Genomic DNA, 135,825 nt, shown 5'->3' with positions numbered 1-135,825 from the left:
TAACTTCTGCTGTTTTCCATTATTTAAATAATATAAACTCGTTGTGTTTCACGGGGTGAAGCGTAAGGAACTCCAGGGACGACATAATCCTTCCATCTTTGTGCCCAGGTGACAGTGATTGCTGGCCGGTGTGGCTGAGCGGTTCTAGGCGCTTCAGTCCGGAACCACGCGACTGCTACGGTCCCAGGTTCGAATCCTGCCTCGGGCATGGATGTGTGTGATGTCCTTAGGTTAGTTACGTTTAAATAGTTCTAAGTTCTAGGGGACTGATGACCTCAGATGTTAAGTCCCATAGTGCTGAGAGCCATTTTTGACAGTGATTGCCGAACTCAGCGGGAAAGTTCCCCCCACTGCAGACTATCCGGGATGGTGGAATGAGAACTGCCTACTGAGGTGCACAACTGCCGACCAATGTCTGCGATAGTTACATTACATTAATACTTGTTCCATAGGTCATGAGTACGACATTTCGTAATGGTGAGGAGCCTGTCAGCTTAACATAATTTTCTTTACACAATATATTTTTTCCTCGTTCATACACAATTTTTTTTGCAATGACTACCTCATGTCTAGAAACTCGTCTATTGACTAGAAGAAGTTGTTATTCATAAATTCTTTTTCTTTTAAATGCTGGTTGGTTATCTGTCAGACTTAACATGCTATTTGACAGATGACAAAATATTTTTATGGCAGAATACTTCACCCTTTTCTGTGCCAAAATCATATTTAACCCAGGATAGTGAAGATCATCATTTCTTCTGGTATTGTAGCTGTGCACCTCACAATTGCTTTTGTATTGGGATGCGTTATTAATAACAAATTTCATAGGTGAATATATGTACTGCGAAGGGACTGTTCCTTAAATACATGTCTGCAAGGTGATCTTGGGTGGGCTCCTGCTATTATTCGGATCACACACTTTTGTGCAATAAATACCTTTTCTCTTAATGATGAATTACCCCAACATACCACGCCATATGAGAGCAGTAAGAGAAAATAGGCACAGTAGGCTTATTTACTGATTTGTTTATCACGAAAATTTGCAATAACTCTAACAGCATAAGTAGCAGGACCTAAACGCTTCGGCATATCATCAATGTATTTCTATCAATTCAATTTCTCATCAAAGCACAAACACAGAAATTTTGAACATTCTGCCTTAGCAATAGACTTCTTTTCGAAGTCTATATTTATCGTTGGTGTTACGCCGTTTACAGTACAGAACTGCATATGCTGTGTTTTCTCAAAATTTAGTGAGATCATTTGTAGAGAACCACTAAATAATTTTCTGAAATACATTATTTACCATTTCCTCAGCTATTTCTTGTTTGTTGGGTGTGGTTACTATACTTTTATCATGATCAAAAAGAACTAGCTTTGCATCTTCATGAATACAGAGTGGCAAGTCACTAATATATTAAGACCAATACGGGAAACATGACTGAACCCTGCGGGACATCATTCTTGATACCTCCCCAGTTAGAGGACTCTGCTTATTTTTGTAGACTACCTCTATTGTTAATTTCAACCATCTGCATTATTTCACTTAAATATGAATTAAACCATTTATGTACTGTCTAGAGGAGTTTCATGTTTCACGCAGTCAAAAGCCTTTGAGAGATCACAAACCACCCCAATGGTTGATATTCGGCTATTCAGGGTATTTAATATTTGATCAGTGAAAGCACATACAGCATTTTCAGTTGAAAAGCCTTTCTGAAAACCAAACTGATATTTTGTTAGTATTTAATTTTTACAAACAGCAGCACCCATGTCTGTGTGGCCCTGGTCAAATCGTTGGCACCGTTTCACTACGGCTGAATGCGACATTGCGTTTGGTCCATATACTGGCAGAATTTCACGATGCGTCTGTGTCCTGTGGTGAAGTTTTGCCCACAATAATCATACTACCTGGCGTACTTCAATAGTGGAATACAACTACAGTTGCCGCACACACTGTGATGTACTTGTCATCCGTAAGGCAACAGAACTGTCTCTGCAGAAGCCGGAAACATGTAAGCTCTTTGAGAATGTGCCGTTCTTCTTGTGCTGAGGTCTGAACGTGGAACGACAGGTGTAGTTAGTTCTGGAGTTCCTAACTATCATATATTCGAAAATGGCCGCATAGTCGAAACAATGCAGAAGTGGTTAATCCACATATTTCGCAAACAGTATCCATATATCCCGCTGAATGTATCTACACAGATACAATATACACTATGTGATCAAAAGTAAAAAGTATCCGCACACCTGGCTGAAAATGAGTTAGAAGTTCGTGGTGCCCTCCATCGGTAATGCTGGAATTCAATATGGTGTTCGCCCACCCTTAGCCTCGATGACAGCTTCCACTCTCACAGGCATACGTTCAATCAGGTGCTGGAAGGTTTCTTGGGGAATGGCACCCCATTCTTCACGGAGTGCTGCACTGAGGAGAGGTATCGATGTCGGTCGGTGAGGCCTGGCACGAAGTCGGCGTTCCAAAACATCCCAAAGGTGTTCTATAGGATTCAGGTCAGGACTCTGTGCAGGCCAGTCCATTACAGGGATGTTATTGTCGTGTGACCACTCCGCCACAGGCCGTACATTATGAACAGGTGCTCAATGGTATTGAAAGATGCAGTCGTCATCCCCGAATTGCTCTTCAACAATGGGAGCCAAGAAAGTGCATAAAACATCAATGTAGACCTGTGATGTGATAGTCCCACGCAAAACAACAAGGGGTGCAAATCTCCTCCATGAAAAACACAACACCGTAACACCAGCGCCTCCGAGTTTTACTGTTGCCAGTACACACGCTGGCAGATGAAGTCCACCGGGCATTCGCCATACCCACACCCTGCCATAGGATCGCCACATCGTGCACCGTGATTCGTCACCCAACACAACATTTTTCCACGGTTCAATCGTCCAATGTTTACGTTCATTGCACCAAGCGAAGCGTCGTTTGTCGTTTACCGGCGTGGCGTGCGACTTTCGAGCAGCCGCTCGACCATGAAATATAAGTTTTCTCACCTCCCGCCAAGCTGTCATAGTACTTGCAACGGATCCTGACGCAGTTTGGAATTCCTGTGTGATGGTCTGGATAGATGTCTGCCTATCGCACGTTACGACCCTCTTCAACTGTCGGCGGTCTCTGTCTCTTTTATGCTGTAAGTGTCCCTTCACGTTTCCACTTCACTATCATATCGGAAACAGTGGTCCTAGTGTTGTTTAGGAGTATGGAAATCTCACGTACAGACGTATGACACAAGTGACACCCAGTTACCTGACCACGTTCGAAGTCCGTGAGATCCGCGGAGTGCCCCATTCTGCTCTCTCACGGTGTCCAATGACTACTGAGTCACTGATATGGAGTATCTGGTAGTAAGTGGCAACACAATGCACCTAATATGAAAAACGTATGTTTTTGGAGGTGTACGGATGCTTTGATTCACATAGTGTATGATTGCACTAAAAATAGTTCCAGATACGATGTCACAAACATTGTGATGTATGAAAATATGCCGCATAAAACATGAAATTTTAATGCGTTCGTTATTTACCGCGGAGACACTCCTACAGTCCAGTCAACTTACGGAAATCCATAACAGGCGGCAGTACTTTTGACAGCTTTTAATTGCAAAGCGCAAACTGCTATAAGCGATAAAGATAGCCCTCTATAGGACTATGAAGCGGTGTTACCATAGAGACGTTTACAAAATTGCGTTGTAGATACGCGAAGAAGCTGAATCCCAAGTGCAGTAATACGATGTTTCTTAATTTGGATACTATATTTATACATTTGTACATTACACATATTTCTTGATACGACTAATTTAAAAGTTTCATCTTGAATACGTGGAAATAAATTTGTTTGGTATTACGCATATACACAGTTTTTAATAGAAAATTGGCAGAATGAGTAATGGATTTTGGTCGAGAACGAGATTTTCACTCTGCAGCGGAGTGTGCGCTGATATGAAACTTCCTGGCAGATTAAAACCGTGTGCCGGACCGAGACTCGAACTCGAGAACTTTGCCTTTCGCGGGCAAGTGCTCTGCCAACTGAACTACCCAAGCACGACTCACACCCCTCCTCACAGCTTTACTTCTGCCAGTACCTCGTCTCCTACCTTCCAAGCTTAACAGAAGCTCTCCTGCGAACCTTGCAGAAATAGCACTCCTGAAAGAAAGGATATTGTGGAGACATGGCTTAACCACAGCTTGGGGGATGTTTCCAGAGTGAGATTTTCACTCTGCAGCGGAGTGTGCGCTGATATGAAACTTCCTGGCAGATTTAAACTGAAGTAAAGCTGTGAGGTCGTGCCGTGAGTCGTGCTTGGGTAGCTCTGTTGGCAGAGCAATTGTCCGCGAAAGGCGAAGGTCCCGAGTTCGAGTCTCGGTCCGACACACAGTTTTAATCTGCCAGGAAGTTTCATAAGACACCTCGGTGAGGTTTGGAACTGAATCTAGGATATGTCGTGTAAAGGCAGGTGATTAAAGACTGGACTCCACCACCACCTTTTCCGTCCCCTCTACCGCAAAGGGAAAATGTCAACAGCACGCCGCATACCCATACGGACACCCATCGAAGTACTCGCCGCGCCAGACAGGGCAAACAGTACAGTCGGGTCGCCACGGCCAATGACAGAATTACTCAGAAATTTTTAACGATGCGCCTTTGACAGTGATGGCGATGCAATGGAGTTCACTATGTCCCGCTCACTCATTCCCCCTTTCATTCTGTTCCATTTTTCTCATCAAGAAGAAGTGTCTACGGGGACGTGGAATGAGTCACTCCAGTTGGCGTAAGTATAGAACACTGGCGCAACCGTACATCTTCGTCTCTAAGATTTAGAGTGACAGCGACAGTGAGATCGATTAAGTCATTCATATCCCATCTAGAGAGATTTCCGATAGAGATAAGAGTTACCTTCAGAAAGACGTTCAAAGTCTGTTCGCTGAGAGGCTTTTGTTACGGTGCATCTCAGTTTCACCAAGTACTGATTGGGGATTTGTTTTATCTTTTCCTATCGTGTACATCTCATCGGTCTGATTTGTCACTATAGGCCAGAGTTCGGTCAGCCACGGCCAGCGCCCTTCTTCTTGCGACGCACATTTGCTTTATAAACAAAGCTGTTATCATTCAGAATTATTTTAATTTCGTACTAAAACTGGAATCCGAGTAACAATGACGACCGCTACGAGTGCCGGCCGATGTAGCTGAACGCATTATTGTGTAACCACGGCGCAAGACGAAAATAACAATTGTTCTGTGCTGAATTTCGATAAGCCTGAGAGATTTTTTTTTATTTCACGCCCTTGACTTCACAAAACGATATAGCGTGTAAGCAACACTATAATATTTCTGTTGTTACAGAGATTACTCCGTGTTGCGAGTTTAATAGCTTTCATTGATGGCGTCAAAGAAAGGAAGGCACAGAAAGAAAATAGTGTAACGATGCATCAACAGATTTATACATTTTTACCGATTATAAAGAAAAGCCTCTGCGCTTAGCATGGCAAAAAGCTATTGCTTTCAAAAATAATGTAATCTCAAACGCCATTACGGTAGCGAGCGTAAGGCAAAACTGGAATCTCTTGTGGGGCATTTACGGGAAAATAAAAGTAACGCACTGGAATCGTTAGTAAAGAACCAATAAAACCTTTTTAAAAATCCGGATCAAAATAACGATTCGAGTTTACATGCGATTTTAAGGGTAGCTTGCGGATTCTGCCTGACCGTTTACTGTCAGCGAACTACGAAAACAAAATGCTTTAGTTACGACTGAGGAGGTGCGACAAAGAAAACTGAAGATATTTTCCTATCTAAAAGAACTCGCGCTCGACATACCGCAGATTTGGGCAACACTTCATACGAGATGCTTCAGGAAAAGGAATAATTATCTAGATGGTACTCTTTAGCTGTCATTGAAAGTGGTGACGCTTCAGATACTGCACAACTACTGATATTTGTTCGCAGAATTCTTTATTGTTTATGAGGAGCTTCTACAGTTATGCCGAAGAAAAGGCATGACTACAAGATGGGATTTGTTTCGTCGCTTAGAACAAGAGTTAGTACCAGTGCAACTACCGAGGCTAAAATTGTTAAGCGTTGCAACTAATAGAGTTAGAAACATGAGTGGACGAAACAAAGATCTGATGGGTAGAATTAAAACTAAAGTAACAGCGGTAGACTGCAAAATCTCATTATTTCCTGGTTATCCACCAAGAAGCGTTATGCTGAAAAATTCTTGGATGAAAAGAAATAATAGACATCGTGATATTCACTTTCAGCTTCACCGGGAGAAATAGATTGATACATCGCCAGTTTCAACAGTTTCTGTTAGATAAGGAAACACATCATTGAAGTTTCCTGTATTATTCTAAAGTGAGGTACAATACTGAAAATAGTTGTAAGGTGGTCATGTCATTTTCGAATTTTGTATGTCATCTATGTGCAATTCGGAGAGAGAGAGAGGCAGAGAGCAAGTTATGTTACTGTTAAACAATCTTTAGTCTTGTCGTGGAACACTCTTTGTCTCTAAGCAGTCTGATAAAGTCTTAGTCAAAGCGTGGCAGGTGGTGGACGTGTTTAGTAGTGCTGTGTGGATTTGTGATTGTACCTGTTAGATGAAGAAAGGACAGTAAGAATGAATATCAAATACACAGTGAAAGATGAAAGAAATACAAAGTTTGAATAATGTTATCTTTTTTTTTTTTAAGAGAAGAAGTTTGAGGTAAGACTGCAGCACTACCGGCCGGTGTGGCCAAGCGGTTCTAGGCGCTTCAGTCTGGAACCGCGCGACCACTACAGTCGCAGGTTCGAATCCTGCCTCGGACATGGATGTGTGTGATGTCCTTAGGTTAGTTAGGTTTAAGTAGTTCTAAGTTAGGGTAACCAAATTATTTCCGCTGAAAACCGCGACACATTCACCCGGGTGCCAATGGACATCTCATTCCACATGTACCCAGGTTTCTTAATTTTAAATATTAATGTTTTGTTGATACATTTTGTTATCCAGATTATTATAACTAATAAGAAGATACAAAAGATTGATATAATCTAGATTATCTGTATAATTAATGACATTTGATGAACGTATACAGTAACAAAGAAATGTATTACGATTTTACAAAATTTTACAGCTATTCAACTTTTAATCAATTAACATTAACATCACTGACCACTTGTAGATGGAATTGACTGTCCTTGGAGAAAAGGGTATTTTTCACTGCCTCCAGCCTTCTTGATCATGTCTTTGTTCTTTGAGACACCGTGATAAAACTCGGCACAATCCATTTTGTAGTTGTACAGGATCTGCAGGATTGCTTCAAGAGAGTCCACCTCCATTCTGTTTCTTTCATCGGTCCACTGGATATTCATGAGCAAAAATATTCTTTCCAGATTGGCATTACGGGCTGGGATTACAAATAAATACCTTGCAATTATTACCAACTCAGAGTAATGCTGAAGACAGTCACAGCTTTTAAAAAAACTCACCCACTTCTCATGACATTCCAATGGTGTTCTTTTTTTCATCATTCCACTTGTTAAGACTTTCTTCAACAAAATTTGTCAGTATGCCGAACTGATCAAAGAGAATGGAACCATCGATTTCAATCTCTTTACTCTTCAAATAAGAAACTGTCTCTTCAACACTTTCCCATTTTGGAACTCTCTTCAGTAACATCCAATCAAACACCGGCGATGAGGGTAAATATGAGGCGCTTCACTTGCTGAGATATTCTACACAAGTGTCATTAAACTTGCTAACTTCGGCTCTAAAACTCCTTTCCGCTGCTTCTGATACTTCTGCTCTTTTAAGGACAGATTTAACATTAAAAGAAATGAACTGCTGTTCTCTCCTCTTAGTAACAGTTTCAGGAGTATTTTTCAAAACATCATTTACCTCTATTACACTTTTCGTGCTTCCCTCAATTTCCTTTATCACACGCTGTAATGTGCTAAGCTGACTGCGAATGAATCATAAGTAGGCTTCACTTAAAGGGTTACTGAAAAACTGGACCAATATTTTGGGGGCTTTGTATTCATTTAGGAAAAAATCTTTTAACGGTTCAAACAGGCGGATTACTGCTGGAAACAGTGATAACCAGCGAGTTTTCGAGTGACACAATACATTCATATATTCAGTTTCCACATAATCACAGAACTCCTCGCTATTCTAACAGTATATATGTAAAAGTGTGAGTATACCTTCATGACGATAGTTTCAACATCACAGCTTAAACTGTCAGCAGATGTCTGCACGCTATTGTGCAAAACACGTGCAGGGCGCCCTATGCCTTCAATGTTTTCATGCAATGTTGCCTTTAATTTGGTAAATACGCTGCATTTGCCTTGTCTTTTTAAACCACCAAAGTTTGTGTTGGTGTTGTCTCCACAAAATGACACACATTTATTTTTCTCAAGATCAAACATTTCGATAGTATTCATACAAAATCTTGAAATTTCGTCAGATGTTTCATTAGGTAGGGAACTCACCTTCAAAAGTTTGGTCTAAATTCCCTGATTAATACCGAAAAACTGAACAACAAACGGAAATATTTTAGTGGCCTTATGATTGCTGGCATCAGTGGATATCCCGTAGAAAGAAGACTTTTGATGTATTCAAGGCTTTCCTTTACACTCTGGGGAGCAATAACTCCTTTCACTAAGGCTGACACTTTAGTTCCTGCTGAACTAAACTTTTTTTCAATGGAAGAATCATCAAACATAATGCTGTTAAGCTTATTAGTACAATCACTAGATCTATAAGTTTGGTCATGTTTTACCGTGTGGTAGGCTAGTGTAAGCTCGGCTGCTCGAACTTTCGTCTCTTCACTTGACTGATGTTTCACAAAATAATTTTGTAGAGTTTTACTCCAGCTCGGTACACTGTATCTGTTAATGTGTTTCTTTGACCTGATGTGATCAACTATGTCGGAACGTCCACCTTGACTTATACTAATAAAACAGTTACACACGGAACACTCTGCTTCGTAATCAAAACGACCTTTCTTAATGAAATTCCATTCCTTGGAATAACAGTCACTGAACTTGCAGGCTCGTTTCGGCATTGCGTTTCACAGTACTGCAACAATAATACCACTAATATGAGAAAAAACTATTGCAGTTTGTCTGACTAAACATCAACTACTACACTGTTCTGACAATGAGTGTGTGAGTAAGTCGCGCGACAATCGGATGGTTTCATAGCTCTGTTACAATAATACAACTTACTACTTGTTGGCCAAAGTACGCTCAAAGTAAATTATTGCCTGAGTGTATCAATACTGATACTGTGATTACTAGTATGGGACAGTGGAGGTTTTAGACAAATAAGCTAAAATATATGGATTTCTTGTGTTGTATTTCCTTTAATATAGCGAAATCCCAAAAATTTGAGAAAGTTTCACGATAAAAACCGGGACAATCCCGGTATTCCGGGACGTTTGGTCACCCTATTCTAAGTTCTATAGGACTGATGACCTCAGATGTTAAGTCCCATAGTGCTGTAGCGGGGCTTTGAATTTCGCCGCGCTACACTCGTTCCCTCAGATAAAAAATGTCTCGTCGCAGCGGTATGAGCGCTCGACGGCAGAGAAACTACTAAACTTGTTAACTTTTTTTGTTTTTTTCCGTTTCAATTGTCTCTTGTTAGCGGTAGCTTAAGGCAGGCGTGATCGGATGCTGACGTAAAAACTTAATGGCTAATCTTGATCTGATTGTAATTTGTAGACATTGTGGAAATTATTAAGAAATTCGGTGGATGGAAGTAGCAAAGTGAATTAAATTGCATACAGTATCAAGATGATTTTAATTGGTATAAATTAGTGATCCCTGGACTATTACAAGATTTCGGAGCAGATTTTTTCACGCTGATATGAAGGAGATTTTTGAAGACGTGGACGCCGCCCGAAAGAAGATAAGTTAATCTGGTAAAGGATGATCTCTCGTCTACGCCACTTCCCCCTGTCAGTTACATTCTGTTATTCTCTGTTTCTTTTCAATAACTTTTGTAGTGAAAATTTGTTTAACTTTTGCTCAAAAACGCCACAAGGACCACCCCAACAATAGCTTTTCCGAATAACGAAGTCCGATAGCTTTTCTGTAATACAAAGTCCGATCTGCATTTCTTTCTTTCTTTCCCTTTTTCACGGTCTCTCTTCTTCCATTTTTTTATTATTAACCAATACAGTGCTCAGAGCCATTTGAACCATTTGAACTGCAGCACTGCGCAGCTAGGAATGGTTATTGTCAGAACTGAGAGAAAGACCACCCCACTTCCGTGAATCATCAGTTAACATATTAATTGATTAAGCTGCTTGATTTTTATAGAAATTTTCTGTTAACGTTGTACCCTTTTTAAATTATTGTTCACTTTGTTAAGCATAACATTGTTCAGACCGATGTAATGTGTGTGAAGATCGTGCGAAGTTTCACACTGCCTTTTTGAGTACGTATTTCATTCTAAAATCGTCGTCTTGGAATATCATTTCATAGGAGAGTAACTACTCTCCCCACCCCATTGTTTACCATCACGTATTACCACATGCAACAGTCTGAATATGTATTTAGAAACAAAAATCTAGCTTAGCCGCTATCTGCTTGCTGTTTACTGCAGTGCTTTCGAGAAATCTGCTACAATGTTGTCAAGACGAGAGGCAAGAGGAAATTTTTATTAGGGCCAGATACTTGTTCTACTTCAGTTGCATTCAGATCAGTTACAGTTCAGTTCAAATTAGGTGCTGCTTAGTCGAAGGTTAGAATACGAGTGTAAGTTGGATAAAACTTTGTGAATACATAGTAAGGCACTACGTAGACTATTATAGAGTGGAAGGTAAAGTTGGGCTATGCTTCAGACAGAAACAAAATATAGTGGAGAGGTTACAGAGTCTTTGACCTCAGAAGAGAAATCAACATATTTATCATGGAAAAAGGGAAAAAAGTGTTCCAAAACTTACAGATCCTCAAAGATCTGGGCGTTCACAGAGGGTGTGATAACTGGCTAACTTCAACGTTAGACGTGTAATGTGGCCCCTCATTGATACGGCTGCCAAGGAGGGGAAGGAATCATGAGTGCACTCTGTGTGCATACAAGAAGGAGTCGTTCCGGAATGTAGTAATGGCACTTCCAGATGCCATGAAGAGCACAACGTACAGCGACTGCTGGTGGTGGCTTATGTCGGTACGAACGATGTGTGTCACTTTGGATCGGCGGATATTCTCTCTGGTTTCGGGCGGCTGTATGAAGTACACTACTGGCCATTAAAATTACTGCACCAAGAAGAAATGCAGATGATAAACGCGTATTCATTGGACAAATACATTATACTAGAAATGACATGTGATAACATTTGCACGCAATTGAGGTGCATAGATAGTGAGAAATCAGTACCCAGAACAACCACCTCTGGCCGTAATAACGACCTTGATACGCCTGGGCATTGAGACAAACAGAGCTTGGATGGCGTGTACAGGTACAGCTGCACGTGCAGCTTCAGCACGATACCACAGTTCATCAACAGTAGTGACTGGCGTATTGTTACGAGCCAGTTACTCGGCCACCATTGACCAGACGTTTTCAATTGGTGAGAGATCTGGAGAATGTGCTGGCCAGGGCAGGAGTCGAACACTTTCTGTATCCAGGAAGGCCCGTACAGGACCTGCAACATGCGGTCATGCATTATCCTGCTGACATGTAGGGTTTCGCAGTGATCGAACAAGGGTAGAGCCACGGGTCGTAACACATCTGAAATGTAACGTCCACTGTTCAAAGTGTCGTCAATGCGAACAAGAGGTGACCGAAACGTGTAACCAACGACACCCCATACCATCACGTCGGGTGATACGCCAGTATGGCGATGACGAATACACGTTTCCAATGTGCGTTCACCGCGATGACGCCAAAACACCGGTGAAACTATCATGATGCTGTGAACGTTTTGCCATTCGTGCACCCAGCTTCGTATTTGAGTACACCATCGCAGGCGCTCCTGTCTGTCATGCAGCGTCAAGGGTAACCGAGCTGATAGTCCATGCTGCTGCAAACGTCGTCGAACTGTTCTTGCAGATGGTTGTTGTCTTGCAAACGTCCCCATCTGTTGACTTAGGGATCGAGATGTGGCTGCACCATCCGTTACAGCCATGCGGATAAGATGCCTTTCATCTCGACTGTTAGTGATACGAGGCCGTTGGGATTCAGCACGGCGTTTCGTATTACCCTGCTGAACCCACAGATTCCATATTCTGCTAACAGCCATTGGAACTCGACCAATGCGAGCAGCAATGTCGTGATACAATAAACCGCAATCACGATACACTACAATCCGACCTTTATCAAAGTCTGAAACGTGGTGGTACACATTTCTCCTCCTTACACGATGCATCACAACAACGTTTCACCAGGCAACGCCGGTCAACTGCTGTCTGTGTATGAGAAATCGGTTGGAAACTTTCCTCATGTCAGCACGTTGTAGATGTCGCCACTGGCGCCAGCCTTGTGTGAATGCTCTGAAAAGCTAATCATTTGCATATCACAGCACCTTCTTCCTGTCGGTTAAATTTCGCGTCTGTAGCACGTCGTCTTCGTGGTATAGCAATTTTGTGGGCCAGTAGTGTAGTATGTTACGTGAGATAATAAAATTGAAACGACTGGGGTTGAACAAAATAGTTCAGAGAAAAATGTATGAAATATATATCTATATTTTCTGTAAATAGTGGAAATGATTCGCTATCCCAAATGGGTATCCGATGTAGTTCACTCAATATAAGTTTTCTCAAACACATCAACAAAATTACATCTTCTCAATACTCACTTCCAGCAAGACAATCATTTATAATGCAAGAGAGAACCATTAGTATGAGTATACAACACTATAAAAACTAAACTCCGCCCAAACAGTCCAAGGATGGCCAACGGTACCGACCGGCCGCCGTGTCATCCTCAGCCCAGAGGCGGAGCCGCTACTTCTCAATCAAGCAGCTGAGTTTGCCTCACAAGGGCTGGCAATACAGAGGAGTGAAAAAGGTGTTAGTTAAACATATAATCAGCTTCCATTTCAGGAAAAGTGAGCAAATTATGAATCTCTGTTTCGCCACGTGGACGTATACAGTTGCAAGTTCTGTGTGGGAATGATCGAATGAAATAATCCGTGCATCGCTTATTAGACACTAAGGCAAATAACTATAAACATCTCCTCCATAATCTTCATCATTGTAGAAACTCTGAACCAGATAGCATCGACATCATACAAAGCAAGAAACAAGATAGGCCAGACGGCCTCCCAGACTGAAAACCAGCAACAGGAAACAAGACATAGCATGGCGAAAACTCCCTAGAGACTATATAACCTCGTGTTTTCACAAACGCGAACGTTTCTCATTGGCTGGTGGCACAATAGGCCTCCAACGGTACGAAATGCATCACTGAAGTCACACAGAGATCACTCAAGAGATTGTTTCGACTAATCGAAGCTGATCATAGGAAAAACGCGCAAAGCATTGCAAAATTGAACTCGCGATTTAAGAAAAGAAAAAACATTTTTGTCAAAAAATTTTACGTTCTACACAGGAAAGGCATAGTAATGAATTTTTGAGAAAACAAAGGCACTTATACAGAATGACACAAATTTCCCTGCTGAATGACACTAGTATGTTATCAAGACGTTAGAGAAACGTTGCCACGTAAATTGCTCGAGTATCAACCCAAAGGTAGGCATGTCATTGGTTAAATGAACCGTTTGTGCAGACGCAGAGCGGGTTTGTAGGCAATAGTATATTCGTTGGTGATGATTACGATGAGTGCTTCACGCAAGTTTGGGAAACAGTCCGATATCTCAAACGAGAGCAACCTTTCATGCTTTACTCAGACTTTTTCTCTCTGTTGTTGCCTGAAATTTCCTACAAAAGAGAAACAAGTGTACATTAGGCCCCAGCTGACAGACCAAGTAAGCAAATCAGATTAGAATGTGGCTTATCCCGAATACAGTACCAATCATTCGTCTCGTTGTCTTCGAATGTAATCTGTATTTACAGCTTTCCATTTAGTTTTCCGTTGTAATGCGTCCTTGTTCACCATATGAAAGAAGAAAATTAATACAAGCATCGATATGATATCTTTTCAAGTGTTCTGTCACTTCATTGTCAATCAGTTGAAACGCAGTTGGTAATGCTTCAAAAAGGTTTCTCACATTGATATGAGGTAGGAAGCGTTCGATATGCCTAAAAGATCAAGGATTTTCCAGAAAAGATATAGAGCCATATCTGACAACATTTCGATGTATCGGGATATGTATATATTATTATATCTTCATTAAAACGTTTGCTGTCCAAGTAAAAATCTGCGTTCATGCAGATATTTTATACACAGCGATTAATATTAAGTATCCAGTGCAGATATTTGCTTGAATATATCAAATCGTTAGGGAGTAATTCTTCGCTGCAATGTTGAAGGCAAAAGCTGATACAAGGTCTCACACAGCCAGAAACTCATAAAGTCCAATGGATCAATACTGCAGAGAAAATGGAAGTGTAATCACTATTGATCGTTTCTTTTGGTACCAGAGTTTTTCACTATAAGCAATTCGTAGCACCAAATGCAGTGCATAAAACTTTATACAATCTGAATACAACGCTACTATTTTCTAAGCTGTAATACACTCCTGGAAATGGAAAAAAGAACACATTGACACCGGTGTGTCAGACCCACCATACTTGCTCCGGACACTGCGAGAGGGCTGTACAAGCAATGATCACACGCACGGCACAGCGGACACACCAGGAACCGCGGTGTTGGCCGTCGAATGGCGCTAGCTGCGCAGCATTTGTGCACCGCCGCCGTCAGTGTCAGCCAGTTTGCCGTGGCATACGGAGCTCCATCGCAGTCTTTAACACTGGTAGCATGCCGCGACAGCGTGGACGTGAACCGTATGTGCAGTTGACGGACTTTGAGCGAGGGCGTATAGTGGGCATGCGGGAGGCCGGGTGGACGTACCGCCGAATTGCTCAACACGTGGGGCGTGAGGTCTCCACAGTACATCGATGTTGTCGCCAGTGGTCGGCGGAAGGTGCACGTGCCCGTCGACCTGGGACCCGACCGCAGCGACGCACGGATGCACGCCAAGACCGTAGGATCCTACGCAGTGCCGTAGGGGACCATACCGCCACTTCCCAGCAAATTAGGGACACTGTTGCTCCTGAGGTATCGACGAGGACCATTCGCAACCGTCTCCATGAAGCTGGGCTACGGTCCCGCACACCGTTAGGCCGTCTTCCGCTCACGCCCCAACATCGTGCAGCCCGCCTCCAGTGGTGTCGTGACAGGCGTGAATGGAGGGACGAATGGAGACGTGTCGTCTTCAGCGATGAGAGTCGCTTCTGCCTTGGTGCCAATGATGGTCGTATGCGTGTTTGGCGCCGTGCAGGTGAGCGCCACAATCAGGACTGTATACGACCGAGGCACACAGGGCCAACACCCGGGATCATGGTGTGGGGAGCGATCTCCTACACTGGCCGTACACCACTGGTGATCGTCGAGGGGACACTGAATAGTGCACGGTATATCCAAACCGTCATCGAACACATCGTTCTACCATTCCTAGACCGGCAAGGGAACTTGCTGTTCCAACAGGACAATGCACGTCCGCATGTATCCCGTGCCACCCAACGTGCTCTAGAAGGTGTAAGTCAACTACCCTGGCCAGCAAGATCTCCGGATCTGTCCCCCATTGAGCATGTTTGGGACTGGATGAAGCGTCGTCTCACGCGGTCTGCACGTCCAGCACGAACGCTGGTCCAACTGAGGCGCCAGGTGGAAATGGCATGGCAAGCCGTTCCACAGGACTACATCCAGCATCTCTACGATCGTCTCCATGGGAGAATAGCAGCCTGCATTGCTGCGAAAGGTGGATATACACTGTACTAGTGCCGACATTGTGCATGCTCTGTTGCCTGTGTCTATGTGCCTGTGGTTCTGTCAGTGTGATCATGTGATGTATCTGACCCCAGGAATGTGTCAATAAAGTTTCCCCTTCCTGGGACAATGAATTCACGGTGTTCTTATTTCAATTTCCAGGAGTGTATTAGCTACTATTCTTTATGATGACTGTTATTTATAACATTAGGTGAAACAATAAGTTGTATGATCGTCAGTTTTGTGTGGCGGTTGCATGATGCGAACTCAAGGAGTGCCGATAAATGGTTGCTGGTTGTTGCTTGTTGTGGTCTTCAGTCCAGAGACTGGTTTGATACAGCTCTCCATGCTACTCTATCCCGTGCAAGCCTCTTCATCTCTCAGTAGCTACTGCAACCCACATTTTTCTGAATCTGCTTAATGTATTGATTCCTAGTCTCCCTCTACGTTTTTTATCCTCCACGCTTCCCTCCAATACTAAATTGGTGATTCCTTGATGCCTCAGAACGTGACCTACCAACCGATCCCTTCTTCTAGTCAAGTAGTGCCACAAATTTCTCGTTAATATTTTGTAGACGTGACTTGATAAACTAATAGTTCGGTAATTTTCACACCTGTCAACACCTGCTTTCTTTGGAATTGGAATTATTATATTCTTCTTGAAGTCTGAGGGTATTTCGCCTGTCTCAGACATTTTTCCCACCAGATGGTAGCGTTTTGTCATGGCTGGCTCTCCCAAGGCTATCAGTAGTTCTAATGGAATGTTGTCTACTCCCGGGGCCTTGCTTCGACGTAGGTCTTTCAGTGCTCTGTCAAATTCTTCACGCAGTATCATATCTCCCATTTCATCTTCATCTAAGTCCTCTTCCATTTGCATAATATTGCCCTCAACTACTTGTATAGACCCTCTATATAATACTTCGACCTTTCTGTTTCCCTTTTTTGTTTAGAACTGGATTTCCTTCTGAGCTCTTGATAACCATAAAGGTCGTTCTCTTTTCTCCAAAAGTCTTTTTAATTTTCCTGTAGACAATATCTATCGAACCCCTAGTGATATATGCCTCTACATCCTTACATTTGTCCTCTAACCATCCCTGCTTAGCTATTTTGCACTTCCTACCGATCTCATTTTTGAGACGTTTATATTCCTTCACGCCTGGTTCATTTACTACGTTTTTATGTTTTCTCCTTTCATCAATTAAATTCAATATCTCTTCTGTTACCCAAGAATTTCTACTAGCCCTCGTCTTCTTACCTACTCGATCCTCTGCTGCCTACCCTATTTCATCTCTCAAAGATAGCCATTCTTTTTCTACTGTATTTCTTTCCGCCGTTCTTGTCAGTCGTTCCCTAATGCTCTCTCTGAAACTCCCTACAATCTCTGGTTCTTTCAGTTTATCCAGTTCCATCTCTTAAATTCGCACCTTTTTGCAGTTTATTCAGTTTTAAACTACAGTTCATATCCAATAAATCGTGGTCAGAGTCCACATCTGCCCCTAGAATTGTCTTACAATTTAAAACCTGGTTCCTAAATCTATGTCTTACCATTATATAATCTATCTGAAACCTTCCAGTGTCTCCAGGCCTCTTCCACGCATACAGCCTTCTTTCATGTTACTTAACCCTAACTATGGTTCAGTTATGCTCTGTGCAAAATTCTACCAGGCGTCTTCCTCTTTCATTCCTTACCCCCATTCCATATTCAACTACTACTTTTCAAACTATTCCTTTTCCTACTATCTAATTCCAGTCCCCCATGACTATCAAATTTTCTTCTCGGCTTACTATCTGAATAATTTAGTTTATTGAATCGTACATTTCTTCTATCTCTCATCATCTGCGGAGCTAGTTGGCATATAAGCTTGTACTACTGTGATAGGCGTGGGCTTCGTGTCTATCTTGGCTACGATAATGCGTTCACTATGCAGTTCGTAGTAGTTTACCCGAGCTCCAATTATTTATTCGTTATTGTTGTTGGCATACATCTACATCTACATCTACATTTATACTCCGCAAGCCACCCAACGGTGTGTGGCGGAGGGCACTTTACGTGCCACTGTCATTACCTCCCTTTCCTGTTCCAGTCGCGTATGGTTCGCGGGAAGAACGACTGTCTGAAAGCCTCCGTGCGCGCTCTAATCTCTCTAATTTTACATTCGTGATCTCCTCGGGAGGTATAAGTAGGGGGAAGCAATATATTCGATACCTCATCCAGAAACGCACCCTCTCGAAACCTGGCGAGCAAGCTACACCGCGATGCAGAGCGCCTCTCTTGCAGAGTCTGCCACTTGAGTTTATTAAACATCTCCGCAACGCTATCACGGTTACCAAATAACCCTGTGACGAAACGCGCCGCTCTTCTTTGGATCTTCTCTATCTCCTCCGTCAGACCGATCTGGTACGGATCCCACACTGATGAGCAATACTCAAGTAAAGGTCGAACGAGTGTTTTGTAAGCCACCTCCTTTGTTGATGGACTACATTTTCTAAGCACTCTCCCAATGAATCTCAACCTGGTACCCGCCTTACCAACAATTAATTTTATATGATCATTCCACTTCAAATCGTTCCGCACGCATACTCCCAGATATTTTACAGAAGTAACTGCTACCAGTGTTTGTTCCGCTATCATATAATCATACAATAAAGGATCCTTCTTTCTATGTATTCGCAATACATTACATTTGTCTATGTTAAGGGTCAGTTGCCACTCCCTGCACCAAGTGCCTATCCGCTGCAGATCTTCCTGCATTTCGCTACAATTTTCTAATGCTGCAACTTCTCTGTATACTACAGCATCATCCGCGAAAAGCCGCATGGAACTTCCGACACTATCTACTAGGTCATTTATATATATTGTGAAAAGCAATGGTCCCATAACACTCCCCTGTGGCACGCCAGAGGTTACTTTAACGTCTGTAGACGTCTCTCCATTGATAACAACATGCTGTGTTCTGTTTGCTAAAAACTCTTCAATCCAGCCACACAGCTGGTTTGATATTGCGTAGGCTCTTACTTTGTTTATGAGGCGATAGAGCGGAACTGTATCGAACGACTTCCGGAAGTCAAGGAAAATGGCATCTACCTGGGAGCCTGTATCTAATATTTTCTGGGTCTCATGAACAAATAAAGCGAGTTGGGTCTCACACGATCGCTGTTTCCGGAATCCATGTTGATTCCTACTTAGTAGATTCTGGGTTTCCAAAAACGACATGATGCTTGAGCAAAAAACATGTTCTAAAATTCTACAACAGATCGACGTCAGAGATATAGGTCTATAGTTTTGCGCATCTGCTCGACGACCCTTCTTGAAGACTGGGACTATCTGTGCTCTTTTCCAATCATTTGGAACCCTCCGTTCCTCTAGAGACTTGCGGTACACGGCTGTTAGAAGGGGGGCAAGTTCTTTCGCGTACTCTGTGTAGAATCGAATTGGTATCCCGTCAGGTCCAGTGGACTTTCCTCTATTGAGTGATTCCAGTTGCTTTTCTATTCCTTGGACACTTATTTCGATGTCAGCCATTTTTTCGTTTGTGCGAGGATTTAGAGAAGGAACTGCAGTACGGTCTTCCTCTGTGAAACAGCTTTGGAAAAAGGTGTTTAGTATTTCAGCTTTACGCGTGTCATCCTCTGTTTCAATGCCATCATCATCCCGTAGTGTCTGGATATGCTGTTTCGAGCCACTTACTGATTTAACGTAAGACCAGAACTTCCTAGGATTTTCTGTCAAGTCGGTACATAGAATTTTACTTTCGAATTCACGGAACGCTTCACGCATAGCTCTCCCTACGCTAACTTTGACATCGTTTAGCTTCTGTTAGTCTGAGAGGTTTTGGCTGCGTTTAAACTTGGAGTGGAGCTCTCTTTGCTTTCGCAGTAGTTTCCTAACTTTGTTGTTGTACCACGGTGGGTTTTTCCCGTCCCTCACAGTTTTACTCGGCACGTACCTGTCTAAAACGCATTTTACGATTGCCTTGAACTTTTTCCATAAACACTCAACATTGTCAGTGTCGGAACAGAAATTTTCGTTTTGATCTGTTAGGTAGTCTGAAATCTGCCTTCTATTACTCTTGCTAAACAGATAAACCTTCCTCCCTTTTTTATATTCCTATTAACTTCCATATTCAGGGATGCTGCAACGGCCTTATGATCACTGATTCCCTGTTCTATACATACAGAGTCGAAAAGTTGTTATCAGTAGGTCCAAGATGTTATCTCCACGAGTCGGTTCTCTGTTTAATTGCCCGAGGTAATTTTCGGATAGTGCACTCAGTATAATGTCACTCGATGCTCTGTCCCTACCACCCGTCCTAAACATCTGAGTGTCCCAGTCTATATCTGGTAAATTGAAATCTGCACCTAAGACTATAACTGTGTAAAGTGTATGTTATACACAATGCTCAACAACTACTGACCTGACATATCACTTTCAGCTTTCGCGACGTGAACGTGGGTATCATCTTGGCCCGCATCCTATTCCATTTGGCGCCATTCATGAAGGACAGATTGTGGTTCAGTGCTTCTTGTTCGTTGTGCGGGACTCCTCCGTCATGAACTAATCAAAATTGTTGACCAACATCAGCCTGATCAAGTCCGGATCTCTCAAGACGAACATCGTTGCAAAAAAAACTGGTACATTCCCACGTATCTCTCACATTAGGAACGGAAAAAAAAACAGATTGATTAATATACCAGACCCAGAAACAGGCAGTTAGCACCTACAGTATATACGGAATGTACGACTGTGATGAAAAGGTGCCACATCTTTATTGATGGGAAAATTTGGAGTTGTTCTGTATTGGTTCTGTCAACCCCCGAAATTTTAACGGTGCAGCTCAGATTCCACCTCCATGTACTATTGCGACTGTGACATTCCTGTTGAGATGAACTGGGCAACCATCGTCACTTTCAGCTGAAGGGGCAAAGCCTGTATCGCTCCTCACAGTTTACGTTGATCAGCCACCTTGGTACTTCGACAGCTTAGCCGATGTATCTCTTACTGATAAGTTGTTGCCTGTCAAAAACAGGTTCAAAAATGGTTCAAATGGCTCTGAGCACTATGGGACTTAACATCTTAGTTCATCAGTCCCCTATAACTTAGAACTTCTTAAACCTAACTAACCTAAGGACATCACACTCATCCATGCCCGAGGCAGGATTCGAACCTGCGACCGTAGCAGTCCCGGGTTTCTGGACTGCAGCGCCTAGAACCGCATGGCCACAGCGGCCGGCCAAAAACAGGTGCTTGTTTAAATTATATAAACACATCACACATGTCATAACGTTCAGTCCCCAGGAATACACACGCTCCACTCGCATTAATGCGGCCACCTCTCAGTAAGCCCTCAGATGGCGGGTGACAACACTAGCAGTGGAGGGTACGTAGGGCGTCTCTGGGCGACGCGGAAAAGAATAGTCGTTCTTGTAATGTGGAAACCGTGCGACTCCTCCGACGCCCGAAAGGGCATGATCGTTGGGTTTAGGCACAAGGATGGGAGTTTTTCCAAAACGGCTAATTTTGTAAACTGTTCATGTACCGCTCTGGTTAAAGTGTACCGTGCACAACAAAATGGAGCTATCCAAAACAGGCACCGAGGCAAATGTAGTGCATCACAGGCAATAGACTACAGGGGTGAACCGCGGCTGCGGAGATGTGTACGTGCAACTGTTGAGCAAATGGCAGCCCAGGTGGACCAAGGGGCTACTAACAATGTCTCCTCGAAGGCCGTTCAGCAAACGTTGCTGCATATGGGCCTACGCAGCAGGTGCCTGATTCGTGCACCCGAACCGACAGCTATTCGTCGACTTTAAAGGCTGGAATTTGCACGCCAGTACCGCAACTGAATGCTCTTAATTTGGCGACAGGTGGCCTTTTCAGATGAATCACGTTTTATACTCCACCGGACAGATGGCCATTGCTATGTATGGCGCGAAACGTCTGAAACCAAACGTCCTGCAATAATCGTTGGAAGAGTCCAGGTCAGAGAAGGTAACGTTATGGCGTGGGAAACGTCTTCCTAGCACTCCTTGAGTTATATCGTCGTTCTGGAAGGCACAATGGATCAACACAAATGTGCCTCTATCCTTGGGGACCATGTTTATACATACAAGTAGTTTGTTTCTCCACAGCAGGATGGGATCTACCAGCAGGACAATGCACTGTGTCACACAGTTCACAGTGTACGTGTGTGGTTGGAAGAGCACCAAGATGAGTTTACCATACTCACCAGGGCTCCAAACTCCACGAATTTAAACCCAATCGTGAATCTGAGGTATCATCTCGATAGGACTACTCACGTCATGGACCCTCAATTAAGAAATCTAGGACAGCTACTCGCGGCACTGGAGTCAGCCTGGATCCAGATCACTGTTGGTAGCTTCCAGAACCTTATTGACTCTCTTCCTGTACATCAAAGCAACTGAAATCACACAACAGAGGAAAGTTCACTGGACCTGACGGGATACCAATTCGATTCTACACAGAGTACGCGAAAGAACGTGTCCCCCTTCTAACAGCTGTGTTGCGCAAGTCTCTAGAGGAACGGAAGGTTCCAAATGATTGGAAGAGAGCATAGGTAGTTCCAGGTTTCAAGAAGGGTCGTCGAGCAGATGCGCAAAACTATAGGCCTATATCTCTGACATCGATCTGTTGTAGAATTTTAGAACAGGTTTTTTGCTCGCGTATCATCTCATTTCTGGAAACCCAGAATCTACTTTGTAGGAATCAACATGGATTCCGGAAACAGCGATCGTGTGAGACCCAACTCGCTTTATTTGTTCATGAGACCCAGAAAATATTAGATACAGGCTCCCAGGTAGATGCTATTTTTCGTGACTTCCGGAAGGCGTTCGATACAGTTCCGCACTGTCGCCTGATGAAAGTAAGAGCCTACGGAATATCAAACCAGCTGTGTGGCTGGATTGAAGAGTTTTTAGCAAACAGAACACAGCATCTGTTCTCAATGGAGAGACGTCTACAGACGTTAAAGTAACCTCTGGCGTGCCACAGGGGAGTGTTATGGGACCGTTGCTTTTCACAATATATATAAATGACCTAGCAGATAGTGTCGGAAGTTCCATGCGGCTTTTCGCGGATGATGCTGTAGTATACAGAGAAGTTGCAGCATTAGAAAATTGCAGCGAAATGCAGGAAGATCTGCAGCGGATAGGCACTTGGTGCAGGGAGTGGCAAGTGACCCTTAACATAGACAAATGTAATGTATTGCGAATACATAGAAAGAAGGATCCTTTATTGTATGATTATATGGTAGCGGAACAAACACTGGTAGCAGTTACTTCTGTAAAATATCTGGGAGTATGCGTACGGAACGATTTGAAGTGGAATGATCATATAAAATTAACTGTTGGTAAGGCGGGTACCAGGTTGAGATTCATTGGGAGAGTCCTTAGAAAATGTAGTCCATCAACAAAGGAGGTGCCTTACAAAACACTCGTTCGACCTATACTTGAGTATTGCTCATCAGTGTGGGATCCGTACCAGGTCGGGTTGACAGAGGAGATAGAGAAGATCCAAAGAAGAGCGGCGCGTTTCGTCACAGGGTTATTTGGTAAGCGTGATAGCGTTACGGAGATGTTTAGCAAATTCAAGTGGCAGCCTCTGCAAGAGAGGCGCTCTGCATCGCAGTGTAGCTTTCTGTCCAGGTTTCGAGAGGGTGCGTTTCTGGATGAGGTATCGAATATATTGCTTCCCCCTACTTATACCTCCCGAGGAAATCATGAATGTAAAATTAGAGAGATTCGAGCCCACACGGAGGCTTTCCGGCAGTCGTTCTTCCCGCGGACCATACGCGACTGGAACAGGAAAGGGAGGTAATGTCAGTGGCACGTAAAGTGCCCTCCGCCACACATCGTTGGGTGGCTTCCGGAGTATAAATGTAGGTCTAGTTGTAGATCTCGCAATGCTTCACCCTGCAAAAGGTGAGTACAAAGGCTTCTGACTGGTGGTCACATTAATGTGAGTGGACAGTGTAGTATGTTAACCTAGCCGTATATCCCACTCGTCCTTTGCTATACGAGTGTGTATTAGTTCTCCTGTCTCGAAAATATACACCAGTCTACAATCCTAAGTAAACTTGTATAATTGTGTTATTTGAAGCTTATTGCGGCGTTTTTAGAGGGACTCCTCTATTATGCGTGTAGTGAGCGTAGAGCTGGCCTCATCCTAAGCCACTGTAGTTATTCTGTACTACGAACTCGAGCGGGTCCATCCCAGGAACCTATGCCTGAGGTTCCCGAGGGGGATCTGCGGCTCCGCTTGCGGCTCTCCCCGCGGTGCAGAATCAGGCGTAAACGGCAGCAGCTGCAACCAGCTACACAGGCAGCAGGTCGTTCAGTGAACAGCCTAGCAGCAAGTCCATGGTGAGGGCGCCGCACTGTGTTGAGCCCACTTGCTAGCTTCCACTGAAAGCGGCCAGCGTGCTGCAACAGGTACACAATGAAGACAACTGGAAAAAGAATGATTAAAAACAGTGAGGCGCACTTTATTCGTCTTTGCACAATTAAAACTCCCGAAGAAATATGATGCGAAATAAATTTAACCAGTTCATTTTATGGATCCCACCTGAATATGCTCAGGAAGTGTGCTTGCGTTTCTCAAACGTTAAGAAAGACTCTGACAGTATTATCAGAAATTATCCAATCATGACACAGAAACATTTGGAAACCCCCCCAAAAAAATTTAATACAGATTGAAAAATCATGCACAGAAACTACTGCTTTTAGAGTTATGGCACAAAAATGTGTCTGAGACATGTTTCTTGTTATTTCTGGAGACAGAAAGGTTGATGCTATGCCACCCTCGCTTTTCAGCCTTACAGAGCACGTATTCAGATAAGTAAATTCCTTCCTTCCTTCCTCACTTCCAGAAAGGAACAAAAATCCACCATGTGTGTTCAGAACACCCTCCAGCGTGAAGACCTATCGAAAGACCTAGACCAGTGGTTCCCAACTTTTTGCCGGCCGGACTGGCCGTGCCGTTCTATGCGCTACAGCCTGAAACCGCGAGACCGCTACTGTCGCAGGTCCGAATCCTGCCCCGGGCTTGGATGTTTGTGATGTCCTTAGGTTAGTTAGGTTTAAGTAGTTCTAAGTTCTAGGTGACTGATGACCTCAGAAGTTGAGTCCCAAGGTGCTCAGAGCCATTTTGAACACAACTTTTTCTACCTGCTGCGTGCCTTTGCCACCATAGAATATAATGTTTATTTATTTATTTAATAATATTTGCTTGTTTCGAAATACTTTATTTCACAATAATCTGCAATCCACACTTTAGTAAAAGAGGGTTATCAATTGTAGTGTGATAAATAACTGCAGTGTTTCATAGGGCTTGGTAGCTAACTGTAATAAGATCATAATATTTTTGACGTGTTTGACCATATGTTTCGGTTTTATTCTGATCTGTGTGCGCCCCCTTAAAAATCCTATAACTCTCGCAGCCAACTCCCCCCCTCCCCCCTCCTACCAGGAGGGCACTCCATCAGGTTGGGAACCACTGACCTAGTCTATGTTTCTTTGCTATCAGAGGCAATATGAAAATTTTATTTTTGAGAAAGAGATAAATTAAATAGCAATGTAGAACTACCCGCCAGTGTATTGTGAAATCAACAGCTAACAGCTTTCGTAGTTTGTGAAGATTGTTCCTTAAAACAATAATGTCAATACTTCACTCAGGCCTCAGGTCTTTACATCAGGTTTTAATACCAGTCACGTCTCTTCTAACAAGACCACACATAATATTTCACAAACACTTCAAGATAGGATTACAAAACTTTTCACAAGTGAGGTAGTCAGAAAGGATGGGCATTACATTACGTCCTACAATTATGTATTAAACGTACATCATCTCTGGATCCACTGACATAATAAAATTTTTCTACAAAAGTTACACTGGTTTAGAAACATCACGAAAATATGAGTACAGTAATGTAACTGCGGATAGTGCTGCAGATAGTCCTTCGATAAAACTTTTTCAAAACTTCATCAGTAGTTATGCTGGGTTTATGCTATCTTTGACGTCTTCCTACCTCTTGCATAAAATACATCAAAAAAGTATTCTAACTGTGATGGCTAATACACTACTTCGAGCTACACTATCCGATATTTAGATGGCAAAAGATATGAAAGTATAGTAAGTGACTAGTTTGACATATCATTTTAACAAAGTATATCTTTTATATGAGAAGAAATAAAACATATACTGGTATCAACCATAAATTAAATCTGCGCGAATCAATCGACTACCGCCGATTAAAGACGATGTGACATCTAAGGCAGTTTATAACCCTGGAAGTGTACGATCTGTGTCATGTTTTTATTTTAATGACAAGACATGTTTCTTCCCTTGTGATTAACTTATATATAGTTGTACATTCCTTAGAAGACCAGACTTACTTATACTGGCCACGCAAACTGCAGCCGCTACTTGGCCTCATTCAGTCCAGCCTTTCACACTTTCCTGTCATCTGCATCTTCGTCTGCCAGACCCAGTATCTGGTTGTCTCCCATGGTATTATCCTTCCATCTCATTCTCGGCTGTCCCAGTGGTCTCTTTCCTTCAGATTCTCCATTCATTACTGCCTGTATTATCATGTTCTCCCCTCTGCTCCTCACATGTCCATACTATCTTAGTCTCTTAATTTTCACACTCGCTACGACGTCAGGAAGTGTGTATAATTGCCTTAGTTCTCCGTTTCTCCTTATTCTCCACTGTTCATTTTCCTTCACTGTTTCATATATTTTTCTCAGTACTTTATTTTCAAAAGTGAGGAGTTTTTTCTCTGTTTTCTTTGTCAGGGTCCATGTCTCACTTGCACAGGATACTGTTGGCTTGACAATGATCTGGTATATTCTTATTTTTGCCGGCCTAAATAGTATCTTCGATCTTATGATGTTGTGCATAGCTCCTAGACATCTTCCCCAGGCTTGAATTCTTGTTACTACCTCTTGTTCTATAAGGTTTTATTGGTTGATGTTGACACCGAGGTATGTGAATGTGTCTGTCTTCAGTATTATTAGTTTTCCTACGTTTAACTGAGTTGGTCCTAAATGAGCACTTCTTCCTACTGCCATGGACTTTGTTTTACTTTCATTTATACTTAGACCTACTTTCTTAGTTTCTTCCATTAGCATTTTCTCCAGGTTTTCCATGTTCTTACCTGTCAGCACAATATCATCCGCAAAATCCACGATATTTATCTTTTTCCCTATGGTGACACATGCACTTTCACATGTTACTCTCCTCAGGGTGTTGTTGAAGGCCAAATTGAACAAGGTTGGCGATATAATATTTCCCTGTCGTACTCCTGTTTTTACTTCAAATGCTTCTGAGAACTCCCCATGTACTTTCACTCTAAACGTTGAGTCCATCACACACATTTTAGTTAGCTTTATTAGCTTTTCAGGTATCCCATACTCTGCCATTATCCTTCACATCTCCTCCCTTAATATGCTGTCATATGCTTATTTCAAATCTATAAACTGACAAAAGGCATCATGATTGTGCTCCCAGTTCTTATCTAACATTTGTCTCAGTGTGAATATTTGGTCGATTGTTGATTTACCTTTTCTGAACCCTGCTTGTGCTATGTGTAATGTTTCCTCAATGTATGGGTTGAGCCTGTTCAGTATAATTCTTGATATTACTTTATAGCATGTACGTAGGAGACATATTCCTCTGTAGTTTTGTGTCAGCATTTTGTCTCCTTTCTTGTATATGGGACATACAGCAGCATTACTTCCTTTCTCCATACCTCTTTTATCAGTTTGGCTAACCATTCATGTACCTTCTCTTCCCCTTTTTTGACGAGATCTGCTGATATCATGTCTATGCCAGGGGCCTTAACATTTTTTAGTCTTTTTATTGCCTCCCTCACCTCCATCGGAGTTGGTCCATCGACTAATGGCTGTCCTTTGTTTTCTGCCTTGTTTTCATTGTTGTAGGTATCTACCGGATGCTTTAGCAATTCTTTGAAGTATTTCCTACAGTTCTCTAAATTTCCTTCATTCTTAGTGATCAGTTTTCCATTCTCGTCCTTCCTTATCACAGCTTTAGCTCTGTACTCTTTTCTATAGCTATTCATTGCCCTGTAAAACTGTTTACTAATGTTCTGGTTATAGTCAGTCTTCTCTATCTGTATGTATATGAATGCTCTTTTCCTCTCGCCTTACAATACTCTTAATTTCTCTCGTGATTGTTATTGTTCAACATTGCCTGTCTGGCTAGCTACCTGTCCTGCACTGCTTTTCTACGTGTCTCACTAACCATGATTTGCGCTTTATATTGCTATCATTATTATCTCCTAGTAGTTCATGCGCCGTCTCCCTCTTAACTGTTGTCATCTTCTTCCATTTTGTGTTGATATCTTCATCCTCTTTTCTATTGTTGTCATTCTCTAATTCAGCGAACCTATTTTTAAGCTTAATCTTAAACCGTTTATTCACCACCTCCTCTTTTAGCCTACTCACATCTACTCTTTGGGTTCTCTTACCACTGTTGTTCTTACTTGGTGGTTTTGGTAATGATTGTTTCGTCTGTATTAGCACAAGAGAATGGTCTGATTCTATATCAGCCCCTCTCATTGTCCTAACGTTTGTTATTGTCTTTTATGTTTTTTCTCTACGAAAACATAGTCTATTTGGTTCCTAGTTATGCGGTGAGGTCCATGTTGCTTTGTGTATGTCTTTATGGGGGAACGCTGTACTTGCTATTTTCATGTTTCTAGCTGTGGGGAAGTTGATAAGCCTTAATACATTATCATTTGATTCAATGTGAAGGCTGAACATGCCTATATATGGTTGCCATTGCTGTTATTGTCCTATTTTAGCATTCAAGTCTCCCAGCACAATTTTGATGTCACACAGTGGTAATCTGGAGTACACCTGGTCTAAGGTGACATATAATTCGTCTTTTATGTCATCCTCCTTGTCCTCAGTTGGGGCATGGACACTTATTAATGAGATATTTCTATACTTGCCTTTGATTCTGATGTTGCATACTGTTTCATTGACATTTTGTAGTGTATCACGTTGGTCATTATTTTGTTATGAAACACAAATTCTCTCCCAAATATATAATGACCATGCTTGTTTCCGCTGTATATGATCTTGTTGTTTTTCTCTCTGTGCATACGTTGTCTCGGGCATCTTATCTCCAGCAGGCCTGTAATATTCATCTTGTACTCTGTTAGTTCTTCATCAAGTATCTTTGTCTGTCATGCAGCGCACAGTGTTTTTACGTTCCATGTACCTATTCGTAGTCCTTTATTCATAAGATTCGGCCGTTTTCCGTAAGATCCATTTCAATCCGAGGCTGGGTGTGAGTGTATAGGAATCCGTGAGTTATTTTACAATGTTGGATGGTTAGCCCAACGGTTAACCCTCTCACTTTATCCGGGTTTGGGACTGGCTGGAAGGCTAGTTTTCTTTCAGGCGTGTTTCGAACACCGTCTGTCTTCAAATTAATAAAATTTGGGGCAAATATATTTGTGCTAGGGCATGAAAATACTTACCCACATTCTGTTCTCTTGAAAACGAGATTCACTTTTAATCATGACGTGGTAAGATCGTGAATATAAATACAAAAACAACTCAAATATGGTCGAAAGGTAAGAAGTAGGTGGAGACTGCAACAGTATCGTTACGAGTCTCCCGTCTATTTATCTTGAACACTGTATTGCTATTTTTATTGTACTTTATGGTTTCATATGCAAGATTAATATGTATTCTTGGTTTTCAAATGGTGTATTGAAATGTCCATTGAAACTAAACTCGCCTAGAGTGTGTTTTATCGTGTAGTAATAAGTTGCTAAGGAGCTGAGGCAGATTTCTTGTTGCGTGTTCTTGAGTCCGTTGAAAGTCACCGTCTTTATTCGCAGGTTAGTTCGCCACATCTCCCCAGCCTCTCTCCAGCTCCACGTCGACATTTTGTAGCTGAAACTTCCTGTAGTAATTAGAATGCCTAGAAATAATAACATTTACGTTCGAGTCTCACCTAACTATTTATCAGAGATGAGCATACGGTTATTTCTCCCTTGAATACAACTTTCACTCCTACTATTAAGTTCTAGTAAATAATATTCACAATTATGAGTTCCCTTCGTCTTTATTAAAGTAATAACAAAATCGAAGTCGTTAACATTACATTCGGTAACACAGATAATAACAATCAGAGATAATGCAATGATAAAGTTCGCTTTTCTTACGCAAGGAGTAACGTCTTTGGTTCCTACAAACAGCACAGTGTCTGACAGTTATTTCCGAAAATAAAATGTGATATTACAACACGATGAGCTTTCTCCCTGAAGTTGTCCTAAATTCCAGTCAATTGGGCGGACGTGCTTGCTGTCCGTCTGTGTTTACAGTCGTCGTACTGGAGTACGACAACTGGCAGCACGGACGGCTGTTTTATAGCGGATGAAAGTGACACAGGGCTGGTACCTCCGAGAGTCGGTGTTTTGCGCGGACACCCAGTCCCATACCAGCGACGGACTTCAACCGCTGCGTTACCACAGCCATGACTCAGTTGTATGATTTTTCATGGACTCTGTACCTTTCGCGTAACTGAATAATCCATTCTTGTAGCATCGTAAGTTACCTGTATCATGCTTGACACTCGAGATACAGCGGTTCCGAAAGAGATGAATCAGACTGTATCAAACACAAGTGAGACTGCAAAATCTCATCACAAACAAGTGATGTAACACATTTAGCACTCTGAACAGTATTGTGGAAATATGGTTACTGTTCTCCTCTGTGCTGGTCGTACTCGAATTTGAAACACTGCGTACTCCTTTATATTAAGGAATCGTCATTTCTCTTGCTAGAAGCTATGAGAGATGATTAGATTGATTGCTCTCCCTATCAGAAAGTAAGTCACCCGTCGGTGACTGTTATTACTCTCACTTGTCTTTAATTTATTGTTAAGTTAAATGAATCACTGGTGTTCTAAAAATTTCATCTGTTTTAAATTTTTATTCAGTAACGCCTTAGAGAGTATCACATATTATGAGTGGATATCGTGCTGGAGAAAACAAACCAATATTTGTTGAGAAATGGGCGTTCTTGCCCTATGGTAGCGGTTTTTTGATACTGCTGGAAGTGCTCAGTGCAGCTTCCAGTCATTCTGACACATCCTTTACCTCTCTTTCTCAACAAATCGGGAATTCGTGGGAAACCTTCTGGTCACATCTTAGTCAGTCATCCAAGGGTCAGGTGAACAGGTAGTTCACACTACTGGATTTCTTCGACCAATCCATCACATGCTGTACAATAATAAGGAATGCCCACTGTGTGACTGAATGACTGCTCTTGAAAACAAGGGGGTGGGGGGGACGTTCTTGAGTTTAATATGGTGGCTTTGTCGTGTGACAATTTCTTCCTCTCACCTGCAGCCCATCACAGCACAGTACTAAAATGAAGCAAGCAATTACAATATGGGTGCAAGACTCTGTCTTTAAGTTCAACGGCACGCATTACTTCCGAAAGCTTCTCCGGATTGTACATGTAATGCAGTCGGAATGTAAACTAAATGCAGTTATTCGAGCATTGGTTCAAATCTCCCCGGTACTATTTTTTTTTTCGTTCAATCTGAAACACCTACATCTCGTAATTATAAAACTCATCATCAATTTTGTGAATAATGCAATTCTTCTTGTTTCTAATTACATACTGGACGCGAAATTCCTGTTTACATTTCAAATACAAATTCCTAATTACCGACATTTTGTGAACGACTGTTCGTAAAAATTGATTAAATTAAGAAAACATAAAAATTTAATTATTAAGGCAAAAATGAAAAACCAAATCCTCTTCATTTGGACTATGTCCATCGTTTTATACCACAGCGGTAGATAAATATTGTAGAACCGAAAAACAATCATTTTCACAGCATCGAGCACATCATACAAATGTTGCATTTTTATGAGGGTTGGAACTTAAATAGTGGCAACTATTTATTCACAACCGATGCAAAAGAGTTACATGTTTGTATCTGTTACTATCTTTCAAAGTATTCACCAGCGTTGTGTAGAACCCGTTACCAGCGAGGTGGAAAGCGTAGTATATCGTTAGCAGAGCCTGTTCTGTTGATGGTGCGAATGGAGCGGTCTAAAATTATGGTGATTCTCTTGTACGACTGTGATGGTGTTATCCTAACCCATTACCTTCCTCCACGGCAGACGGTCACTGCACAGTATTACTGTTCGTTTTTGGAGCATCACCTGAGACCAGCTTTGCGAAAGAAGCGGCGACACTTTCAGCGCAACCCACCCATTATTTTGCACGACATTGAGCGGGCGCATACAGCGCAAGCTGTGGCTGCTCTGTTCGGTCGATGGGACTGGGAAGTGCTGTACCATCCACCATACTCCCCGGACTTAAGTCCTTGTCACTTTGATCTCATTCCGAAGATGAAGGAACCACTTCCTGGCATTCGCTTCAGAGCTGTTCCAGAGATTCGACAGGCAGTACACCGCTCCATTCGCACCTTCAACAGAACTGGCCCTGCAAACGGTATAGCTAAGCCTTCCACATCACTGGCAACGGGTACTACACAACACTGGTGACTACTCTGAAGGACAGTAACAGGTGCTAACATGTAACTCTTTTGTAGCGGTTGTGAATAAATAGTTGCCATTATTTAAGTTCCAACCCTCGTACATTTGCTTCTGAACTATTACAATATCAACCCAACAGAACTGATGTTTATTCTTATGATGAACGGATTGTAGTCGTCCATTCTCAGCCATGTTGTAAACACTAGTCTCCTAGCGATGGAATTTGAATTACGCGTCATTTCGTAACGTACTTGTTTCTCCAAGCCCTACTGCTGCTACTGCTACAATGGTCAACGGGACACCTAATGCGACTCATAAATTATGTACGAAACAGATGGTGACATATTTCGTGCGTCACGCCATACGTAGCGAATGTACCTACTGCTTGATACGGCGTGTCGTAACAATCTGCCGCTCCTTCTGAAACTGCGTTCCCACAGAGAACTTCGTATGTCTTATCTGTTTAACATCTGAAGCCGCATCTGTCGCCGTTATCACTGCGATAACGTACGAGTAACTCGAATTCCAGTAACCGCTGTTTTAGTTGCCTTACCATTTCTCTTCCAAGTTGATCCTAAGGTATTAGGCAACTTTTTGCACAACAACCGTTCCGCTCTCTAACAGCACATGGGAAAAGTGAACATCTTTCTGTTCGAACTCTACTTTTTGTTATTTTAAATGACGATAATTTCTCCCTTTGTAGATTGGCGAAAAGAAAATATTTTCACAAACAGAGAAGAAAGTTGCTGGCTGAAATTTCGTGATGGCATCTCGCCGCAACGGAAAACGCTTTCGTTGTAATGACTGACATCCCAACCGGCTTATCATATCCGTTCACTCTCTCCCCCGTTTCACGATACACAAAACGAGCTGATGACTTTAGTAGATGATAAACGACAGCATCATCCGCAAACAATCTTAGAGAGATGCTCAAATCGTCCCCTAAATCGTTTATTTGGATCAGGGACAGCAGAGGGCCTATAACAATTCCCTGGGAACGCCGGATATCACCTCTGTTTTACTCCATGATTTTCCGTCGATTACTACGAACCTGTGACCCCTCTGACAGGAAATCGAAGATCCAGTCTCACAACTGAAGCGATACTCCATACGCATGGAAATTGATAACAAGCGTATTGTTAGGAACCGTGTCAAAAGTCTTCTCTAAGTCTAGAAAAATGGAATCAGTTTGAGATCCCGTGTCAATAGCACCGATTACTTCGTGCAAATAACGACCTAGTTGTGTTTCACAAGAACGATATTTTCTGAATCCGTGTCACTGTGTGTCAATAGACCGTTTTCTTCAAAATAATTCATAATGTTCGAACCTGTGTATGTTCCAAAATCCTTTTGCGTATCGACGTTAATGATAGGGGAATGTAATTTAGTCGATTACTCCTATTGCTTTTCTTGAGTGTAGGTGTGAGATGTGCAACTTTCCCGTCTTTTGGTACGGATCTTTCGTCGAGAGAACGGTTGAATATGATTGATAAGTATGGGACTATTGCATCAGCATTTTCTGAAAGGAACATTATTGGCTTTCTATCTGGAAAGGAAGACTTGCCGATATTAAATGCTTCAAGCTGCTTCGCTACCACTAGGATGTCTACTTCTAAGTTGCTCATGTTCGTTGCTGTTCTCGATTCGAATTTTGGAATATTTACTTTGCTTTCATTGGTGGAGAAATTTCTGAAAACTGTGTTTAGTAACTCGTCCTTAGTGGCGATGTCAACGGTAATATTACTGTTGGAATCGTGCAGTGAAGACATTGACTGTGTCTTGCAGCTGACGTAGCTTATATACGAACAGAATCTCTTTGAATTTTCATTCAGATTTCGAGACGTCAGAAAGAAGTACTTTACTGGTCAATACAAAGAAAGTTTCTCTATATTAAAATGCAGTGGCGACGAACAGTGACACAGACAAATAAACTTAGGAGGAGTGTTCAGCTAGTATCGAACCTTTTGTTAGCAAACATATGTTTATTTATTTCGTGGTACGGAACGCTCTTCGCCTTCAAAGTAGTGTCTTTGGTAACGCATTCATTTCTCCGAGCGCTCCCATCATTGTTTGAAACAGTTCTGGAATGTGTCTTCTGAAATTGTAACCGGCTAGACCGTTCAGTCCCTTGATTCGAATCGTGTTTCTTTCACAGGTATTTTCAGGTCGGCAACTAGAAAAAAGCAACACGGAGCCATGTCGTGGAAGTAGGGAGCCTGACTAAACAGAGGAATGTTTCGTTTGGCGAGGAAAGTCTGGATCAGATGAGCAGAATGGGTGGACTCCATTATCATGATGGAGCTACTGGATTTAGTTGCTTTCAGAATCACGAAGGCGACGGAGGACAGCCATTGTGATGGTTTGGCCTTATGGTGCGTACTCATGATGCACTACCCTATAGGAATAGAAGGAAAGTGCACATGATCTTACAGACCCACCGCGCTGTTTCTGGCCTCGGGGATGTCGGATGTTTCCAGCGTGACAATTGCATCTTGGTTTCTGAGTCGTACCCATAAACTCACATCACTTTGCATTCAGAACTTTGGGGTTGCTGTCTGCATTGTCCAGTATGTCCTGTGCGATTTCCGGCGGCGTTGCATCGGGTGCATTGTCACCAGTTTCGATCCGAATTTCGCGGAATCTCTCTTCAAGTACAAATCGACGGTCAAAACTGAATATACAGATTCAGTGCTTACCCCTATCTCGATCACAAGTTCTCCTGCTGTGATGCGTCCGTCAGCCATGACCAAAGACAGCAATTGCTCAACAACATTGTCATTTAGCCTTGTTGAGTATTTGCCTGAATGCAGTGCACTGTCCACTGATGTGAGGCCATCTTTGGATTGGACGTACCAGTCCTTTCTCCGCAAGTTGCAGTAAAACCCTGTTGAATGTTGCGAATGGTGTCAACTTAGATATCGTCAAGCTTTTGGTGAAATTGGCGCAATTTTGATGCTTCGTTTGTTCTGTCATTTTTCGACTTTCTAGAACCCAGTGGGCACACGTCCTTACGCAGAGGGCAACTGCCTGTGACTGACCCTTTCTGGTAGCTGGAAAAATTCACGACTGCGCATAAATGTAACCCACATCTCAACAGCAGAAAGTCTCTCGCGCTTCATTGGTTTATGCGAGATGAGAGAAGGTTCCGTGCTTTTTCGATGCACTACATATTACCACAGATCATTATCTGACATTAATTTACAGCAATTTGCTATCTCTCAAGTGTTAACCAACGGCCTGCGCTATTCGAAAGTCAGTCCTACCAACGGGATGTCGTTCGTAATAATATTTGTTTATGACGACCACAAATGAAATATTTTTACATCCTATCGAGCCAGGTATTGCAGTGATTAAGAGAAGTACTCGTATTCGAGAAGATGATGGTTTAAATCTCTGTCGGGACATGCAGATTTAGATTCTTCGTGGTTTTGGTAAGTTGTTTAAAGGAAATTCCGGTATGATTTTCTTTTTAAAGGACTCTGTTATTTTACTTCCCAGTTCCCCACCAATCGAAGTTTGTGCACCCTCTCTAGCGCCTCGACGTCGTTGAGACTGTAAACCCTCCTCTTGCTTGCTTACGTCCTTCCGTCTTAACAATTTGTGTCAGTATCATAATATTAATACGGGCACATCGAAAATCGAAGTGCGCAATTTTAATGTTATTTATACAAGGAAGCCAATGAAAGTTATATAATTCAAAATATATTTCGCAATCAATGTTGTTGTAGCGGTCTGCCGTCCAGAGACTGGTTTGATGCAGCTCTCCATGCTACTTTATCCTGTGCAAGCTTCTTCATTTCCAAGTAACTACTGCACCCTACTTCCTTATGAATCTGCTTAGTGTATCCATCTCTTCGTCTCCCTCTACGATTTTTACCCTCGACGCTTCCCTCCAATACCAAATTGGTGATCCATTGAAGCCTCAGAATGTGTCCTACCAACCGATCCCTTCTTGTAGACAAGTTGTTCCACGAACTCTTCTCCCTTATTCAGTACCTCCTTATTAGTCACTTGATCAACCCATTTGATGTTCACCATTCTTCTGCAGCACCACATTTCGAAAGCATCTATTCTCTTCTTGTCCAAACTATTTATCGTCCATATTTCACTTCCGTACAGGGCTACACTCCATACAAATACTTTCAGAAAAGACTGCCTGAGACTTAAATCTACACTCGATGGTAACAAATTTCTCTTCTTCAGAAACGCTTTTCTTGCCATTTTACATCCTCTCCACTTTGACCATCATCAGTTATTTTGCTCCCCAAATAGCAAAACTCATCTACTACTTTAAGTCTCTCATTTCCTGATCTAATTCCCTCAGCATCATCTGATTTAATTCGACTACATTCCATTATCCTCGTTTTGCTTTTGTTGACGTTCATCTTATTTCCTCCTTTCAAGACACTGTCCATTCCGATCAGCTGCTCTCCCAGGTCCTTTACTGTCTCTGACAGAACTAAAATTCCATTGGCAAACCTCAAAGTTTTTATTTCTTCTCCATGGATTTTAATTCCAACTCCAAATTATCCTTTTGTTTCCTTACTTGCTTGCTCAGTGTATAGATTGAATAACATCGGGGATAGGCTACAACCCTGCCTGACTCCCTTCCCAACCACTGCTTCCCTTTCATGCCCCTCGACTCTTATCACTGTCATCTGGTTTCTGTACAAATTGTAAATAGCCTTTCGCTCCCTGTATTTGACCCCTGCCGCCTTCAGAATTTGAGAGAGAGTATTCCAGTCAACATTGTCAAAAGCTTTCTCTAAGTCTACAAATGCTAGAAACTTGACATCGATATGAAAAAAAATCATGTGTATACGTATTTGTTATTAGAATTAAAAGAAAATAGACATAGACACACTAAAGAAGCTTTTTCTCTACGTTCCACAAGGCTGTTAACTCCTGCACCGTGTACAGACCAGAAGCTATGGCAAAAATGGCAAGCGAAAGTGACCGCGTTTGGTGGAATCGCATTCTGGAGACGTTACTGTTTAAATGCTGCAAATATTTCAGTTCTACATCTACATCTACGTCCATACTCCGCAAGCCACCTGACGGTGTGTGGCGGAGGGTACCTTGAGTACCTCTATCGGTTCTCCCTTCTATTCCAGTCTCGTATTGTTCGTGGAAAGAAGCATTGTCGGTATGCTTCTGTGTGGGCTCTAATCTCTCTGATTTTATCCTCATGGTCTCTTCGCGAGATATACGTAGGAAGGAGCAATATACTGCTTGACTCTTCGGTGAAGGTATGTTCTCGAAACTTTAACAAAAGCCCGTACCGAGCTACTGAGCGTCTCTCCTGCAGAGTCTTCCACTGGAGTTTATCTATCATCTCCGTAACGCTTTCGCGATTACTAAATGATCCTATAACGAAGCGCGCTGCTCTCCGTTGGATCTTCTCTATATCTTCTATCAACCCTATCTGGTACGAATCCCACACTGCTGAGCAGTATTCAAGCAGTGGGCGACCAAGCGTACTGTAACCTACTTCCGTTGTTTTCGGATTGCATTTCCTTAGGATTCTTCCAATGAATCTCAGTCTGGCATCTGCTTTACCGACGATCAACATTATATGATCATTCCATTTTAAATCACTCCTAATGCGTATTCCCAGATAATTTATGGTATTAACTGCTTCCAGTTGCTGACCTGCTATTTTGTAGCTAAATGATAAAGGATCTATCTTTCTGTGTATTCGCAGCACATTACACTTGTCTACATTGAGATTCAATTGCCATTCCCTGCACCATGCGTCAATTCGCTGCAGATCCTCCTACATTTCAGTACAATTTTCCATTGTTACAACCTCTCGATACACCACAGCATCATCCGCAAAAAGCCTCAGTGAACTTCCAATGTCATCCACAAGGTCATTTATGTATATTGTGAATAGCAACGGTCCTATGACACTCCCCTGCGGCACACCTGAAATCACTCTTACTTCGGAAGACTTCTCTCCATTGAGAATGACATGCTGCGTTCTGTTATCTAGGAACTCCTCAATCCAATAACACAATTGGTCTGATAGTCCATATGCTCTTACTTTGTTCATTAAACGACTGTGGGGAACTGTATCGAACGTCTTGCGGAAGTCAAGAAACACGGCATCTACCTGTGAACCCGTGTCTATGGCCCTCTGAGTCTCGTGGACGAATAGCGCGAGCTGGGTTTCACATGACCGTCTTTTTCGAAACCCATGCTGATTCCTACACAGTAGATTTCTTGTCTCCAGAAAAGTCATTATACTCGAACACAATACGTGTTCCAAAATTCTACAACTGATCGACGTTAGAGATATAGGTCTATAGTTCTGCACATCTGCTCGACGTCCCTTCTTGAAAACGGGGATGACCTGTGTCCTTTTCCAATCCTTTGGAGCGCTACGCTCTTCTAGAGACCTACGGTACACCGTTGGAACATACATATACCGGGCAGCTACAATACCACAACTGCAAGATCATTGATCTTGCCAGCAGTGGAAAGCAAATCAGCGTAGTAACGAAGCCTTCGGGGACAGCACATACTGCAAATGCCGTTGTTTATTGGTTTCGTTTTTTCGCTTACTTTTGGCCAAGAGTAAACGGAACTAACTTTGTGCTCATTTGCCACTGTTACCACAACATCTGAAGAACGTTCCTAATTTTCAATTTCTTCGTTTTTCCTTATACGCGGAATCTGAATTTGTCTTAACGCATGCCTACAAGAGGAACACTAACGGGTCGGACTGAAAGACGAAAGGCTAGAAATACACCGTTTTTGCGTAGACGATGTTATAGGAATAGCGTGGACATTGATGACAGTAATTCTTTTGTTGTTTGAAACATAACATTTAAATGTGCAGCAAACATAATTCCAAATGATTTTAAGAGATGAATTTTGCACATTTTGTAATGCGAGACAGTTTGCATCTGAAGTTACATCACGGGATACAACGGCATTCATATTGTGTTGTCATAAGCGAAAAGCTAATTTGCCACGGTTAACACAAAATTTGTTTTTCACCGCACTGTATAAAGGACTCACTTCAAATGATCGAACAAGAAAAATAAACCATAGTGGTAGCGAAATCACAGCATTTGCTAAAAATCTGCATAGTGTTCAGCCAAGAACTAAGAATCTGCCTTCGAAGGAATTGTAGTTAATTATAAAAAAATTGACTTTCGTTACTGCATAAACAGAAGCCACCGCCCAACCCATACGTCAGCGCCAGCTAGCGACAACAGAGCTAGATGTGTTTCATGATTATAAAGATTCCACCTTGATTGCAAATAGAAATCGGATGTTGACGTAGGAACACACTAAAGCTACAAACTGCCTAAAGAGGCATGGTCCAACATTAATACAGAACGCCCAAAAGGGCAAAAGACTTTTATGCGAGTCTTTTGCCCTTTTGGGCGTTCTGTATTAATGTTGGACCATACCTCTTTAGGCAGTTTGTAGTTTCAGTGTGTTCCGAAAAAGGTGTGGTTATCCGCGCCGAAACCTAGGTCAACATCCGGTTTCTATTTGCAATCGAGGCAGAATCTTTATAATCATTAAATTATTCACGATTGCTGACGCGCTGCAATGTTAAAAAGTTCTTAGGTGTGTTTCCTTCACTGAGGGTTCACACGTCGTGTGCTGGTACTGAATAAAGGCATTATTTACTGCCAGTAGTGTTTGCATTGGGCCTATTGGCTGCCACCACCACTCGCCTGAGTACAGTTACACTCTACAGAATGGTGGCCGAATGGTCATCACCAACAGTCACTCTTCAACCGAGTCAGTTGTACGCGATGGCATGTGTCCCCCATGTGATAATGGTGCAATGTGTCAATCACTTCTCACTATTTGTGTGGGTTCATAGCCACCAGTTTCATCTTCCAAGTTCTGCGGTTATGATGTGACGCCCAGGGTGGCTTAACTCCTTAATCCTTCTTTTACACTCGTGCCCCAAACCTTCAGGTATAGTGTGGCCCAGAGACCCACGTGGTGCTATTGTCTTCGCATTCGGTGACTGTTGTCCGTGGTGTCAGCGTAATATTTGGAAGCTGAGATTAAAGTATAAAATGCAGTCGGATGCATAAAGATTCAGGCACCAGACCGCAAGGTACTAGAAGTGAATAGAAAGGGAAATAAATATGTCGCGATGTGACGATAGGCATCGGAATGAATGCAAGCATATGACGCAAAGTCTGAGAACTGAGTCGATAATTGGTTGAAATGTCTCTAGAATGCGAAGCTAGAGAGCCTTCAGAAATAAGCATGAAAAATCACATATTTTCAGACATTCCTGACTCCTTCTCTCACTTATCTATCCCTCATTGCCCACTCCGTCCTCCAGGACACCGAATTTCTTGTTGTATCGTCGCAGTTGTTAGCAGGCTAAAGTTGCAGTGTCAGTCAATGAACAATGAACACCATGTAAACATGCCTACTGATCTTCGCACAGGGTGCTAAAATTGTCGGTCTTGCAGCAGCTGGCCTTTAACCTGGGAACTCACACGTTATTCTAATTATGGCCACTGTTACGGCACCTCTCAGCCTTAGTTTCTGGCTCTCTAGAGGATTTTTCTTCACTAGGAATTACTTTAAGTATTCTTCTGCATTCCTGAGTTATCACGAAGGGAACAACTCAACAACAAGCCCAGTTGTTTTTAATTGGAATGCCTGTGCTTTGCTCAAGTGTCCTCAGGCATTTGGGACACGATGGCGCCCCTCTGCTGACAGTCAGACTTTAAATGGGGCAATCCTTTCAGAGGGAAAACAACACTTCAGCTAAATCGTATCTGTCTGGCCTTTGTAAACGTCTCACATACAAGTGCGGCTTAAGTGGATCCTTCTTACTCTCAGCACCTGGTTGTGAAGTACTACAGTTAGTAGACAATAATACGCGATTCATCATTTTAACTGAATCACAAACTATAAGTTTGAATTCAACAATCCATATTATACTGTAGAATTATTGGTAATGTGATGATCATTTTTTAAATGAATATCGTATAAATAGTTTGAATGACACATTCTACAACTAGATTTCTTAGAGCGTTCTCAATATAATTTCTAAATTGACTATTAGCTCCAGAAAATGTCATCCATGTTTGTCGCTTCTGAGCTAATTCTGGCACTAGAAGTTGAGCATTTATGATGTAAAGAGACACCACGGTAACTGTTTCCCCGTTTTACGCAGCACTCCGTAATCACTTTCGATGTTATTGCCACGATACTGGCAATGTAAAGCTGTTTTCTTAGAGTTATTTGTTTTATTACATGGAAAAAGGTACCAATTAATTTGCCGTCAGTGGAGAGATCCTCATATAGCTACGATCAAGGCACATGGTCTAGCAAACAACGCTCTGCTAACTGTAATTAAGTATTTCGCTTTATCTCTGAATAAAAAATTAATTTTACGCATTATTCTCCTTCAGATGCTATTTTCATGAAGCAGTAATTTAAACATGCTGTCACATTAAATTAAAAATATATATAACTAGCAACAAAAAATCGTGGTAAATGTATAAAAACTAAAGTATAACTTTGAAAAGCGTGTTAAAAAAATGGTTCAAATGGCTCTGAGCACTATGAGACTTAACTTCTGAGGTCATCACGCCCCTAGAACTTAGAACTACTGAAACCTAACTAACCTAAGGACATCACACACATCCATGCCCGAGGCACGCACGATTCGAACCTGCGACCGTAGGGGTCGGCGGTTCCAGACTGCAGCGCCTAGAACCGCTCGGTCACTCCGGCCGGCAAGCGTGTTACAGTTTAGTTTTATTTTTAAGTTTCCGTATCTCAATCTATAAAAACAGAACCCTTATAGGATGAATTGGTTGTCCGTCTGTTTGTCTGTCTGTCTGCCCTCCTGTTAAAAAGCCCTTTTTCTGTGGAACGCGTGAACATATCAACTTGAAATTTATGCCACATAGTAAGGTCTACGGTCCCTTGGCTGTGCAACAAATTGAAGCTCCCAAGCCAATGCTATCAAAAGGTACGGCTACCTATCTCACATACTTTCATATTCGTAAAGTCACTTATTAAAACACGTACGGCATTTCCCGTTGGCCTAGAACCATGTAATTTGGCAGGAAGCGAGATTTCACTGTACAAATAAAGAAAATAATTCGAAAATTTTTAATTTGTGATTATAGCACACAAGTAAATTTCTTTTGTCATTTGTTGTCCGACGTCAAAATTAAAACATTAATGGAAGTCTCGAAATTCAATATAGATAACAGGAAGAAATCGTCGAGATACTCGATTTCCGGGGTGGATGAATTGTGTATATACATAAATAAGTTTGTACGAAACTCTCGGATCGAAAGCCCTACACGCACCTAGCAGATTTTTTTACTGTTCTGTCAGTTTCATCTGGAACTAGGCGTCACCATCAGCAAATCCAGTCCAAGACATGTATCTGCGCCTTATCTTACCAGGGAAGCCTATGCGTGATTCTAGCGATGAAGGGTGGTCTTTCCGCGTCTGTACTAATGTTTGTGCCTTGTGATGCATAGTGAACAGAGACATGTAAGTGAAGCAAAGGAAGAAGGAAGGAAGATTTGGTTTTAATGTTCTCTCGACTACTTAAACTTTAAAGACAGAGATCTACCTCTGATTGGGAAGATAGGTGAAAGCGGTCATGTCCTTCTCGAAGACTCCGTATCAGAGTTTTGAGGAAAACATGGAAAACCTGAGTCTAGATATCCGTAAGGGAATTCGAACCGCCGTCCTCCCGAATGCCCCTCCTGTCTGTTGTTCGTGCTTCACATCGATCTACGTGCTTGTACTGCGGAATTCTGTACCTCACAGTGCGAAAGAGGTTCTGGTTAGTGTAGCTGACCAGCATTGGTCTGTCTGGTGATGGTATGTATTGTGGTGTGCATATCGTAGTCCTCGCAGGACATCCTTGGCACTGTGGCACTTCGAAAGCACATGGAGAGTCAAAACAGTCTTCGGTGAAATTAAAAGCGAGAGTGTTAAGAGTGCAAGGAGAATTCCATTGTTACATACAGAGGAGAGAGTGGATAGGTGGAAAGAGTACATTGAAGGCCTCTATGAGGGGGAAGATTTGTCCGCAAGTGCGAGAATTATTGCGCAATCGGTTTGACAGCTCACGCATCCAAGTTATTGACAAGAATAATATACAGAAAAATGGAATGGGAAATTGAGGATGTGTCAGATGACGATCAGTTTGGCTTTAGTAAAGGTAAAGGCACGAGAGAGGAAATTCTCACGTTGTGGTTGATAATGGAAGCAAGACTGAAGAAAAATCAAAACACGTTCATAGGATTTGTCGACCTGGAAAAAGCGTTAGTCAACGTAAATGATGCAGGATGGTCGAAATTCTGATAAAAATAGGGATAAGCTATAGGGAGAGACTGGTAATGTACAATATGTACAAGAGCCAAGAGAGAACGGTAAGAGTGGACGACCAAGAACGAGATACTGGATTAAAAAGCATGTAAGGCAGGAATGTAGTCTTTCGCCCCTACTGTTCAATCTGTACATCGAAGAAGCGCTGATGAAAATAAAAGAAAGGTTCATGAGTGAAATTGAAATTCTAGGTAAAAGGATAACAATGATCCATTCCGCTGATGACATTGCAATTCTGAATGCAGGTGAAGAATTACGTGATCCTCTAAAAAAATGAACAGTCTAATGTGGACAGACATGGATTGAGAGTAAACTGAAGAAAGACGAGAGTAATGAGAAGTAGCAGAAATGACAACAGCGACAAACTTAAAATCAGAATTGATGACCACGAAATACATGAAGTTAAGGAACTGTGCTACCTAGGTAGCAAAATAAACAATGACGGACTGAGGAAGGATGACAACAAAAGCAGACTAGCACTGACGAAAAGGACATTCTTGGCCAAGCGAACTCTACTAGTATCAAACATAGGCCTTAATTTGAGGAACAAAATTTCTGAAAACTTACGTTTGGAGCACAACATTGTATGGTGTTGAAACACTCACTGTGGGAAAACCGGAACAGAAGAGAATCGAAGCATTTGAAATGTGGCACTACAGACGAATGTTGAAAATTATGTGGACTGTTAAGGTAAAGAATGCGAAAGTTCTGTGCAATATCGGAGAGGAAAACACTGAAAAGGAGAAGGGACAGGATAATAGAACATCTGTTAAGACATCAGGGAATGACATCCAGGGCAAAAACTGTAGAGGAAGACAGAGGTTGGAATACATCCAGCAAATAATTGAGGACGTAGGTTGTAAGAGCTACTCTGGCATGAAGAGGTTGGCACAGGAGAGGATTTCGTTGTGGGTCTTTTCAAACCACTCAGAAGACTGTTTTGTCTACCCTACCACACCACCTGTCAGACCCAAATTCTCAAATTACACCACACATTACTGTTGCAGTACCCCTGCTCATTAGCTTCATTACTCGCGGCATCTCACCGAGTCCCATAAGGTTGGTGTGCATCTGCACTGAAGGGATCATTGGCCGCCATACAGACATATCTATACATATATATATATATATATATATATATATATATATATATTAGTCTAGCCTCTCCGTAAACACCGCTATCATGGCTACATCTATTACGGGTGAAAACATATGCCAGCGTTAGATGGCCTGTGCTTTGGAGGGCAATAATAATGATAATAATAGCTATATTAATATAATTATGTGTAATGTTCAGTTCAAATTACAAATGGACATGATGTAGCATATTGATAGCAACCATCCATGTTTTCACCTGGGAATGTTTGAGAAAACGTTGAAAAAGCCAAATCAGTATAGTAGGATCATTTAACGGCCAAGAGTCATTAAAAGAATAAGTAGGTTTAATTATTCCACAATAGCAATAATTACTGTTACCTGTATCTTAATAGCACCAACAAAAAAATAAGCATTCCAAGAGGTAAGCCTCTAACCTGCCCGTGAAAAAAGATACAGGTCGCCTTCATTTGCTGCGAAAGTACAATGAAAATTCTTGTTGATCAACAAAACACACTTTTCGGAACGGCAGAGAGTGGCAAATGCCCCATACACAGATTGTTTACCTTTTGTTGATTTAATGCTTGCAGCTGTTCCTTTTAAACATATTAATACTGCCAACAACAAATCTCATGGCTGTGTAGATGTACTGCCATGACGATATAAGGACTACAGATTCTTAAATAGTATCCTGCGTTAGAATCATGGATTAAAACCATGTATTGCTCTAATGGCAGTCACAGGAAAAAGATTGTCGCTTGTTCATCAAATGAGTTTCTGCATAATATCATTACACGATATTAAGAATAAGTCTATAAAGTGAACCGCTTGAAAAGAGGCAAAATTTTAATCGTGAAAGCAGATGCGGTGGACGCTGTAGGTCAAAATTCGCCCACAAACACATCCTAAGCGACGTATCAGTATACTCACATACTAAATGAGGTGACGGAAAAAATATTACTATTTATTGTTCTTACTCCTGGACCGCCCTAAAATAAAAGTTGGCGACACAGAACTTAATGTAGCAAATGCTTCATTGAAACTCCCATCTCACGTTACATTTGTCGTCAGCTGGATCTCATCAGTGTGATAAATGTCTTCTGTGATATCTCTCTTGTCTTGACGAAACTCAGCGGTGACAAGAGAAGACAGAGCAACTATTGGCTACTTTGTACATTAATACACATTTACGTGTATGGATTTTATAACTAATAAAGCAGAATCTGACGTAGAGCTAGCTGATCAACCGCAGAAGGTTGTGTAATGCATACAATAAATTTTCTTGGCGAGGGAATTATTTGACTGGCAGCTTGGTAACAGTAATGGCCAAACCATGAAAAGTGAATGGAATTCCATCATCATTTACTGGTTTATTAGAAAAGTAAAACATGACAGAACACAGTTAATGTTTATCAAGTTCTGCTAGTTTTTAGATGCTAAATGTCTAACTGACTTACTTTTCGCTGTCGTCTTCTATCACAAGTCATTAGATAAGCTGGCATCACAGTTTCCATCACATCACTGGACTGTAAATATTTTCGTTGCCTATCCAGCAAAATGTAGTCAGTTATTTTCTGTACCTTCTCGATTTTTTTCCTTTGTTTTATTTCATGAACATCCAAGCGCAATATACGAGGGCTACTCGGAAAGTAAGGTCTGATCAATCACGAAATGTAAACCACAGTGAAACTCGAATGAAGCTTTGCACAGATGTGTTGGGAAGTGTCTCTAATATGCCCATCGATCGCGTCACATCGCTCTTCTCTGTTCTGAGCGCACAGTCAGTACGTAAAGAAGCTTAGGTAAATAGTGTGGCCTGCTTAAGTATGAGAGCCTGGTAAGAGTGTTCGCCTGGTGTCATGCAACCCACATAACTGCCATGCGTTTCTTTCTTCAGGACAATTCTCGGCCGCACTCTGCGGGGGCAATGAAGATACTATTGCAGCGTTTTCGATGAGATCACCCCCCAAACAGCCCTTAATTGGCTCTCCCTGAGTTTCATCTCTACTCATATGAACCACTGGCTATGAAGACAATATTTTGGCACAGACAAAGAGATTCAGACTAGCGTACAAAATTGGCGGAAAGCACAAGCGGCTGCCTTCTACGACGAGGGCACTGAAAAGCTGGTACAACGCTACGACAGAGGTCTAAGTCGGCACTGCAACTGTGGAGAAAAGTAGCTGGAAGATGCAGCTACCTGCTGCAAACAAAACATTTTTGATTTTTCACAGTGGTTTCCGAGTAGCTCTCATATATCATATTACGACTCTTTATTTATCTGTTACTTTAAAGCTGTGGCTTGTTATTTGACTATCTTATTGTGTATTATGACAAAGAGAGACTGTCAATATTAGTAAACTCTTCCGGGTTAAGTTACCGTGGTCGATCTGTAGAACTTCTTCTCCCTGACGTTTCGTTCTCAACTACGGAGAACATCTTCCGAGGTGAGTCGACGACTGGCTGCTAGGAGCTGGGGCCGCCGCTTATATAGAGATCGTAGGGGGCGCCACCACACGTCACGTGGCGTCGATGTGCAGCTATCTCTGGCTATCGTCAGATAGCAGCCAGTCGTCGACTCACCTCGGAAGATGTTCTCCGTAGTTGAGAACGAAACGTCAGGGAGAAGAAGTTCTGCAGATCGACCACGGCAACTTAGCCCGGAAGAGTTTACTTATAAAGACGCCGGCCGTGAAAGCCTACATGGAATGAGAGACTGTCAATGTGTTGTGAATACAAGTAGGACTTACCTCTGACACACAGGAAGCATATCGAGCATTCTTTTAGAAACACTATTTAAAGACGACAACGGCTTTTCTGACAGCCGCTAAAATACTATTCTGTTAGCCAAGACCAGGATAATTAAGTAGGTTTTACATCAGTTACAATAACAAACTAGATAGTATAGCAAGTACATTCACAGACGATATGTAATGTCTGTGCTGCAGTCCTTTTTTTTCCGCCTCATAGTATTATGCATAAATATAATCAAGATGTTCACCACTTATCTTGTTATCGGATTCTGTGGGGTTCTTTCCCTTTATTATTGACATTACCTTGAATTTATCCACTTTTGTCTGGTATGAAGCAGAGACCTGAATAACTAATCAGAGACATATAAACAAGCTGAAACTGTTAAAGATGAATTTCTGGAGAGGATCAGCAATAATTTCCTGGAAAGACCACGTAAGAAACATGGAAGTGATAAAGAAGTGGAACTAGAAATATGTCATATGATACATCGACAAAATTATAGTGGTATTGACAAGTTTGAAGGTGACAAGAACACAAAAAGACTGATACTGGGATGAGAAGTTGATAGAAGAACAAGACGACGACGACTGATGACTACGTGGCTCCAAAATGAGCAGATGAAATAACATTTGAAGTGGAAGAAGAAAAAAAATTGTAAATTTGTGGTAAGATCTTATCTTATGGGACCAATCTGCTGAGGTCATCGGTCCTTAAACTTACACATTACTTAATCTAACTTAAAGTAACTTACGCTAGGGACAGCACACACAGCCATTTCCGAGGAAGGACTCGAACCTCCGACGGGAGGAGCCGCGCGAACCGTGGCAGGACGCCCTAGACCACGTGGCTACCCTGCCCGGTGAAGAAGAGAATACACAAGTCCTGAATACCTAGGGGAACATCTTGAAGTGAAAGTTAGAATACTTCTGTAATACTCTTTGCAATGAATTCTGAGTATACTGTTTTTTTGGAATGAAAGCTCTGTATTAAGGAAAGCTTCAGTATAATTAATATAGAAAGATAGCTGCCATTCATTACATCAAAATGAAATTTTGTGCAGATCTTTTGTCCAGGTCGTTCTGCATTTTCTTATGATCGCAGTACAGTTATACTTCCCCGGCGACCACAACATAGTAAACCATCTTGTAATGCTGCTGTTACTATTTGACTAATCTTTTATGTAGTCTACGAGTATCAGAAGTAATATTACACATTCTTGAAGCACGTTCGATTTTTCTTTCTGTTCTGTTGGGGACTTGTCTTCCATTATAGAGTACTGCATACTACTTGCCAAACATTCATAAAGTCAGTGACAATATTAGTCGACGATGTTGTACAGTGCCGAACGTCTCAGAGAATTCCAGGAAGTTGGAATTACCTGTTCAGTTTCACCTACGGTTCGCAAGATCTCATGTGTGGATAAAGCAATCAGTGTTTCGCACGAATGGTTCTTGCTCAATACGTCTGTTATTTTTGTCACATCAGTACCAAACTTATTGGGAGTGCCACGATATCATTATTATTTACGAACTCATTTACTTTTCATACACACTGTTGTTTACTAACGATAATAATAGTGTTGCCTTCATCGGCTCTTATAACTATGGAAAGCTTTTTTTCATCATTTATCATTAACATTGTTTCTTTGTTTTCTTATGCATCTCTGTCTGCACCCACGCAAGCAATATTTCGACGTGAATTGCTTCACTCTTCATTTTTCGGGTGACTCGAATGAGAAACATGAAGTTTCTATTATGTTTTTAATATCAGTAAAAAGCTTTTACATAAGTCTCTCTTACATCTACTGTATTATTGTTACTGGTCTACAATAATCATTTCATGGTTTTTGGATGGAGTACTGACCGAGGTTATGATAGGAGTGGAGACACAATAATGTTTTGCAGGTAGAGGTTACGGAATGTATAGGATTTCCCGCCAGAAGATCAACTGTAGCTCTATAGCATAGCAAAAACTCTAGCACTCCTGAATTTTTCTCCATATCCGCAAGCTATCAAGAGGCTAAGATCCATGTTTGCTCTCCACCCACACTTTACAGCTAACCTAAAATTCATACTGCCAATAATAACCAATATTACTGTGCATACATATTATTGAAGTAAATATGTTGCTTCCTTATTGAGACCATTTCTAGTAAAATTTTCACACCACATTCAAAACCCGGCGTATTTCTTAAATGCGCTTCGTGTAAGCAACTCAGGTCGCTGTGGTTTCATTCTTTTGTAAGTGTTCTACTCATACAATTACTAGCACTGATTGGCTATAAATTTGGCGCAAGGGGGGGGGGGGGGGAGTAGCATCTCAGAACTGATCTGACATGCTTCTTCCTCAGCTATTTTACATTTAGGGTAAGGTTGCCATCAAAGGGCCAGTTAACTTTAGTCTCGAATTGAAGGCAATCCAATTTTTAAAATGTGAAACTGAAACACAGTTTACCTACATTGCAGTGTATAGCCTTTATTTCTGAAGTACCTTTAATACCGCCAGGAAAAAATTCTGTCGGCCTCGGTGGCCGAGCGGTTCTAGGCGCTCAGTCCGGAACCGCGTGACTGCTACGGTCGCAGGTTCGAATCCTGCCTCGGGCATGGATGTGTGTGATGTCCTTAGGTTGGTTCGGTTTAAGTAGCTCTAAGTTCTAGGTGACTTATGACCACAGAAGTTAAGTCCCATAGTGCTCAGGGCCATTTTTTTGAAAAAATTCTAAATTACTTTCATGAATACCTATTTCCATCAATGGACCAGCGTGATTAAATCCTCTTATTCGAGTATACCACGGCTGAATGGATCTGAATACGTTCACACGGCATAATTAAGAAAATAGAAGGATGCTTAAGTGATAATTAATTTTTATATGAACGAGGAATGTTGATTCTGAACGTAAAAAATTAGACCAATACTGAAGTGCAGTAAAATCTAAAATGACATTATTATGAAATTAAGTGAACTTTAGACTACTTTATACCACAATTGAATTGCCATTGCATCTATAACACAGGGGTACAGTCTATCTGCAATTAAAACAAAAGTATCTTTTAGTATTCTACCTAACTCCAGTGCAATTTTTATGAACCCACTTCCTAAATGTCATGCACTGAATCACTTTTTCCACTGATCGAACTGGACATAATTCACAAAACCAATCATTGGTGTTGGCGCTTTTCGCTTGTTTCGTTTGACTCGATATAGGCAGCTTTCTCTTTATGTTAGCAGGAGATTTACGAGTAGACCTGGAATATGTTTTGTTGTTGTGGTCTTCAGTCCTGAGACTGGTTGGATGCAGCTCTCCATGCTAATCTATCCTGTGCAAGCTTCTTCATCTCCCAGTACCTACTGCAACCTACATCCTTCTGAATCTGCTTAGTGTATTCATCTCTTGGTCTCCCTCTACGATTTTTACCCTCCACGGTGCCCTCCAATGCTAAATATGTGATCCCTTGATGCCTCAAAACATGTCCTACCAACTGGTTGGTAGGACCTGGAATAATCGATGTTAATACCACACACAGCTCAATCTGAACCTGACGCTACATCAAATAACGCAGTTTCCTTCAATCAGAAATAAGGTCTTCGCTGTAAACTACAACATTCAATATAAGATGGGGTGTTTCTCAACTGGAAAGTCGGTGTAGCATAGCTAGAGGGCGACAGCTACCATGCAAACAGAAATGTAGCGATGGACCATCCATGGAACCGGTCGGCTGATGACAATCTTACGCTAACAAGGATTTTTTTAACACCCTGTGAAGTACTCTTCCTTCCTTGATCGGTATCTTCTGTGAAGGATTTTGTGAAGAGAGCTCTGGAATCATCTGTCCCCAAACTAACTGGCCCTTTGAAGAGGACAAACCAAAGACGTTTTGGCACCATCTCAACTCCATTCATACAAGCGTCATATTTACCATGGAAACAGATGAATATGTTTCTTTACTGTTCTTCGATGTTCTGTGCTATATAGACGTCACCTTCGTTGATCACAACCAGCGCCCCAGGGGCCACTCACAGCTACGTGGGAGACTGCACTTTTAAATCTCCCGACAGCATGGCGACAAAAACTGGACAGACATGCCACACAAGATCAGAGCCACAACATGCATTTATTCTGACAGGGAATTTGATCTCCTGCAAAGAGTACACACACTCAGAATACTTATAGCGAGCAGAACGTACTACCTAGGGCAAATCCTACCAGTCTCAAATCACCTAGCAAAAGGTTCAAATGGCTCTGAGCACAACGGGACCTAACATCTGAGGTCATTAGTCCCCTAGACTTAGAACTACTTAAACCTAACTAACTTAAGGACATCACACACATCCATGCCCGAGGCACGATTCGAACCTGAGACCGTAGCAGCAGCGCGGTTCCAGACTGAAGCGCCTAGAACCGCTCAGTCACAGGGGCCGGCTCACCTAGCAAACAGCAAACAGGAGGCGTTCTGTTGGTACGTCCTCAGAGGCCACATTTTCAAAGTAAGCTTTCCAAGGTTGACCTTGCCATCCTCACGAGGAGGGATTGGTCTCATGATTGCCAAACATAAGTGTCGGACCTTACTAATTAACCGTACGCATAAACTATAACAATAACACACCGACCTTAATTAAGAATTTAATGCTAAATTGGAAGCGATGCAGTATAATTCTACCCATTAACGTAGCATTGATACCAATAACCTTTCGCCTTATTTACTACTGCGAGTTCAATTACGTACGATAAGCTGACAACATCCATCCACATTATACGAACGCCAAAATCTATAGTTATCTCACAAAAGATGGTAGAGAAAACAGAGTCATTTAAAAATACCAGAAAGCAAAGTAGAATACCATCTGGTGAAATATCCATAGCTCTGTCTTGCCATCACGCGTCCGGTATACGTGCTATCTAATCATCAACGACATAGTTCCAACCAATGACGAACTCCACAACATCCAAATGAGCACCACGCCCACCTGCTCGATATGTGGTCGCGTGTACACCTTAGTTCATAGGTTCACCTGTGTTACAGCTAGATTGATCACGGCACACATGCGAAGCAGACTGGCGATAACTAACCACACAGTTCGGCACAACGTCGTCATCATGAAATCAAACAGGTCAGAAAAAGTACAATATCACCGTAGGAAGCAAAATGCCACCATTTCGATTTTAGGTCACACCGCTGCTTATATTATCAATCATCGTCATGAAACACTTAAGAATGCTGTGCATATATGGAATACGAACATGCAATAATGAGAGGACAAAGAGATTACATTGAGATGTATGGTAACAAATTGAAAATTCTGGTGCAGATGTGAATCAATTTATTTAAGTCCCTATTTAGCACAAAACAACGTATCACAAGTTAGCTGTGTGGCTCGATAAGCGATATTCCCGCCGCCGGTGTGAGTCACTTTTCCGGTGGTGTGCGCAGAGCGCGCGGCGGCGCCACCTACCGGGCCGATCGGCAGGCGAGGGGTAAGCTCTAGCAAGTACACTACTGGCTATTAAAATTGCTACACCAAGAAGAAATGCAGATGATAAACGGGTATTCATTGGACAAATATAATATACTAGGACTGACATGTGATTACATTTTCACGCAATTTGGGTGCATAGATCCTGAGAAATCAGTACCCAGAACAACCACCTCTGGCCGTAATAACGGCCTTGATACGACTGGGCATTGCGTCAAACAGAGCTTGAATGGCGTGTGCAGGTACAGCTGCCCATGCAGCTTCAACACGATACCACAGTTCATCAAGAGTAGTGACTGGCGTATTGTGGCGAGCCAACTGCTCGGCCACCACTGACCAGACGTTTTCAGTTGGTGAGAGATCTGGAGAAAGTGCTGGCCAGGGCAGCACTCGAACATTTTCTGTATCCAGAAAGGTCCGTACAGGACCTGCAACATGCGGTCGTTCATTATCCTGCTGAAATGTAGGGTTTCGCAGCTCGAATGAAGGGTAGAGACACGGTTCGTAACACATCTGAAATGTAACGTCCACTGTTCAAAGTGCCGTCAGTGCGAACAAGAGGTGACCGAGACGTGTAACCAATGGTACCCCATACCATCACGCCGGGTGATACGCCAGTATGGCGATGACGAATACACGCTTCCAATGTGCGTTCACCGCGATGTCGCCAAACACGGATGCTACCATCATGATGGTGCAAACAGAATCTGGATTCATCCGAAAAAATGACGTTTCGCCATTCGTGCATCCAGGTTCGTCGTTGAGTACACCATCGCACGCGCTCCTGTCTGTGATGCAACGTGAAGGGTAACGACAGCCATGGTCTCCGAGCTGATAGTCCATGATGCTGCAAACGTCGTAGAACTGTTCGTGCAGATGGTTGTTGTCTTGCAAACGTCCCCATCTATTGACTGAGGGATCGAGACGTGGCTGCAGGTTCCGTTACAGCCATGCGGATAAGATACCTGTCATCTCGACTGCTAGTGATACGAGGCAGTTGGGATCCAGCACGGCATTCCGTATTACCCTCCTGAACCCACCGATTCCATATTCTGCTAACAGTCATTGGATCTCGACCAATGCGAGCAGCAATGTCGCGACACGATAAACCGCAATCGCGATAGGCTACAATCCAACCTTTATCCGCAGTGGTTAGACACTGGACGCGCATTCGGGAGGACGACGGTTCAATCCCGCGTCCGGCCATACTGATTTAGGTTTTCCGTGATTTCCCTAGATCACTCCAGGCAAATGCCGGGATGGTTCCTCTGAAAGGGCACGGCCGACTTCCTTCCCAATCCTTCCCTAATCCGATGAGACCGATGACCACGCTGTCTGGTCTCCTTCCCCAAACCAACCAACCAACCTTTATCGAAGTCGGAAACGTGATGGTATGCATTTCTCCTACTTACACGAGGCATCACAACAACGTTTCACCAGGCAACGCCGGTCAACTGCTGTTTGTGTATGAGAAATCGGTTGGAAACTTTCCTCATATCAGCACGTTGTAGGTGTCGCCACCGGCGCCAACCTTGTGTTAATGCTCTGAAAAGCTAATCATTTGCATATCTCAGCATCTTCATCCTGTCGGTTAAATTTCGCGTCTGTAGCACGTCATCTTCGTGGTGTAGCAATTTTAATGGCCAGTAATGTACTTCTCAATTGATAAGAGTAAATATTGTAAATAAACTTACTAATGTGTTACCTTTTTGTAGACGTATGGTTCTCTTTCTTGGGCACCTCAGCCACCAACATATCAGATAACCACTGGCGACGAGTCTGATGCGTAACTGTGACACTTGTAGGAAATCTGTAAAGCGTTTCATAATTTTATTGTGAGTATATATTACATTGTCTTTAAGTGGGAACTTCTGAAGAGCAATCCCTCACTGCATTGGTTAAGTCTCAGAGCCAGCAAATTATCTCACTGCTCACTGCTGTCAACAGTTCGATGGACGCACAACAAACCCAGAAATCAACAACTGAAGCACAAAAGTGCAATCGGCGAGGTGTCTCCTCTCTCCCTTCCGTTCTTTTGACGCAAAACAAGAGGATGGACTGAGTACTGACTACAGGTCAAGCTGAATCTTCAAGCACAAAAGTATCAGGTGAATTAAGACGTTAATTTTTTAAAGTGGGTAAGAGTACGTGTTTTTAGGCTGTATAGGAAGTTGTTCGCTTAGTTAGAACCCAGAACGCTACCCTATAACTATTTTTATAGATACCATCGATTCCCTTCCAATTTTTTGATCTCTCTCTTCTCTTGTGTATAGCTACAACGCTGCATACACTGTGACGGTATGTATAACAGCGAGTGAAGGCATCATACACGGTAGTGAGAAACAATGTGAAAATCTTGTAAGTGTGGTCCAGGGTAGTTTGTAATGAGAAGTAGTAGATAGCAAAAAAAAGTTCAATACATTGCGCCTTTTCCGAGTTGATTAGCCTTTAAGTTAGCCATCCAGAAGTTTGCGCTCGTAAATTCAATCCGTTCGCCAGAGACGGTGTCGCCAAACGCGTTCTTCGTTTCGTTTCCTAAAATCCAACAAGAGAGCGCTACGAAAACTATACATGAGACGGCAGTAAAGATCGAACCCGAGACAAAGACTCAGCAGCATCGTGCGTCAACATCTATGCTGTTAGAACAACTGCCACAAATTGTGTCTGGCTGTCCACTTGAATTCGTGCACACAACGACCTGATTGGCTGACCTCAATGCTACCGTAATTACCTCGGAAAAGGCGCAAAGTATAGAACTTTTTGCTTAACGATTATTAAAAAAAATGGCTCTGAGCACTATGGGACTTAACATCTTAGGTCATCAGTCCCCTAGAACTTAGAACTACTTAAACCTAACTAACCTAAGGACATCACACACATCCATGCCCGAGGCAGGATTCGAACCTGCGACCGTAGTAGTCCCACGGTTCCGGACTGACGCGCCTAGAACCGCACGGCCACCGCGGCCGGCGCTTAACGATTATTCCTCGGCACAACCCACGCTGCAACTTCCCAACAAGCTTTTCAGACAGTTTGTGACAACCCTGTCTACGTTTACGTGAAGGTGTGTGTGTATGTGTGTGTGTGCGTGTGTGAGTGTGTGTGCGTGTGTGAATGTGTGTACGTGTGTGTGTATGTGTCTGTGTCTTCTTTGCGGTAATATTTCGTTAAATTCTTACGTGCATTGTTTCTTCTATCCAGTATTCTGACCACTGGTTCATTTCACTCGGGTGATAAATTACCTGGACTACTGAAATGAGACAACATACGCTTTCATCCATCTGCTGAGGATAAGATATACGGTCATGTATACACCTGACTCAGTCCTGCAAATAAACAAGCCAGCTCTTTGGTATCGCTTCGCAGTGCAAAATGTAATTTAATTTTTCAAGTCAGACGACTATCAATAAAACTTTATGAAATTTCGGGTGCTTATAAATACTCATACACGAATGGCGCGGAAGTGACAATCCTCATCGAACTTAAAACAAAACGACAATACAAATAAATATTTCGTAATAAATAATAACAAATAGTTTATTAAGGAAGCATTAGGATACATACAAATATTTAAATGCAACAGAGATGGTACAGATCAATAGAAGAGCTGTATATTTCGATTGCATTTTCTGGTGACAATAATTGTTACACTTTTCTCACACATTAGAGCTAAGGCCCGCAGCATCTATTTCCTAATAGCCAAACGCAGTTGCACCCCACTGACGGGCATTATGACCTGTGACACATTGCTGAACTCCATTGGCACAATGGTTTGCTCACAGCGCTGCACCTCAAACTTGGACATGAGGTACGCCAGTCCGATCTTGGTCTGCAACAGACCGAGCCGCATTCCTGAAAAATAAATACCCATTTAGTTCAAAAACTCTCACTTCAAAATTTCACCACCAATGTCAATTACAAATTAAAAGTTTGAGACCTCTCTGCGTAAAGAAATAGTTCTATGTACCTAACTGATAATGCTTGGTTAAAATTGATTCAATAGATTTCCAAAGATTTGTTGTCAGGTGTCCCGAATAGTGAAAGTGACTGAGCGCCTTCGACGCCTAAGATAGGATGCTAAACTGAACTCCGTCAGAACAGGCCTCGGAAGACCGTAGCGGTACTAACCGACCACCGTGTCTTCCTGAGCCTATAGGCGTCACTGGATGCGAGTATGGAGGAGAGCGTGGTCAGTACACCGGTCTCCCGGCCGGTGTCAGTTGTTGTGAGCAGGGCTGCTACTTCTCAATCAAGTAGCTCCTCAATTTGCCTCACAAGGGCTGAGTGCACTCCGTTTGCCAACGGCGCTCGGCAGACCAGGCGGTCACCCATCTAAGTGTTAGCCAAGTCCGACATTGCTTAACTTCAGCGAGCTGATGGGGAACCGATGCTGGCAAGGATTTGGTAGTAAGATAGTACACAGACGAGAAATTTATTATCTCGAGCTTGGAATGTCATTTCCTCGTGCTTCTTTAACAGCACAAACATGTGAAACAATGCAGCCATGGAGCCATGTACACACAGGGCGAGGTGGCGCAGTGGTTCGCACACTGGACTCGCATTCGGGAGGACGACGGTTCAATCCCGGGTCTGGCCATCCTGATTTAGGTTTTCCGTGATTTCCCTAAATCGCTCCAGGCAAATTCCAAGATGGCTCCTTTGAAAGGCACGGCCGACTTCCTTCCCCGCCCTTCCCTAACCCGATGAGACCGATGACCTCGCTGTCTGATCTCCTTCCCCAAACAACCCACGTATACACGGCAGTGAAGCTGCGAACACGCCGATAGGACACGGAGGGAAAATTTTGTTCGCCCAACAATTGTTACTTCGCAGTGATCTGAATTGGGCAGTGCGCGCGTGTCGCAACCTTAGCATCAGCTGCACTAGGCCCGCTATCGACGCAGCCGGTTCGGGTTTGGACCTGTTTACTGAAGAGGTGAAGACATCTCGTTAGGAGTACTGTAAGAAGATTAAGACGAAATGCGCACGGTTTCAAGTACATGAAAATATTTGCGAAAGCTTTACTGCGAAACTTTACTGTCATCTTACTTCAGATCTAAAAACATTATCAGAATATTCCTTTCAGCATTCGTGAACTAAGCAGTGGGTGAGAACAAAACTTTTTGTTTTGTTTATTAACCCCATATGACTAAACCGTCGTAAAATTTACAATTGCACCTGGTACCAATTAGAGATTACCACCAATCTGATACATTCAATTTAGTGTGTAAAACAGGGACATTGTACTTTTTGTGTGTGACACACCAGTGGAGACCTTACAATTGTAATTAACTAGTCGATAAACTATAAATTATGACACCTTTTGAATAAAATATGGAGTAGTGAAATTTACGTTGGTTTGATAACAATGTGACATTTTCCCCTTTTTAGTGTTCTAGGGTTAATGGATTGATACACAAGTTTATCAAATATGCCTGCTTTCCTCTCGTGAATGTAAACTCCGTCCACAGGCCTTGACGTGGCCTTCGGTACCGACAGACCGTCGCCTCATCCTCCCACCATGTCGTCACTGGGTGCGGAATGGAGTGGCGTGGGATCAAGACACCGCCCTTCTGGACGTTATCAGTTTACGTGAGCAGGAGCCGCTACTACTCGGTGAAATAGCTTCTCACTTGATTTCCTGTCCTATAGCAAGGAAAAGAAATCGCTGGCAGTACTGGGAATCGAACCCAGCTCCTCTGAAATGCAGTAACCGCGCTGACCCGTCAGCTACAAACGCGGACCTGATTTTCGTTACCTAAGTCATCATTCGTTGCTTTCAAATATGGTACTGCTGTGTGATTTTCGCTGGAACGTCGTCGTCGTGTTTGTGAGTGAGTGTTGAAATGATTTTTGTCACTGCGAGTCTCTACTTTTACTCACTCCTATGCATCGACCGTCAAGGCCGACTGATACTCGACGTCAACTTGGGTATGCGCGCCAGTCCCGGATCGAACCCGCCCGGCGGATTAATTACGATGGCCAGCCTGAATGTTGTTTTTTGGTGGTTTTCCATATCCCATTAGGTGAATACTGTGCTGGTTCCCACGTCCCGCCTCAGTTACACGTGTCGCAGACATCTGGACACATTCGCACTTTTCCATGGATTACACAAGTCGCAGACAGTTGGAATACACTCATTCTGCCCCGGGGGTATGGGATGGGGGCAGGAAGGGCATCCCGCCACCCCTTAAACTAACCTTGCCAAATCCGATTAACCATGCCGACCCGGCGTAACCGTGGGACAAGGTGTGGTGTCACCGCCAGACACCACACTTGCTAGGTGGTAGCCTTTAAATCAGCCGCGGTCCGTTAGTATTCGTCGGACCCGTGTGCCGCCACTATCAGTGATTGCAGACCGAGCGCCGCCACACGGCAGGTCTAGTCTAGAGAGACTCCCTAGCACTCGCTCCAGTTGTACAGCCGACTTTGCTAGCGATTGTTCACTGTCTACATACGCTCTCATTTGCAGAGACGACAGTTTAGCATAGCCTTGAGCTACGTCATTTGCTACGAACTAGCAAAGCGCCATATACAGTTACTATGAATGTATTCTGAACAGATAATATTGTGAATCACGTACCGCCAAGAGCGACGTTCATCATTAATGGATTAAAGTTAAGTATCAAACTAATTATGTCCGCTTTCTGAATTCTAATTCCTTGTCATGTTCCAGACCTCACCTCAGTATAGTTCTTCCCTCCTCACGCCAGCCTGCGTGAGCTAAAACGCTTGCATTTCGGCCTCCACTAGTAACACGGTGTTGGCTCTTCTGCCAACACAACACAAGGCACAACCGATAGATAGACATTCAAATGACGGAGTGTTCACTCTAGATAGGGCGTCAATACAACGACACGTCACATAGTCCAGTATTGGACGGTGAAAGTGACTTTCTGAGGTATCACCCTCCTACAAACAGTCAGAACGTACAGAACTAGGAAGATGATGAGAAACGTAACGGAGATTACCAAGGAACTAGCAGTCAAAGCGGATTCTATTAATGGCCAAATTCACAATGTGTTCCTGACAGAAAGGTTTTATGATAAATTTTCCATACTGCTGAAAACTGAAAAAATAGGGAAACTGTCGCCCAAACGTTTCAAAACATCAACACATACGAGGTGACTTCAAAAAGTAAGTTACACATTCTTATAGCAGGTCAACGGCTGTAATAAGTTTCGTGAAATATATGATGCACAACAACTCATATTTCTGGCAATCACTTACGAGGGGGAGTCAAATGAAAACCTTATATTTGTAATAACAAATCGAAATTTCGCGCCGTTACCCTGTAAGTTGGTAACCGCGCTACAAACAGCGTGCAGAATGGCCTGTAGATGGCAGCATAGTGCAGATGCACACATACCGTCACAGTATCAGTATAAAGATGGCCGCCCCACTTGCGACTTGCACCAGAGAAGAACAGCGTTTTGTTATTCGGTTTTTGCGTAGTGAAGGTGTGAAACCTATTGAAATTCATCGAAGAATGAAGGTTTAGTACGGTGATGGATGTTTGTCACAGCAGCAAGTCGACGAATGGAGTAGGGAGTTTGCAAATGGTGTGACTTCAGTGGAAGATGCTCCTCGTCCAGGTCAGGCACAACCAGTTGTGACGCCACGGAACATTGCAGCAGTTGAAGCCATAGTGAAGGAAAACCGCCGAGTGACACTGAATGACATTGCAGCATGTTTACAGATTAGTCATGGGTCAGCACACCATATTGTGCATGATGTGCTCCAGTTTCACAAAGTGTCTGCAAGATGGGTGCCACGGCAGCTGACTCCTGAAATGAGAGAACGGCTTGTTGATGTTCGTGAAGAACTTCTTCGCCGCTTTGAACGAGAAGGTGATGGCTTTCTTGCAAGAATCGTTACTGGGGACGAAACCTGGGTTCATTTCCACGAACCGGAAACGAAGAGAGCGTGCAAGGAATGACGCCATTCCTCATCACCAAAACCAAGGAAGTTTCGAACAGAACCATCAGCAGGGAAGGTTATGCTGACTCTCTTTTGGGACGAAAAAGGCGCCATTTTGGAGCAATACATGCCTAGAAGGACCACTGTCACCAGCGCATCATACCCAGATCTCTTAAAAAATCATCTGCGGCCTGCAATCAAATGAAAGCGACGTGGATTGCTGGCAGAAGGTGTCCATTTGCAACATGACAATGCAAGGCCCCACACTGCCCGTACAACAGTTGCAACAATCACAGACTTGCATTTTGAGTGTCTTCCTCATCCATCATACTCACCAGACCTTGCCCCAAGTGATTTCCATATGTTTGGACGACTCAAAGACGCAATGGGAGGAAACAAGTTCCGTTCTGATGAAGAGGTACGCCACGCGGTGCATGAGTGGTTGCGCGGACAACCAAAAGAATTTTTTTCTAAAGCAATTTATGTACGTTGTAAGCGCTGGAGGACTTGCATTGAGCGTGGGGGAGATTACGTTGAAAAGTGATACAGCTTTGTACCACTTCTGCACAGTAAATAATATTTAAAAAAATATTTAAGGTTTTCATTTGACTCACCCTCGTATATTGACTGCTTCACTACACACCAAAGTGACACAGACAATATCGATCATAGTCACAAAGTCTCCTTAAACAATGGTTCGAATGTTCTACCAGTCTTTCAATTGCTGGATAGCAGGTCCGCTTCTTGGTCACGGTGATATTCGAGACCCGCTCTGTGAACGTCCCCATATTTTGAAAATCTCTCTCTTGCCAGACGTTATTTCATCTTGGCGAAGCGATTGAAATAGTATAGTGCAACGTCTGGATTTCCCTATCAGCATCGGCAACATCGGTGCAGCCTTGATCAAATATATGGCACCGTTTCACAACAGCTGGTTGCGACATTGCATTTGGTCGATATACTACCAGAATTTCGCGATTAATCTGCGTAAAATTTAACCGTTTGGCCGGACAATAATCGTACCGTCCCGCGAACTTTCTCTTTGGAGGACGTTTCCAGTTACTACCCCATGTCAGTCGCGTGCGAGATGCACTTGACATTCGCACTGCAGCAGAGAAGTGTCTGCAGGAAACCAGGAGCGTGTACTCTATCATGAAAATTCGCCATTCTTGTTGCGGAATGATCTTAGTGTGGGACATGTGAATTTCTTTCTAGAGTTCGTACGTATTTGCTCGAGAAAATATGTAAGTACAAAGACATCACTTAATACTCAGAGAGCAATGCATAGCGCCTTTTCGCTTTATTCATTTTTTTCCTTCCAAGTACTAATAACACCAAAAAATGCATTTTTCTAGTAATAGTTTAATGAAAATTGTTTCATTTATTTAAGTTTTCAAATATTTGGCCCAATACGCAAAAGAACAATCATAGAACAAATTTCAAAATCCTCATGTAACTTTCGAAATATGTTACGAAAACAAAGAAATTAATAAAAATAAAGGTTAAGAAGAGGCAAAAGAAGGAAATCCACTACTATTAGGCAATTGATCGCTGTGAGGTTACCATATTCTATTACCAGACGACACCACTGTCCCATCCCACTCGTTACCCCTGATCCCCCACATATGTCAACGTCAAAACCTCTTCCCAATCTTCTTTAACGTTGACGTTTTGTCCCTTCCCGTTCCGTTGGCGCCTGTGCAAATGCCAGCATTTGGAATGCATACACTACTGGACATTAAAATTGCCACATCACGAAGATGACGTGGTACAGACGCGAAATTTAACCGACAGGAAGAAGATGCTGTGATATGCAAATGATTAGCTTTTCAGATCATTCACACAAGGTTGGCGCCGGTGGCGACACCTACAACGTGCTGACATGAGGAAAGTTTCCAACCGATTTCTCATAAACAAAAAGGAGTTGAACGGCGTTGCCTGGTGAAACGTTGTTGTGATGCCTCGTATAAGGAGGAGAAATGCGTACCATCACGTTTCCGACTTCGATAAAGGTAGGATTGTAGCCTATCGCGATTGCGGTTTATCGCATGGCGACATTGCTGCTCGCGTTGGTCGAGATCCAATGACTGTTAGCAGAATATGGAATCGGTGGGTTCAGGAGCGTAATATGGAGCTGGATCCCAACGGTCTCGTATCACTAGCAGTCAAGATGACAGACATCTTATCTGCATGGCTGTAACGGATCGTGCAGCCACGTCTCGATCCCTGAGTCAACAGATACGGACGTTTGCAAGACAACAACCATCTGCGCAAACAGCTCGACGACGTTTGCAGCAGCATGGACTATCAGCTAGGAGACCATGGCTGCGATTACACTTGACGTTGCACCACAGGCAGGATCGCCTGCGATGGTGTACTCAACGACGAACCTGGGTGCACGAATGGCAAAACGTCATTTTTTCGGATGAATCCAGGTTCTGTTTATAGCATCGTGATGGTCGCATCCGTGTTTGGCGACATCGCGTTGAACGCACATTGGAAGCGTGTATTCGTCACCGCCGTACTGGCGTGTCACCCGGCGTGATGGTATGGGGAGCCATTGTTTGCACGTCTCGGCCACCTCTTGTTCGCATTGGCAGCACTTTGAACAGTGGACGTTATATTTCAGATGTGTTACGACCCGTGTCTCTATCCTTCATTAGATCCCTGCGAAACCATACATTTCAGCAGGATAATGCACGACCGCGTGTTGCAGGTCCTCTATAGGCCTTTCTGGATACAGAAAATGTTCGACTGCTGCCCTGGCCAGCACATTCTCCAGATCTCTCACCAATTGAAAATGTCTGGTCAATGGTGGCCGAGCAACTGGCTCGTCACAATACGCCAGTCACTACTCTTGATGAACTGTGGTATCGTGTTGAGGCTGCATGGGCAGCTGTACCTGTACACGACATCCAAGCTCTGTTTCACTCAATTCCCAGGCGTATCAGGGCGATATTACGGCCAGATGTGGTTGTTATGGTTACTGATTTCTCAGGATCTATGCACCCAAATTGCGTGAAAATGCAATCACATGTCAGTTCTAGTATAATATATTTGTCCAATGAATACCCGTTTATCATCTGCATTTCTTCTTGGTGTAGCAATTTTAATGGCCAGTAGTGTATTTCGATGTTCCGTTCACTGTAGTGACACCCTGTTTGAATTTTCTTGAAAAACCCCTTGCAACAACACTATAGTTCTGTGTGTCAAAACAAACTGTAGAATGTCAGTCGGTCATTTACACAGTTGAGAAAACCGGCATAGACTGAAGTTCTACTGTGTTATGATTTTGGATTGTTGCTTTTTTGCTGGATTTGACTTTGCTCGGTTACGGGTTACCTTAGTCGATTCCAGAACGATGAGTCAAAAATAACTACTTTGTGATTCCATTTCAGAAGTTGTATTAATACTGAGCTGCACAAACTGCCTAGATGAGTAACTCTACGAGAGGGCTCAGCGCCGCGAATGTCTGCCTCGACATTGTTGTGCGAGATTTGGCATCATCATATCGAGGCAACCACGCACAAAAACGGTCCTTTGTTAGTGGCTACATTGGGAGCAACGATTTAGCTTTGAAAATTGCTCCTAAAAACTAAAACAAAGATTGACACTCAAAATTAATGAACACCCTGTTTTAACCTATTACCGGTTACTGTTATTTTCAGAGACCTTTGAATTTTTGCTACGTCTCATGCAGGTTGTAACGGGTAAAAGTGCAGATATTTTTGTATGTTGTACAGTAATTTGTACACACATCAGTGTGTTGTTTGTTTTTCTCTGTGACGGACAGTCTTCCCACAAACACGTCACAAACTATACGATCTGATGTTTTCTGCGTTGTCGCACTGAGAAGACTACGCCTGTCAGTATAGACTGACCGTTTTGCGTCTACGCGTCCTCACTTCAACACCTAACCTGTGCCCCAAAACAAACAACTGGCAATTCTAGGCAAATTTGCACAGGATGTTTCTTAACTAAGGTATGATTCTGTCAGGTCTTACTATAATTACGTTCCTATTGCAGTCCTTACTCATGTCTGTACACATGCAAAGAGAGTGGACACTGATTTCTCCAGTCCAAGATTTAGCAGAGAATGACGAAGTCAGCGCACATTCATGTCTGCTTAGTGACCCTAACATGAACTTACCTATACAGTTGCGCGGACCTTCACCAAACGGCAGATACACGTAAGGGTGCCTCGTGGCTTTCTTCTCCTCCGAGAAGTGCTCGGGGTTGAAGCGTTGTGGCTCCGGAAAGTATTTTGGATCCATGTGAAGTGCGTAAACTGGGATGAAAACAATTGTACCCTCTTCGAGCTCTGGCCCATCCGGAATCTTGTAACGCCGTGTAGTTTTCCGTTGAAGAACTGCGCCTGGAGGGTACATTCTCAGCGTTTCTGGGAAAAAAATAAGCAACGATGTCACAGTCATGGTGGTAGTCATAAAATCAGTTCATGAATTGTGCTGTTAATGGCAGTAGAAAACAATACATAGGCAGCAATAGAAATAAACAGCAGAGAAAACACAAGTTTCAGTGCTTTAGCTAAGCTCGTTAATCTTCTTTCGTTACGATCTGTTCTAGGAAAGTTTGAATCCACAATGTTGGTCCGATATTTCGTAAGCTCGTATCCTGTTCACTACGGGACGGTGCGATCGTGTATGCCTTCCACAAATCCAGTGATGGGGCATCGAACTATCATTGCGAGTATGATTATGTTCGGTTCAATGGATCCTATTTACAAATAGAGCTGTATAAGCTTTACAAAATGTTGCGAAACCATGTTGATTTTTGTGTTTGAGATTCTTGTTCTCCAAGAATCTCATACGTGAGCGTAAAAAATGTTTCACAATTCTGCGACAAATCGTCTGCAGCGGAAGAGGCCTTTGGGGCTCTGCCCGATGCATGGAGACATAATAAGGTTAGATGATGTCAAACTTACGTTTTGAAGCCGCCGACATCATTTTAGATGCCCCAGAACATTAACAGACAGAAGCTGTGTAAAACAGAAAATGTCATAGTGCATTCGTCAATAACACAGCGCCATCAAGTCGTTTCAGATTTTTTTCTAATCTTTAATTCATATTTGAACCAGTAATGCGACGCATGTCCTTTTTGTTACACATTTCGAATAACCAAGAAGACAACAACAGGTATGTGATATGAAAAGGCTGATTTCGTAATCCAGCACTTTCGGTAAAGCGGAATGACGAAACTGATGCCTGTCTGTGTCAACATTCCGAAAATTTTGAGAACATCTTTTGCTACGTTAGGTCACTTTCCAATTTTTCTGGCTCCTAGCGTTCATACAGAGAGAAATGATAGGTAATCTACGGTCAAATAACAGAAGTGAAAACTTAACTGAGGCGACAAAAGTCGTGAAATAGCGGTAGGCATATGTACACATGGGGTAGAATCGCATACACTAGGTATAAAACAGCAGTGCATTTGCGAAGCTATCATTTGTACTCAGGTTAGTCATATTAAAAGGTTTCCGACGTGATTATGGCCACCCGAATGCGAATTAACAGACTTTGAACGTCGAATGGTAGTTGGAGCTAGACGCATAGGACATCCTATTTGGAAAATCGTCGGGAAATTCAATAGTCTCAGATCCACAGTGTCAAGGGTGTATATGTATATCACGTTTCAGACATAATCTCTTATCACAGACAATAATGTGGCCGATTGCCTTCACTTAACGACCGAGAGCAGCGATGATTGTGTTTGGGTCGTCAGTGCTAACAGAGAAGCACCACTGGATGAAATAACCGCACAAATCAATGTGTTACGTACGACGAACGTATCCGTTATGACAGTGCGGCGAAATCTGGCGTTAGTGGGCTACAGCAGAAATCAACCAAAGCGATTTCCTTTGCTGACAGCACGACGTCGCCAGCAGGCCCGTGACCTTATCGGCTGGACCCTAAACGACTGGAAAACCGTGACCTGGTCCTGGTCGTATGAGTCCTGATAATATCTGATGGTAGGGCTCGGGTGTGGCGGAGACCCCACGCAGTCATGAACCCAAGTTGTCAGGAAGTCCCTGTGCAAGTTGGTGGTGGTGGCTCCATAACGCAATGCACTGTGTTTACACGGAACGAACTGGGTCCTCTGGTCCAACTGAACCGATCATTGATTCTAAATAGTTCTGTTCTGATACTTGGTGATCATTTGTTCCCAGACAACGATGGATTTTTTTTTTTTTTTTTTTTTTTTTTTTTTTTTGTGGATGATAATGCGCCATTTTCCAGATCACAATAGCACGCGGTTAGCTTGAAGAGCATTCTGGACAATTCCAGCCAATCATTTGGCCACCGAGATCGGCCGACATGTATTCTATCGAAAATTTATGGGGCATAATCGAGAGGTCAATTCGTCCACAAAATTCTGCACCCGCAACACTTTCGCAATTATGGACGGCTATCGAGGCAGCATGCATGACTCAGTATTTCTGCAGGGGACTTCCAACGACTTGTTGAATCCATGAACCACGTCGAGTTGCTGCACTACGCCGTGCAAAAGGAGAGCGGTTACGATAGTAGGAGGTATACCTTACCCTTCGTCACTTGGAATCCTTCACTGCTATAGGGAACTACGATAAACAGCTACTAAAAAAGATAGCAATTTGTTACGCTTAATAAACCTTGTAATGTGTCATGTGGTCTGGATGGAGATGACGAAGTCGTTGCCGTAAAACCTTGCCGAAATAAACAAACTCAATGGGTGCTGGTGCAAGGCCTCACCTGAGACGACCTTGTCCAGGTACGGCATCTCGGCAATGGCTTCGTATGTCAGCTGTCTGTTGTTCTTCTGCATCGTGGCGTCCACCTCCTCCTGTAGCCTCTTCTGCACGTCCGGGTTGAGGGCCAGCTCGTACAGCGCAAAGCTCATCGTCGTCGACGACGTCTCGAAGCCCGCCAGGTAGAAGACGAACGCCTGCGCGGCCACCTCATCCAGAGACAACTCTGGACGGAACAGAAACAGAGGGCGCCGTCAGGGTCCGTGCGAAAACTTACACACAGGTAAACAGCGAAAATTCTCCGGCCTGGCACACAGAGACTACTGAAAACACTCGAGTTGTGGTTTAATAAATTGTTCCGTGTAGTGTAGTGTCTTGCACTCAAAGGTATAAACTGATTTAAGATCATGACATTTTCTGCTTTTTGACGATTTATCACAGTCATAAATTCATCCAGAGTTGGTAGAACCATATATTAGTTAAGCAGTTATCGGCTGAATACAAAGCGGTCGAACTTCACTTCGAAATCGGCAATTACGGCAGAAAAATAAAGCACTCCGTCTTCAGGCCACGACCCACTGGGACCATCCGACCGCCGTGTCATCCTCAGTGGAGGATGCGGATAGGAGGGGCGTGGGGTCAGCACACCGCACTCCCGGTCGTTATGATGGTATTCTTGACCGGAGCCGCTAGTATTCGGTCGAGTAGCTCCTCAATTGGCATCACGAGGCTGAGTGCACCCCGACAAATGGCAACAGCGCATGGCGACCTGGAAGGTCACCCATACAAATGCCGACCACGCCCGACAGCGCTTAACTTGGGTGATCTTACGGGAATCGGTGTATCCACTGCGGCAAGGCCGTTGCCACGGCAGAAAAATAACCAAATAAAATTTTATAAAAAACCGTCAAAGGTTTTGTGAAATAATTTCTCTGAATATAAGAAATAAAATAGACAAGATAAACTTTGACATGACTCTGAATGATACTCGAAATCATGTACGACAGAGTTACATCATACAATTCTCTAATCGTTTTTATTTCTTACTTTTACATAAATTATTTCCCAAAAGATTTCACAGATATCTTTTTAAATTTTTTATTTTCATGTTTTGTTAAGAATTCAGGAAATTTAATACACTTTAAAAGAAAAGAATGTCGCACCACGAACGAATTATCCGAATGGGACGGAAATCGGTAGATGCGTGGTACACGTACACAGAAAAACAAATGATTACAATTTCAGAAAAATTCGATGATTTATTCAAAGGAACGAATGTCACAAATTAAGCAACTCAATAACGCTTTGGTGCACCTCTGGCCCTTATAAAAGAAGTTATTCGGCCTAGCATTGATTGACAGAGATTTTGGATGTCCTGAGAGATATCGCGCAAGATTCTGTCCCTTTGCATCCTTATAATTATCTATTTTGCGTATTTCACCTTTTTTTAATAATGATTGTCATACGTGCTGCTGCATATTATGCAATCAGTCAACATGAATCTGTCAGATTCCATTATCTTATAATGAGTGGTATCGCCGAAAAACATTTTTTTAATCATCACATGTACTACTTACGTAATTTTCTTGCTACACGTTAGTGAACTAAATGAGAATAAAATATAAAAAACCATTGTAACCCAAATAGATCGAAAGTACTGCAAAACCGATACGCCTTCAAAAAACAATAACAACGAAAATAAAATGTTGAGATGGTGTAAATGTTAGTATTAGTGAAGAACATTTACGTGAAAACGCTTTACCATCTTTAATCCTCTAAGGAAATGATTTTTTGCGGCTAGTGTAGAATGTATTAAGGCTGCTGCAGAACCCTCGTTCACTAATTTTTAACGATGCAACACCAACAATTCTTTACTTGCTGCTAATTCCGTGACACGGCTTTCTTCCTGTCTTATAACACCTTCATACGTCTGCACTTACTCCAGTTGTCGATGTCCTTGTTTTCTCCCTTGTCGCCTATCTTCTCTCCGTCGATGAAACCTTTGTTCTTCAGTTGTACGAGTAGGTTCATGAAATCGTTTCGCGTTACGTTGTGCTTCTCTCGGTACTCTACTGTCTGTCTGACCATGTTTCGGAAGAATGCGGACACCTCTTGCGTTCCAGAATCAACTCTGTAAACAAGGGAAAGGAATGTTTTAGTTACAATAGAATCCACAGTCACCACAATTTTTTTGAATTATATAAACTTGCCAACCACGCTGCTATTGTTAGGATTAAAACCTCATTTTATTTTATATTGTTTTGACCACTGCTACGTAGTTTCCGCTCTGTATCAATTTTCAAGTGTAGAGAATAACCCATTGAACGTTGATAATCAGCGTACTTGTCCACGTCTTCTGAAATTGTGCGAATTGAGGGTATTACGTATTTTCTTTCAGCAACTATTTCTTAGCAGCAACACAAAGGAACTGTAAACTGTAAATGAAAATCAAGGTGGTTTCCCCAGCCATGATTTCAATCTAAAGAAGATTAAACACAGATCGCACAGCTCAACGTAACCAACGCTCTCACGTATTATACTGTATAATCAGTTTTCACACCGATAAGATAGGGATGCAGCTGACGACAAATATAGCGTGAGATGGGAGTTTCATTGAAGCATTTGCTACATTAAGTTCTGTGTCACCAACTTTTATTCTGCGGCGGTCCATGAGTATGGAGAACAAAAATAGTAACATTTTTACCTTCACCTCATTTAGTATGTCAGTATACTGATACGTCGCTTAGGATGTGTTTGCGGCCGAATTTCGACTTACAGTGTCCAACGCATCTGTTTCCACTATTAATATATTGGATCTTTTCAGGTGATTCACTTTACAGACTTATTTCTTAATATCCTGGAGTCATATTATGGAGATACTCATTTGATATACAATCTTTTGTACATCTATTTCCTATGAATGCCATTAGAATAGTACAAAGTTTTCAGCCCTGAAGCCGCGCGGGATTAGCCGAGCGGTTTGGGGCGTTGCAGCCATGGACTGTGCGGCTGATTCCGGCGGAGTTTCGAGTCCTCCCTCGGGCATGGGTGTGTGTGTTTGTCCTTAGGATAATTTAGGTTACGTAGTGTGTAAGTTTAAGGACTGATGACCTTAGCAGTTAAGTCCCATAAGATTTCACACATTTTCAGCCCTGAACCAACGTAGGCCATTATTTAAGAATCTGTAGTCCTTATCTCGACATGACAGTACATCTACACAGTCATGAGATTTGTGTTGACAGTATTAACCTGTTTAAAAGGAACAACAGCAACCATTCACTCAACGGAAGGCAAACAATCTGTGTATGGGACATTTGCCACTCTCTGCCGTTCTGAAAAGAGTGCTTTGTTGATCAACATACTTTCGCAGCAAATTAAGGCGATTTGTGTCTTTTTTCAAGGGCAGGTTACAGGTTTACCTCTTGGAATGCTTATTTTTTTCGTTGGTGCAATTAAGATCCAGGTGAGAGTAATTATTGCTATTGTGAAATACTTGCACCTACCTATTTACGAAGTATTATTGCTTTAATGTCTCTGGACAGCTAAATGATACAACTATACTGATTTGGCTTTTTCAACATTTTCTCAAACATTCCCAGGTGAAAACATGGATGGTTGCTATCAATACACTATTTCATGCCCATTTGGAATTTGAACTAAACATTACACAGGCCCATTATTACATTAATATTATTATTATCATTCCCTATAAAACATAGGCCTTGCGATGCTGCGCCTTGGTGATACATGTAGCCATCACAGGGGTTTCCCCTCAGTGCACATACACTGCAACCTCGAACTCTTATAGCAGTCGCTAAGTAGCCGCGAGTAATAAAGCTAATGAGAAGCGGCACTACATCAGTAGTGTGCGGTATAATTTGAGAATTTTGGTCAAGCAGGTGGCGTGGAAGGGGAGATAAATCAGTCTTACGACTGCTTTGATTGCGACCCGCCTGTGCCAACCTCTTCATCTCAGAGTAGCACTTGCAGCCTATGTCTTCAATTACACTACTGGCCATTAAAATTGCTACACCACGAAGGTGACGTGCTACAGACGTGAAATTTAACCGACAGGAAGAAGATGCAGTAATACACAAATGATTAACTTTTCAGAGCATTCACACAAGGTTGGTGCCGGTGGCGACACCTACAACGTGCTAACATGAGGAAAGTTTCCAACCAATTTCTAATACACAAACAGCAGTTGACCGGCGTTGCCTGGTGAAACGTTGGTTTCCCGGGTTCGATTCCCGGCGGGGTCAGGGATTTTCTCTGCCTCGTGATGACTGGGTGTTGTGTGCTGTCCTTAGGTTAGTTAGGTTTAAGTAGTTCTACGTTCTAGGGGACTGATGACCATAGATGTTAAGTCCCATAGTGCTCAGAGCCATTTGAACCATTTTTGAAACGTTGTTATGATGCCTCGTGTAAGGATGAGAAATGCGTACCATCACGTTACCGACTTTGATAAAGGTCGGATTGTACCCTATCGCTATTGCGGTTTATTGTATCACGACATTGCTGCTCGCATTGGTCGAGTTCCAATGACTATTAGCAGAATATGGAATCGGTGAGTTCAGGAGAGTAATACGGAACGCCGTGCTGGACCCCAACGGCCTCGTATCACTAGCAGTCGAGATGACAGGCATCAGCATGGCTGTAACGGATCGTGCAGCCACGTCTCGATCCCAGAGTCAACAGATGGGGACGTTTGCAAGACAACCATCATCTGCACGAACAGTTCGACGACGTTTGCAGCAGCATGGACTATCAGCTCGCAGACCATGGCTGCGGTTACCCTTGACGCTGCATCACAGACAGGAGCGCCTGCGATGGTGTACTCAACGACGAACCTGGGTGCACGAATGGCAAAACGTCATTTTTTCGGATGAATCCAGGTTCTGTTTACAGCATCACGATGGTCGCATCCGTGTTTGGCGACATCGTAGTGAACGCACATTAGAAGCGTGTATTCGTCATCGCCATAATGGCGCATCATCCGGCGTGATGGTATGGGGTGCCATTGGTTACACGCCTCGGTCACCTCTTGTTCGCATTGACGGCACTTTGAACAGTGGACGTTACATTTCAGATGTGTTACGACCCGTGGCTCTACCCTTCATTCGATCCCTGCGAAACCCTACATTTCAGCAGGATAACGCACGACTGCATGTTGCAGGTCCTGTACGGGCCTTTCTGGATACAGAAAATGTTCGACTGCTGCCCTGGCCAGCACTTTCTCCAGATCTCTCACCAATTGAAAACGTCTGGTCAATGGTGGCCGAGGAACTGGCTCGTCACAATACGCCAGTCACTACTCTTGATGAACTGTGGTATCGTGTTGAAGCTGCATGGGCAGCTGTACCTGTACACGCCATCCAAGCTCTGTATGACTCAATGCCCAGTCGTATCAAGGCCGTTATTACGCCCAGAGGTGATTGTTCTGGGTACTGATTTCTTAGGATCTATGCACCTAAATTGCGTGCAAATGTAATCACATCTCAGTTCTAGTATAATATATTTGTCCAATGAATACCCGTTATCATCTGCATTTCTTCTTGGTGTAGCAATTTTAATGGCCAGTAGTGTATTTGCTTGATGTATTGCAACCTCTGTCCTCCTCTAGAGTTTTTTCCACAGTCCATGTTTCGCCAACACACTGTGTTGTGTTCCAAACGTATGTTCTCAAAAATTTTTTCCTCGTATTAAGTCCTATGTTTGATACTTGTAGGCTCCTCTTGGCCAAAAACGCCCTTGTTGACAGTGATGGTCTTCTTTTGATGTCCTTCTTCCTGTGTCCGTCATTGATTATTTTGTTGCGTAGGCAGTGGAATTCCTTAACAACATCTACTTCCTGGCCATCAATCCTGATATGAAGTTTCTCGCTGTTCTCATTTTTGCTGCTTCTAATTGCTTTCGCCTTTCTTCGATTTACTCTCAATATGTATTCTGTACTCTGTAGACCCTTCATTCTATTTAGTAGCTGATGTAAATCTGCACTTTCACTCAGAATAGCAATGACAGCGGTGAATCGTATCATTGTTATCCTTTCACTTTCAGTTTTAATTCCACTCCTGAACCTTTCTTTTATTTCCATCATTGCTTATTCGTTGTACAGATTGGACAGTAGGGGCGAAAGACTTTATCCCTGTATTACACCCTATTTATTCCCAGCATTTCGTTCTTGGTCGTTCACTCTTACTATTCCCTCATGGCTCTTGTACATATTGTATATTATCCTTGTCTCCCTATAGCTCACCCCTATTCTTCTCAGGACTTCGAACATCTTGCATCATTTGCGTTGTCTAACGCTTTTTCCGCGTCGACAAATCCTAGAAACATGTCTTGATTTTTCTTTAGTCTTGCTTCCACTATCAACCTCAAGGTCAGAATTTCTTCTCTGGCGCCTTTACCTTTCCTAAAGCCAAACTGATCGTCACCTAACACATCCTCAATTTTTAGATTCCATTCTTCTGTGTATTATTCTTGTCAGCAATTTGGATGCATGAGCTGTTAAGATGATTGTGCGATAATTCTCGCACTTGCAGACAAATCTTCCCCGTCATAGAGGCCTTCAATGTACTCTCTCCTCCTATCTGCTCTCTCCTCGGCATTTAACAATGGAATTCTCGTTGCACTCTTAATGTTACCACTCTTGCTTTTAATTTCACCGGAGGCTGTTTTGACTCTCCTATACGCCGAGTCACTCCTTCCGACAATCATTTATTTTTCGATTTCGTTACGTTTTTCATGCAGCCATTTCGTCTTAGCTTTCCGGAACTTCCTATTTAATTAATTCCTCAGCCACGTGTATTTCTGTACTCCTGAATTTCCCTGAACATTTTTGAGTTTCCTTCTTCCAGCCATCAACTGAAGTATTTCCTCTGTTACCCATGGTTTCTTCGCAGTTACCTCCTTTGTACCTATGTTTTTCGTACCAACTGTTTAGAGATGTCCATTCCTCTTCAACTGGATTGCCTATTGGGCTATTCCTTATTTGTGTATCTATACCCTTAGAGAACTTCAAGCGTGTCTCGTCATTCCTTAGTGCTTCCGTATCCCAAGTCTTTGCATGCTGATTCTTCCTGATTAATCTCTTAAACTTCGTCCTACCCTTTATTACCACTACATTGTGGTCTGAGTCTATATCTGCTCCTGCGTACGCCTCACAAACCAGTATTTGATTTCGGAATCTCTGTCTACTATGTGTAATCTAAATGAAATTTTCCCGTACCCCCCCCCCCCCCCCCCACACACACCGGCCTTTCCCAAATACACCTCCTGCTCTTGTGATTATTGAACAGAGTATTCACTATTGCTAGCTGAAACCTACTGCAATACTCAATTAGTCTTTCTCCTCTTTCATTTCTAGTACCAACCGCACATTCTCACGTAATCCTTTCTTCTACTCCTTCCCCTACAACCGCATTTCAATTCCCCATGACTATTAGATGCTCATCACCCCTTACGTACTGAATTACCCGTCCTATATCCTCATATATTTTTTCTCTCTTCATCATCTGCTCGCGGTGGCGTCATATACAAGGTGTGTTTTTTAGTAACTACCGTTTTGAAATTAAAAAAAGACGTGCTAAGATATCTCAATAATTTTTACATGAAAGCCTGTATCTTAATCTAGTTTTCTACATAATTTCCGTCAATATTGAGACACTTGTCATAACGTTGTACCAGTTTTTGAATACCCTCCTCATAGAAGTCTGCCGCCTGACTCGTTAACCACTGCATCACCACTGTTTTGACTTCGTCATCGTCTTGAAGACGATGACCGCCCAGGTGTTTCTTCAAATGCAGGAACAGATGGCATTCACTGGGCGCAAGATCGGGGCTGTAAGGAGGATGATCTAGAGTTTCCCATCGGAAAGATGTGATGAGATCTTTGGTCTGATTCGCCAGATGCGGACGGGCATTGTCTTGCAGCAAAACGATGCCCTTGCTCAACTTCCATGGTCTGTGACGTAGGCCACCCATGTTTCTTCGCCCGTAACAATTTGGCTTAAGAATTCGTCACCGTCGTTGTGGTACCGCTCAAGGAAAGTCAATCCACTGTCGAAACGTTTCGTTTTGTGCACGTCCGTCAACATTTTCGGCACCCAACGAGCGCACAATTTTCGGTAATTCAAGTGCTCGGTCACAATGCCATAGAAAACACTACGGAAACATTAGGAAAGTCATCCCGCAAGGAGGAAATCGTAAAGCGTCTGTTTTCTCTCACCTTATTGTCCACTTCCTGCACCAAACTTTCAATAACGACCTAAGGACGCCCTCTCCGTTGTTCATCATGCACATTTGTGCTGCCATCTTTAAATGCTCTCACCCAATTTCTTACCATTCCATCACTCAATGTTTTCTCCGTAAACTGCACAGATCTCACCGTGAATATGGATCGATTTTAGGCCTTTAGCACTAAGAAATCTTATAACAGCCCGTACTTCACACTTGGCGGGACTCACGATTATCGGAGGCATGTTAAACACTCAGTACACAACGTCAACAAGGAAGAATCAGACTGTAATGGCGTCAGTGCGTAGATTAAGGTACAGGCTTTCATGTAAAAATAAAATTATTGAGATATCTTAGCACGTCTTTTTTTAACGGTACTTACTTAAAAAGCACCCCTCGTATATCTGAACAATCGTTGTCGGTGTTGGTTTACTATCGTCTCTGCTATAAAACAACTCTCTCACTGAACTGTTCACAGTAACACACTCTCTGTCCTACCTTCCTATTCATAATGAATCCTACTCCCGTTGTACCGTTCTCTGTTGCTGTTGATATTACCCTGTACTCATATGAGCAGAAATCCTTGTTAGCTTTCCATTTCACTTCACTGTCCCCTATTATATGCAGACTGAGCCTTTGTATTTCCCTATTCAGATTTTCTAGCTTCCCTACCACTCCCCGACTCGAAGGACTTTATTTTTTCGTTGGTTATTTAATTTTTCTCTCATGGTCACCTCCCCCTTGGCAGTACCCTCCCCGAGATCCGAATGGAGAACTATTCCGGAATCTTATGCCAATGGAGAGATCATCGTGACACTTTTTCAATTATAGGCCACATGTCCTGCGGATACACATTACGTGTCTTTAATGCAGTGGTTTCCATTGCCTGCTACATTCTCATACCATTGATTATTGCTGATTCTTCCCCTTTAGGGGCAGATTCCCACCGCAATGACAAGAGAGTGTCCTGAACCTCTGTTGTTGCTCCGCCCTATTTCACAAGACCTATGACATAGTCAGGGTAACTTCTTATGCCGAAAGTCTTCGGCCGCCAATGCTGATTATTACACAAAATTTAAGCGGTGGCAAGTTTCTTTCTTTTATCGATTTTGTTCTTTACTGTTTGTTGCATTTGTTCGGCGTAGACGTTCCATGACACCCGCTCATGTCCATCATTGATCTATTTACTCAGTTGTTTTCTTACAAAAGGCTGCTAACCCTCCGACTGATAAGAATCCGGGACCGAGGAAGTTCTGATTACTAATGAAAGACGCTACCCCTAGACCATAGGTGGGGTGGCAGATAATGTCTCTAATTCCTTTGTAACTTGAGACTAATGTATGGTTCAGAGGAGGCGTTTCAACCTGTTCGAAAGTGGCTTAAGCAACAGTCTGTTGACTGACGGAACTATCCTTGCAACATTAACCATCAGAGATCTGCTATGTTGATGGTGCAGCAGAACTCAAAGCAAAGGAAAACTGTACCCGTTATATTTCCCGAGGGCACGCAGCGGCACCGTATGTTAAATGACTACGGAGTCTTCTCGGATAAAATATTTCAGAGGTTAATTAGACCCCCACTCGGATCTCAGCGATTTCGATATCAGTTATGAAACTGAAAACATTTTCACACGTACTCGCGGAGTCTGACCACAGTTTGTTAGTTATTAAATGTAGGTTAAATCTGGAGAAACTTCAGAAAAGTAGGAAACTGAGGAGATGGAACATGGTTAACGTGAAATAACAAGAGGTTGTAATGAATTTCGAAGAAAGCATTAACCAACGACTGAAGAAACACGGCAGAAGGTGGATGAGTATCTTTAAGAGTTAGAGTAGAGAAGGCAGCAGGGGACTAACTAGGCAAAAAGATAACGCCCGGTAGAAGTCCACGGACAACACACGAGATATAAAATTTAATTGCTGAAAAATGAAATCATGAAGCAAGGAAAAAGAGAATACAGACCTCTAAAAATGAATTTGGCAGACAGTGCAAAAGGACAAAGCAGGCATGGCTAGAGAACATATGCAAAGCTGCAGAACGGTGGGGTACTGTAGGAAAGATAGGTACCACCTATAGGAAAATTAAAGAAAGCTTTGGAAAAAAAGAAACAGCTGTGTGGACAGATTTATGCCATTTGTATTTTTTGAATTGACTTCTGACAGTGTTGATGGAATAAACTCTTTGACATTTTGCAATTGGGTTGCAGTAATAACATATGAGGGACATGAAAGGACCGCAGCAACAGCAAAGTGTTTCACAGAGTTGTAACAAGGAAGCCAAGAAGAAATTTGAAAAGAGGGTTAAAGTTCAGGAGGAAGAGCTAAAACGTTTAAGGTCTGCCGATATTTTTGTCAGAGACAGCAAAGGATTTGGAAGATCGGTCGAATGGAATATGCACTGAGATGAGAAAAGCCATGGGATAGCAAGATGCACATGTAAAAATGGCATAGGGTCGCGTAAACATGGCGTAAAATGGCAGTACATTGGCGGAGCTGTCATCTGTACTCGGATGATTCATGTGAAAATGTTTCCGAAGTGATTATGGCCGCACGACGGGAACTAACAGACTTTGAACGCGTAATGGTAGTTGGAGCTAGACTTATGGGTCATTCCATTTCGTAAATCGTTAGGGAATTCAGTATTCCGAGATCTATAGCGTCGAGAGTGAGTCGATAACACCAAATTTCAGGTGTTACCTCTCACCATGGACAGCTCAGTGACCAACGGCCTTCACTTAACGACCGAGAGCAGCGTTGTTTACCTGAGTTAGTGCTAATAGAAAGGCAATACTGCGTGGAATAACCGCAGAAGTCAATCTGGGATGTACGACTAACGTGTCCGTTAGGATAGAGTGGTGAAATCTGGCGTTAATGGGCTATGGCAGCAGACGACTGAGTGCCTTTGCTAACAGAACGACATCGCCTGAAGTGCCTCTCCTGGGCTCGTCACCATGTAGGTTGGATCCTAGATGACAGGAAAAGCGTGGCCGTCCAGATGAGTATCGATTTCAGTAGGTAAGATCTGATGGTAGGATTCGAGTGTGACGCAGACCCCACGAAGCCATACACCCAAGTTGTCAACAAGGCACTGTGCAAGCTGCGGGCTCCATAATGGTGCTGGGGTGTGTTTACATGGAATGGTGTGGGTCCGCTGGAAGTTCGGCTGCTTTCGAGACCATTTGCAGCCATTCGTGGACGTCATGTTCCCAAACAACGATGGAATTTTCATCGATAACAGTGTGCCATGTCACTGGGCCACAATTGTTCGAGACTGGTTTGAAGAGCATTTGGACAGTTCGAGCGAATGATTTGGCCACCCAGATCACTCAACATAAATCCCATCGAACATATGTGGGACTTATCATGGCTCAGTATTTCTCCAGGGTACTTCCAATGACTCGATGAGTCCATGCCACGTCGAGGTGCTGCACTAAGCAGTGCAAAAGGAGAAATGATACGATATTGTTGGGTATCCAATAACTTTTGTCACCTCAGTGGGCAGTATCTTCAAATAAAGCCGTAAGATAAAGGTAAATAAATGTAAAACGGTGATAATAGAGAGTAGCTGAATTAAATAAAGTAATGTTGAGCGACTCTGATTTGGAAATGAGGTGCTAAAAGTAGCTGGCCGGGTTGGCCGAGCGGTTCTAGGCGCTACAGTCTGGAACCGCGCCACCACTACGGTCGCAGGTTCGAATCCTGCCTCGGGCATGGATGTGTGTGATGTCCTTAGGTTCGTTCGGTTTAAGTAGTTCTAAGTTCTGGGGGACTGATGACCTCAGATGTTAAGTCCCATAGTGCTCACAGCCATTTGAACCATTTTTTTGCTAAAAGTAGCGGATGAGTTTTCTTATTTACGGAGCAAAATCACTGATGAGAGTCGATGAAAGAGGATATAAAATGCAGATTGACAACATCAAGAAAAGAGTTTCTGCAAAAGAAAAGAAATTGTTAATGTTGATTGTGAATTTAAACTTACCTGTAAAAACACTATGTCTGAAAAAAAAAAAAAAAAAATTATAAAATCGAATACAAATTTAAGTATCAGGTAGTCTCCTGTGAAAGTGAAACTTCCTGGCAGATTAAAACTGCGTGCCAGATCGAGACTCGAACCCGGGACCTTTGCCTTTCGCGGGCAAGTGCCCTACCAACTGAGATACCCAAGCACGACTCACGTCCCGTCCTCACAGCTTTACTTCTGCCAGTACCTCGTCTCCTACCTTCCAAACTTTACAGTAGCGAACCTTGCAAACTAGCACTCCTGAAAGAAAGGATATTGTGGAGACATGGCTTAGCCACAGCCTGGGGGATGTTTCCTGAATGAGATTTTCACGCTGCAGCGGAATGTGCGCTGATATGAAACTTCCTGGCAGATTAAAACTGTGTGCCGGACCGAGACTCGAACTCGGCACCTTTGCCTTTCGCGGGCAAGTGCTCTACCAACTGAGATACCCATCACGACTCACGCCCTGTCCTCACAGCTTTAGTTCTGCCAGTAGTTCTGCAAGGTTCGCAGGAGAGCTTCTGTAAAGTTTGGAAGGTAGGAGACGAGGTACCGGCAGAAGTAAAGCTGTGAGGACGGGGCGTGAGTCGTGCTTGGGTAGCTCAGTCGGATCGCCGGCACGGTAGCTCAGCGTGTTCAGTAAGAGGGTCAACTTGAACGGATGTCTTGTGACGTCCGCCCACACCAAACGCCACGAAATATAACGAAAAAAAAAAAAAAGGTTGGTAGAGCACTTGCCCGCGAAAGGCAAAGGTCCCGAGTTTGAGTCTCGGCCGGCACACAGTTTTAATGTGCCAGGAGGTTTCGTATCAGCGCACACTCCGCTGCAGAGTGAAAATCTCATCCTGTGAAAGTATTTATGTGTAGTGCAGTCTTATATGGATTTGAAACGTGAACAGTAGACAGTACGGAGAGAGAAATAAAAGCATTTGAAATGTTGTGGTATAGTAGAATGTTGAAGAGCAGGTGGGTAGATCGAGTAGTGACTGAACAGGTTCTGTATTGAATTGTGGAGAAAAGAACTTTGTGGTATGACGTGATTAAAACAAGGGATAAACTCAGAAAAGGTATCTGGAATCTAACAAGACGGTAGTTTAAAAGTATTTGTGCACTATTTTCGCTGACGTCTGCTTGGTTGCCATTCTGCGTCGTTTGCGAGTATCTTTTGATTTTCTCTGTGAATGTTTTGACTGTATGCTGTTATTACTACCGCATGTCCTTGAGATTAAATTTTTTAGCAGAAGAGGTAAGTAATTATTTTCAGTTAATCAGTTAGTGAAACGTGTGGTCTTGAATAAGTAAGGATGTCAAGGTTGTGGGCGCATAGTAACATTTCCTAGGTGGCAAAGCTGGATCCAAATGAGGTGGAGAGGAAGCGACACGAGAATGGAATATGGGATACCTGCCGGGAAGGCTGAAGAAATAGGTTGTTGGTGTTAGGACAGAAGTAGATTATGCCCTAGCAGTTAGGAAGTGAAACGGTTGGCTTTTGGAATGAAAGAGGCAGGGTGGTCTACAGTTGAGAGGGCGGTTAGATCTCAAGATTGATGAGTGGGAGAATGAATGATGAGTGGGAGTAATGGCAGTCGACCAGGTTCTCAATGATGAGGGGCACATTGGGGTGTTGCGAGACAATTTTGTGATAGACATAGGACTGGCGAAGACATTTCAGGTGTTTGGGAAGATGCGGTAGAGGGTAAATGGATGTCGAAAGCGAGCCGGTGTTCACGGCCTTCAAGGAGGAGGTGAGGGAAACTGTCAGTAGGTCTTACCTTAGTAACCTGGCGACGAGTGGAAAGAACTCGTACATGAGCACAGCAACCTTGTTCTTGAGCGATGGTTCGAACACCTTGCGCCCCCACTGTCGGAACTCGGCCTCTGGGTTGCGCTGGCAGTTGACCTCCACCCCGAAGGCGACAGATGCGATGATGTCCGTGGCATACCTGGCGGACACTTCCCTCATCTCCAGCACCTCGCCACGGCGTGCCGAGTCCTCCAGGACCTCGACCATCTCGCGGCCGCAGTCTTGCATCGTCTGCGGAGGAGAAGCGACCATCAAATAGTATTTAAAACATCATGTAGACAGTGGTGCTTTCCCTGTACCACAGTGCCAAGTATGTCCTGCGAACACTACGCTATGTATGAAACCGCGCCCACCAAAAACAGATCCAATGGGCAACATTGTATTACTGACCACTTTGGAGTAACGAAGAGTGTAACAGCTGACAGAAAAACCACAATACATCACATGACCAGCCAGATCAGTGTTGGGCAGCAACTGGAGATCAGTTATACCACCCAAAACCTCCCTCCCGCTGTGGGGTACAGAATCCCGAAGCCCAAGCATATAGAGCGAAGTGAAGCAGCGCTAAAACACAGGAGGGGCCTTCGGGAGGACGGCAGTTCGAATTCCCTTACGGATATCTAGATTTGGGGTTTACATGTTTCCCCTAAACCTGTGATATGGAATTTTCGGGAAGGACATGTTTGCTTCCACCTATCTTCCCCAATCTGAGCTCTGTCTTTAAAGTTTAAGTAGTCGAGAGAACATTAAAACCAAATCTTCCTCCCTTCTTCCTTTGCTTCACTTACGTATCTCTGATCACTATGAATCACAAGGCACAAACATCAGTACAGACACGGAAAAACCACCCTTCGCCGCTAGAATCACGGATAGGCTTCCCTGGTAAGATAACGCGCAGATATATGCATTTCTTGGACTGGATTTGCTGATGATGGCGCCCTCTTCCAGAAGGAACTGACAGAACAGTAAATAAATTGGCCAAGTGCGTGTAGAAATCGCGTACCGGGGGTTTCGTACAAACTTATTTACATAGTATATAGACAATTCAGTCATCCCTAGAATCGAGAATCTCGACGATTTTGTCTGTTATGTATACTGAATTCCAAGACTTTCATTAATGTTTTAATCTTAATTTCGAAGTCGGACAACAAATGACATAAGAAATGTTTTGCGTGCTATACTCACAAATTAACAATTTACGGATTTTTTCCCTTCATTTCTACTGCGAATCCTTGCAGTTCCACACTCTTAATCCAAAAAAGAAAAGGAAGAAAAACGACACTCTAGCAAAAAATTCATGATGGTTAAAATGGCTCCAAGCACTATGGGACTTAACATCTGAGGTCATCAACGCTAGACTTAGAACTACTTAAACCTAATTAACCTAAGGACAACACACACATACATGCCTGAGGTAGGATTCGAACCTGCGACCGTCAAAGCTGCGCGGTTCCGGTCTGAAGCTTCGACAAGTAGTCCTACTTATTTCTTCTACTGTTGCTCTCATTACAGACCGAATTCTCCTCGAAATACTTGGTTTTCTGGTACTACTGCTTACCTCATGTACCTTCCTGCTTCTTGGTGTCAGTATACCATCCAGATTACTCCGTAACGTAATTGTCCATTGTCTAACTGGTTTTTCCTGTACAACAGATGCATCTCGTGGCATCTCTACATTCACAACAGCTTTCTGTCGCGGAAGGTTAACTTTGGCACGATGTTCAGTCAGAACATTTACTTTCAGCCTCACGTTACATCCTTCACTAATTTCATACCCGTCGTATACATCAGACTTTGGCTGCCTGTAAACAGCTCATTACGCACTTCAGATGCTTGTCCTGCGAGGCTGCGACCCAGTGCTTGCGTTCGCGCTACATTCTGAACCACTGGCGTACACTCGACAACACATTCGGCTCTGTCGACTTGATCATCCACTCTATCAACTCGTCTCCTCTTAATTTCTCCCGTTCGCCGTGCATCTGAGGAAATGTGTATGCTTGTACCGTTTCAGCCACAACATCTGCAACACAATTACCAACAACCTCGTCTGCGTTCCCTGTAGTATATAAAAAACAACAAACTAATCTACAGTTCCACTCTGCACAATGCGAAAATCACCAGCAAATGCACTTTCTTGCGCATCCGACCCATGCTCTCCAGCCTCAATATACCGCTTATTAACACCCAACGGGGCAGATACTACTGCCCTCAAATCACCCACGTTCCTATCCACACAGCCGCGTGGGATTAGCCGAGCGGTCTGGGGCGCTGCAGTCATGGACTGTGCGGCTGTCCCGGCGGAGATTCGAGTCCTCCATCGGGTATGGGTGTGTGTGTTTGTCCTTAGGATAATTTAGGTTAAGTAGTGTGTAAGCTTCGGGACTGGTGGCCTTAGCAGTTAAGTCCCATAAGGTTTCACACAATTATTGAACTATCCACACACTGCATCACTTCGGTACAGCCCACACTCATTGCCGCTACCACAGACTCCACAATTCCACTGGATATCGGACTTGGTGCTCCTATATTACTCTCCATCACCTCAACAACGTCATTACTCTGTACTTCGCTTAAATTCCCAGAAAGTGGTATTGTGACATCATCTACAGCTAATTTAATCTTCCCACTAAAAAATCCATTTGCGACATTCTGTCCTACTCTTCACAGGACTGACAGCGTTGACTATTTCATTGGAAGTCGGCTGTTACGCAGGAACGTGTAAAATATCCACAAACCTGTTCCACTCCGTTTCAGCCTCTTCCTTTTCCCTCCTCTCTGCTTCCTCTCCTTTCCTCCTTTCCCTCATCTCCATAATCAACATATTCCTCACATTCCGAGGTCCGTTTTCATTTATCTATTACTCGGTCTCTCTCTGAAAATTTTCCCTGTACTCCGGAGATCTGTGATAAGTCATTTCCTTCAACTCAGCATAACATGCTTCTAATCTCTCATCCCACTCCATTTTTTCTACTTGTAACTTATCAACTTCGTCTCCTAAAATTCTCAATACCTTCGCTCAACTACCTCCTTGCGGCATTAAGCCGTGCTGCCTGCGATCTGACCACGACATGATTAGTTCCTAAGAATCACACGAATGAAAAAAAAAAAAAAAACACTTAACCATCCCACTACCCTAACTCTTCCCACCACTTTACATGGTTCACCACCGAGCCATATTCCTTGTTCTGCACGAAATAAATCCATATCACGAGAACATCTAACTGTAATACTACCATATTATTTCTTACTATAACTTACTTACTCTCGACGCAGTGGCTACTGATGATTACCACTATAAATCGTAACAGTGACTAAACTTAGCTTGCCCCTCTAAATCACTACTCATGATTCATAGCTTAAACACTATGTAACACTCTAAGAAACCCGAAAACCCAAATACGAATGCCATGGTAATTTAAAGTAGGGAACAGTGTTATCCTGACAGGTACGATGACTTTGACAATAATATAACACCTTAAAGTTTTGATGAACACCAACTTAAATAATTATTGAGTATGTTATGATATAAAGGTAGAAAGAAAGAAAGAAAGGTTATTTTTATTTAGCTATTAAACATCTCAGTGATAACTGGAAATCAGTACGACGAAAGTTAAGTCCAAAGTAATATGTCGGTCAGAGATAACATTTATTGTGAAACAGAGTTGCAAACGCGGCGAAAAGGAAATTCAATGCGTCTACAATGCTCGATCATGGAAATGTCAGTCGCTTGCTAGCTTGCTTGCTATCAAGTCGTGAGAGAGCACCGTTTGTTATAGTACTACAAACGGAACGCTACGAGATTGTTTCTATTCAAAAAGGTACTATTGCGGTGTAGAGATGCGCGGACTTTGTTCTCAGTTATTCTGACTTGAGAACTTGAACTGAAGTGATATTCTGATAGTATACGACGAGTTAATGAACTTTAATTATTGGAGATATTATTGTTGGACTCCACCTTCATCAAAGTGAACAGTTACAACGAAGAATGGACATAGTATCGAAGACTGCAATACCTGATTAGCTTTGAGTAGGAAACATTAATACGATCACACGAAGATAATACAAATACGCCTATTGTAAAAGTTGTCGTAATTGTAACGATCACCGAAGTGAAAAGAATCGTAATTGATCTGATCCATCGGTGTGCTTGTGGAGTGATGATTATAAACTAACTGCTAAGAAGTAACAATAAAAATTGTTGGTCAGTAATGGAAATCTCACGTGTTAGCTCCATCATTAGTTAAAGTGTGTGATAGTTCATGATCAAAATTAATTAACTGTGAACATTTTAATTGACAGAGTGACTTGACGAACATTGAGCATTGAAAGGCGTGTTTTGCCGAAATAATATTACGACGCACGAAATCAAGATAGCATTATAGATTATCTCTGGATTTGCGTCGTGCCGTAGTGAACAATTCTGCCTAGAAACGTAACAACAACTACTGATACTGAACCGCAAAGGAGTTTTCCCTCGCTTCAGTGGTGTGAAACGACGCCGGTGATGAATGGTTCACTCAATACTGCAATAACTAACTAACCGGGCATATCAAAGCGTCATAAAACCATAACAGACAATTAAAATCAGCAGTTCGCATCGCTGAGAAGACTGTGCGGACTCGCAAACGGACTTTCATACATTACGCGAGGAACAATTTTGCTTAGAGATTTTCAGGTGCTCTTCTACGTTATCCGACGGGGACAACCATCACTGTGCATTCGCGTCTCCATTCCACCGACGAAGATGTAGCAGTAGCGGCTCAACATCAACAGCGACAACAAAAGGGGAGACGGGACGTCACAACTACTAGTTTATACACTAACTGACAATAAGCCACACCTCTTTCTTCTGACACCTATATTGCCAATAACAAGCAGGTGAAAATTAACTCTCGCATTTACGCCTCCTTCAATTATTGTCTGCATTTACTTATCAGCAGCTGAACTGACAAGTGCTAAACTCTGAAAAAACTCACTGCATTGCTATGAGACTCGCAGTCAAACAAAAAGACTACATTCGCCCCACAATGAAGATAATGTAGGTGTTGTTACTTCTTCTGTTGTCACCAAACGACGTGGCGACGGGCTTGAAGATCCAACTTCTGACACTAATCTGAAGAGCGCTTGTTGGTGACGACCACTCAGACACCATCATGGAGATAGTAGTTGCACTCAGGGAATTGAGAAGGCGGTGGTGACAGGCCAGCAGGACCAGTGGAAACACTAATGACTGTAAAGAATGCCTTTACTCTATTCCAATACATGATGTGTCATGGCTCAAAGAGGCAAACGTGAATCACTCTGTTGTCCCTGTCCAGCGCTGACGTATGGACAACAGCTTCCACCCTGGATGCTGACTAGGCGCCCTGCGGAGCTGACACTAGGTCCGTCGCAGGCCTACTTCCATCGGCCACTTGGCTCAACATGTACCTTCCGTGACGGCGTGTTGAGACAGCTGTCCATGGAATTCGACTTAACCACCTGCTGGCAGTAGTTGGACAGCGAGTGGTGCTGAGAACACGAAGTCCCAGTAGGAACTCAGTGCTGGTGCAGCAGGCACAGACAGTAGGTTGGTGGGCCTGTGGCACCAGGTTCCATGAGAAACTTACTGGTGGTGGCAACAGCCACAGCACGGTTTCGAACTCATGGCTGCTGCTGGCAATGCCCGATCGTCTCGCTGGCTGGCGTGGCTCCTGACGTCGTGGTGATGCTGCTCGACTCCGACAATGAGCAAATGCAAGAACAAGAGTACTTCTTCCTCAAAATTAAGCCATATTTGTACCACTCCAAGGCACATTCGTTTCTCTAAAAGCTGGTCCCTGCTCATGTCGCCCATAACAAGGGACTTGCCCTGGTTTTGTCTCACTGACCAGCCCTCTATGGCCACTGTGACATTTCGCGAGGTCCTTAGGTGCACACCATTCTCACTAACATGTCGCCACACTTGTGGCTACCAGCCTGCAGCTGCTTTCTCACTACTTCTTGTTAATTTTGACGAAAGCCATATTACTTTTGCTAAACGCCTGGGTAGTGGCGCTACACCACCGAGTGGTGAGATGGAATGATTCATTCCTCCCCCCCCCCCCCCCATTTTTACCCAATTATTGAGTCACGTCAACAACCACTCATATTGGCTGTGAGAACATATTTGTACACTACTGGCCATTAAAATTGCTACACCACGAAGATGACGTGCTACAGACGTGAAATTCACCGGACAGGAAGAAGATGCTGTGATATGCAAATGATTAGCTTTTCGGAGCATTCACACAAGGTTGGAGCCGGTGGCGACACCTACAACGTACTGATATGAGGAAAGTTTCCAACCGATTTCTCATACACAAACAGCAGTTGACCGGCGTTGCCTAATAAATAAACGTTGTTGTGATGCCTCGTGTAAGGAGGAGAAATGCGTACCATCACGTTTCCGACTTTGATAAAGGTCGGATTGTAGCCTATCGTGATTGCGGTTTATCGTATCGCGACGTTGCTGCTCGCATTGGTCGAGATCCAATGACTGTTAGCAGAATATGGAATCGGTGGGTTCAGGAGGGTAATACGGAACGCCGTGCTGGGTCCCAACAGCCTCGTATCACTAGCAGTCGAGATGACAGGCATTTTATCCGCATGGCTGTAACGGATCGTGCAGCCACGTCTCGATCGCTGAGTCAAGAGATGGGGACGTTTGCAAGACAACAACCATCTGCACAAACAGTTCGACGACGTCTGCAGCAGCATAGACTATCAGCTCGGAGACCATGGCTGCGGTTACCCTTGACGCTGCATCACAGACAGGAGCGCCTGCGATGGTATACTCAACGGCGAACCTGGGTGCACTAATGGCAAAACGTAATTTTTTTCGGATGAATCCAGGTTCTGTTTACAGCATCATGATGGTCGCATCCCTGTTTGGCGACATCGCGGTGAACGCACATTGGAAGCCTGTATTCGTCATCGCCATAGTGGCGTATCACCCGGCGTGATGGTATGGGGCGCCACTGGTTAAACGTCTCGGTCACCTCTTGTTCGCATTGACGGCACTTTGAACAGTGGACGTTACATTTCAGATGTGTTATGACCCGTGGCTCTACCCTGCATTCGATCCCTGCAAAACCCTACATTTCAGCAGGATAATGCACGACCGCATGTTCCATGTCCTGTACGGACCTTTCTGGATACAGAAAATGTTCGACAGCTGCCCTGGCCAGCACATTCTCCAGATCTCTCACCAATTGAAAATGTCTGGTCAATGGTGGCCGAGCAACTGGCTCGTCACAACCTCCTCCGGGACCAGCCGCGCAGGACAGGCAGCATATAGGAACCTTAGAGTGAACATAGCGGACTTCCACTTCAACAGCATTGAGGCTACTTGCACTACACAGAAGAGAACTTGTACCACTGCACATGGAAACTTAAATGAAGTAGCTCTTTGTTTATGAATAAGAAACCCAGTTATTAATAACAAGGACATCGTCCACCAACCAACCTCCTCGCCTAGCTTCCCAATGTACAGCTCTACAGAGACAACGAGACGACATAAAAGCGGCTAAAGAGAATACAACACCAACAACAAACATAAATATTTCCATATATTAACATTTCAATCAATTTGTTTTTACTGCGATCTGATTTGCAAGCAATAATTTTGTCACTCGATTCCAATTGATTACATGTTGATGCCCAGTTTGGAGCCATTTTCACATTAAATTTTACTATATATTTTGGCACCCAGAATGGCATAACCTAATTTGACAAATCTCATTTCAATTCACTATAGTTTGGCGCCCAAAGTGGGATGACATCATTTTCAATTAACCAAAACAATTTCAGTTTATTACATAACATAAAAAATTATTTCTTCAGATCACGAGGTAGATGTAATAGACTGATAACTAATTCCTGATTTTCTTTCAATTTTCAACTTTTCTGTCGTATTTTAGCTTTCATTTAATAAATTGCTGATGTAGGCACCGTTGGAAAGTAGGAAATTAGGTAAGAAACTGTGGCACGTTCCCTTGGCGTTTGAATAGGCAATCTTTTTGCCCTATATGATTAGCGTATTACATTCTGCCATACAGCTATTATCAAAGATAGTGAATTTTTTATTTGGACTTTACTATCTATAGCCCTGAAAAGCAGAAAAGTATTAGCACATAAAATGTCTTTTTCAGTATGATAAATGTTCCTTGCCATAGAAATGTTGACTATTGTTCTCAGGTGAATCTACATCATAACTTACAGAATTCTCTCTTGACTGAAACCCGGATCATTTTCATATGCTGTTGCATAATAAGGCATGTACGAACTATATCATTGTAGCAAAGCCACGCAACTATAAAACGTGTTTATAGCACCATAATTCACTCATTGCACTCAATATGTACTCACCTGGGACATCATTTTGAGCTTTCCTGACGTGAATGTAGGAGTCATCTTCGTTCTCATTCGCTTCCATTTCGGCCCATCCATGAAGAATAGGTTGTGATTCAATGGCTCTTGTTCGTTGTACTTCATTCCTCTGTCGCGGAACGTGTCAAAATCCTTGACCAGTACTAGACGGATGAGATCTGGATCATTCAGCATGAGGAATGGTCTGTTGAACGCATACATTCCCACAAATCTCTCACCTGCCGTACAGAGAAAGAAAAGTAAAATTGCGACAGTTACTGATAAAATAATGGTGAATCTATCTGATATCAAAATGAATACAGCAACAAATCGAATGATACACTTCGGATTAACTTACATATTTCAAAACCTAGAAATATCACGAGCTTTCTGAGCTCTTGATCTGAATATTGACAAAAAAATGAAAAGATGATTCCAGAGTCTCAGTGTGACACGTCATACAGAATTAAAAGTCTGCTTCGCTGATGACGCTAATAACGTAAAGTCGTATAACGCCTTTTCATCAACAAGTGTGAGATCTGGGGCTTGAGTGTATCTGTGCAGGATAGGTGACTTGACGATTGCGAGTACAGTTCAGTGCCCTGTTTATGTTATCGATATCAGTAAGGGCGTGAAGGACAAGGATGAAACACAGTGGCGGCACATAACCTGCTGTAACCGAAAGTGCCAAGTCGGCCGTTGAGACCTGGTAATTAAGGAAGGCGGGATTGGGTTACGATTGTGGACGAGGCCCGAATGAATTACTATTGGTTTGCTTTGCAGTTTCACTCATTTATTTTAGTAAATAATTTTTGAAACAAGCCAATGAGGTCGCAACCAGACTTTTAAGGCACGTAACCACAATCATGGCTGAAGGCCTTTAACGCCCAAAATGGCAATTATTAAAAAAATTTAACAAACATACATAAAATACAGGCAGCAAATAATTTTTTGAAAACAACCGAATGTGACCCCAATCAGAATTTTAAAGCAAGTAACCACAATCACCGATGAAGGGCTTTAACACCAAAATGGAAATTATAAAAAATTTAACAAATATACTTTCAAACGGCAAAGGGCATCGCAAAAGTCAATTAAAAAAAAAACAACAGATCACCAAACAGGTGAGACAATTGCCGGTAGCCGGCCGGAGGCGGCCGAGCGGTTCTAGGCGCTACAGTCTGGAACCGCGCTACCGCTACGGTCGCAGATTCGAATCCTGCCTCGGGCATGGATGTGTGTGATTTCCTTAGGTCAGTTAGGTTTAAGTAGTTCTACGTTCTAGGGGACTGATGACCTCAGCAGTTAAGTCCCATAGTGCTCAGAGCCATTTGAACCATTTGAACAAATGCTGGTAACTTAATAATACAATAATAAAATAAAACACAAGGGCGAGTGACAGAGGGTGCTCCAGGAATCGACCTCTGAGTAGGTCACACCAAAAACGCTTTCGCGAGCGAAGAGAAAGGAAGCCAAGAGTTGCATTCAGATCACAAGATGGTAACTGGGGCTAGTGGCTGTCTAACGAGCGACTAATGATAATCTTGGTGAGGCTACCTGACATCCAACAAAACAAAAGCAAGATGTAAAATTACGCCAAAGCCGGAACCGGCGGTCTGGGCTCCGCCCGCAGAATACTGTGGTTAGAGCGCCCGGAACAAGAAGGAATGACTCCCACTATGGTAGAAGAACGCCACCCAACCTACAATCAAGAAGCTGTCAAATTTACACGCCTCACCGGACAGCGGCGGCAAGACGAGGAAACGTACACTGGCCGTTACATACACTAACCCTCAGGGCACGTAACTGGGGCGTTAGCAGCCACAAGACAGAAAAATACCGCTGGTTGAACTCAACACTGTACAAGCTAAAAATAGTAAATAGTAAATAGAAGCTCAGGAAGGCTAATCAGATCCGCCTTCCCCAGGTACTCCACTCGCTGCTTCTCACCTCGGCGACACTACGAGCAGCAATACAAACCCGAGTCACTGGAGAATATCGAGATTACACAAGGGTGGAGGTTTCTCTACGCAAATTGCAGTGCAGTCAACTTAAACATCAGGATCCGTTTTCGACGAGGTCGTGCACCCTCGTGACCACTACCCTTCGATCCGGCAACCCATACGCGCCGCCAGTGGTCCCGGCGTGTTGTCGCTCTGCACGGACCTCGCTGCTCCTGCATCCCCATCCGGAATCCACACTCACACCAGAGACAGGGCAGCAGAACTACATATCGATAAGCGCCACTCCTGCCACTAGTGGAGAGTCACCGCGTACGAAACCGAGTGGCGCCAGTGAACACGAGAAGAAGAAAAACAACTGTAAGTAGGCTGTTTAGGTTTTTATGTTGGTAACGCCACGTAGCGCTCTATATGAAAATCACTGACTGTGCTGTGGCTGATTTGCATTGTTGGAATTTTTGCTATTGTAGTGTTGGGCAGCTGGATGTGAACAGCGCATAACAATGCGCAGTTGGAGGTGAGCCGCCAGCAGTGGTGGATGTGGGGAGAGAGATGGCAGAATTTTGAGAGCGGACGATCTGGACGTGTGTCCGTCAGAAAGAGTAAATTTGTAATACTGGATATCATGAACTAATATATATATATATATATATATATATATATATATATATATATATATATATATATATATATATATATATATGATGACTTTGGAACATTATTAAGGTAAATACATTGTTTGTTCTCTATCAAAATCTTTCATTTGCTAACTATGCCTATCAGTAGTTAGTGGCTTCAGTAGTTAGAATCTTTTATTTAGCTGGCAATATTGGCGCTCGCTGTATTGCAGTAGTTGGAGTAACGAAGATTTTTGTGAGGTAAGTGATTCATGAAACGTATAGAACATTGTTACTCAGGGCCATTCTTTTGTAGGGATTATTGAAAGTCAGATTGCGTTGAGCTAAAAATATTGTGTGTCAGTTTAGTGGTGATCACAATAAGTAAAGGGAGAAATGTCTGAGTACGTTCAGTTCTGCTCAGCTGTTTGAAAATCAAACAACGTAAGGGGTTTATCAGCAAAGTCATTCATAAATTTTTCTAAGGGGACGTTTCACAACGCATCCATGCCAACTGAACGATACGGTCTGGCAGAAACCTACACACGGCACCAACGCGAGCCGCAGTACGGCTCAGCCGTTAAGCTTCTACAGCTACATCTACACCTATATCTACATCTACATACAAATCCCGCAAGCCACAGTACGGTGTGTGGTTGAGAGTACTCCGTACCACTACTAGTCGTTTTCTTTCCTCAAAATCTGCAGGCTTTCCTGGACGTTCTCACTGAAGCTGAGATTTTAACTTCAGTTTCCCTTTCTGTTCCACTCGCAAATAGAGCGAGGAGAAAACGACTGTCTATATGCCTCCGTATGAGTCTTAATTTCTCTTACGTTGTCTTCGCGGTCCTTATGCGAGATGTACGTTGGCAGCAGAGAGAATCGTTCTGCTGTCAGCTTCGAATGCTGGTTCTCTGAATTTTCTCACTAATGTTGATCGAAAAAACGTCGCCTTCCCTCAGGAGATTCCCGTTTGAGTTGCTGAAGTATCTCCGTAACACTTTCGTATAGTTCGAACCTACCAATAACAAATCTAGCTGCCTGTCTTTGAATTGTTTTAATGTCTTGCTTTAATCCGACCTGGTGCGCCAAACACTCGAGCAGTACTCAAGAATAGGTCGGACTAGCGTCCTATATGCGATCTCCTTTACAGATGAACCACACTTCCTCCAAATTATCCCAATAAACCGAATTCGACCATTTTCCTTCCCTGCCATAATCTTCGGATACTCGTTCCATTTCATATTGCTTTGCAACGTTGCGCTCAGATCTTTGAACAACTTGACTGTGTCAAGCAGGGCACTACTACTGCTCTATCTGAACATTACGTATTTGTTTTTCCTTTTCATTTTTCCTTCCATTTTTCTACCTTCATCACACCAACTAGAAATTTTGTCTAACGAGGAGACCTGGTAGGGCATCGAGGTATGAGCTCCCACATTGCCAGCTTATAGTGTAGGTAGGTACCTACCACACTTTAAAATTGTAGGTGCCAATGCGGTCTCGTTTTTGAAATATTGCCTGTTAAAGTTTGGGCAGATCTTTATATACAGAAAAGTTTCACTACTGTGGCAAGTGAGCGAGTAGCCGAGCCACAATAGTGAAACTTTTCTGTATATAAAGAGCTGCCCAAACTTTAACAGGCAATATTTCAAAAACGAGGCCGCATTGGCACCTACAATTTTAAGGTGTGGTAGGTGCCTACCCACACTATAAGCAGGCGAAGTGGGAGCTCATAATTCGATGCACCTCTCAGAAGGTCCCCTCGTAAGTCATCTCTTATCCTCCTACAGTCACTCAACTACGATAACTTCCTGTACAGAAGAGGATCATCAGCAAATAATGGTACACTGCTGCGCACCCTGCCAGCCAGATCATTTAATTATTTTAAGTAGACTGTTCAGCTTTTGATGTTGGTAACGCCACGAAGTGCTCTGTATGAAAATCACTGACTGCGCTGTGTGCAATATGTGGCTGGTTGGACTCATTGTTGGAATATTTGCTTGTGTAGTGTTGGGCAGTTGGATGTGAACAGCGCGTAGCGTTGGGCAGTTGGAGGTGAGCCGCCAGCAGTGGTGGATGTAGGGAGATATGCCAGAGTTTTGAGCGGACGATCTGGAGGTGTGTCCGTCAGAAAAAGGAAATTTCTTTAATTGGATATATGACTTTTGAACGCTAATAAGGTAAATACATTGTTTGTTCTCTATCAAAATCTTTCATTTGCTAACTATGCCTATCAGTAGTTAGTGCCTTCAGTACTTAGCAACTTTAATTTAGTTAGCAGTATTGGCGCTTGCTGTATTGCAGTAGTCGAGTCACGAAGATTTTTGTGAGGTAAGTGATTCACGAAAGGTATAGGTTATTGTTAGTCAGGGCCATTCTTTTGTAGGGATTATTGAAAGTCAGATTCCGTTGCGCTAAAATATTGTGTATCCGTTTAGTGATGATCAGAATATGTAAAGAGAAAACTGACTGAGTAAGTTGTGTTTTACTCTGTTGTTTCTGTATCAAATAACGTAGAAGTATACCAACACAGTCATTCATAATTTTTCTGAAGGGACGTTTCAGTATACAGATAATACCAGCAGTCCAACCAACTTCTTTGGGGCATTCCTGATGATACCCTTGTCTCTGATGAACATTCGCCGTCGAGGACAACATACTGGGTTCTATTTCTTAAGAAGTCTTCTAGCCACACATATATCTGAGAACCTATTCCACACGCTCGTACCTTTGTTAACAGTCTGCAGTGGGGCATCGTGTCAAATGCTTTCCGGAAATCTAGAAATATGGAATCTTCCTGTTGTCCTTCAACCATAGTTCGCAGTACATCATGCGAGAAAATGGTAATCTGAGTTTCACAAGAGTAATGCTTTTTAAAACAGAGCTGATTCGTGGACATAATCTTCTCGGCCTCAAGAAAATTTAATATATTCGAACTCAGAGTATGTCCAATTATCCTGCAGCAAACCGATGTTAGATATTGGTCTGTAATTTTGGGAGTCCGTTCTTCTTACCTCACCAATGCTTAACGCCTACCACTACTACATGAGGTCCTACGTAGAGGTTTGGAATATAACGCAGGACATTGGTCCAAAATCCGGTGAACCACAACATTACGCATTCCCTTTGCTCCCCCACCCCTTCTTGTTTTCTTTTTTTATAATCATGATGAGTGACTGGTTTGATGCAACCTGCCACGTCTTCCTTTCTTGCGCCAACCTCAGAGCAGAACTTGCACACATCGGCTTCCATTGTTGTATGTAGAATAATAACCAAACAACAGCCGTATTTAACTCAGTTTTTATTTATTTTTCTTTAAGCCACCAGGTTCGTCCCTTCACTGGTGCTATCCCCAGGCCCCTGTACATTAGGATATCAACAAGTATACTAGTGTATGGTGTGTAGCACAAGATAATAATACAGATACACTATGTGACAGAAAGTATCTGGACACCTGGCTCAGAATGACTTACAAGTTCGTGACGCACTCCATTGGTAATGCTGGAATTCAGTATGGTGTTGGCACACTCTTAGCCTTGATGACAGCTTCCACTCTGGCAGGCATTCGTTCAATCAAGTGCTGGAAGATTTCTTGGGGATTGGCAGCCCATTCTTCACGGAGTGCTGCACTGAGGAGAGGTATCGGTGTCGGTCGGTGAGGCCTGCATGACGTCGGCGTTCCAAAACATCCCAAAGGTGTTCTATAGGACTCAGGTCAGAACTCTGTGCAGGCCAGTCCATTACAGGGATGTTATTGTCGTGTAACCACTCAGCCACAGGCCGTGCATTATGAACAGGTACTCGATCATGTTGAAAGATGCAATCGCAATCCTCGAATTGCTCTTCAACAGTGGGAAGCAAGAAGGTGCTTAAAATGTCAATGTAGGCCTGTGCTGTGTTAGTGCCACGCAAAACAACAAGGCGTGCAAGCCCCCTCCATGAAAAATACGACCACACCACTACACTACCGCCTCCGAATTTTACCGTTGCCCCTACACATGCTGGCACATGACGTAAATCGTGTATTCGCCATACCCACACTCTGCCATTGGATTGCCACATTGTGTACCGTGATTCGTCACTCCAAACAGATGAGTCACGTTTCAAATCGTATCAAGTGGATGGACGTGTGCGTATATGGAGACAATCTCATGAATCCATGGACCCTGCATGTCAGCAGCGGACTGTTCTAGCCGGAGGAGGAGGAGACTAGGGTTGAACGTCCCGTCGAGAACGAGGTCATTAGCGACGGAGCACGAGCTCGACTTAGGGAAGGATGGAGAAGGAAATCGGCTGTGCCCTCCGAAAGGAACCATCCCGGCATGTTCAAGCTGGTGGAGGCTCTGTAATAGTGTGGGGCGTGTGCAGTTAGAATGATCTTGGACCTCTGATGCGTCTATATACGGCTCTGACAGGTGACACGTACGTAAGCATCCTGTCTGATCACCTGCATCCGTTCATGTCCGTTGTGCATTGCGACGGACTTGGGCAATTCTAGAAGGTTAATGTTACACCCCACACGTCTAGAACTGGTTCACAGTGGCTCCAGGAACACTCTTCTGAGATCAAACACTTCCCGCTGGCCACCAACTCCCCAGACATAAGCATTATGGAGTGTATCTGGCATACCTTGCAACCTGCTGTTCAGAAGAGATCTCCACCTCCTTGTAATCTTATGGATTTATGGACAGCCGTGCAGGATTCATGGTGTCAGTTCCCTCCAGCAGTACTTCAGACATTAGTCGAGTCCATTCCACGACGTATTGCGGAACTTCTGCATGCTGGTGGTGGCCCCACACGATATTAGGCAGGTGTACCAGTTTCTTTGGCTCTTCAGTCTATCACCCTTTGAATTATGTGCCATTCATGAAAATAACTGAAATAGCAGCCATACTAACAAAGAAAGCGTACTCAGCGACAAACATAATAGTCCCCTTGTTGTTATGCGACGGACGGTATATGATGAACTAGCTTGGAGCCACTCGTAAAACTGAACGCCATAGAACTTTGTACCAGACGAACAGTGATACGCTACGCATACTTTTAACATCGAGCAATCTGAGCGAACCGGAAAACATATATTAAGGCCTGCCTAACGGGACGCTTCAGACATCATACCAGCCAGAGAGAAAAATTACTTAAAACACATTGTTATGGTGTTGTAAGATGATTTCTCTTGGCAAATACAAAATGTCATACAAGTTACATTGTTTGTAGAAACAAAGATGAAAATGAATCCAGGCAGAAACTTCATCTACGAGATTTACACTTGAAAGAACGGAGGTTTGGGGAAGGAAAAGGATAAAGGAACATGGGGTGGGGGATGGGTAGATAAGAGCCAATGAAAGTATACGAAGCATATACATACCGTTACAGAGCCATGACGGTACAAAAAGGAACGAAGTCTGTGAGTATAAAAGGGCAAATTAGTGAATGCGAAAAAATACATTGTCAGAGTAAATACTAAATCTGAACAAGCGAGAGCTATTTTTTACATAAACAGACCCAGGTGGTGAAGCAAAATCAAATAAAAAAGAAGCATCATATAGCATGAAACCTAATCTAAAACTCATAGAATCTTCTGAATAATAAAAGCGATAAACCAAGTGGATTAAGAGCAAAGGTTAGGAATGAAGAAGCACTGGACTGTGTATGCCACGTGTCTCTGTTATCAAGTAACACTACCTAACAGTTCTCTCTATAAAAATAACCACAGAAAACTTCCTGACCATCATCAATTTAAACCTCTAGAAGTCATAACACTAGCAATATGGTTAAGTATAAGCCTTCCACATTGTGTATGGAGAGATAAAAATCATCCATCCACGAAATATACCGTATATGGAAATTAAATCTATACAGACATCATAAACCTGCATTTGATTGCTCACGTCTCAGCTCATTTTTTTGTAGTTGCCATCATTATATGTCTTTTATGTGTAATGTGTTAGTTTATTGATATCAACCAGTATGTGAACGTGTTCTGTTACAGTGTGGTTTGTGTTCGCAATTAACTTTTTATATCCCTTTATGTTACAATTTGTATGGTGTAGCGACCTTTGCCTGCCTTGATTGGTATCTGTGTTATTATCTTGTATCATACACCAGATATACGCTACACTGTATACTTGTTGATGTTCTAATGTACAGGGGCCTGAAGATGGCCCTAGCGAAATGCCGAACCTGGTAACCTAAGGAAATATAAATAATAACTGACTGAAATACGGCTGTTGTTTTGTTTTTGTTCTACAAAGTGTCTGATCAGCCGTTGTCCCAGATCCATGGTGCATCCAAGGAGATCTTTAATTATTTATTGGTTATATCCTAATCTTTGACTTCTCCCACAGTTTTAACCCTGTACAGTTCCTTTCACTGTAATGTACTATTCGAAAATAAGAGAACATCCTTCTCCAGTCGGTTTTCTCACTGATTTCCTCATATTTCTTTCCTTGACGATTCAGAGAGAACATCCTCTTTCCGTATGAGTCCACCTGATTTTCAACCTCCTTCTGTAGTATCATTTCTCGAACACTTCGCTTCTCTTATTTCCGCTTTTCCCACAGTCCATAACACTTTCATAAAACGCTTCGCTCCAAATGTACGTTCTCAGCAATTTCTTCGCGAAACTAAAGCTGATGTTTGATACTAGTAGACTATTTTTGACCGTGAGCGTCCTATTTGCATGTGCTAGTCTTATTTTTATGTCCTCCTTGGGCCGTCCGTCATGAGTTATTTTGCCCTCTTAACTTCGTCTACTTTGTGGTCCCCAAATTCCGTGTTAAGTTTATCGCTAATCTAATTCCATCGCTCCTCATTACTTTCGTCTTACTTAGATTTACTCTTCCGAAGCTCTGTCGAAGTCTGACGCTGACGTTGGATTCATTATTTTTTCGAAATCGTCTCTCATTTCTACATTTATCACTTCAGCAGAACGTTTTTTCCTCCTCGTCTTCCGTTTTCGTCTTCGATGTACTCGTTCCCCCTAACTGCCTTCTCTTCTGCGTTTAACAGTTTTATATCTTTTGCAGTCTTAATGTTCATGCCTTTGCTTTTATTTGTAATTTCAACAAACGTTTTGACTACATGCTAAACCTGTCATACCGCAACAATTTCCTTCTCGATTTACTCGCCTTTTAAATTGTTCACGACGTATAATTTGATGAGATGGCGGTAGGTAGTGTGGGACAAGATTAACTAGAAACACCCGCCAGCTAGCTGTTACGTGCACATATAACAGAAGGCAGTTTATTGGTGGATTATCAATTACACTCCTACTAAACGCAATATGTGCAAGTAATGCAGCCAAACGATTTCGATTAGTATTTCATTCTGAAAGACATAATTTAGAACGAGTGCCTTTCCACGTTCACCTCAAAACCACTTGCTTTTTTACAGACTTTCAGTTACGCTTTGCTCTTTCTGCTAGCACAAGATATCGTTCAGGACTCTCTTAAGGCCCCCATGTATAATCAAACTTCGTCAAGCTTTACTATGTTCGTCAAATTTTTGACGGTGTACGGTGTTGTTTGGCGTGTTTGACGTGTCTGAGGGATGTCATGACTGACGGCGGATTTGCCAAGTGGCGGACGCTGTTTGTGTTGATATTTCGCAGCGCTTGTTTAGCGAAAATGAGTTTTATTACAGTTTATTTCACTGCATTGTGAGATTCCGGAAGTGAGGAAACTATGAACTGGGTTATAAACAAAACAGCACTAGCAGTTACCGAAATGGTAGAGGTAGTGCGTCTTTCCCTGTCATATATTGCTCATGAAAAGGTTATTGTATGTATTGTATTGTATGTTAACCAGGAACCTAGAAACGACGGAGAGGCTGCGTTAGAACGCTCGGCTAACCGGGTGGGCTATGAAGAGGTTAAGAAGAAAATCAATGCTCTACGCACGACAACATACAAGCGTGAGCGCAACAAAACAAAAAAAATCTAAACTTAGGTGTTCTGCGACGGACGATGTATATGTTACCACGTTGCGGTATTTTAATGAACTCTCATTAGAGGACCAAATAGAAAATAAATTTTCACATACTTGCGTATTCTTTTTGAATGTGACTAAATAACTCAGTTATAAAGTCTGACTGTCAATTCGGAGGTTCTGAGTGTAATATTTACATGGGCTTATTTCTCTTTCAGTTTCAACGATTCCCTTGACTGGTGTCTTGTTTTCCTTTTCTTCCTTATACACAATGTTAAATCAATGCTTTGTCTGCATTGGTAGCTATTCCCATGGTGTCCTCGTACTTTGCGCCACGAATAGCGTCTGCTTCAAAAGTGCGGTTAAATTAACAGACTTTGTGTACAGACATGAGTGACAAACCCATGGATAGAGAAGGGCGAATTTGACAAACAAGATTCATTGTTTACCGAGACAGTTAGGGCGAAATAAGGGCTTTGACAGGTTTTTAGCAAATGCGATGGAACGCAGCAGAATACGTTTCCGTCTCCATCATATTTCGCTGAACAAGTTTGCTTGTTTTTCTCCATCGTGCGTGTTCGTCAACCGGGATAGATGCTCTTCCGTAGCGTCCGTCGCGCTGAGCTGGATGATACCCCAAGTGGTATTGTAGTCATGTTGACTTGGGAGAGAGTGGGAGTATTTGACCACAATCACTCGCACACTGGAAGACTGCAGTATGTAGATAGGCCTTGCATTCGCGTTCATTTAATTGGCAACCAAAATATGTCGCACCGTGTTCCCGAGCTATTATGTGAAAATCTCATATACAGAATGTCATGAGATTATCAAAATTCTGTTTTATTCAGAACACATGGTGTTCTGTCATCATATTAGACATCTGAAAATTCAGATGACATACGAGTAACATTTCGTACTCATTTCCAAGTCTTCAGAAGAGTTAGAATATTATTGCTTTGCAGAACTGAGATGTTGTAACGGAGGGAGTGTTAACTGTGCTTACTCGATATTCATCCATCGCCATTCTGGCAAAAATGTATAACTTTCCCAATGGAAAATTATTATTCCTTCCTTGCATTTAAATCTCGTGGATCATCAACTTGTTCCTGAAATCATCCATTTCAACCACGTGTTTCTGCGTCCATGTCGGAACTTATACATACACTCATGTTCACAAAAAAAACAAACACCTTGAACGACCAGAGATAATACGTTCATATTCACAGGTCATGTAAATTAGTATGTTCTGCAGAAATTTCAACTCGGTTCAGCATGTATCCTGTTGCCTAGAAGGCACAGGTTCCGCATTGGATCCTGATATCTTTTTGCATGTGTGAAGGCATCGACATGTATAAGGCACAAACGGCATCCTGTGGTATAGCCATCCATGCTGCATTCACCTGGGTTCAAAGTTCATCTGTGGTGGTTCGCATTGCGTGACAGCACTGCACGTTTGGTTTCACCATATCTCACACATTTTCGATTGGCGACAAGTCTGGTGATCTGGCGGGACAGGGCGAAAGGCTGACATCCTCTGACAACAAGAAGGCACGTGTTCATGCTGCAACATACGGGTGTGCGTTGTCTTGCTGAAGAATGGCACCTGGGGTGTCGTGCAGGAAGGGTTTGGCTACGGGTCGCAGGTCAGATTGGTCATAGTGCCCTGAATATGCACCTGCTGTGATTTGTGGCTGCACCCAATAATAACACTCCACACCATAAGGCCTCGAGTTGGTGTTGTATGTCTTCTGCGATTGCAGTCACTGTGATGCCGCTCCCCCTGTCTGCGGCGAACCACATTGCAGCCATCATTTTCAAAGAATCAGAATATCTGGATTCGTCCGAAAACGCTATCTGATGCCATTCCTGCGCCCCCCCCCCCCCAAGCGACGTCCTTCCATACACCATCGCCGTGTAACATGTTTCTGCACATTCGTCAAAGTTAGGCGAAGAAATGGACGACGCGCACGTAACATATGCCGTAATAAGCAGCGACAGATTGTCACCCCTTATCCCATTCGGATGAGGCGTCAATGTTCAATGTACTTTATAAATGAGCTAATGTGTTAAATAGTTCCCATTAAACATATAAGTCAAAAAGCTTAGAAGAGGCTCGAAATTATGCTTAAAGGTTGTTGGGAGTCGCTAAGTGCTCTCATTATGAAACACTGGATGAATATAGTCTGAGTAATTTGCGCCCCATTTTCAGCAAGATCAAATTTTCTCAATCATGTTTCAGTCATGTTTATGACGTCGTACCTCCTGAACTGTCTCTTGTATAACGATAAAAAGTTGCGAGCACATTCAGTGATAGGGCCAATATGTTATACCTGCCAATTCTGCCAAGTCAGGGGGTGACTCCCGATTTTGCGCTTTTTCTCCCGCCTCCACGTTATTCCATTATTTCTCTCGATTTTAAGCTAATTATCGTCAATCCTAATACATTCGTTGTGAAAAATCGCCGATTTTTTCCCCTAATGTTCAAATGGTTCAAATGGCTCTGAGCACTATGCGACTTAACTTCTGAGGTCATCAGTCGCCTAGAACTTAGAACTACTCAAACCTAAACTAACTTAAGGACATCACAAACATCCATGCCCGTGGCAGGATTCAAATCTGCGACCGTAGCGGTCGCTCGGTTCCAGACTGTAGCGCCTAGAACCGCACGGCCACTCCGGTCAGCCCCCTAATGTTCGAAAGTCTTTCGCTCATTGGTCGATTTTTAATCGATATACGTGTCTGTAAGAAACTCGCCTGCGATGATTGTTTTTCCTCAATCCCGTGCATTTTGTATAATGTTTACTCGTATCGTTCAGCATTGAGCTCTGTGTGGCCTAGAGTTTGTTTGTTGTCATTATACTTAAGTGAAGTGGCTTACTGTTCAATGTTTTTTTATAATCGGTGTAAATCTTTAGAATGGATGAGTCAATGTTATTTTGTTACGAGAATCCCTGAAAGGCTTTAGTGTATGGGCTTATTTCACGTGTATCTTAATCGTCATATTCATAGCATTCGTAATATTAAAAAAGTTGAAAGTAAGAAGATTAAAACTTTTGGTCGATCTCTTATTAGGTAAATAAATGGTAGGTTAACTGTCTTCTATTGCGTGTTTGTGTGCATCACACTTCAGTCCGCTATACGTAAGTGGTTGCCTTTCCCTTAGTTTATGACTCGACGTTTTGGGTAGTTCTGGTGTCTCCATTTACGATTTTATTGCCGTTAATACAGGCTTGCGACGTCGTAGGGAAAGACACGCATCAGCTGTCTCGAGATTTCTTGATTTTTTAAAACTGAATCTCCCGATTTTTTGTTTTTGAAAGTTGGCAGGTATTGAGATACGGTCTGCAAAGTGTGTTGCGCAATACAGTTGGTAGTAAAGAAGTAAGAAATGAAAATGCTACACCTGAAGTTTTGCTGCCCCCCTTTTTAAGCAGAAGCTGGTTTTTCACCCATCTAAATGTCTCTGACGCCATGGCTCCTGAACTATGTGTCTATAACGACATAATTTTGCAGATACATTCGGTGGTATATGTGGGTATGTCTGATGTTGAAGTTTTACTGCATGAACAGCGAAAATGTAGTAAGCGATAAACTTTTTTGCTCAAGTGCGGATATTTGCATGCAGTCCGTTAATCTGCCTCGAGGAAAACACACCGTTTCTTAACAGTGATACTTTCTCATTATGTGTACTTTTAGTTTAAGATTATACCTCTTACTGAGTGGTTTATGACAGCATTTTAAATTTTTAAATTTGCTCAATAATTACGCGAGATATTGAAAATCAGATTCCTGTTGCCCCGAGAGCCTTTAGATGGGTTCCCTGCAACTGGAATTGGGTATTGTGGCAGTCACTTAGTACTTAATTCACACTGTTCAAGGACGAAGCCCCTTTTTCCAGTCGTGATGGTCTTTACAATTGCTGCAAAATTAATAATGAGGCAATTCCACTTTCCATGCTCATCACAGATCACCAGTGAAGATGTTCCATCGTGCGGGCTACAATTGTACAAGGTCATGAAGTAGCACCTTATTTGTCGCCAGTCCGTTTGAATGGTGCCAGTTACTTGATATTAAATTAGGATATCGTGCCACAGCCGCTGGAGACTGAATCGCTTGTTCTCGGCGAGCGGACACGTGTTCGACACGATGGTGAAACACCTTGCTTCTGTATTGATGTCCGTGAACAGCTGAGCGACACAAACCAACATCGTTAGTTTGGAAAGGGCGTCTTGTCCCTTGGCCAGCAAGACCGCCCCATCTGACACGTATGGATTGTTTTTCCGTCAAGTTGGTGCATGAAACATTAGTAGAAACTGAGGAGAACTGCCTGTCTCTTGTACGTCTAGACTCATCAGAGAGGGTGGTGCTGTGGTAAGATAGTTCTTCCGGCCTCTGTTGGAACAGCGACTTTACCCATAAATGTGAGTGAAAGCGGGCGCTCAATGCTAAAATGAATTAACCAACACCCTAAAGGATGCAACATCGCTATTAATGTTTACCCATCACAAACTTCTATTCAATCTCTGGTAGCATACGTACTAGGGACGTTCAGTAAGTAATGAGTAATGCAAATCATTTTTTTCTGAATTCGGAATGGTTTTATTCAGGATTCCAATAGACAGTGCTATTTGCCATTCTTTTGGCTACAAAACCCTATTTTTCAACAATCTCAATTCAATGCGGCAACCTTACACCACCTTACGGGGAGAGCTTGTAGAGGACGACAATTATTGAATTATATGAAATAAATTCGTCATAACTTCTTAACGCTTTGCGTTAGTACGTTCAAACTGCACGGTTGGCAGCGGGGCATGAAGGGAATTAGTATGCACATTGTGTTTGGTTTAGCGACGAAGTCAGTTTTCATTTGGATGGGTTCAAACGGTTCAAATGGATCTGAGCACAATGGGACTTAACTTCTGAGGTCATCAGTCCCCTAGAACTTAGAACTACTTAAACCTAACTAACCTAAGGACATCACACACGTCCATGGCCGAGGTAGGATTCGAACCTGCGACCGTATCGGTCACGCAGTTCCAGACTGTAGCGCCTAGAACCGCTCGGTCACCCCAGCCGGCTGGATGGGTTCGTCAATAAGCAAAATTAGCGTATTTTGGGGATTGCGAATCCGCATTTCGCGGTGGAGAAGTCTCTTCACCCTCAACGGGTAAATGTGAGGTTTGCAATGTCCAGTCACGGAATAGTTGGTCCGATATTCCTTGATGGCGCGGTGGCTACCGAACGGTACGAGACGGTTTTGAGGATGATTTCATCCACATTATTCAAAGCTACCCTGATTTCGACAAAATGTGGTTCATGCAAGACGGATCTCGACTCCATCGAAGTAGGAGAGTGTTCGATGTCCTGGAGCAGCACTTTGGAGACGGCATTCTGGCTCTGCGATATCCAGAGGCCACTGGCATGGGCCTCGAATGGCCGCCATGTTCTTCGGATACGGACACATGCGACTCCTTTTTGTGGGCCTATATTAAAGACAAGATGTACAGCAATAATCCCAAAACCATTGTTATGCTGGAAACAGCCATTCAGGAGATCATCGACAGCATCAGTGTTCCGACACTTCAGCGGGTCGTGCAGGATTTCGCTATTCATCTGCGCCACGTCATCGCCACCGATGGCAGGCATATTGAACATGCCATAACCAAAATACGAATAACTGTAGTGACGTTTACATGTTGAACAAAATGGGTGCACGCCGTAGTTTGTAACTAATTTAAGTTTTTTTCATATCGTACAATAATTGTCCGCATGGTACCACTCTAGTGGCCGATGTCGGAGCCAACGTCTTGCTGCATCAATAACCTCCACATCATCCATGTACTGCTTCACGTGGAGTTGCTAGTCGTAAGGTTCGAGGCCCGGACTGTAGAGTAGACGAGGACGAACAGTCCAATCAACATTTGTGATCTCCTCACGGGTGCGCAGACACGTGTGAGGGCCGGCTGGTGTGGCCGTGCGGTTCTAGGCGCGTCAGTCTGGAACCGCGAGACCGCTACGGTCGCAGGTTCGAATCCTGCCTCGGGCATGGATGTGTGTGATGTCCTTAGGTTAGTTAGGTTTAAGTAGTTCTAAGTTCTAGGGGATTGATGACCTCAGATGTTAAGTCCCATAGTGCTTAGAGCCATTAAAAAAATAAAAAAATAAATAAAAACTGAGTTTATCGTTGCGCCATGAGGGAAGTCATGAAATAGAGTAACCCATACAGAGTCCCAGAGACCGTCACTCTGACTTTATCGGCTGAGGTGGCAGCATTGAACTTTTTCTTCGGAGGAGAGGTCGTGTTGCTCCACTCCATCGATTGTAATTTTGCTTCCGCTTCGAAGTCATGAACCGATGTTTCATCACCTGTGATGATGTTCGACAAAAAATTGTTACGATCAGGCTCGAACCTGGCAAGCAATTGCGCACAGATGATTCTGTGTCGCTCTTTATGTCCTTACATTAGGTAGTGAGGAACCTAGCGGTCACACACCTTTGAGTATCTCAACTGGTGGGCGAGTGCGTCAGCACTTCCTGTTGTGCAGCGAGGTGTTTGATTGTGATTCATCGATCACCTCGAATGAGTGTGTCCACACGTTCTATCATTGCAAGACTCAGAGGTGTGTGCGGCCGGCCGGCACGCGGGAGATTGACAGATTTGAGCGACTTTGTTGCGATAATGACAGACGCCTCGCCCAGAGGTTCACCGTGCTTTTGTTCACTGACAGTTTTCCGTTGACATCATGCTAGCGCCTATGAATATCTGCTATTCTCTGGTTTTCCGCTTAAAGAAACTCAGTGACAGCTCTCTCTGCCGCTATGTCCCATAACATACTCCGCATTTTGTTAACCGAAATGGGCCGAGAAAAAAAATGTGTTACATTACGAATCCTGTCTGTTAAACAAAGTCTTTTGAAGAAACCAGGGTATCACGTTCTCTCGTAGTCCCGTTTTGTATGGTTTTGATACCTGATTTGAAGTAAGTTCTCACTTCATGTTCTATCACAAATTTACAAAAAAATTGGTTTTTCTTACTTAATTGAGTTGAAAGGGCGGTTACTTAGCAAATATTACCACGTCGAGTAATGCTTCCGCGGAGGGTGTCTCCAGGAATGGCGTATAGGCGGCCACAATGGTCAGCCAGGGGCCAATACAACCGCCGAGAACTAAAAGTTATCTGTTCCACTTTTACCGTTATTCATGCCAACAAATATTGAACGTAACTATAATAAACGATGATTCATTGTAAACAATAATAATATTCCTAATTAACAATAAAGATAATAATTACCCAACATTAATAAATAATAATTTTTATTAAGTAACAGAACAGTTAATTTTTCCACACAGCAATGGTGTACACATATAAGGGCAAAGAGGCAGTCGGTCATATGTTCCTTGTGACATGGAGAGACCAACACAGTCAGCGAAGAACGACATAGCTTTCAAAACTGCTGCGACCTCCTATCGACTTTTAAGGTACAGATTGAGGAGATGACTTTAGAAGGAAAATCCACGTGATGCTGACAACAAGAAGGTATTTTGAGTTTTTCAGTGTGTGTGTTTACCTCAAAAAGAGAGAAGGGAATTTATGACCGTCTCCTGTTGTTGGAGGGAAGATTTATCGGCATGACTGTTAACGAACTGTGATGCGCAGCATTTGAACTGGCCAAGAGAAATAATTTTTCTCTTAATTTCAATAAGGAGAGTAGAATGGCTGGGAAGCGATGGACTGGTGGTTTGCGGAAAAAGTTTCCAAGATTGAGGTTGAGGTCTACTGAGTAGGATGTGCAATATGGGTCGACAAACAATATGTGGCTATTGATGAGAAGGAAAACGATTATTTGTGCGATAACTTTGCTAAAAAAAATTTCGAAACATTTTACTTTTTCTCGGTAGTAATAATGAATTTGTTCTTGAAAACATCATTATTTTGTGTAATTTTTTTCCTCTCAACACGCAATTTGCGCTGTAATACTTTCTTTTGCTCTCAGTGCGGTGTTTCAAAGCTGAAAATGGTTCTCTCAATTTATTTAGCCTTTCTTACTTGTGGTCAATGTGTTTGCCCCGTGGGGCAAACTGGCCTTTTACGTATTTTTTGGGTTATTGATTATTTAGGAACTTTCGTTTTTCCAACGAGAATGAAAAAAAATCGAGCAGATGGGAGAATAGTTTGATTGTACACCCCGAGATTTTAGTGGTCTTAGATCGACTGCATCTTGCTAAAAAAGGAAAAAGAATCACCAAACGTAGGATCACCGTCATGTGCGCTCTTTCCCTGCCTCAGATAACACCTGAATATAATACAGAGGACGTCGATGAAAGTTCAATTTACGTACAAATCTGATACAAGGAATCCGCAAACATTTATCCACGAATTTCGCTGGGGAAAACTGCGTTCTCCTCTACCCTTTGTTTAACTGGGACCCTAAACCTTTTGGACATCCTGCATACATTAAGTTTAATGACGATACCACGATGAGGAGCACTGAAAGACCTAAGTCGAAACAAGGCCCCGAGAGTAGACATTCCATTAGAACTACTGATAGCCTTGGGAGAGCCAGCCCTGACAAAACACTACCATCTGGTGAGCAAGATGTATGAGACAGGCGAAATACCCTCAGACTTCAAGAAGAATATAATAATTACAATCCCAAAGAAAGCAGGTGCTGACAGATGTGAAAATTACCGAACTATCAGTTTAATAAGTCACGGCTGCAAAATACTAACACGAATGGAAAAACTGGTAGAAGTAGAACTCGGGGAAGATCAGTTTGGATTCCGTAGAAATATTGGAACACGTGAGGCAATACTGACCCTACGACTTATCTTGGAAGCTAGATTAAGGAAAGGCAAACCTACGTTTCTAGCATTTGTAGACTTACAGAAAGCTTTTGACAATGTTGACTGGAATACTCTCTTTCAGATTCTGAAGGTGGCAGGGGTAAAATACAGGGAGCGAAAGGCTATTTACAATTTATACAGAAACCAGATGGCAGTTATAAGAGTCGAGGGGCATGAAAGGGAAGCAGTGGTTGGGAAGGGAGTGAGACAGGGTTGAAGCCTTTCCCCGATGTTATTCAATCTGTATATTGAGCAAGCAGTAAAGGAAAAAAAAGAAAAATTCGGAGTAGGTATTAAAATCCATGGAGAAGTAAAAAAAATTTTAAGGTTTGCCGATGACATTGTAATTCTGTCAGAGACAGCAAAGGACTTGGAAGAGCAGTTGAACGGAGTGGACAGTGTCATGAAAGGAGGGTATAAGATGAATATCAACAAAAGCAAAACAAGGATAATGGAATGTAGTCGAATTAAGTCGGGTGATGCTGACGGAATTAAAATCCATGGACAAGAAATAAAAATTTTGAGGTTCGCCGATGACACTGTAATTCTGTCAGAGACAGCAAAGGACATGGAAGAGGAGCTGAACGGAATGGACAGTGTCTTGAAAGGAGGATATAGGATGAACATCAACAAAAGCAAAACGAAGATAATGGAATGTAGTCGAATTAAGTCGGTGTGATGCTGAGGGAATTAGATTAGGGAATGAGACACTTAAAGTAGTAAACGAGTTTTGTTATTTGGGGATCAAAATAACTGATGATGGTCGAAGCAGAGAGTATATAAACTGTAGACTGGCAATGGCAAGCAAAGCGTTTCTGAAGAAGAGAGATTTGCTAACATCGAGTATAGATTTAAGTGTCAGGAAGTCGTTTCTGAAAGTATTTGTATGGAGTGTAGCCATGTATGGAAGTGAAACATGGACGATAAATAGTTTAGACAAGAAGAGAATAGAAGCTTCCTGGCAGATTAAAACTGTGTGCCGGACCGAGACTCGAACTCGGGACCTTTGCCTTTCGCGGGCAAGTGCTCTACCAACTGAGCTACCCAAGCACGACTCACGACCCGTCCCCACAGCTCTACTTCTACCAGTACCTCGTCTCCTACCTTCCAAACTTAACAGAAGCTCTCCTGCGAACCTTGCAGAACTAGCACTCCTGAAAGAAAGGATATTGCGGAGACATGGCTTAGCCACAGCCTGGGGGAAGGTAGGAGACAGGGTACTGGTAGAAGTAAAGCTGTGAGGACGGGTCGTGAGTCGTGCTTGGGTAGCTCAGTTGGTAGAGCACTTGCCCGCGAAAGGCAAAGGTCCCGAGTTCGAGTCTCGGTCCGGCACACAGTTTTAATCATCCAGGAAGTTTCATATCAGAGCACACTCAGCTGCAGAGTGAAAATCTCATTCATGAGAATTGAAGCTTTCGAAATGTGGTGCTACAGTAGAATGCTGAAGATTAGATGGGTAGATCACATAACTAATGAAGAGGTATTGAACAGAATTGGGGAGAAAAGTTTGTGGCACAACTTGACAAGAAGAAGGGACCGGTTGGTAGGACATGTTCTGAGGCATCAAGGGATCACAAATTTAGTATTGGAGGGCAGCGTGGAGGGTAAAAATCGTAGAGGGAGACCAAGAGATGAATACACTAAACAGATTCAGAAGGATGTAGGTTGCAGTAGGTACTGGGAGACGAAGAAGCTTTCACAGGATAGAGTAGCATGGGGTGCTGCATCAAACCAGTCTCTGGACTGAAGATAACAACAACAACAATCGCGATGAGGTCATCACAATGCAGATTGGTCTACATGTATAAAATAATGGGATTACGCAATGAAAGTGAAATGTAGAGACAATGTAGCCGCTGTAATGGAATACAGTACCTTTGTGTAGATCGTAGACTTCCTTCATTATCAGCTCCAGACGACTTTGGGCCAGGAAGGTCCTTCGAATGTTCCCGAAAGGGAACTGGGGCTCTACCTGGAAGACGCCCTTGCGGGTCCAGTACTTGAACCTGTTGGCGAACCACAGGTAGGTAGCCGTGAGCGCCACCAGCGCCACGGCCACCAGCTCGGCCAACCACGACTCCAGGAAGATGGCCATTGCGTCACAGGCGCGGCGCTACCCACCCGCTGCCAGCAGTACTGAAACACACAATGCGTGCAACTTACAGACTCTATCGGTTTTCATAACGCATGTAAACAAAGCAAATTGCGGAACAAGATTTTTTATCAATATATAGTATTGCAAACACGATGTTTGTTAGTTATTTACACGTCCCTTAGAGCAAGTTGCTGTTGTGGTCTTCAATCCGAAGACTAGTTTGATGCAGCTCTGCGTTCTACTCTATCCTGTGCAAGCCTCTAGATCCCCGAACAACTAATGCAACTTACATGCTTCTGAATCTGCTAACTTCTCTCCAGTATTAACTTGGTGATCCTTTGGTGTCTCAGAGTGTGTCCTATCAATTGAAACCTTCTTCAAATCTGGTTGCGTCACGAATTTATTTCCTCCTGTTGTGTACATAGTTCCTCGTAGTCAGCGCGTACACTACTTTCCCACTAGAGCGCGCCCCGCTAAGCACAACAGCGCAGGCGCAGCACTCGTCCGTCTCCACGCTATGAGATGGCGCTGTCTTAGAGACGGACCAAATTCTGCATCCGCTGATCCACGTATTAATATGTAATGCAGCCAATGAGATTGCTGCTAACGTATAACCTTTTCTCCTCGCGGATCACACTCGCGCAGTGATACCTGAACGCGCGAGGTATTATAACGAGTGTACAGACCTCCGATTAGTCAGTGTGCATTAGTCTGCACCAGTCTGTACCAGTCTGCATTAGTCTGCATTAGTCTAAAGTCAAGTTACAGTCTGCGCCTAATAAGATTATCATATTCCTGTACATAGCCATGAAGATAAATGAATAGACACTTTGTCAAGTATCAGAGATATGTGAGAATAAGATTAACGTACCAAGACCGAAGGAACTTCAGATTGTCAATTGTAAATAGCATCCAGAACCAAGTTAACTTATTTTTATGCTTTGTTATTATTTTAATAAATGTGTGTGAAAATTAATCAAGTTCTGTTTAAAGTTGGCCACCGTCAATCTGCTACTCTAAGCGTGCAAGTAGCATTTCTATCGTCTGACCTAACGGCAGAAGATAAACGCGCCACTATATGACCACGAGACATATTGCTGACACTCGCCTACTTCGTTAGAGCGACAAGTCAAATAATCTGATGGTGTGTGTACCGAAGGTCTTACAGTACGCACACCACACCTCCCCAGTTCTGTTCAGTACCTCCTCGTTAGTTACGTGCTCTATCTATCTAACTTTCAACATTCTTCTGTAGCACCACATTTCAAAAGCCTCTATTTTCTTCTTTCCTAAAATGTTTCACTTTTACACATGGCTATACTCCATACAAATACTTCCAAAAAAGATTTACTAACACTTGAGTCTATAATCTATGTTAACAAATTTCTCTTTCTCAGAAACTCTTTTCTTGTCATTGTCATTTGCATTTTATATTCCCTTTACTTAGGCTGTTATCAGTTATCGCATGCCCAAGGAGCAAAACTCATCTACTTCTTTGTCTCGTTTCCTAATCTAATCCCCTCGGCATCACCTAACTTAATTCGACTACATTTATTTATCCTTTTTTTGCTTTTGTTGATCATCATCACATATTCATCTTTCAACACACTGTCCACTCCCTCCAACTGCTCCAGCAAGTCCTTTGCTGTCTCTGACAGAATTATGTCATCAGCAAACCTCAAAGTTTTTATTTCTTCTCCCTTTAATTCATTCTTCAAATTTTGCTTTCATTCCCTTTACTTCTTGCTCAATGTACAGACTGATTAACATCGGGGGAAGGTTACAATCCTGTATCACTTCCTTCTCAACCACTGCTTCCTTTTCGTCCCCCTCGCCTCGTATCACTGCTATCTGTTTTCTGTACAGGTTGTAAATAGTATTTCGCTCCTTGTATGTTACCCTTAATACCTTCACTATTTTTAAGAATGTATTCCACTAAACGTCATCAAGAGTCTTCTGTAAGTCTACAAATGCAATAGACGTAGGCTTGCCTTTTCTTAACCAATCTTCCAGAAGAAGTCGCAGGGTCAGTACTGCCTCCTGTGTGCCTTCATTGCTCTGGAATCCAACCAGAGCTAGGCTTCTACGACTTTTCCATTTTTCTGTAAAGAATCCGTGTCAGTATTTTGCAACAATGACTTATTAAACTGATAGTTCGGTAACATTCACACTTATCAGCACCTACGGTTCTTTGCTATTAAATCGTTATATTCTTATTGAATTCTGAGGGTATATCAACAGTCTCTTATATCTTGCGCTCTAGACGGAAGAGTGTTGTCATGCCTGGCTCTCCCGTACTATCAGTAGTTCTGGCGGAGTGTCATCTACTCCTGGGGTCGTATTTCGACCTAGGTCTATGCTCCGTCAAATTCTTCTCGCAGTATCATATCTCCCATCTCATCTTCATCTATTCCTCTTCCATTTCTATGGTATTGCCTTCCGATTTCATCTCCCTTGTATAGAGCGTATAAACGATTTTTTCATTGAAATTATGTGAAACTGTCAGTTTATAGGATATCCATACATGATTCATAACATTAATGAAAACATCATTTTTTTAGTCGTACTCGTGCTAATACACTCTTAAAAACTAAGCTTTTTATTCTATTTTACATAATTTATTTTATTTTATTGTTACAGGCTACCAGTTTTTAAATAGAAATTATTCCTTGGAACTGAAGGACTTGTCCAGGGGAAATGATTTTATGTTAAATTTAAAACTTGCCTTGCTGCCTGTCAGAAATTTTATGTTATTGGGCAAATGGTGAAAATTTTTGTTGCTGTATATTGAAACCCTTTCTGTGCCACTGACACCATTAGTAATGGGTAATAAAGAACATTTTTTTCCTCTAGTGTTGTAGATACAGATGTCACTGCTCTTCTCAACTTGTGGTGTATTATTTACGACAGTGCATTTTAAAATGTCTTAACTCTTTAAAGAGATACCTAAATGACGCCCGCGGATGAACAACACACATTAGTCTTTCTGCTTGCTTTTGCGCAATTAATACTTTCTTTTTAAGTAGTGAGTTAACTCAGTGAATGATTCCATGAGACATTATTGAGTAGAAACACGCAAAATACGTCACGAGGTTGATTCGTTTGTTTCCAAGACTAGTAATTATACCAAGAGCAAAAGTAGCTGAATTTAACTGCCTGAGAAGCTCAGTAACACGCTTCTTCAAATTCAAGCGTCCATCAACATGTAAATCCAAAATTTCGAAACGTTCTATCATATTTTCTGACGTCTATTCATATGCTACACCAGTTGTTGGTATGGCTCTATTTTTTGTGCAGAACTGAATATAGAGCGTTTTCTCAAAATTTAGGGAGGTATATTTTCAGAGAATCACTCAATAATTCTTTTTAAATATGACTGATAATCTCTTCTCTGAGTTTATCCCTAATGTAATTTATTGTAACACTAGTAACATCTCCAAAAGGTACCAATTCTGTGTGTTGAAATTTAATTTATTGTATTTTTTCCTGCGAAATGGCAACCCATTCTTCACGGAGTGCTGCACTGAGGAGAGCTAACGAAGTCGGTCGGTCAGGCCTGGCACGAAGTCGGCGTTCCGAAACATCCCAAAGGTGTTCTATATAATTCAGATCAGGACTCTATACAGGTCAGTCCATTTTATTTTATTTATTTACACGTCAAGTTCCGTAGGACCAAATTCAAGAGCAAATCTCCCAGGTCATGGAACGTGTCAGTACATGAAATTACAACATAAAAGTAATAACAGAAAAAATAAAAATTTTATGAACGTAAATAACCGCAGTCAACAACATAACATAAGAATCACCTTAATTTTTCAAGGAACTCCTCAACAGAATAGGAGTGACCGATGAGGAAACTCTTTAGTTTCGATTTGAAAGCGCGTGGATTACTGATAAGATTTTTGAATTCAAGTGGTAGCTTATTGAAAATGGATGCAGCAGTATACTGCACATCTTTCTGCGCAAGAGTTAAGGAAGTCCGATATCAAGGAGGTTTGATTTCTGCCGAGTGTTAACTGAGTGAAAGCTGCTTGTTCTTAGAAATAAGCTAATATTGTTAACAAGAAATGACAGTAAGGAATATATACATTCAGAGGCAAATGTCAAAATACACAGACTCGTGAACAAGAGGTTCGTGAACTTACACCACTTATTGCCCGAACCGCCCGTTTCTGAACCAAAAATATCCTTTTAGAATGCGAAGAGTTACCCCAAAATATAACACCATACGACATTAGCGAATGAAAATGCGCAAAGTTGACTAATTTTCATGTCGAACAATCACCCACTTGAGATACCGTTCAAATAGCAAATTACGTGTTAGAAACTGTAACAACTTTAGCGTTAGTTTATTTTCAACAAGCCATGAACTTAGGTCATGAACTGCACTATTTGAAACTGAGCCGATGTTTCACACAACATCCGTTACTACTAAGCTAGTGTCGTCAGCAAACAGAAATATTTTAGAGTTACCCATAATACTAGGGGGCATATCATATTTATTAATAAGGAACAGGAGTGGCCCCAACACTGATCCCTGGGGCACTCCCACTTGACTGTACCCCACTCAGACCGCACATACAACTATTCTCAACGTTGTGAGTAATGACCTTTTGCTATATGTTGTTAAAGTAAGAGGTGAACCAATTGTGAGCTACTCCTGTATTCCACAATGGTCCAACTTATAGAGCAATATTTTGTGATCAACACAATCAAACGCCTTAGTTAATTTAAAAAAATTTACTTGGCGTTCGAAAGCTTTTGTTTAACCCATCCAGCACCTCACTGAGAAAAGTTGTTAAGCGACTTCTAGAGCCGAACTGTTCCTTTTATAGCAAATCGTGTGATATAAAATGATCAATTATTCTTACATACATAGCCTTTTCAATAACGTAAGCAAACACTGATGGCATAGAACTAGGTCTAAAATTGTCTACATTATCTCTTTCTCCCTTTTTATAAAGCGGCTTTACTACTGAGTACTTCAGTCGTTCAGGGAACTGACGATTCCAAAAGGAAAAATTACAAACGTGGCTAAATACAGGGCCAACATGTGCAGCACAGTACTTTAATATTTTGCTAGATACTCTTTCATAACCAAGAGAATGAAGTTATAATGAAATCTAGACCTTTCGCTGCTTACAGGCGTTGATAAATATAAACGGGGACAGTCAAAAAATGTGTGCCCCGACCAGAACTCGAAACCGCGACCTCCTGCTTACATATCAGACGCTCTATCCGAATGAGCCACAGAGGACACAGGCGATAGTGCGACTGTAGGGCACGCTCCCCGTGAGACCCACACTTTCCAACTTTCTGTCCACACACTACATTTGTAGTGCCCCTGCCCACCATATCATTACTGGCGGCAGTCAATGTACCGATTCCCGTAAGAGTTCGGGTAATTTTGAGTGCATCCGCACTGAAGACGATCATTGGCCGGTAAGCCTTATCTCTATGACGCTGGTATCTGTACAGATATCGTTGGTGATCTTGCAGCTATCGAAGAATGAAGTTATAATCAAATCTAGACCTTTCGACGTTTACAGGCGTTGAAAAATATCAACGGGGACTGCCGTGAGTAATGAATATGGTGGTCAGGGGCACTACAAGTGTAGTGTGTGGACAGGAAGTTGGGAAGTGTGGGTCTTACGGGGAGCGTGCCAGAGATAAGTTCCTGCTGTCGCACTGTTGTCTGTGTCCTCGGTGGCTCAATCAGCCGGCACGGTAACTCAGTGTGTTCGGTCAGAGGGTCAGCTGCCCTCTGTAATAAAAAAAAAACTGAGTTAATGGATCAACGACGAACTGAAACGTGTGTCTTGCGACGTCCGTCCCGAGCAGATGCAATGGTCGAAAACGAACAAAATGAGATTACAAAAAAAAGTCGGATAGAGCGTATGCCATGTAAGCAGGAGGTCCATGGTTCGAATCCCGATCGGTGCACACATTTTTCAATTGTCCCCGTTGATATTTATCAACGCCTGTAAGCAGCGAAAGGCCTAGAATTCATTATAACTTCATTCTTCGAGAGCTGCAAGATCACCAATGATATCTGTACAGATACCAGCTACATACAACAATGAGAGTCCTTAGTCTTCAGTGATTTAATTCTTGACTCAGTCTCCCCCTTGTCTGTATCGCAGAGGAGTATTTCAGACATCAATCTCGGAAAGGCATTTGCCATGAAAATTATATGATTCCCTGTAGAAACTAAATTTTTATTTAATTCACCAGCAATGCTCAGAAAATGATTATTAAGTACTGTACATATATCTGATTTATCAGTAACAGATTTTTCTTTTCTTTGAACTGACTTTATATCGTCGACCTTGCGCTGCTGACCAGACACTTCCTTTACAACTGACCATATGGTTTTAATTTTATCCTGTGAATTAGCTATTCTATTTGCATACCATATACTCTTTGCCTTCCTAATAAAATTTTAAGCATTTTACATTAATGTTTGTAATGGGCTACTGCAGATTGATTGTGACTACTTCTAACAATTTGATATAATTCTCGCTTTGTTCTGCATGATATCCTTATCCCACTTGTCAGCCACCTGGGCTGATTTTTACTGTTAGTATCTCGTTTAGGACGTTCTAATGGGAAGCCACTCTCAAAGAGCATGAGAAATGTGTCAAGAAAAGTATTATATTTATGATCTATGTTATCAGCGCTATAAACATCTTGCCACTCTTGTCCCTTGACAAGGTTTAAAAAAACTCTATCACTGTTGGATTAACTTTCCTACATAGTCTTTAGTTACATGTTACATTTGTTTGAGTACAACAGCCTTTTAGTGTTAAAATTTCTGCATCATGGTTTGAAAAGTCATTCACCCTTTCACCGACAGATTGCCCATCTATTAATAAAGATTGAATAAAAATATTGTCTGTGGTTGTGCTACTGTTCCCCTGCACCCTAGGTGGAAAAAAATAGAGTCTGCATCAGATACCATGAACTTAGTAGCTCTTCCAACATCCTTTTTCTTGCACCATCATACACAAAATTTATATTGAAGTCATCACATATAACTAATTTCTGGTAGTTCCTACAAAGAGAATCAAGTGCCCTCTCTAGCTTGAGCAAAAATGCTCTGAAGTCAGAGTTAGGGAACCTATAAACATTGCAAAACATTCAAATGTCTGTTCAGTGCAGTGCCGTGATACGTCTAAGGACTCAAAAATTGTCGTGTAACCACTCCTCCACAGGTGGTGCATTATGAATAGGTGCTCGATCGTGTTGAAAGATGCAGTCGCCATCCCAGAATTGCTCTTCACCAGTGGGAAGCAAGAAGGTGCTTAAAACATCAATGTAGGCCTGTGCTGTGATACTGCCACGTAAAACAACAAGGGGTGCAAACCGCTCCAGGCAAAAAACACGACCACACCATAACAGCACCGCCTCCAAATTTTACTGTTAGCACTACACACGCTGGCAGATGACGTTCACCGGGCATTCGCCGTACCCACACGCTGCCATCAGATCGACACATTGTGTACCATGATTCGTCACTTCACACAACGTTTTTCCACTATTAAATCGTCCAATGTTTACGCTCCTTACACCAAGCGAGGCGTAGTTTGGCTTTTGCAGGCGTGATGTGTGGCTTATGAGCAGCCGCTCGACCATTAAATCGAAGTTTTCTCACCTCCCGCCTAACTGTCATAGTACATGCAGTGGATCCTGATGCAGTTTGGAATTACTGTGTGATGGTCTGGATAGATGTCTGCCTATTACATATTACGACCCTCTTCAAATATCGGCGGTCTCTATCAGTCAACATGCCGGCCGAAGTGGCCGTGCGGTTAAAGGCGCTGCAGTCTCGAACCGCAAGACCGCTACGGTCGCAGGTTCGAATCCTGCCTCGGGCATGGATGTTTGTGATGTCCTTAGGTTAGTTAGGTTTAACTAGTTCTAAGTTCTAGGGGACTAATGACCTCAGCAGTTGAGTCCCATAGTACTCAGAGCCATTTGAACCATCTATCAGTCAACAGATGAGGTCAGCATGTACGCTTTTGTGCTGTACGTGTCCCTTCACGGTTCCACTCCACTATCACACCGGTAACAATGGACCTAGGGATGTATAGGAGTGTGAAAATCTCACATACAGACGTATGACACAAGTGACACCCAATCACCTGAGCACCTTCGAAGTCTGTGAGTTCCGCGGAGCGACCCATTCTGCTCTCAGGATGTCTAATGAGTACTGAGGTCGGTGATATGGAGTACCTGGCAGTAGGTGGCAGCACAATGCACTTAATATGAAAAACGTATGTTTTTGGGGGTATCCAGGTACTGTTGACCACATAGCGTATCAATCTGAAATTTATTTCACGTGCTAATGTCTTCGGTCCGTTGGCGATATAAAAAATTTGAACTTCTACGTCAATGCAAGCAAAATATACGGCTATTTACGTCACGCGTTTTGATATCTTAACACTGTCGATACCGATAACGAGCAATAATCATGCTAAATCTCGATTCCCGGGATGGGTGAACAATCACTATACATAATTAAGTCTGAACGGAACCCCCGGTGCGGAAATCCTACTCGCACTTACCCGGATCTTTTTAAAATAACTTCTAGAAAAATGAACTCATGCTGGAAACGAATTAATGTGCTAAATTCTAAAAATGTTTCTCTTTAAAAAATATGACTTTGTGATTAGATTGCTATCGACAAGACTGCCATATCGCCGGCCGGTGTGAGCGAGCGGTTCTAGGGGCTACAGTCTGGAACCGCGCGACCGCTACGGTCGCAGGTTCGACTCCTGCCTCGGACATGGATGTGTGTGATGTCCTTAGGTTAGTTAGGTTTAAGTAGTTCTAAGTTCTAGGGGACTGATGACCTCAGAAGTTAAGTCTCATAGTGCTCAGAGCCATTTGAACCATTTTGAGACCGCCTTATCGGAAAATTCTCTAGATTTAAATTACGTTTTCGATCTATTCATGTGGCATTTGTTCAGTTTAAATAAGCAAGATCTACTGGTTCTTTCAGCGTTTGTGCTAGAAGAAGAAGTGTGAATAATGCGTCTAGAAAGTTGGTAGCGACGTAATCTCAGCCGTTAAACAATGTAAAATCCAATTACCGCGCGAAGCGCGACAACTGCAGCTGCCTGCAGCAGTCACTCCACGGTTTAGCAACCAACGCGAGCAGCTGTAAGTTCAGCAGGTATTTGTTCACTGTTGTCCCATATTTCCACACTTTAATTGTTACCATGTCTCAGTTACTGCAGAGATTGTTGGATCGACGATGTGGGAAAGATGAGTGTCAGGTCGCCAAACAAGTCTCTTCTGCACTACCAGATTCTGTCGTTGTTGCACGAGCATAGCAAACACTGACTGGTTAAGAAAAATAAATGCCTTCGACAGAATCAAGTAATCTTCGGTCTCCAAATGAGGATGCGTAAATATTTTTGAAATTTTCGAGCGACTGGTTTTGTAAATAGCAGTGAAGGGTGATAACTGTGGCGTACGTTTCATATCTATGGTCAATGAAATATGGAACTACGAAATGAAAGTTGCAGCTTTTCTTCATACCTGAAACATAATACAGAGTGGTCTGTAAAGAACTGTTTACGCCACAGCTAATGAACTTAACTCGATATGTTTATCAGAAGCTGGAGTTTCGCATTTTAAAAGGCTATGCATTAGAATAAACACGAAATGTTTTGGTATATATGAATGCACGATTGGAAGGAAACCGCGACGTATGCGAGGCCTGCAACAGGGATAATTTAAATCATATTTCTGGTTTCTGAATCAGACGCTTGTCTTATCCGCACAGTTCGCATATATAATTTGCGCTGAAGAAAACCAACGAAATTCTGAATGGCGGTGAAACGAGTTCCTTCAATGACATGCCAATCGTCTGATAACTCGCCTTAACACGTCCCTTTCATTTTTCAGCCTGGGTTCGCATCACTTTCACTATCTAGAAAGCAGTCTTTCGTAGTACAAACTCCTTTTATACATGACTAAATCTGCAACAAGACCTCTCATAGAGTACGGTGTGTATGGATGTATAAACTTTTGTGATCACACTTAAGTAAAGCAAAAGTCAAACGAAAAAATGAAGTCCTTAAAAAAAAGTTACTTTTCTCTGAACACATTGCAATATTTCATTCGGTTATTAGAGTGTAATGATTTAGCGAGTGGGGTCCAATGACCATTTAGAAGTACCGTTCAGAGGTTGGTAACGTTATGAAACGAGACTCATTTGACCAAATGACGTTCTTCCATTGCTTCAAGTCCAGTTTTATGGCTTTGCCACTACATTTTCCTATTACGAGCGTTTGCATCACGGGTGAGTGAGTTCTGGAATTGCGGGTCACCCCTTAAGTCTGTTCTTCTGGAGCACCCTTCGTGTTGTTTTGGTGCTGACAGGTTTCGCGAGTGGAACATTCAATTCTGCAGTGACTTTTCCAGCTGTAATTCTCTTACTTTTCCTCACAGTACTTTTCAATCTCAACACACACATTCTTCCGCATTGTGACCTAGCGGTGACGTCTTCCCGCTTTTCCCGTATTCGGTATAAACCTTTGATACAGTGTATCTTGAGACACCAAACATTTCAGCTACCTTGGTATCGTCCCGCACTGATGTTTAGTGAAAAACAGACGAGCTTGTCGATTATCGGACCAGATCTGCGACTGGATTCAAGACTCCCTTGGCATAGAACTCAACACGTCGCTCTTAACGGAATAAAATCGGCAGAGGTGAAGGTAATTTCCGGAGTACCGCAACGAAGAGTGATAGGACCGTTATTGTTTCCATTGTACATAAATGATATAATAGAAAGTGTGGGATGCTCTGTAAGACGTACGAGGATGATGCGGTTGTCTACAGCAAAGTAACAGTGCCAGAAGACAGTATCGATTCGCAGGCTGACCTGCATAGCGTAGATTCTGCCAGTGAATCGTAAACGTAAATGAATGTGACGTAATGCGCATACGTAGGAAAAGAAAGCTACTACTGTACAAATACATTATCGATGAGAAACTCCTGGAAACAGTATCTACCATAAAATATCTAGGAGTAAGTATCCAAAGCGACCGTAAGTGGAATGACCATATAAAACAAATAATAGGAAAAGCAGGTGCCAGACTGAGATTCATAAGTAGAATGTTAAGGAAATGTAACTCATCCACGAAGGAAGTGGTTTCTAAGGCGCTTACCAGGTAGGACTAATAGAAGACATAGAGAAATCCAACGAAGAGCGGCGCATTTCGCCACAGGACCGTTGAGTCGGCGCGAGAGCGTTACGGCGATGCTCAATAAACTGCATTGGCAAACGTTACAAGAGAGGCGTTGTGCATCACGGAGAGGTTTACTATTGAAATTTCGAGAGAACACATTCAGGGAAGAGTAGAACAACGTATTATTTCCTACCACATACGTCTCCGACAAGCATACTCCTCACGCGCCAACAGGGCAGCCGGGGATCACTTAGTGGTACCAAAAGTACCCTGCGCCACACACCATTAGGTGGCTTACAGAGTATGATGCAGGTGTAGATGTTACGGAAGCAATCACCATACGAGCACGAACATTTTTCCCACTTTCGAATTCACTTAACTCCGGCGTAATGCGCTCAGAGCTATACAGAACACTGATCTGACCGGGAGTGACACTTGCAGAGTATTGACGACGTTTCACAGAAGCCGTTGGTGGTCAAATACAACAAGCTTGGATGGCATCTGTGTTTATGTTCAAGCACGCATTTCTCACGGTACTCCTATGCCTTTGTCCAACACCGTACGCTACACTATGAACTTTGATCTAAATGCATGATGTGTCACTTCTAAACGACAGAACGAATAGTAGGTCTTTGGTGGCACGTAATCAGCATCCTAACTGGCTATGAGCTTGATCTTTTCGTAGTCCTTGATCGAGATTCCTCTGAGAGTTATGAGCAACATAAGATAATGAGGGCCACTTATATAAGTTTACTGATCTAAATATTGGTTATACCTAAAGGATTAAATAAATTAAAATAAAATATCGACCTTGCAAAAAAAGTTGATAAACGAAACTAATATTAGGTTTTAAGATCCTATCATCCTTCTCAAGGAACCATCCCAGCATTTTTCTTATCGTTTTAGAGACGCTACAAGATGGGGATTTGAACCGATGTACTCCCGCGTGCGAATCCTGTGTGTTACCTCAGCGACACCTCGCTCGACAAAAACCGACAATTTCATACAGGTCTAAGGATCTGATAGATTGCTACATTTTTGTCAAATAATTAAAGAATACACAGAATAAGAGATGTTACTTATTGGTGAGTAGAAATGTCTGCGGTTTGAAAGTAATTTTAAACACTGGCATACTCGTATTTGAAGAACTACAAAATTTAGAATGTTAATGCAACAGACGGTATTATTTTCGATTTCAGCTATCAGTCGTCCTTTGAAATTTTTGTTGGTAGCTATATCTGCCAATAAAAATTCCAAAGGACGACTAATAGCTGAAATCTGTTATTTACAAGTCAATATAACGGTCGCTACGTGCAAAAGCCTCTGATTGGAGGGTAATCAGATGGTAGAAAGTCTCGATTCATTATATTTTATGTTTGAGGAATAGGAGCATATTTCCTCCACAGATAATTCTCACTTTTTAGGAATGACCTACTTGGGTATCTATAAATAAACTAATATCCTTTATGGGATTTGTTAGACTCAATGAAGCCTATTTAAATCACCCACTGGTTGCTTGTGTGTCGAACTCGTCAAAGAGCTTCTTCATGCAAACAGTGGACAATGGAAGCGGTTTGTTTATACAACAGGCTGCCATTAGTGCGTCAGTAGGGTTCGGTTACGAAATCTGGAATGCCTCAAAGAACACACGGTGTCAATGCAGACTTCGCACTGTTACTAATGTGCAAAGCCGCTTCTAACTTCATACTTTCGTGCTGAATGTGGCCAGCAACACGTCACACAAGCTGTTGAAAATGATTGTTCCTGTCGTGGATAATTCAAAAATGGAAATCTTCTGTCACATACGTTATGCCGTTGCGATGCTGCAATGATAAACACTCGAAGTTTCGCTAGAGCACTGCACAACAACTTATTGCGTAGCGTGTTAGATTATTTCTAATTTCTATCAGGGATAGCAATTGTAATATAATTTGCCAAACAAAATGAAAGAGGTGACTAAAGTACATTTATTTGAAAAGGTTGTTGTACACTGGTGTCCAAGACTCAAGGAGGAAAGCAGCTTTCGCATGATAAACAATAATGAAAATGGCAGTGGTGGCCGGGAGACCCCTCGCGGGGCGGTTCGGCCGCCGCTCCACAAGTTCTTTAACGCCACTACGGAGACTTGCGAGTGAATGAGGATGAAATGATGATGAAAGACACACAACACCCAGTCATCTCGAGGCAGAAAAAATCCCTGACCCGCCGGGAACCGAACCCGGGAACGCGGGAAGCGAGAACGCTACCGCAAGACCACGAGCCGCGGACTTCGCATGATGTGTTACCGCCAAATAACATAGATCGAAAAAACTTTAACCATATAAAGAAAAAACTGCTACACTATAGCATAGAAGGTAACTGAAAGAAATATGCAGTGAGACGAACAGAAATGATAATTTTATTCGCAGACATTGCCTTTCATGACGGTCCCCTGGACTTTACAAAAGATTGAATGTGGTTCTTCATAAATAGCGTGACCACCACCGACGGAAATGCATGTTCTGCGACATGTCCCACCGTGGCCATAAGACTGGTAACGAGTTGTTCTGGCACGGTGTCCCATTCCTCCGCCAGCAATGTTGACGACTGCTGGATGGTCGTTGGTGCATGTGGACCTGCTGCAATACGCATCCCCAACGCACTCCAAACGTTCCCGATGGGATTTAAGTCGGAGGGGACGGGCGGGCCAATCCATTCGCCGAATATCCTCCCGTTCCAAGATGTCCTCCACCTGCGCAGTCTGACGTTGACTGATGAGAGTACTGTGGTCAAAGATTTGGAGGTTCATACACCCATACAACATAATTCCTCGCACAACATAACACGTGGAGCACCGAAACGATCATGTTCGGTCCGCAGCTCGTGGTCGTGCGGTAGCGTTCCCGCTTCCCACGCCCGGGTTCCCGGGTTCGATTCCCGGCGGCGTTGGGGATTTTCTCTGCCTCGTGATGACTGGGTGTTGTGTGCTGTCCTTAGGTTAGTTAGGTTTAAGTAGTTCTAAGTTCTAGGGGACTGATGACCATAGATGTTAAGTCCCATAGTGCTCAGAGCCATTTGAACCATCTGATCATGTTCGACATTGTTGACATTCATGCGGCAAGAGTACACTCATATGGCGAGAGGTGGGAGCACGCAAGGCACCCAGAAATGTTGTTGGACATTATCGTTTTGGTGTTCCAGGTGTTATGATGTGTAGAGGCATAATGTGGCATTGGTACACGGACCAAATCTTTCAGCACGATATACTCACCAGCCAATGTTATTGCGATCCTTCCCATGTGCGATCCTTCAGGTATGAATTCGGCCCTATTTTTATGGATGATGGTGCGCGACCGTAGTGCGCATGGAGGAGCTCCTGGAACGAGAGGACATTCAGCTAATGGACTGGCTTCCCCGTTCTCCCGACTTATATCCCATCTGGCATGTTTGGGGTGCGTTTGGGAAACGTATTGCAGCATGACACCATGAACCATATAGCAGTATTCAACCGTGCTGGTGGACGAATGAGGCGCCATGCCACAAGAACTCGTTATCAACGCCGCGCGGGATTAGCCGAGCGGTCTGCGGCGTTGCAGTCGTGGGGTGTGTGGCTGAGGCGGAGGTTCGAGTCCTCCCTCGGGCATGGGTGTGTGTGTGTTTGTCGTTAGGATAATTTAGGTTAAGTAGTGTGTAAGCTTAGGGACTGATGACCCTAGCAGTTAAGTCCCATAAGATTTCACACACATTTGAACATTTTCGTTATCAACCTTGCAGGTAGCATAAGAGCTCAGTGCAGGGCACGCATTGTCGTCCGTGCTCATCACACACTGTACTGAGAACCACGTCCCATCTTTCGTAATGTCCTGGGGACCATCTTGTATCGCGATCACACCAGTATAATTATTGTCTTTGAATGAAAGTATCATTACTGTTCATCTCACTGCGCATTTCTATCAGATACTTTTTGTACTGTACTGTAGTAGTTCTTTCTATGTATGGTTCAAGCTCATCGAGCTATGTTAGTTGGAAATGGCACATCACACTTTCGTATGGGGATCCCCGCCAGTTTAGTATACATCGGATCGTGTCCACGGCTTTACCCTCGTGGCAACCAGCTCCAGTATATGAAAGTTTCGTGCATTGTTGTATTTATGTTGGGTGATTTATTAATCTGGTCTCTTGCTATTACAAACCGGGTCTACTACTATCTGATATGTTCCTTCTCGATTCTCACTAGTTTCTTATTGGTGAGATTCTAAAATAAGACTTATAACCTTGTAAGGCTTTTAAGAACCTTTCGTCCTTCATCTGCCTTCATGCATGAACATGGATGCAGCTTAATTATCTTCTCGCTTACTGATTTTTAATCTTGCATAACTCTTTGCTTCTGAGGCTTTCACCTTTGTAGTAATGGGGCTAGTTTATGGGTAACGTTTCCCAGATAGACGTTCCACTGATGGAACCTTATTTTATACTTTTTCTATTAGATTTTAGCCATATAGCCATATTTATTACGCTACCTACTGTTCTTTTTGACATAGTGCCTCATGCCATGCACTGCCCTCTACATGGGGTTGGATTCTGTGACTATGAACGATGATGCCGTCTCCGTTTGCTAATCTATGTGACACAACGTATATTGGATATCCTTAACTTCTTCCTTTGTACAGTATTTAGTATCACCTAATGATCCTGCTGCAATTGAACGAAATAATCGTGAATTATCATCAGTTTGAGATTTATTTTTTTATTACCATTTCGTCCTTAAGACTTTTACACCATTGTAGTGTACCCTGTAAATAATGCATACTAGATTATTAAAAACTACTTAGATAACTGAATGGGAGTAAATTATAATAATGATAATAATAACATGGTAGATGAGGGGATGCTGACTTAGTTTTTGAGAGAGATGGAACTGTAATGTGTAAGGCATGTGCAATATGGGTACCTTAAATGAACAGTATGTTATTATTTTTAGTTAACCTATCCTTTGTATGTATAGATATAAGAGAATTGGGCTTTAGGTACAACCAAATAGGGTGGTGCACTTGTTAAGACATTGGTGCCACATTCCTGAAGATGGAGACTCGCACTCTGTCCAGCCATTCTGATTGAGGTTTTCCGTGGTTTTCATAACTCATTTCAGTCATATGCAAGGATGGTTCCTCCAAGAAGGCCGCCTCCTCTCCTCATCAAAACATTTGTGTATACTGATATGTCTGCCTCTATGACTCGCATTTTCCTTGTAACAAGCTAACACATCGTACATAATTGTAAAATATTCCATGGACGAATAAGTAACTACTACAACTAAATAATGTCTGGATTACAACTTTTTGCCAACGATTATCGGTTTCAGCCTGCAGTATATAACATATTTAGGTTTCTGGGCGCAAAGTGCAGTTTATTTACAAATCGGTAATCAGTAATAAGAAGTTGTGATCCAAACGATGTTGTTTATTTGCTGTAATAATAGAGATCACGTTTCCTAAGGCACTACTACTACTAGAACAACCACCACTACACTTAGTATAGCGCCAGATGTTGATGTCTTAATTCACCAAGAATATGACTGTAGTACACAACAGCAGACGTAATTTAAAGAAAAACATGTGGAATCTCTATTAAATTTTGTCTACATAAAGTAACGCAAATAATTTCATAATATCTTACATAACCGTCGCCCTGTAATTTTTAATTATTGAAAGAGCCAGATTTTCCCTAAAATATTGTGACGTCTGCTATGTACAGCATCCTAAAACCCTAAAGAGTACAACAGCCACAAATATTCTATTGTATTTGCGACTGATTGCTGTACTCTTTACTTTTTCAAATAAATACAGTTCTTGGGCACATCTGCTTCCACATGAAATCAAACCTAATATATAAACAGTTATATACAGTGCCCTTGGTCGGTACTTATGGAAAATTTCGTAGTAGCTGGTATTTATCATAACGTGAATATTAATTACGTATACGAAAAAGTATCTGACAATAAAGTCATAATACGGGTTGAATTGTTATGTTTGTTTAAACGAAACGGTTTTCTCGTGAATTTTCTAACAGGTTATTGGATGTCATTGGCATAAACCTTTAAACCATAATGGAGGAAATCAAGCTGTAATTTTCACGAGTTAAGAACAAAATCACAAGCATCACTTCCGCATCCATTCATAATAAACAAACAACATTGATACAAAGCACAGAGCAGATGGAAATGTGACTCACCTCAGTCGCCAGACGCCAACCGATTTAGCACGAGAGCTCCCGTGTTTGCAGGCAGGAGTCCGCTGGCAATGAATGGCACGCTGAGGTAAGTACCAGTTATATAGCAGCGGAGATAACTGCATTCGAGACTGACTCATCTGTTTTCTCGTGTAATTATCTGCAAAGGAAGTGGAAAGAGGGGGAGGGAGGCGGTAGAGGGGACAGTGACTGCTCCGTCCCGTACTTCACCTTTGGCGGACATGCAGCTGGACCGAAAGCTCGACAGCCTAACATCGGGTCTGGAAATCTCTCTTGGTAAGCATATCCAGCATTACTGTCAGAGCCGCATATTTCGTACGTGAGACGTATTATATGGTTCCGTAAAGTTCTGCACCAATTTAATTCATGTCAGGGATACACAATAATCTCATCTGTATACTAGTATAGCTAGGAAAAGAAAGTATAAAATGAAATAAGTCATGCAGCAAAAGGCGAGTTTACACTAAGTTTGACACAAAAGAGGTGTCCCAAGTGTCGCTAGAGATCAAAGGAACATTGTTTCTGGTCTGCTACCACTAAACGCCGTTAAAGAGCGCTAGTATTTATGCTTTGTCTTACTTCGTGTGGCGTTCCGTGTTGACTTGCAGTGCGTTGTGCGTTACGTTTCAAAAATGGAGTGGAGAAGACATGAGATGTACGAACTTGTTACCGTCTGTGAGATAGAAGAGTACCTCTGGAAAATTCAGAGAGACAGTTATAAAACCTAAAATGAAGCAGGTATTTCTAAAAAGATAAAACGAGGGGGAAAAACTGACGTATGTCATGGCTCAGTTCAACTATGAGAAAACAGAGATTAAGGAGTGCAAAAAATGTACTCACATCACATACGAAACTCAGCTGATTTTATCAATAGACTGGGGGTTCTTCGTCTTAGCAGTGTAGACCTTCTAGTAAGTTTTGATGTGGTCTCACTTTTTACAAAAGTTCCTCTTGCAGGTTCTTTGACACTGATTGGTAACATGTTTCCTGTTGATATCACTGCTTTGTTCAGGCACGCTCTTTCCTCAACTATTTTGAACAGACTGACTGTGTCGCCATGGGTAGCCCCCTGTCTCCTATAGTGGCCAACCATTTTATGGAGAATTTTGAGGAGAGAGCGCTTGAATCAGCTGCCCTGAAACCAACAGTTTTTTCGAGGTATATGGATGACACTTTCATAGGGTTGCCTCATGGAGAAGATAAATTAATGGAGTTTCTACATCACCTCAACTCCATTCATAGCAACATCCGGTTCACCATGGAAATAGAGAAAGATGGTTGTTTGCCTTTCTTGGATGTCCTGGTTCGAAGGAAGAATGATGGTTCTCTAGGGCATTCAGTTTACTGCAAACCCACTCATACTGATTTGTACCTGCAAGCATCGAGTTACCATCACCCATGGCAAACCATGAGTTTGCTTAAAACACTTGTTCATAGAGCTCATACTGTCTCAGATCTAGATAGCTTACCTCAAGAACTCGCCCTTCTAAAGACAGTTGAGCGAAAATGGGTATTCCATCCGGCAGATTAACAGGGCACTAACAGTTAAAACTAAGTGAACAAAGAGGAGAACATGCCGGAACAATCTTTAGCTTCTCTTCCTTTCGTTGGCAACACTTCGTTTAAAATAGCAAGAATCCTCCGAAAATTTCAGGTAAAAGTGGTTTTCCGCCCACCATAGAAGATTGCGGACCTTGTGGGATCAGTTAAGGACAATCTGTTACTACGAAAGGCCGGAATTTACAAGATACATTGCCAATGTGGTATGGCTTACATAGGTCAAACCACACGCACCGTGAAAGAACGCTGCACTGAACATCAACGTTACACCCGCCTTTTGGAGCGAAGCAAGTCCGCTATTGCTGAACATTGTATGTCTACTGGACATTCAATGAAGTATGAGAAAACAATGATTTTGTCCACAGCAACGTCTTTCTCGGACTCCATTATTAAAGAATCCGTAGAAATACGACTGGCGGAAAATCTGTTAAGCCACGACAGCGGCTACCAGCTGGACAGTGCATGGAATCTCATCATCTCCACGATTTGCTCTAATCTAAGACGACAGAGTGCGTCGACGGCCGCGGCAAACAGCAACGCAGAGGGCGACTGAGTTCTGCTATCCCACCAGCGAGGGCGCTGCCGGCGGGCAGTGTGGTTCATCTACCAAGTTTTCGACGCATGTGCAGAATAGTTACAGTACGCTAACAGTACGCTATATATTGCGGAACAGGGACGTTTTCGCCCCCCCCCCCAAATTCTATAAGTCCCTCCAGATCCTTGAGCGTCATGCGCTCCGCCTCGCCTTCCGCATACACCTCCTGTCCCCCACGCGGATCCTCTATGACCTCATTCCTTTCCCCCATCTGCTCCTATTCCTCGAACATATCCGCATACTCTACACCTCCCGCCGCCTTGATCCCCATCACCCCCTGGTTGCTCCTCTCCTCTCCCATCCCCGCCCCCTGCCACGTCTTCAATGATGTGTCCCCCCTACCCTCCATCTCTACATCCTTCATCTCCTTTCCCAAGGTGGCTTCCATCAACTCCCCCTCCCAGATGATGCCCTCTCTCCCTCCATTTATCCCTCGTATCAACTCTGATCCTCACCCCCATCCTTTCCTCCATCCTTTTCCTGGGCTCCCTCTCCCCCCTTCCATCCTCTTTTTTCCCCACCTACCCTCTCTCTGCCCCCCTTCTCTCCCCCAAGTCCTTTTGCATTTCCTTCCTCTGCCTTTTCCCATTCTCTCTCGCGTCTGCCCTGCTCCTCCCTCTCCCCCCCTTATGGGTCCTCTCCCTCCTTTGGTTCCCCCCCCTTTCGTTTTTCCTCTCCTCCCTCCTTGTTTTCCCCCCCATCTGTCTAGGTCCACCCCCCCCCCATCTGCCCTAGGCTATGGTGCGTCCTCTTTATGCCGACATTTTAGTGCAGTGTTTACAGTGAGTGTTCAGTGTTGTGTGTCTTTCCCGAAGTGTTGCGAATGGCCATCATACTGTCGCTGGGTGTGATCTTACATCTCTTGCGAACAGAAGCCAGACTGTCGCCATGCTTTTAATTGTCTGTCTACTATGTTACCTGTCTGCATCCTGTGTATTTTTACTCGCTTTGCCAACCCTTTGCCTTATGTTTTAACTTTCCCCAATTTTCCGCCGTTTAACAATTTAAGTCCCCGTTTTATCGCCTGCTTTTATTGTTTCTTAACTTCTCCTTACATTTTAAAAAGTCTGTAGGCTGCAGAGCAGCGTAATAAGCTGCTGCCAGCCTGCACCCTTCGGGGGGAATAATCGAAATACAATAAAGGAAAAAAAAACGTTTTCGCCCGTCTGCGACGGCTTACCTGAAGATTACTGGCAGGTGCCCAGTTGAAATATCGTGCGAAGTATTGAACGACGACCGGCTGCAAGCCCGAAATTTTTTTGAACAGTCAATTCGCCGGGAAAATTTTAAAATTCACAATGTGGATGTAGTTTAAAATCTTTGTATAAACCAAAGGCGTTTGGTTTCATTTGTTTACTGCTCCTGCATTATATTCAGGAACCAAACGAAACAAGAGACACAATCGAAACAGGTAAATAAGGTTATGATTGCTTATGTTTGCCCGCAGTGGTAACGCGGTTCCCGTCATATTACCGACGTTAAGCGCTGTCGGGCTGTGGTAGCACTTGGATGGGTGACCAGCGCTGTTGGCAAGTGGGGTGCACTCAGCCCTTGTGAGGCAAACTGAGGAGCTACTTGATTGAGAAGTTGCGGCTCAGGTCTCGGAAACTGACATACGGCCGGGAGAGCGGTGTACTGACCACATGCCCCTCAATATCCGCATCCAGTGACGCCTGTGGGTTGAGGATGATACGGCGGCCGGTCGGTACCGGTGGGCCTTCCAAGGCCTGCTCAGACGGAGTGTTGCTTATGTTTGTTAGTATTTTGTACTGAACAACAATTCACTATCGACACCGCCCTTCTACACAGATCCACCTCTGCCTCAAAGAGTGTCAATTTTTTGCCATGGTACAGCTCCTTCTGTGCTTGAAAATAATTTCATATTCATCACATATTTCTTTGCGTTCTCTGTGGTATATTTGGGAGTGCAGTTATCACGATGCAACAGCACCTCGTCTGTGTGCCCCTGAGATCACTTCACCCGTGTGTGGACAATCAGAATCGGAGTTTCCTTGTGGTTTGTAACAGCTCACTGACTCGGCATTTCCCCTTAAGAAATTATGGAAGATCAGGGTTGTCACAGTGACAGTTCGTGGCTTCTCAGGTTTGCAGCAATATCGGTTTTCCGGAGACACACAAAACTGAGGCCATAATACCGAATGTCTTTTCCACAACCATCCTTGCTTTAGACAATCGGTAGTTCAAAGTTCTGTATGATGAGCCTTACTTGTGACGTCCTGGATTTGGTTTCAAGGTGTTTTCCTGTAATGGAAAAGGATGTCTGCCAGGAATTTTGTATGTGTGTGTGTGTGTGTGTGTGTGTGTGTGTGTGTCAGTATATATATATATATATATATATATATATATATATATATATATATATATATATACAGGGTGTTACAAAAAGGTACGGCCAAACTTTCAGGAAACATTCCTCGCACACAAAGAAAGAAAATATGTTATGTAGACATGTGTCCGGAAACGCTTACTTTCCATGTTAGAGCTCATTTTATTACTTCTCTTCAAATCACATTAATCATGGAATGGAAACACACAGCAACAGAACGTACCAGCGTGACTTCAAACACTTTGTTACAGGAAATGTTCAAAGTGTCCTCCGTTAGCGAGGATACATGCATCCACCCTCCGTCGCATGGAATCCCTGATGCGCTGATGCAGTCCTGGAGAATGGCGTACTGTATCACAGCCGTCCACAATACGAGCATGAAGAGTCTCTACATTTGGTTCAAATGGTTCAAATGGCTCTGAGCACTGTGGGACTCAACATCTGAGGTCATCAGTCCCCTAGAACTTAGAACTACTTAAACCTAACTAACCTAAGAACGACACACACCACACACATCCACGCCCGAGGCAGGATTCGAACCTGCGACCGTAGCGGTCGCGCGATTCCAGACTGAAGCGCCTAGAACCGCTCGGCCACTTCGGCCAGCTCTCTACATTTGGTACTGGGGTTGCGTAGACAAGAGCTTTCAAATGCCACTATAAAAGAAAGTCAAGAGGGTTGAGGTCAGGAGAGCGTGGAGGCCATGGAATTGGTCCGCCTCTACCAATCCATCGGTCACCGAATCTGTTGTTGAGAAGCGTACGGACACTTCGACTGAAATGTGCAGGAGCTCCATCGTGCATGAACCACATGTTGTGTCGTACTTGTAAAGGCACATGTTCTAGCAGCACAGGTAGAGTATCCCGTATGAAATCATGATAACATGCTCCATTGAGCGTAGGTGGACGAAACTAAAATGAGCTCTAACATGGAAATTAAGCGTTTCCGGACACATGTCCACATAACATCTTTTCTTTATTTGTGTGTGAGTAATGTTTCCTGAAAGTTTGGCCGTACCTTTTTGTAACACCCTATATATATATATATATATACACTCCTGGAAATGGAAAAAAGAACACATTGTCAGACTCACCATACTTGCTCCAGACACCGCGAGAGGGCTGTACAAGCAATGATCACACGCACGGCACAGCGGACACACCAGGAACCGCGATGTTGGCCGTCGAATGGCGCTAGCTGCGCAGCATTTGTGCACCGCCGCCGTCAGTGTCAGCCAGTTTGCCGTGGCATACGGAGCTCCATCGCAGTCTTTAACACTGGTAGCATGCCGCGACAGCGTGGACGTGAACCGTATGTGCAGTTGACGGACTTTGAGCGAGGGCGTATAGTGGGCATGCTGGAGGCCGGGTGGACGTACCGCCGAATTGCTCAACACGTGGGGCGTGAGGTCTCCACAGTACATCGATGTTGTCGCCAGTGGTCGGCGGAAGGTGCACGTGCCCGTCGACCTGGGACCGGACCGCAGCGACGCACGGATGCACGCCAAGACCGTAGGATCCTACGCAGTGCCGTAGGGGACCGCACCGCCACTTCCCAGCAAATTAGGGACACTGTTGCTCCTGGGGTATCGGCGAGGACCATTCGCAACCGTCTCCATGAAGCTGGGCTACGGTCCCGCACACCGTTAGGCCGTCTTCCGCTCACGCCCCAACATCGTGCAGCCCGCCTCCAGTGGTGTCGCGACAGGCGTGAATGGAGGGACGAATGGAGACGTGTCGTCTTCAGCGATGAGAGTCGCTTCTGCCTTGGTGCCAATGATGGTCGTATGCGTGATTGGCGCCGTGCAGGTGAGCGCCACAATCAGGACTGCATACGACCGAGGCACACAGGGCCAACACCCGGCATCATGGTGTGGGGAGCGATCTCCTACACTGGCCGTACACCACTGGTGATCGTCGAGGGGACACTGAATAGTGCACGGTACATCCAAACCGTCATCGAACCCATCGTTCTACCATTCCTAGACCGGCAAGGGAACTTGCTGTTCCAACAGGACAATGCACGTCCGCATGTATCCCGTGCCACCCAACGTGCTCTAGAAGGTGTAAGTCATCTACCCTGGCCAGCAAGATCTCCGGATCTGTCCCCCATTGAGCATGTTTGGGACTGGATGAAGCGTCGTCTCACACGGTCTGCACGTCCAGCACGAACGCTGGTCCAACTGAGGCGCCAGGTGGAAATG

The 135,825-nt window shown here is 42.9% G+C and overlaps 1 protein-coding gene across 1 annotated transcript; it reads right to left on the bottom strand.

The window, feature by feature from the left end:
* Window positions 1-56,721: 56,721 nt before the first annotated feature.
* On the bottom strand, window positions 56,722-129,165 carry LOC126484243 (cytochrome P450 6k1-like). The gene is made up of 8 exons (XM_050107657.1): window positions 129,103-129,165; window positions 111,469-111,729; window positions 90,241-90,479; window positions 81,821-82,083; window positions 69,749-69,939; window positions 67,813-68,034; window positions 65,217-65,465; window positions 56,722-56,998 (listed from the first exon to the last, which is right to left on the bottom strand). Exons 2-8 carry the CDS (start codon window positions 111,686-111,688, stop codon window positions 56,832-56,834), a joined length of 1,551 nt encoding a protein of 516 aa, XP_049963614.1. The 5' UTR covers window positions 111,689-111,729; window positions 129,103-129,165; the 3' UTR covers window positions 56,722-56,831.
* Between the last annotated feature and the right edge of the window lie 6,660 nt (window positions 129,166-135,825).

The sequence above is a fragment of the Schistocerca serialis genome, chromosome 6, assembly GCF_023864345.2.
Source record: "Schistocerca serialis cubense isolate TAMUIC-IGC-003099 chromosome 6, iqSchSeri2.2, whole genome shotgun sequence".
Taxonomy (NCBI): domain Eukaryota; kingdom Metazoa; phylum Arthropoda; class Insecta; order Orthoptera; family Acrididae; genus Schistocerca; species Schistocerca serialis.
The sequence above is the reverse complement of the archived record's forward strand: the minus strand, read 5'-3'. Positions and strand labels throughout refer to the sequence as shown.

Excerpts from the sequence above, each read along its gene's own strand:
- LOC126484243 (XM_050107657.1), bottom strand. The coding sequence starts at position 111,688 with ATGGCCATCTTCCTGGAGTCGTGGTTGGCCGAGCTGGTGGCCGTGGCG. Across the intron at positions 82,084-90,240 it reads AGCTCAAAATGATGTCCCAG|ACGATGCAAGACTGCGGCCG; the intron begins GTGAGTACATAT and ends TCTCCTCCGCAG. Across the intron at positions 56,999-65,216 it reads AGGTCCGCGCAACTGTATAG|GAATGCGGCTCGGTCTGTTG; the intron begins GTAAGTTCATGT and ends TTTATTTTTCAG.